The sequence below is a fragment of the Somniosus microcephalus genome, chromosome 16, assembly GCF_052327205.1.
Source record: "Somniosus microcephalus isolate GS21.2 chromosome 16, FLI_Smic_1.0, whole genome shotgun sequence".
Classification (NCBI taxonomy): domain Eukaryota; kingdom Metazoa; phylum Chordata; class Chondrichthyes; order Squaliformes; family Somniosidae; genus Somniosus; species Somniosus microcephalus.
In genome coordinates this window covers 27,200,459-27,344,637 of record NC_141002.1, presented here as the reverse complement: position 1 = coordinate 27,344,637, position 144,179 = coordinate 27,200,459, and the positions used below count along the sequence as shown (strand labels likewise).

The 144,179-nt window shown below is 44.8% G+C and overlaps 2 protein-coding genes across 5 annotated transcripts; both read right to left on the bottom strand.

The window, feature by feature from the left end:
- Positions 1–29,720: 29,720 nt before the first annotated feature.
- LOC147106032 (pseudouridylate synthase PUS7L-like) lies at positions 29,721–62,685 on the bottom strand. 4 transcript variants are annotated; one of them, XM_086008714.1, is made up of 9 exons: positions 62,553–62,684; positions 56,768–57,684; positions 55,652–55,811; positions 44,820–45,018; positions 43,707–43,805; positions 40,933–41,014; positions 37,306–37,586; positions 33,383–33,439; positions 29,721–32,497 (listed from the first exon to the last, which is right to left on the bottom strand). In XM_086008714.1, the coding sequence occupies exons 2-9, from the start codon at positions 57,663–57,665 to the stop codon at positions 32,147–32,149; spliced, it is 2,127 nt and encodes a 708-aa protein (XP_085864840.1). In that variant the 5' UTR covers positions 57,666–57,684; positions 62,553–62,684; the 3' UTR covers positions 29,721–32,146. The 4 variants fall into 4 exon arrangements, with proteins under 4 accessions (XP_085864840.1, XP_085864841.1, XP_085864842.1 ...); XM_086008715.1 differs by having other exon boundaries at positions 33,383–33,436; XM_086008716.1 differs by lacking the exon at positions 33,383–33,439 and having other exon boundaries at positions 62,553–62,685.
- A 16,096-nt stretch (positions 62,686–78,781) lies between these two features.
- fam3c (FAM3 metabolism regulating signaling molecule C) lies at positions 78,782–143,589 on the bottom strand. The gene is made up of 10 exons (XM_086008713.1): positions 143,283–143,589; positions 122,182–122,237; positions 93,478–93,582; positions 91,477–91,506; positions 90,480–90,603; positions 88,306–88,364; positions 87,719–87,769; positions 82,705–82,789; positions 81,471–81,597; positions 78,782–79,103 (listed from the first exon to the last, which is right to left on the bottom strand). Exons 2-10 carry the CDS (start codon positions 122,192–122,194, stop codon positions 79,014–79,016), a joined length of 684 nt encoding a protein of 227 aa, XP_085864839.1. The 5' UTR covers positions 122,195–122,237; positions 143,283–143,589; the 3' UTR covers positions 78,782–79,013.
- Between the last annotated feature and the right edge of the window lie 590 nt (positions 143,590–144,179).

Below are 144,179 nucleotides of genomic sequence, written 5' to 3'. Positions count from 1 at the left end.
AAATTCTCAGGTGGCGGATCGAACTCTCCACGTTTGAGTACGACATAATATATAGGCCGGGGGCCCTCAACGAATCCCCCGACGCCCTATCACGAGGGATGTGTGCCAGCATCCAGGGGCACAGGCTACAGGGCCTCCACAATGGCCTCTGCCACCCGGGGGTCACCCGGCTATTCCACTTTATAAAATCCCGTAACCTGCCCTATTCCATCGAGGAGGTCCGGTCTATGACCAGGGACTGCCGCACCTGTGCGGAATGCAAGCCCCGTTTTTCAGGCCCGACCGAGTCCACCTGATCAAAGCTACACGGCCATTCGAGCGCCTGAGCTTAGATTTCAAGGGACCACTCCCCTCCAACGACCGCAATGTGTACTTTCTCAACATTGTGGACGAGTACTCCCGCTTCCCATTCGCCTACCCCTGCCCAGACATGACCAGTGCCACGGTCATCAAGTGCCTCGGCAGCCTGGTTTGCACGTTCGGCATGCCGAACTACATCCACACTGACAGGGGGACGTCGTTCATGAGCGACGAACTGCGCCAATACTGCTGTCGAAGAGGATAGCCACGAGTCGGACCACTAGTTATAACCCCCGGGGTAATGGGCAAGTGGAGAGGGAGAACGCGACGGTGTGGAAGGCGGTCACCTTAGCACTAAGGTCTAAAGGGCTCCCTACCTCCCGCTGGCAAGAGGTCCTCCCAGACGTACTCCACTCGATAAGGTCGCTACTGTGTACTGCTACTAACGCCACTCCTCATGAGAAGATGTTTGTTTTTCCCCGCAAATCAACCTCAGGAGTGTCCCTACCTTCGTGGCTCTCCACCCCAGGGACAGTCCTATTACAGAAGCATGTGAGGGGCCACAAAACGGATCCCCTCGTGGAGGCAGTACACCTACTCCACGCAAACCCACAGTACGCGTAGGTCAAGCACGCCGACGAGCGTGAGGACACCGTGTCCATAAAGGATCTCGCCTCGGCAGGAAGCAACGACGACCCATCCTCACCACCCAAGAAGAACCTCACCATCCCCAGAGGTATCCTCACCACCCCCAGAAGTACCTGCAACACCCCCAGCACAGGGGTATGCCCAGGGGGGCACACGGACTCCCGGTCGGAACCCAAGGTACTGTTGCGGCGTTCAGGAAGGACTATCACACCCCCGGACAGACAAAATCTGTAGAAGGGGTGAATGTGATGAAATATATGCCTTCATCAGCCCCTGTGTTTTACCTGCATTGTATTGTGTGTACCGCCCCCTTTTTTCCTATTGTGTGTATTGGCTCCGCCCCTGTCTTTTGTCATATAAAGGTCTCAAGAGCTGTATGAGTCATTTCTGCCAGACGAATCTGATGTGGAAAGACATGCAATGTTCTTAGTGATTAAAAGCCTTCAGTTGAATCCTTTAATTCCTTGTCACTGAGTTATTGATGGCACATCAACACACACACTCCCCCCCCACACACACACTCCCCCCCTCCCTCACACACCCCCCCCCTCACACACACAACACTCCCCCCTCCCTCACACATACACTCCCCCCCTCTCCTCACACACACACTCCCCCCTCTCCCTCACACACACACTCCCCCCCTCTCCCTCACACACACACTCCCCCCCTCTCCCTCACACACACACTCCCCCCCTCCCTCACACACACACTACCCCCCCTCCTCACACACACACTCCCCCCCCGCTCCCTCACACACACACACCCCCCTCTCCCTCACACACACACCCCCCTCTCCCTCACACACACTCCCCCCCTCCCTCACACACACACTCCCCCTCTCCCTCACACACACAATCCCCCCTCTCCCTCACACACACACTCCCCCCCCTCACACACACACTAGCCCCCCTCCCTCACACACACACTCCCCCCCGCTCCCTCACACACACACACCCCCCTCTCCCTCACACACACTCCCCCTCTCCCTCACACACACTCCCCCCCTCCCTCACACACACACTCCCCCCCTCCCTCACACACACACTCCCCCCCTCCCTCACACACACACTCCCCTCTCCCCCTCACACACACACTCCCCCCCTCTCCCTCACACACACACTCCCCCCCTCTCCCTCACACCCACACTCCCCCCTCTCCCTCACACCCACACTCCCCCCCCTCCTCACACACACACTCCCCCCTCTTCCTCACACCCACACTCCCCCCTCCCCCCTCACACACACACCCCCCCCTCTCCCTCACACACACACTCCCCCCTCTCCCTCACACCCACACTCCCCCCTCTCCCTCACACACACACTCCCCCCTCTCCCTCACACACACACTCCCCCCTCTCCCTCACACCCACACTCCCCCCCTCCCTCACACACACACTCCCCCCTCTCCTCACACACACTCCCCCTCTCCCTCACACACACACACTCCCCCCTCTGCCTCACACACACACTCTCCCCCTCTCCCTCACACACTCTCCCTCACACACTCTCCTCTCCCTCCTTTCCTTTCTCTCCCTACCTCCCCTCTCCCTCGCTAGCGCCTCAGGCCCGGCCGGACTCACCTCGGTAGCAGAACGGAGTCAGTCCGACAACAGGAGGCCGGGTGCCCAGCGCTCCGAAGCGAGCCCGGGGTTCCTGCTGGTGAACGCGGCGGGCCTTTGGACCCGGTTGGCCGGGCTGCAGACTCCCGTGTCCGATTGCGATCGGGGACAGCTGTTTGAAAAGCGCCGGTTTTGCCGGTCCCGCACTCACGGCAAGAGAGAGAGGGGGAAGTAGAGAGAGAGGGGGAAGTAGAGAGAGAGAAGGAGAGAGAGAGGGAAGAGGAGAGAGAGAAGGAGAGGGAGAGAGGGAAGAGGAGAAGGAGAGAGAGAGATGGAAGAGGAGAGAGAGAGAGAGAGAAATTTTTTGAGCTTCAGGCCTGCCTGCAGCAGGCGGAGAGCAGCCCCGAGTCCCCCCTGCGCGACGGTGAGGAGGAGGGGGGGATGGCGGCGGTTAGAGCGGAGCGCTGAACTCGAGGCCCAGGCCTCCCGCGCTGCTAGGCCGCGGCTTCGCGCATCCACTACAATAAAGGGATTCCTAAATATTAAAGTTCAGGTTTTGAAGCACCCCATAGCTAAGAAGACAACTGCACAATAGAACCTAACGGGGTACACACAGAAAGTGGGAAAAATAAAGACACAGAAAGTGTGGGAAAGAAATCGTGAAGAATCAAGATGGCGGCCACTCACCTCGGTTCAGAATGATAAGGCCCGCCCACACACGCACCGATTGGTCGACCGTCAGGTCACCGAAGCGTAGGATTGGTCCATCGTCAAGTCACTCAACAACACTCAACTGTAGGATGGCCCGCCCGCACGCGCAATGAACCCGCCCCCGCGAGGCAGCGATTGGTCGACCGTCGGTCAACTGTCAGGTCGCTCGACCGCACGATTGGTCAACCTTCACGTCACTCAATGCTAATGAGCAAATGAGCGGAACTTTTCCCATTTAATGAGCGGAATTTTGAACGTTTTTTGGATACCGTGGGCACGATTTTTGTCTGACGGAAAAGAGAATACGCCTATGACCGGTCCGTAATCGTAAGCTTTCTTTTGATGTGACGCGCGTGTAGGTACGCTCTATAACTTTCGAACGTATAGAGAACAGACAGACAGACAGACAGAAAGACAGACAGAAGAGCTCTTTTATTATATACTAGCTGAAGTGCCCGGCGGTGCTGAGGCTTTTTCGAGGGCATGTTGTTGTTGGAAGAGAGAGAGAGAGAGCGACTGGGGGGGGGGAGGGAGGGAGGGGGGAAGGGAGGACGGGGGGGAAGGGAGGACGGGGGGGAAGGGAGGGCGGTGGGGGAAGGGCCGGGGGGCGGGGGGGAAGGGAGGGCGGGGGGGGAAGGGAAGGGGGGGAGGGGGGGAAGGGAAGGGGGGAGGGGGAGAAGGGGGGGTGGAAGGGAAGGGGGGGGGAGGGGGGGAAGGGGGGGGCGGGGGGGAGGGAGGGGAGGGGGGTGGGCGCGGGGGGGGGAGGGAGGGGAGGGAGGGTCGCGTCCCCCCCGAGGGTCGCGGCCCCCCGAGGGTCGCGGCCCCCCGAGGGTCGCGGCCCCCCCCGAGGGTCAAGGGCCCCCCCCCCGAGGGTCAAGGGCCCCCCCCGAGGGTCGCGGCCCCCCCCCGAGGGGGCCCCCCGAGGGTCGCGGCCCCCCGTGGGTCGCGGCCCCCGCAGAGGGTCGCGCCCCACCCCGAGGGTCGCGGCCCCCCCCGAGGGTCGCGCCCCCCCCCCCCGAGGTGAAGACCACCGATTGCGGCTGTGCAAGACGGCCGGGGGGGCGGTTGCCAGGGTGACGCTTGGCGGCCCCCCCCGAGGGTCGCGGCCCCCCGTGGGTCGCGGCCCCCCCCCGAGTGTCGCGGCCCCCCCTGAGGGTTGCGCCCCCCCCCCCCCGAGGTGAAGACTGCCGATTGCGGCTGTGCGAGACGGCCGGGGGGCCGGTTGCCAGGGTGACGCGTGACGCTCAGCAAGCCCCGCCCCCCGGCCGAGCCAGAGAGAGACGCCGCGTCTCAGCTCCTGCTGCGCGCGCACCCTAGCGGCGCTGGGCTGAGGCTGGGCCCTCCAGCCTTCGAGTGGGGCCGGGAGGTGCCTAGCTCGGGCGTGGTTGTGAAGGAGAAGCCGAGGCTTCGAGGCCTACCTGGAAAAACGGGGAAAGGTAGGAAAATTAATGAGATTAGATAAGTTAATTCGTTTCTAAATCATTTTTTTTTAAAACAATATGTGTTTTAAAAGCAACATTTTTTTTAAAGACGCAGAAAGCGGGAAAAAGAAAGGAAAAGTTTGGAATCAAGATGGCGGTGACTCACCTCGGTTCAGAACGATAAGGCCCGGCCACACACGCACCGATTGGCCCGGCGGCACGCGCCTGTACGATTGGTCGAGCTCGAGGTCACTCTGTCGCTAATGAGCGGATAATGAGATGCTAATGAGTGGAACGTTGAAGGTTTTTGGGATACCGCGGGCGCGATTTTAGCCCGGCCAAAACGTAAATACGCTTAAAACCGTCTCGGAAGCGTAAGCTTTCTTTGGAGGTAACGCGCGCGTAGGTACGCCCTGTAACATTCGAGCGCATACCCGACAGACGCACACGCGATGACAGACAGACAGAATGACAGACAGAAGTACCGATTTATATATATAAGAAGATATAGATAGATAGATAGATAGATAGATGAAGTACTTTTGAAGTGGAGTCACTGTTGTAATGTAGGAAACGTAGCAGCCAATTTGCGCCCAGCAAGCTCCCACATACATGAAAGTGTCGCAGTTTGGGGCGTTAGGTCTCAGGTAAAATCAGTGATTGGCTGCAATGGGAACTTATCGGCTAAATCGCCCAATATTCACTTTCCTGTATGTGAACAGATCAGAAGCACTTCGATTCAGTTGGTAATCAGTGAGAGTAAGCTGAAGAAGAAAAAAGGAGCAGTTTTTAATTTTTCAAAAAATTGACCAATTTTTTTAAAGCAACTAATGTGGGACTTTTACAGAGCCAATTAAATTGCTGAAACGTTATGTTTGTCCTTGCTCAGGTGAGAGTATAAAATAGAAATTGTGGCGGAGCCACCAAAGGACTCAGATCGTTTGTATATAATTCCCTTTAACAACATGTTAGCTACAGCCTGAGTCTGTATCTTTATTTATACTGTTTACTTGTACAGAGCGTGATTACTTTAACAGCGTGGGTAAACGCGATGATGTCACGCCGTACATCACGTGATCCCCCACTGGTGGGAAGAACGTGATGACGTCATGACGTCAACCACGGGACCAGCCAGCAGTCCTCGTGGAGCCTCCGAACTGAATAGACCTACACTCGATGTTCTCCTGCAGTTACTTGTTTAAACCTGTTAGTTTCCATTAAACTTCGTTTTGTTTAAGCGCCTGAGTGGACCTCAGTCTTTGGATAGGAACTAGACATTCCTACAAAATAGCATTTATTACATAACAAACAAAAAAAAAACCACAAAACCCCCTACCAAGTTTATAAATACTGTTCAATTAAAGCTGAAAATGTCTGCAAGAATTGTCCTTCAGACAGGCCTGCCTTTCATTCTGGAGCCGTCTTGAGTTTGAGCCACAACTTTCCTCTGGTTGGGCCTTGCATCTGATGTTGATAAAGTGTGCATGTGCGTGTGAGAGAATTGCCTGATGGGAATGCTTTCCACCCTGCTTTTGTGGAGCTTCAAGACCTACAGGACACCCAGACAAGCAATGTCACATGACAAACAGATAGCTGGGATGGGATCTCAGGGGCAATTAGGGATGGGCAATAAATGCTGGCCTTGCCAGCGATGCCCACATCCCATAAACAAATTTTTAAAAAGCGTTTAGCTACATGGCAAAAAACAGGGATGTAGGAGTAGCGGTTTTCACCCACCTGCCCCGGAACTACAATACCCAGAGTGCACGGTGACCCAAGTAAAAAAATTACAAACAGCGGAGGCATGAGCAGCGGGAATAAAATATCTAATGTTTAAGCCATTAAATAAAAGTTCAGTTGGGACAAGGTCATTTTTATTATTTTTCTGAGCACAACTAATGTTTGCACCACGACAAGAGGAGTGCAGGAAATGTGAGTAGATACATTTGCAATGAAAGAACATATGAGGACAACTAACCTACAATCAGCAGTTAACCAGACCATAGGGGAGTCTGCAAGGGAGACCTGATCGCCCACAGAGCATTAGATTTCTATAATTTTCTTGGTCAATTCTTGGTATTATTTCTGTAAACTAACAAAACATATTTTCTGCAACTATATCACAGTTTTCCTTTTGAGGACACTGTCTTGCAGAAGCTGGAACAGGAGGTTTCTGGGACTATCTGGTCAATATTTAACCCTTAACCAACACCTAAAACAGATTATCTGGTCATTATCACAGTATTGCTTGTGGGAGCTTGCTGTGTGCAAAATGGCTGCCGTGTTTCCTACATTACAGCAGTGACTACACTTCAAAAAGTACTTCATTGGCTTTAAAGCGCTTTGGGATGCCCTGAGGTCGTGAAAGGCGCCATATAAATGCAAATATTTCTTGCTTTAAAAGAAAGTTTCAAAAGTGGGATTGTGCAGGTTTTATCCACTGAAAATTGTAGTGAATCGTTCAAGGGGTTTTAATGCTGGGATAGGGGTCTTAAAATAGACTGAAGCATTTGGTTAAATTCATTCGGTATAATCTTTTCCAGTACAGATCTGCAATATTCAAGGGCCTAAAGAATGCTCTATTCATTATAACCTCAATGAAACATTAACAAAAGTTATAATACAATCTGAACACAATCTTTACAGAGAGAGTGGTGAGGGTGTGGAACTTGATGCCACATGGAGTGGCTGAAGCGGAAAGCATTGTTGCTCGATGCATACCCGAGGGAGAAGGGAATAGACGGCAACGGGGGGCAGGGTGGGAAGGCGGAATTGAATGGAAGGAGGCTTATGTGGAGTATAAAGTCTTACAGGACTTGACAGGGTAGATACAGGGAGGATATTTCCCCTGGCTGGGGAGTCTAGTCTCAGAATAAGGGTCAGTCATTTAGGACTGAGATGAGGAGAAATTTCTTCACTCAGAGTGTAGTAACCTGGGAGGTTATGAGTAACCTGATCCACCAGGTGGTGCTGTGGCAATTGGTCTCCTGAGTTAAGTCTGGTCTGTACTGGTGGTACTGTTTGTTTTTGCTGCCTCATGGCAGAAGCTTTTATGTGCAAGTGTTGATTAAACCATGTTACGGAGTTAACCTGTGTCCGTCTCCATCTATGGCCACCTCAAGATATCACATATGGCGACGAGAATAAAGGACGGAAAAGTTTTGGTGGATCAGTCATAGTTATGGAGTATTCGGAAGAGGTGCTCGGGTTACATAGATACATAGATACATAGAAGATAGGAGCAGGAGTAGGCCATTCGGCCCTTCGTGCCTGCTCCGCCATTCGATGAGATCATGGCTGATCCTTTAATTCAGTATCCCGTCCCCGCCTTCTCTCCGTAACCCTTAACCCCTTTTGCCCGTAGAAATATATCTAATTCCCTCTTAAATATATTTAATGAGCTGGCGTACACTGCCCTCTGTGGCAATGAGTTCCACAGGTTCACCACTCTCTGAGTGAAGAAATTCCCCCTCATCTCTGTCCTAAATGGTTTAGCCCTTATCCTTAAATTATGTCCTCTAGTTCTGTTCTCACCCGCCAAGGGAAACATTCCTTCTGCATCCAGTCTGTCTAGACCTGTCAGAATTTTATACACTTCTATGAGGTCCCCTCTCAATCTTCTAAACTCCAGTGTGTACATCCCTAAACTACATAGTCTCTCCTCATAGGTCATTCCCGCCATTCCTGGTATCAGCCTGGTGAATCGCCGCTGCACCCCCTCCATGGTTGGTTAGCAAACTAGTCAGAAAAGCACGAGATTAGGCCGCGGGAGTCAAAACGGAGTTTGATTTTTTGGCTGAAGTAACCGGACTCCAAGGATGGCAGGAACGGTAGGCTCCGTGGCACCTTTTGACAGCAAATCGCAGTCTTGGGAGGAGTATTGTGAAATACTGAGCCATTTTTTTATGGCAAACGAGGTAGACAGTGCTGAAAAGAAAAGGGCCATTTTACTGAGTTGTGTGGGAGCGCAAACCTATACACGGATGAGAAATCTGCTGAGCCCGGAGCGGCCAGGAGAAAAATCTTTTGACAAGTTGGTGAGTCTACTAAAGAATCATTTCAATCCGAAACCTAGTGAAATAGTACAGAGATGGAAATTCAATTTGAGGATTAGGAGGCTGGAAGAAAGTGTTGCTGAGTATGTGGAGGAGCTTCGGAAGCTCGCACAGGGCTGTAATTTTGGAAATACGCTCACAGTCATGTTAAGGGACAGACTAGTATGCAGAGTTAACGACGACAGTATACAGCAAAGGTTGCTGTCAGAAGAAGGATTAACGTTTGAGACGGCACTTAAAAAAGCACAAGCCATGGAGACGGCTAACAAGGACATTAAGGACTTAAACAGTATGAGCAAGGAGAAATGGAGTAAACCAGTGGGAGGAGCTGTTTTCAAGATGGAAGCTGGCGCGAAAAGTCCACCAGTCGGGGTTGGAGATTGCTACCGATGTGGCGGGACGAGCCATTATGCAAAGGACTGCAGGTTTGCAAAGGCAAAGTGCCACAATTGTGGAAAAATAGGGCACTTAAAGAAAGTCTGTAAAAGGGCAGTGAGTGAGAGAAGCAGTGCTAAAGGGGCAAAGCATGCTAAAGGGGGGAGGACAAGTACACAAAGCGGGCAAATTACATACAAGAGGAGGAAGAGTCTAGTGAGTCTAGTGAGGAGGTTTTCACTGTATACAGTATAGACACTTCAAGGCCCAACGTACCCCCTCTCACTCAGTATTTGATAGTGAACGGAGGTCAAGTAAAGTTTGAGATTGACACCGGATGTAGTGTAACCATAATGTCGCAGACTGAGTACGCCAAGCTATGGGGGGAAGCAAAAGTACCAGAGCTAGGTACATGCCCCATTAGTCTCAAAACCTACACAGGACAGAAGGTGGACATTTTGGGGGCGGCCGAAGTACAAGTGGAACACAAAGGAGTCACCAAAGAGCTTACGGTGGTAGTGGTAGCAGGGTCAGGGCCAAACCTGTTAGGGCGAGGGTGGATCAGTGAGTTGAGTGTGGACTGGCAAGCAATTAATAAAATGGAGGACAGTACAGAGGCACTGCAAGAAGTGCTGATGAAGCATGAGTTAGTGTTCAAGGAAGAACTGGGCACCTTAAGGGGAGCCACAGCCAAGATTCATGTAGCCAGTGATGCCACGCCTCGTTTCTTTAAACCAAGGTCGGTACCTTTTGCAATGAAAACCAAGGTTGAGGCGGAACTAGATCGCCTGCTAAAGGACAAAGTAATAGAACCAGTGAAATTTTCAGACTGGGTGGCACCAATAGCCCCGGTATTGAAGCCCGACGGTAACGTAAGGGTGTGCGGTGACTATAAGTTAACAGTAAACAGAGTATCATCACTGGAACAGTACCCCATTCTGAGAATGGAGGACATGTTAACATCGCTCGCTGGGGGTGAAAGATTCAGCAAACTGGACATGAGTCATGCGTATCAGCAGATATTGCTAGATGAAGAATCAAAAAAGTTTGTCACGGTGAACACGCACAAGGGGCTGTTCACGTATACCAGGTTACCATTTGGTGTCAGTTCTAGCCCAGCAATATTCCAACGGACTATGGAGGGCATTCTGCAGGGCATTCCAAAGGTGGCCGTGTACTTAGATGATATTCTGCTAACAGGAAGTGACGATCAGGATCACGTAAAAACACTGGACAAAGTGCTACAGCGGCTGGAAGAGGCGAGGCTATGCCTGAAACGGAGTAAGTGTAGTTTCATGGAGAAGGAAGTTACATTCCTGGGACGTCGGGTGGATGCCACAGGCCTCCATCCATTACCAGGGAAAGTGCGGGCAGTGCAGGATGCACCTGCACCCACTTCAGTGACTGAACTGAAAGCCTATCTAGGGCTCCTGAATTATTATAACCGGTTTCTTCCAAACTTATCGATGCTGCTGGCACCGCTGCACAAACTGCTGAGAAAGGAGGAGCCATGGCGTTGGGGGCCAGAGCAAGCGAAAGCGTTTCAGCAGTCAAAGGAGCTACTTCAGTCCAGCAGGGTGTTAGTGCATTACGACGAGAAGAAGGAGCTGATAATGTCCTGTGACGCATCACCCTATGGAGTGGGGGCAGTGTTGGCCCACTGCATGCCAGATGGAGCGGAAAGGCCCATTGGGTTTGTTTCACGCACGCTCACGGCTGCGGAAAAGAACTATTCACAGCTTGATAAAGAGGGGTTAGCCATTATATTTGGAGTAAAGAAATTCCATAAGTACATATATGGGAGGAAGTTTGTAATCAGTACTGACCACAAGCCTCTTATTAGCTTACTGAATGAGATGAAAGCGGTGCCCCAAATGGCATCACAGAGAATAATGAGATGGGCAGTAATACTAAGAGCCTATGAATATGTGATCACGTACAGAGCCGGCAAGGAAAACGGGAACGCTGATGCTCTCAGCCGCCTGCCCCTCTCAAAATCTCCTCCCAGTACTTCCCCTGAGGAGCACGTCCTGATGCTGGATCAGGAGATCAGTCCCCTGGTGACTTTAGCGCAAATCCAGGGCTGGACAGCCAAGGACCCCGTTCTGTCAAGGGTCCATGAGTATGTGTTGAAAGGCTGGCCAGATCACCGTGAGGGACCGGAGTTCGCGCCGTACAGACAGAGACAGCACGAGCTCAGTGTCCAAGATTGATGTGTGCTATGGGGAGCACGCATCATAGTCCCAGAGCGGGGATGCTCTACTTTGATGGAACAGTTGCATCAATCGCACCCAGGAATGACTAGAATGAAAGGACTGGCTAGGAGCTACCTGTGGTGGCCTAACTTGGATGCTGAAATTGAGTCAAAGGTAAATGCATGCACTATATGTCAGGAACAGAGGAAAGCACCTGCCGGGGCACCACTCCATCCCTGGGGGTGGCCCAGCAAACCCTGGAGGAGAATTCACATAGACTCTGCGGGACCTTTTATGGGCAAAATGTTTTTGGTGCTGGTAGACGCTCACTCAAAGTGGATCGACGTTTATCCAGTGAGCTCTGCAACGACTGATGCCACACTGGATTGTCTCAGGAACAGCTTCAGCACGCATGGTATTCCAGAAATGATTGTATCCAACAATGCACAGTGTTTTGTTAGTGAAGGGAGCAAAGAATTCATGGTAAGGAATGGAATCGCACATGTCACCTCAGCTCCATATCACCCAGCCTCAAATGGGTTAGCCGAGCGAGCCGTGCAGACTTTTAAGGAGCTCATGAGGAAGAGCTCAGGTGACACCCTGGAGACCAAGCTCAATAGAGCCTTGTTTAGCTATCGTATAACACCCCAAGCTACTACGGGGCTTTCTCCAGCTGAGTTGATGATGGGGAGAAAGTTGCGGTGCATGTTAGACCTGATACACCCAGATCTCAAAAGCAAGGTTGAGACAAAACAAACAAACCAAAAAGCGTACCATGACAAACATACTAAAGCTCGCCATTTCGCCATAGGAGACTCTGTGTACACCCGGAACTTCGGCTATGGACCTAAATGGATACCAGGACTAATCCAGGACATTACAGGACCTGTGTCGTACTCCGTGTTACTAGGGGATGGTCGAGGGGTTTGTCGGCATGTGGATCAGCTTTTCAGCCGGCAGCAGGGGGAACTGCCTCAGATGGAACAAAGGGCAGTAGAGGAGGCTGTTCCAGGACCCAGCACGGCTTATAAGGTGCCAGTGGACACTGGTACTGCCAGGCCACAGCGGGACAGAGTAAAACCAACATCAGAGACTACTCCAATCTCAAGTGCGAATGAATCTGAGAATCCACCACAAGTGGAATTAAGACGTTCACAAAGGATTCGCAAGCAACCAGAAAGACTTATACAAACCTGTTAAATTAGTCAGGGGTTAACCATGGTTAGAGCATACTGGTTAATTAAAATGTAGTACCTAGTAATGGTTATGGTTTAAGAATTGCATACGGCAATCTTAAGGGGGGAGGAGTGTAGTAACCTGGGAGGTTATGAGTAACCTGATCCACCAGGTGGTGCTGTGGCAATTGGTCTCCTGAGTTAAGTCTGGTCTGTACTGGTGGTACTGTTTGTTTTTGCTGCCTCATGGCAGAAGCTTTTATGTGCAAGTGTTGATTAAACCATGTTACGGAGTTAACCTGTGTCCATCTCCATCTATGGCCACCTCAAGATACCACACAGAGGGTGGTGCATCTTTGGAATTCTCTACCCCAGAGGGCTGTGGAGGCTCAGTCGTTGAGTATATTCAAGACAGAGATCGATAGATTTTTGCATACTAAGGGCATCAAGGGATATGGGGATAGTGCAGGAAAGTGGAGATGAGGTAGAAGATCAGCCATGATCTTATTGAATGGCAGAACAGGCTCGAGGGGCCAAATGGCCTCCTCCTGCTCCTATTTCTTATGTCCTTATGTATGTAAACATTGGCTAGACCAGATAGGCTGAACAGCCTGCTTCTGTGCTGTAGATTCTACATAATTCAAAGTAAAACATATCAAAGCCCAGTGGATGAATAAATTATGGCCTAAATACAGTAATATCCTTTCGAACTGAAGCAGTGAGCAAAAATAACCATATTGAACTTGATATTGATTCAACTATAAGGACCTCAAAACTACTTCAAAATAATCGGTTTTTGCACACGTTCATCTGAAATTCTGCCACATTCACACACAGGTATGAACAGACTTTTAACATCCACGAGTAACAGTGGAGAGAGGAATTTCAAATGATCCCAATAACTATTCATCTGCTAGTGCCCCACTACATAATTTCAGAGCCCATTATGTTTAATGAAAACTTCGGTTCCAGCACTCCAAAGGGGAGAATAATATGAGCTCGACATCAATGCAAGAGGAAGACAAAAAAAATAGCCCAGGTGGGTACTGAGCACAGCTCTAAATGATGAGGTGAACTAAATGCATTAGGTGGGCATTTTTGATTCCCATCTTGCGTTTTAACTACCTGCACAGATTTACAGCACCACCAAGCTCAATTAAAGGTCGACAAACGTATGAGACACTTGGGCGTCTCGCGAACATCTGGATGCAGTTTGCAAACTCTCACTGTCAAATGGTTACAAGATAACCTAACAATTTTCTATACATATTGCCACAATTTCACATTAGCTTGACCTCCAACAAAATCACTGAACAGGAAACTACACTAAATATTAAAATCGGAACTTAATCTCATTTTAATTTAATTTGCATATGCCTGCCTACATTTTAAGCCATCAGGTCCACCCGCCAGGAACTGGGCGGGTGAAGTGGAGAATGCAGCAGATCACGTCTTGTGAGCAAAAAAAAAACACTGGTGGTTATACGGAAAATCTAGGCCGATTCATTTTCCAGCAACCAATCAGAAATAGTTATGGCACCATCTCGGAGAAGATCTCTTCCAAACTTCTTTCTGAATTCTTTCAGTAGAAGTGTGTACCACTTCCCAACCCCAACACTATACTATCTGCGCCACCCCCCAACCCCCACCCCCACCCCCTTCTTCTTCTTCTAAGGCAGTCCTTCGGAACCGAGGATGACTTGCTTCCACATTAAAAATGAGTTCTCAGGTGATTGATGAGTCCAATGTAGGACCTACAGTCTCTGCCACAGGTGGGGCAAACGGTGGTTGAAGGGGCGGGTGGGTGGGGTGCTTGGGTTGACTTGCGCTGCTTGCGCTTGGCTTCCACTTGTTCCCAGCGAAGAGACTCGAGGTGTTCGGCGCCTTCCCGGAGGCTTCTCCTCCACTTTGTGCGGTCTTGGGCCAGGGATTCCCAGGTGTCAGTGGGGATGTTACACTTTTTCAAGGAGGCTTTGAGGGTGTCCTTGAAGCGTTTCCTCTGCCTACCTGGGGCTCTCTTGCCGTGTCAGAGCTCTGAGTAGAGCGCTTGTTTTGGGAGTCTCGTATCGGGCATGCGGACAATGTGACCCGTCCATCGGAGCTGATCGAGCGTGGTCAAAGCTTCGATGCTGGGGATGTTGGCCTGAGCGAGAACACTGACATTGGTGCGCCTATCCTGCCAATGGATTGGCAGGATCTTGCGGAGGCAGCGTTGGTGGTACCTCTCCAGTGCTTTGAGGTGCCTGCTGTATACACCTACACCTCAGCCGTAACAGCGTAAATGACTGACTGGAAAGCTGTGAGAGATCTGTTGAGTGTTTAATCAAGAATTTAACTATTTAATACTTAACTTTAACCACTTAACATCTGTACATTTTCTGCGTTCATAGCAAGCCAGTTTCACAAGCAACAGAAGCTGACTGTGCTTTAATGTTACTTAAGAAGTGTCTTTCATGGTGCAATACCGCAGCAAGTTGGACAAATATAAACCAATCAGACCTCCTCGCAATCCAACTGAAGAATGGGAAACATTCCTGTGAAAGCTCAAGGGACCCTCCTGTGAAAGGAGCAGGGAGCAGCACTGTTTTACCAGTAGGAGATTACAAGAAATCTGCTGTGAAGTCATTGATGAGACCCAACTCCTTCATCCCAGGGTTGACGAGGAAAACCACCACATCACAGGGGTTAGATGCAGTGAATTATTTTCTTAAAGTCAGAGCAGCTGAGCATATTCTATGAGGGATTAGGTGTGGCATTAAAACATGATCCCACCTCCTCAAAATTGATTACACTTTGGACTTCAAGCTCTCTTTGCCAAATGCATTTAATGCGTAAATCTGCAATGGTTTGACTGAACATATGTTTACATGGTTCACATGTTCAGTTCATTGAGTTTATGGCAGCCATATGACTAATGAGATTTAAAATAAACGAGCCAAGTCAGGAACAATCATTTAATTTCTAATGCTAATGTAAAGGATATCCTGTATTTTATACGCACACCATTACAAAAGAGATTACTTCAAGTTTCAGAATGCCATGGAGGTTAGAAATAAAATTGCAGAGAACGTAACAGAGAATATGAGAAAATAAGGAATGAGACAGATAAGGAAAGCGAGGAGAGAACCTCAAAAAATATTAAAAACAGTAAAGTATTCTACAAATAGATCAGTAAAAAGAGAATTGTTACATGTGAGGTGGGATCCCTTGAGAGGTGAGGATAGTGAGTTAGTAGAGGATAAGTAGAAATTGGCAGGGATACTTAAGAAGGACTGCACTTTAATGTTAATGGTCAGGAGGTAAACACTGAATTGGTTAAAAGTGAGATGAGAGGAAAGTGGATGTAAACGATCCCACGGCACTATTTGATGAAGAGCAGGTGAGTTCTCCCGCTGTTCTGGCCAACATTTATGCCTCAACCAAAACTAAAACAGGTTAACTCGTCATTTATTTCATTGCTGTTTGTGGGACCTTGGCTGCCAAGTTTCCTACATTACAAAAGTGACTACACTTCAAAAGCACTTCATTGGCAGCAAAGCGCTTTGGGACGTCCCGAGATCGTGAAAGGTGCTATAGAAATGCAAGTCTATATTTTTATTTTTTTTCCAAATACACCCAGCACACTGGCTGCTGAAAAGAGGATCCAATCAAAACCTGCAGTATTATGAAGGGAAGTGACTAAATTTATCCAGATAAATTGTTCACTTTGGAGAAGGTTCAAATATCAAGTTAAAATTTGGGAACAAGTTCGGATTTTTTCCCACACAAAAAGGTTGTAGTGGTCCATCGTACTTAAAGATAACAACCTTGTTGCAAATAGATCAGTCTTGATGATTACACTGACTAATAAAGCGAATGAGAGATGTTCTCCTGCACATTACATAGGCCTTCCCTGGCTCTCCATTTTCCATGGGAATACCGCTGATAATCTGCCCCTCAAATAGCTCCTGGAATCACTTGCCCTCCACACAGCCTCTGCACGTGGACATCAGTTCGTCGGTGCTCCAAGCTGAATCGACCCTATCTACAAGTCAACTTCAACCTACCATAGGACCTCTGATGTAACTTTTGACTTGCTCTTATTCTCTTCTCCCTACTCTCCATTTATAACCAGGACATGTCTATCCTAGGCCTAGAAATTCGGTATAGCCGCATTTGGGGCACTAGTCCTGGCGATGCGCATAGTTTAGCGCCACCTAGTGCGATATTGGGTTGCAGCACCCCTAAAGGTGATTGCGGCGCTAAATCAGGCGCTGCACGCTACTCTTAAGGCGCTAACCCGGCGGCGCAACCCAATTTCGCCGCGGCGGGGTGCAGCAAGGGTGCTGTCAATAATCACTTTCCCTGAGACACAGTGGCGCCGGTCAGCTCTTAAAGGGGCAGGTCAATTGGCATCACCAGACACACTCACTGCCTTGTAGGCCTTCAAAGCAGTGGGAGCCTACCTGTGGCGCACCAGCCTAGCAAGACATGGAAAGGGTGAGGCAGAGGGTGGAACGCCTCACTGATGGGGCATTGGATGCTTTGGTTGGCGCAGTGGAATCAAGGCCAAGGAAGATGGTCGGAATGTGATTTATGTTTTGGACAGTCTCCCGGGTGTGAGAGGCAGTTATGTGTCAGTGTATTAGTTTTGCTTTCTGTTGCCATAGCTTTCTCATGTTTGAAGGAACCACATTTTGTGTAATGAAACACTTTCTTCACTTACAATGGCCATGCCTGCTACTTACATGCATCTTGCCCTTCACAGGCTTGGGGGTATCAGACCGGTTCCATTCCTGTTCTTGGAATGGCAGCAAGCATTCCGTGAGAGGGGCCTAGAAGCTACTTCTGATCAGCCTCTGACGCGCAGCCTGAGAAGAGCCGCCCGCGTAGAAGTTCAGGCCAGCAGCCATCTTCTCAGCCACCGACAGAGATGTCCTGCACCTTATCTGAGGCTGCAGATCTGGCTGAAGCAGCTGGCACAGCTCAGTCACCACCTCCTTTCTAAATCGCAGCCTTCTGACACACTGCTCCTCCGGCATGTTCATGTAGGAAAACTGCTGTCGGATAACCCTGCCAGCGTAAGGTCTGCTGTGGCGACGTCTGTTGGCCCTCCTCCGTCTGGCCATGCCCGCCCCCCTCTCCCTGCGTCTCAGTGCCCTTTCCAGATGATTCAGCAGCAGGACGTTCCCCTCCAATGCAGCCCCCATAATAAGTGCCCACAGGAAGGTTCCCCGTTGTCAAGGCTCACCAACAGCAAGGTGATGGTCAGAAGGCTGAAGATCGTCTGCCTGCGCTGGCTCAGTGGTCAAATGGCTCTCAGTGTGCAGCTCAGCAACTCTTTGTAGCTCTCGAGGAAGTTGTGATCCAAAAATGGCTGCCACTTTTAAACCACACCAGTCCCCTTTAAATAACGCTCCTCCAGCCCGAGAGCGACTTGGTAAGGCCCAGGTAAGCTGTCACTATTAGCGCCAGGCGCTACGGAGGGGGGCGCCACTGAATTTCCGGTCCGGGGCACCCAAAAGGCGTTGCACACTCAAATGACGTCATAATCAGCCTGCGCCCATGAGCGGGCGCTAAGATTTAGCGCCGGCGCTAAATGCATGCTCAATATGGAGCGAGGAGCTAGGTGCCTTGCGCCCGCCTGGAAATTGGCTAACGCCCCAAATCTCGGGCTCTTTAGGCGCTAATCGCTGGCGCTACCAACTGAATTTCTCCCCCCTAATCTTTGCCAAGTCTATGTAACCTGAATTTCCTCTGTGTCCATTCTCGTGCGTATCTTGGCTGTCGCTCTGCTTTTTTCGGCTTGCAGTACAGGATCCTTTGACATTCTGGTCTTAGCTTGCCCGAGGCTCTCGCAGTTGGTAATTGTGTACTGCCACATGTTGGGCCTTTGCTGTTGGAGTTTGAACCTGTCAAGCTGTTGACTCCAGGATTCACAGCCATATGTAGTAATGACAACAGCCCTGCACACTTTGAGCTCTGCTGTGAGCTGGGTCCTACGCAGGTTCCAGAAACACTTTTTCAGCCCTCTGAATGAGCTGTTGGGTTTTCCGATGCAAGACAGCACATCATCATCATCAGTCAGCACACCATCTGACAACATGCTACTCAGACAAGTGAACCGATAATACATTTTCTTCAGTACCACCGATGTTTGGCTTATTGCTTTCCTGTGGCTACCTGATACCTGTCTTTAGTTTTCTTCAAACTTATGATAAGGCCTTAGCCATTTGCTGCTGTGTCCTGCAGATCCTCCTAACTATGCACTTCGAGAACACAGTTATCTACAAATAAAAAGCTCACCTCCTCTTTGCTGTTTGTCAAGGCTCACTAAAGTTGAAGAGTTGCCCAGGTAGGTGGGATGGATATGAACACCCACATAGAATTACATGGAATTACTTAGAATGTACAACACAGAAACAGGCCATTCAGCCTAACTGATCCATGCTCCACACACGCCTCTTCCCCACCCCTCTTCATCTCACCCTATCAGTATAACCTTCTATTCCTTTCTCCTTCATGTGTTTATCAAGCTTCTCCTTAAAGGCAAGTATGCTATTCACCTCAACTACTCCTTGTGGCAGCGAGTTCCAAATTATAACCACTCTTTGGATAAAGAAGTTTCTCCTGAATTTCCTATTGGATTTAATAGTGACAATCTTATATTTATGGCCCCTGGTTTTGGTCTCCTCCACAAGGGGAAACATCTTCTCTACATCTACCCTATCAAACCCCTTCATAATTTTAAAGACCTCTGTCAGGTCACCCCTCAGCCTTCTCTTTTCTTGAGAAAAGAGCACCGACCTGTTCACTCTTTCCTGATAGTTATAACCTCTCACATCCGTGTAACAAAATTGTGCACCTTCTCCAGTGCCTCTATATCCTTTTTGTAATATGGAGGCCAGAACTGCACACAGTGATCTAAGTGTGGTCTTACCAAGGTTCTATACAATTTAACATAACTTCTCTGCTTTTGAATTCTATTCCTCTAGAAATTAACTCCTGTGCTTTGTTTGCATTTTTGATGGCCTTGTTAACCTGCATTGCTACATCTAATGATTTGTCAATGTGTACTCCTAGATCCCTTTGCTCCTCCACCCCATTTAGACTCTTATTTTCCAAGGAGTATTGGCCTCCTTCCTCCTGCTACCAGAATACAGCACCTCACACTTAACTATATTGAAATTAATTTGCCATTTGCCCACCCATTCTGAAAGTTTATTTACATCTTTGTGTATTTTGTCGCAGTCTTCCTCAGTATTAACTATAACCCCCAACTTGGTGTCATCCGCAAATTTTGAAATTGTACTTCTGATTCCGGAGTCCAAATCATTTATGTAAATGGTGAACAACAGCGGTCCCAGCACCGATCCCTGTGGAACACCACTTGCGCCTGTTTAAGTAACTACTTTTAACCCCTCCTCTGTTTTCTTTTCTGTTTTGTAACCAGCTTGCTATCCATTTTTGGCACCTAGTGGTGTCATCAAGCAAAGCCACAAAAAAGGAGTCCGAAGAGGATAGATACAAGCAAACACCCTTGTTCAACTTCACTGTTGATGGCAAGAGGCTCAGACAGCACCCCGCTCAGCCAAGCATTTCATTATGGTGATGACGCAGAATCCAGACAAATTTCTCTGGGCACCCAAACTTAGAGAAGAGTTTCCACTGACTGTCACTGCCACAGTCACTGACTGTGTTAAAAGCCTTGGACAATTCTGTTCCAATTATAATCCCCGCCAAAGTTTTAAGTACAAGACCATGGCAAGAAGCCAGCTTCTCCCAACTACACCACAAAGGGGTACGGCCGTCACCTTCCAGCCACTCCCCCACTAGTTGTCCCTTGCCAGTCAACCTGCTCTGGCTCAGTGCAGCGGTATTGATCGTCTTCTCAGGCAGTCCCTCGGAACTGAGGATGACTTGCTTCCACATTAAAAATGAGTTCTCAGGTGACTGATGAGTCCAATGCGGGACCTACAGTCTCTGTCACAGGTGGGGCAGACGGCGGTTGAAGGGGCGGGTGGGTGGGGTGCTTGGGTTGACGTGCGCTCCTTGCGCTGCCTGCGCTTGGCTTCCGCTTGCTCCCGGTGAAGAGACTCGAGGTGTTCAGCGCCTTCCCGGATGCTTCTCCTCCACTTTGTGCGGTCTTGGGCCAGGGATTCCCAGGTGTCGGTGGGGATGTTACACTTTTTCAAGGAGGTTTTGAGGGTGTCCTTGAAGCGTTTCCTCTGCCCACCTGGGGCTCTCTTGCCATGCCGGAGCTCCGAGTAGAGTGCTGGTTTCGGGAGTCTCGTATCGGGCATGCGGACGATGTGACCCGTCCATCAGAGCTGATCGAGCGTGGTCAGAGCTTCGATGCTGGGGATGTTGGCCTGAGCAAGAACACTGACGTTGCTGCGCCTATCCTGCCAATGGATTTGCAAGATCTTGCGGAGGCAGCATTGGTGGTACCTATCCAGTGCTTTGAGGTGCCTGCTGTACATGGTCCATGTCTCTGAGGCATACAGCAGGGCGGGTATCACTGCTGCTCTGTAGACCATGAGCTTAGTGCCGGGTTTGAGGTCCTGGTCTTCAAACACTCTCTCTCTCAGGTGGCCGAAGGCTGCAGTAGCACACTGAAGGCGGTGTTGGACTTCATCGTCAACGTCTGCCCTTGTTGACAGTAGGCTCCTGAGGTATGGAAAGTGGTCCACGTTGTCCAAGGCCTTGTCGTGGATTTTGATAATCAGGGGGCCGTACTGTGTGGCGGGGGCAAGTTGGTAGAGGACCTTTGTCTTACGGATGTTTAGTGTAAGGCCTATGCTCTCGTACGCTTCGGTGAAGGTGTTGACAATGGTTTGGAGTGCGACTTCCGAGTGAGCGCAGACACATGCGTCGTCTGCATACTGTAATTCGACGACAGAGGATGGGACGACCTTGGATCTGGACTGGAGGTGACGGAGGTTGAACAGTTTCCCGTTTGTTCTGTAAATTAGCTCCACTCCAGTGGGGAGCTTACTGAGGGTGAGATGGAGCATTGCAGCAAGGGAGATCGAGAAGAGCGTTAGTGTGATGACACAGCCTTGCTTGACCCCGGTTCGTATGTGAATTGGATCTGTGGTGCAACCGTTGGTCAGGATCACGGCTTGCACATCGTCGTGAAGCAGGCGGAGGATGGTGACAAACTTTTGAGGGCAGCCGAATTTGAGGACACTCCATAATCCCTCACTGTTGACAGTGTCGAAGGCCTTTGTGAGATCAAAGAAGGTTGGTGCTGTTCCCTGCATTTCTCTTGTAATTGACGTGCGGTGAAGATATCAGAGAGTCAGCTCGTGTTTCTGTGCATTGCCCATTCTGTTACTGCTTACTTTACAACTGCAGCCTTTTCTACCAGGTGCGGTCAACTGGCGGGCTAGAAATGTTTAGTGCATCTTTTCTAACCCCCAACCCACATTCGGTGAACAATGTTAGCCATAAATGTGATTCCTTAGTCATCCAGGATGCTGCTGAAACATACTGCATCCTCAAATATGTAACACTGCATAACCATACTATAGTACAGCCTACATACAGATCCACACCTATCGCTTCATCGCTCCTTTTCCTCCAACAGGCTAAAAACCTGCGCAGGAACAGATTTGGATGAAAGTGGTTTGCATTGAACCATTTCCACCTGCTCATTCTCCCTCCCCATGCTCCGACAGCAAGCCAACACCAGATAGCTGGTAGACTTTGCAACTTCATGAGCTGCAACTGAAGTCCTTATGCGCACTATCCTTGTAATTGTAAATTAGATTTTTTTTTAATTCACTTATGGGATCTGGGCGTCGCTGGCAATGCCAGCATTTATTGCCCATCCCTAGTTGCCCTCGAGAAGGTGGTGGTGAGCCGCCTTCTTGAACCGCTGCAGTCCATGTGGTGAAGGTACTCACACAGTGCTGTTAGGGAGGGAGTTCCAGGATTTTGACCCAGCGACGATGAAGGATCGGCGATATACTTCTAAGTCAGGATGGTGTGTGACTTGGAGGGGAACTTGGAGGTGGTGGTGTTCCCATGCGTCTGCTGCCCTTGTCCTTCTAGGTGGAAGAGGTTGCGGGTTTGGGAGATGCTGCCAAAGAAGCCTTGGCGAGTTGCTGCAGTGCATCTTGTAGATGGTACACACTGCAGCCACAGTGGAGGGAGCGAATGTTTAAGGTGGTGGATGGGGTGTCAATCAAGCGGGCTGCTTTGTCCTGGATTTTCCTGCGTGGAATGGTCAGATTATACTTGGATAAGACCAGCCTGCTCTGAAGCATGACTGACATGGCCAGCTCCTACCCGCTGACATTCCTAGTGACGGTGACCCTATTAATTGAAAGGCTATTTCCAGTGTAGCTCTTCAGGGCATGGAGGTGTACATGCCCCTTCACCATGCTTGCGCTATGTTGCAGTCAAGCAGGAACATAAGGAATAAACCGGACAGTGTAAGTGGATTGACCAAAGGGGGGACACTTCTAGAGATGGGATTAAGGCATGTGCTCAGAAGATGGGTTGGTATCCTCAAGCTGTAATAAAGAAAGGGTTTAATCATTTTCCATTCCCAAAAAGCTTTGTGTTAAGTGAAGAATGTATGGGGTAGCCCAATAAATGTGAATATGTAAAAAGTAAATTGTTACAAAAAACTAAGCACCAGAACACCTCTGAGGCTAAATATTTGTGACTCATATTGCTTACCCTGGCAATTACCTTCCACTTAAAAGGCAGTGATTCTATCTGTAGGTTTGGATGGGATTTACAAACTGACCTTGAGGCACTCTTGTGGTTGATGTCATCATCCAATAATCTCCACTCCCACTCTTTACTAGCTCATAACTCACTCTTAAATTTGTAAAGGTTGCACATTAAGTTTATTAAAAACAATCTCGTTGTTCATCTCAACCCAATTCAGACACTTCAAAAGAGAATTTTCTTCAATTTTCTCAAACAGTGAAGAAGCTTGTGCAATACTGTTCTTAAAAGATCCTGTGGCAATCACGGTAACTTTTTTATTAATAGTGTAATTCAGGTTTAAACTAGCCAAGTAGTGAACACTAACTATGCAGAAACATTCACCAGAATGTGAGCAGTAGGGCTGAAAGATTGTCACAAGTCAGTGCTGCCATCTAGCGTTCAGATTCCAAATGTACAGCTGAAAGAAAACACCTTTGTGGATTTGAGTTTGGAGCCAAAACTCTTAAAAGTAATCTGCTCAACAGTTCTGTGTCAATGAAAAATTTATGTTTGCAAGGGCAGAAATCTCTGTATAAAATTTCACAAGGTCACAACATTGAGTAACACAAAAGCTTTACATCATCATTATACCAGCACTGAACAAAACCTTTCAACTAATTGCACTCATGTTTGACAGAGGATATAAGGGGTGATTTTGTGATCCAGCACTCTCCACAGGATCACTCCTATATCTATACACTATAATGTATACGTAAAGGGAAAATTGCTGACTGTTCATCTAAGGAAAAAAAGCTCGAAAGGCTGGGGATGTCTGAAATAAAATGCTAGAAATACATAGCAGAACATCTATAAAGTGGATTAAGTCAAATTAATGTTTCAGCTGTTGCCCTTTATCAGAACTCCTCGATATGAACAAGGTGTGCTGTTTACTTTTTCCTTTAATTATTTTTGAAAGTTGGAAGCAATGCATTAAAAAAAGGTGCACAGCTCGGCTCATTCGATAGCAATGTGTATCTGCATCAGAAAGTCCCAGGTTTAAACCCTATAGCAGAGCTTGAACATATAATCTAGACTGACCACCCAGCACAGTACTGATAGTTGTTTACTAATTACATAAACGATTTGGACTCAGGAATCAGAAGTACAATTTCAAAATTTGCAGATGACACCAAATTGGGGGTACAGTTAATACAGAGGACTGCGACAAAATGCAGGAAAACATTAATCAACTTGCAGAATGGGCATGTAATTGGCAAATCAACTTCAATATTGGCAAGTGCAAGGCTATACATTTTGGTAGGAAGAATGAGGCCACATACTCCTTGGAAAATAAGTGCCTAAATGGGTAGAAGAGAAGGATCACTAAAAGTAGCGACGCAGGTTAATAAGGCCATAAAAAAAAACAAAGCACAGGGGTTCATTTCTAGAGGGATAGAATTGAAAGCAGAGAAGTTATGTTAAACTTGTACAGAACCTTGGTTAGACCACACTTCGAGTACTGTGAACAACTCTGGTCTCCATATTACCATATTACAAAAAGGATATAGAGGCACTGGAGAAGGTGCGAAATAGATTTACTAGAATGATACCAGAACTGAGAGGTTATACCTACCAGGAAAGATTGAACAGGCTGGGGCTCTTTTCACTGGAAAAGAGAAGACTGAGGGGTGAGGTGATAGAGGTCTTCAAGACTATGAAAGGGTTTGATAGGGTAGACGTAGAGAAAATGTTTTCACTTGTGGGCGAAACCAGAACTCGGGGCCATAAATATAAGATAGTCACTAATAAATCCAATAGGGAATTCAGGAGAAACTTCTACCCAGAGAGTGGATAGAATGTGAAACTCGCTATCACAGGGAGTAGTTGAGCCGAATAGCATAGATGCATTTAAGGGGAAGTTAGATAAGCATGAGGGGGAAAGGAATGGAAGGAGATGTTGATGGGCTTAGATGAAGAGAGATGGGAGGAGGTTTGTGTGCAGCATAAACACCGGCATGGACCTGTTGGGCTGAATGGCCTGTTTCTGTGCTGTAAATACTTATGCTTTGCAATCAGGAAGGACAGGCAGGAAGGAAGGGGAGGTGGGGTGGCTATGTTAATAAAGGAAGGAATCACTGTAATACAGAGAAATAATATTGGGTCAAAAGATCAGGATAATGAAAGTTTGGGTGGAGGTAAGGAATAATAAGGGGGAAAAAACACTAGTGGGCGTAGTCTATAGGCCTCCGAACAGTTGCAACTCTGTTGGACGGAGTATCAATCAGGAAATAGTTGAGGCTTATAATAAGGGAACATCTATAATTATGGGGGATTTTAACTATCATATTAATTGGACAAATCAAATTGGGCAGGGCTGCCTTGAGGATGAGTTCCTTGAGTGTATTAGGGATGGGTTTCTTGAGCAGTATGTAACTGAACCGACCAGGGGGCAAGCAACCTTAGATCTGGTCCTGTGTAACGAGACAGGATTAATTAAAAATGTCCTAGTAAAGGATCCCCTTGGAATGAGTGACCATAACATGGTTGAATTCCATATTCAATTAGAGGGTGAGAAGGTTGAATAAAGGAGTCTATGAAGGTATGAGAGTGGAATTGAGTAGAGTGGATTGGGAAAATAGATTAAAGGGTAAGACGATACATGATCAGTGGTGTACATTTAAGGAGTTATTTTACAACTTCCAAAAAAATATATTCCACTGAGAAGAAAAGGGTGTAAAAGAAAAGGCAGCCATCCGTGGCTAAGTAAAGAAATTAAGGATAGTATTCAACTAAAAACAAGGGCATATAAGGTAACCAAATCTAGTGGGAGGATAGAGGATTGGGAAAACTTTAAAAGACAGCAAAAAATAACAAAAAGATTAAGGGAAGATAGATTATGAAAGTAAATTAACAAAAAATATAAAAACAGATAGTAAGAGTTTTTATAGTTATATAAAAAGAAAAAGGGTGGCTAAAGTAAATGTTGGTCCCTTAGAGGATGAGACCGGGAAATTAATGGTGGGAAATATGGAGATGGCAAAAACACTGAATGAATATTTTGTATGAGTCTTTACAGTAGAGGACACTAAGAATATCCCAACACTGGACAAACAGGGGGCTATAGGGGGGGAGGAGCTAAACGTGATCAAAATCACTAAGGAAGTGGTACTCAGTAAAATAATGGGACTCAAGGCGGATAAATCACCTGGACCTGATGGCTTACATCCTAGGGTCTTGAGGGAAGTGGCGGTAGGGATTGTGGATGCATTGGTAATAATTTTCCAAAACTCCCTGGACTCAGCAAAGGTCCCGGCAGACTGGAAAACTGCTAATGTAACACCCTTATTTAAAAAGGGCAGTAGACAGAAGGCTGGAAACTATAGACCGGTTAGCCTAACATCTGTGGTAGGTAAAATTTTGGAGTCCATTATTAAGGAGACAGTAACAGGACATTTGGATAATCATAATTTAATAGGACAAAGTCAGCATGGTTTTATGAAGGGGAAGTCATGTTTGACAAATTTGCTGGAGTTCTTTGAGGAAGTAACATATAGGGTGGATAAAGGGGAACCAGTGGACGTAGTGTATTTAGACTTCCAAAAGGCATTTAACAAGGTGCCACACAAAAGATTATTGCTTAAGATAAAAAATCACGGGATTGGGGGTAATATTCTGGCATGGATAGAGGATTGGCTATCTAACAGAAGGCAGAGAGTTGGGATAAATGGTTCATTCTCAGAATGGCAATCAGTAACTAGTGGTGTTCCGCAGGGGTCAGTGCTGGGTCCCCAACTCTTTGCAATCTATATTAACGATTTGGAGGAGGGGACCGAGTGTAACATATCAAAGTTTGCAGATGATACTAAGATGGGAGGGCAAGTAGAGTGAGGAGGACATAAAAAACCTGCAAGGGGACATAGACAGGCTAAGTAAGTGGGCAGAGATTTGGCAGATGGAATACAATACTGGAAAGTGTGAGGTTATGCACTTTGGCAGGAAAAATCATAGAGCAAGTTATTATCTTAATGGCAAGAAACTGGAAAGTACTGAAGTACAAAGGGATCTGGGGGTCCTGGTGCACAAAACTCAAAAGGTTAGTATGCAGGTGCAGCAAGCGATTAAGAAGGCCAATGGAATGTTGGCTTTCATTGCTAGGGGGATAGAATATAAAAATAGGGAGGTATTGCTTCAGTTGTACAAGGTATTGGTGAGACCGCACCTGGAATACTGCATACAGTTTTGGTGTCCATACTTAAGAAAAGACATACTTGCTCTCGAGTCAGTACAAAGAAGGTTCACTCGGCTAATCCCGGGGATGAGGGGATGGACATATGAGGAGAGGTTGAGTAGATTGGGACTCTACTCATTGGAGTTCAGAAGAATGAGGCGATCTTATTGAAACATATAAGATTGTGAAGGGGTTGGATCGGGTGGATGCGGGGAGGATGTTCCCGATGATGGGTGAAACTAGAACTAGGGGGCATAGTCTTAGAATAAGGGGCTGCTCTTTCAAAACTGAGATGAGGAGGAACTACTTCACTCAGAGGGTGGTAGGTCCATGGAATATGCTGCCCCAAAAAGCTGTAGAAGCTACATCATTACATAAATTTAAAACAGAAATAGACAGTTTCCTAGAAGTAAAGGGAATTAAGGGTTACGGGGAGCAGGCAGGAATTTGGACATGAGTCTAGGTTCGGATCGGACATGGCCCTGTGGGTAGCGGAGCGGGCCCAGGGGCCGTATAGCCTGATCCTGCTCCTATTTCGTGTGTCTAATTCTGTTAGATTCAGGAGATGGTTCTGTGATAGTAGATTGGCGGTTAGGATCAGATCAGCCATGATCTTATTGAATGGCGGAGCAGGCTCGAGGGGCCGATTGGCCTACTCCTGCTCCTATTTCTTATGTTCTTATGTTCTTAAACCCTAGACATACAAAAGGGACATTTCCAAAATACAGTAATTGTGAGCATCTTAACACTGATATTTTCCAGTTAATCATTTCTACATTAATGGGCACTTGGATCTGACATTTGGATTTACAATCTTAATGGGGTCCTCGAGCATAAGGCACACATTAATCATATCCACAAGAGGGTAGCTGACCGAGTGCAGAGTGTTGAGAGTCTGCTGGATGACTATCCAAGCAACCTCTTGCCAGGAAACTTTCATGAGCTACTTGTCTAAATTTTGAAAATGTGCAAGCGCTGAAGCTTCAAAGATCTGCTGTGATCGGATCATGAGGACAACCACCTACCTGCAGACTTGGGGGAGGTGGGGTTTGGAAAAGTGAAGTCAATGTTGGGAAGATAGCATGGATCAAAAGACTGAAAAGGGCTTGCAACAATATTCCTGACCCTAGGCTGTATGCATCGCGCAAGTACCCCAATACAAAGCTCGAACACCTTAGTCTAAGATAAAAAATGGTTGCTGATCTTTGTCCGGCCTGTATGTTGGGCGGCCTGAATCTCAGAGGCTGTGTTGATACATTTGTAGCTTTACGCCTTGTGCTGCAGGTTAGTGGTAACCCAAGAGGCACAACCAAACCAAAACAGCAGAATCAGATTCCCCGGGGAATTGGCCCTGTTTCCACATCCAAAGCATCCACTACAACCAGTGGGGAGATGCGTTGAAAGTAATCCTCAATAGCAGAAGAGACTGCACCCTACATGAACCCTGGCAGGTTCCGGCCTTCAGCTGGATGCCAACTACAGGGAAGAATCTGGCCTGTGAATTTGAGGACAAGTAATTGAGATTTGAGCTGATACTTGTTTAAAGGACTCCTCCCTCCCCCACACAAATCTGACTAGCTGGATTTCTCACAACACATTTCACAGCCTTCCCATGCAGCACTGCCTACTTCAGAACAGCTGATGGTCATCATAAAGATGTGATGAAGATGACGACTCGGTGATCGATAAGGATTAGAAGACAGACATGGTATCAACAATCAAACTGAATGAGGTGCATTGACTGTCAAAAAAAAAGCAAAATACTGCGCAATGAAACTTGGGACCCTTTTTGCCAGTGGGGGAAAATGAACGAGAACTTTATAGTGGGCAAGAGTGGAAGGATCGCATGGGGATGTCTGCCAGTGCGATGACATCAGGATATCTTTAAGAGGTGACTGCCCCTATGTGACTGGCAACAATGCCAGGCCTGTCAGACAGAGAAGAATATGGCACATTTTCAATATTTCTGCAGGCTTTAGACAGAACCGAATTTGCTTCAGTGTGATTATGGGACAGGCTGCCAATAAATACTGATCTGTGGCTCGCCCTCGGGGTACTATTAAGAAAGTTCTGCCATATGCTTTGGAGTTTTTCCAAGATTTTGACGGGTCAGCTGGTTTATAAACCAGCCACTCCTGTTTTATCTTGTGTTCCAATACATTTTACAATGGAAAAATTACATTTCCTAAAAACTTTCCCTCTTCCCCCCCCTCCCCTGCAGTGACATTATACATTATAGACACTTATTGTCGGGGGCTGGTTTCAGGAGCGCAGTGTTACACCAGCCACCTGGTGCTGCTCTCCCCTATTTACACTTAAAGCTTGTAAGATGCAAGAAAACTTGGGCAGTCCATATTTCTAACCTCGGCTGACAGTGAAAGAACCGCACGTTTGACATCGACTGAAGTGTTTAAATATAAAAGTTCTTTTACTGTCACATTCCATCGAGCTCATAAATCCAGTGTTAATTCCACCTAAAAGTATTAAAAAAACCTTTTAAAGTGTTTATAGAGCTTCACCGCATACCTTCCGTTTATAGCCTATAACGTATCTTTATTATTTTACAAAGATAAAATGGATCTAATTTAAAAGCCAATATTTAATAAGTTCAGATAAAGCAACTGCACACTTTTAACTTCAGAAACGGTTAACCCTTGATTAAGACTGGGTGACCCTGCTCTTCAAACACTTTTATTAAATAAATAAAAGGGAAATAAAACTTACTTTAGAATAAGAACACATGACCTCCTCTTTTTAAATCTCAGTTAATTTTGTGTCAATAAAGACAAGCCATTGCAGTTTCTATCCACCCCTCTTAAGCTCTTGAGCCTGTGCAGTTCCCAGATGCAACTTTGCTGTTTGGTTTATAGATTTTTTATGGACTAAACATTTTAATAATTCAAAAGGAGGAGGAAAAGAACTCGACCCATTGAGGCAGACTCGCAGACCATTTATCTGTACCCTGGAAACAATTTTGTGATTCCAAAAATGAATAAAGTTTCATGGAAAAGAAAATCTGCACAACACGTTTCAACTTCAAAAAGAACTTTAAAAATAGACCCCTGTAATTTAAAAAAAACAACTCCTCCTCCAAGCACCTTCTGGTTTTAGAGACTCACCAGGAGACTGAGATGAGGTAATTATGGCTGCATTCAGCAGAGTCTCAATCCAGGCCCTGACTCCGGGTTCAGGCTGCATGTGCACCATGACTGCTGCACTGGTGCTAAAAACCCCTTTGCATTGACGCTATGGTTGTAGTGTAAATGCTCAAGGTTCTTGTGCCACGCTCTCCACGTTCTCAAGTAAGTCGTTCGGCATGCGTTAATTTATTTGCTTATTAATTACGTCAGTCTTCCCTGCCCTGATATAGAATTAAAATGTCTGCTTTGTTGACATCCATTATCTTCGAAGTCTTCCAGTAAAAAGCTAGTTCTTTTTTTTAAACTATGTGTAATTTTTGTCTCAGTTCAAACTATATGTTAAGAACATAGATCAGGAGAGGCCATTCAGCCCCTCGAGCCTGTTCCGCCAATCAATTAGAACATGGCTGATCTGTATCATAACTCCATCCACCTGCCTTGGTTCCAGAACCCTTACCTAACAAAAATCTATCAATCTCACTTTTGAAATTTTCAGTTGATCCAGCTTCAACAGCTTTTTTGGGGAGAGAGTTCCAGGTTTCCACTACGGCCTAGCTCTAATTTTAAGGTTATGCTCCCTTATTCTGGACTCCCCCACCACAGAAATAGTTTCTCTCTCTCTACCCTGTCAAATCCTTTAATCATCTTAAGCACCTCAATTAGATCAGCCCTTAATCTTCTAAACTCAAGATGTTGAACATTTGTTTGAACTAAACAAAATTTGAGGTGAAAAGAACAGATATAACGTACAGAAGTTGTTTAATAGTTCTGACGAAAGGTCATCGACCTGAAACGTTAACTCTGTTTCTCTCTTCACAGATGCTGCCTGACCTGCTGAGTATCTCCAGCATTTTCTGGTTTTGTTTAATAATACTGTTGTATGGGTCCTGAATTCCAAACCTTGTTTTTAAGGCGTGCACATCTCTAACACAAAATTACTCTTACATGTCACTAAGTTGGCAATATCAGCCATTCCTAGTTTATTATTCCAAAAAACTGTCAAGAATCATGTTAACTTTGTTTAATCTGAACCACCTGCTGGATTGGCCATGGCCCATAACAGGCTTTAGTATGAGACTTGAAATAAACTCAGAGTCAAGTGTTCACTGGACAATTAAAGGGCACACACTACATGCCTAAAAATGTATATTTAATCACCTCCCTCAGCTTGACTTGCATCCTCTGTGACGTTTCTCCAATTCAGTTTGGCCATTGCTTAGCGGTCTTTTTTTATTTTCTGCCTTTTCTTGCTCTCTGGTTTCCCTCAGATTGCACCATTTCTGGGTGAGAGGGCAGACCTGCTTCAGGCCCTGTGTGAATGCTGCAAGGCAGTGTGAGAGAGCAGATATCCCTCCGTTTGAGTTTCCCTGCCTTTCTGGAGGGAGGTTTGTAGCCTCCACCTCGTGCCTCCTGAACGCTGGGAGTGTCCTTAGCCACAATTCCACCCTGAGCTTTGCAACTTTCCTCTTTTTGAACAAAATCAATTTGTAACAGCTTAAACTCTTTGAAGAGTAGGACACACAAATACTGTGTCGTTTTTTTTCCCAAAATGACTTTCATAGATAAACACTTGGGCCCTGTCCCCAAAAGTGACCACTCAAGATCCCAAAAGCAACAACTCATCTTCTGCTCCGCTGTGATAGACCGAGGCTAAAACTGACAGTTGGCAAAAACTATAATGTGAAGAAAATTAGACATTGCATTTCATTATTTCCCTTAGACACACTGTTGCATAGCATGATGAATTCAGGGTGAAGGACAAAGAAAGAGAGTCTCCCGTTTCCTGAGGCTGCTTGAATTCACCAGTAGCAAGGCCGCGGTCTTCCTTTGTGAAAGGCACGTCCTTGCCTTTGAACCACTGACACATTAGTTGCTGAGGTTGTGCTAGGAGCCGCCGGTAGCATCCGGGAACGTTCAGCTGTAATGCAGGGATTCTAAACTTGCACGCCTTCAGTCCATCCCTAGCCAAAGCTTCCTGGTACCATAAAGTTAGCTTGTTGCATGGATACTGGATGTTGTTACCAGGCATCGGAAGAACAACCTTTAATTAAAAAGAAACAATGATTGCAGTACAATCTAACCAACTGGCATTAAAGGATGACATACTTATTACATTGGCAGAAACAGGAACCAGATTAGTTTCTGTTTAAAAAAAAACATAATTTAAAAAAACATTAAAAAGCAATATTTTAATTTATAATCTAACAAAAAAAGAGTGCTATTGTATTTCTCCTGGTTTTTAATTCTAAGAGTATTTCTATATTAGTCATAAAGACCCAGTGTTTCACAGCCAATTCATTATTTTTGAAGTCTAGTCACTATTTCACAGGCAAACTCAGCAGCCAATTGGTGCACAATAAGGTCCCCACAAACAGCACCGAGATTAATGACCAGTTAATCAGTTTTACTGGTGTTGGTTGAAGGATAAATGTTGGCCAGGACACCTGGAGAATTCCCTTACTCTTCTTTGAATAGTGCTGTGGAATCTTTTATGTCCTCCTGAGAGAGCAGATGTTGTTTGAATCTCAGAATTGAACTGAAGGGTCAGCCTAGATTGTGTGTTCAAGTCCTAAAATGTGGCTTGAACCCACGACCTTCTGACTCAAAGAGATGAGAGCGCCATCAATGAGTCAAGGCTCATACCAAAAAGGTTTTAGAATTTAGGAAGAGGAGTAGCAAAAAGGCAGCCTTGACTACAAGTGTTATATTTATGAAAATCCTAAATAATGTGTTTCATATACTTTTCAAGTTTACAGTTGTTAATAACACACCACCTTCTATTCCAATAGTGACCAAAGCTGTGCATCATTTTTTTCTATATAAAACAATGAGGACCTTCAAGAACACTTGTGCGTCATGTTCTCCAGAAAGCCCTTCAATGACAAAGGGATGAGTTTATGATGAAGGACTGAGGAAGAATCCTTACTTGGTTAATGGAGTAAATGTTTGACTCCAGATCTTCAGCTGTCACAATGTGCACCTGCTGGGCGGAAATAATTAAAATGCTGATCATCTTAACAGGCAGATCTCAAGAAAAATGAATCAGTAAAAATGGACACTTTTTTTTAAATACAGTTCAACGAAGCGAAGTCTCATTTGCCACTCTACTGTAGCAGGCGCCTACTGATTGAACGTTACTTGGGAAGAGTTTGGGGGGAAAAAAGGTACAAAATTGAAATCAAGTTACAATTAACTGAAGTCAACTCCACTGTAAACTGTTACATTCTTGAACTTAATTCAGAGTGCTTTATGTAATTTGTTTCCAATGGTTCTGCATCTTGTGGGCCTAGACTCAAAACTAACGGCAAACTTCACCAAAAAGAATCGTGATCCTGAGATTGATAGTCCCTCCCCGCAGCTAAACTGAAGCAAATGCTTTCCAAAGTGTAAATACATTTTGCAGCGTGGCCGCCACTCACGAGATCCTGAGGCTTAGTTACTGGGTCGTGCAATGGAAGGCTGCTGCTCAGATATTTAGATGGTAGTTTTACTGTAAAAGGGTTAGCCTTCTATTCAGCTGTCAGTGAACTTGCTCACAGTAGTTTTTCACGAGTCAAATTCGAAAAGTATGCCAGGATCACTATCAACAGGTTCACAAACTGAACACAAGAACTCAAATCTACAGACATGTGAGGCATGTTTTTCACCTTTCAAAACAACTGTATAGAATAAAATCATAAAGACTTGACACAAGGATTAATTAAAAAAAACACTTACATTTATACATCGCCTTTCACTATCTCAGGACATCCCAAAGCGCTTTACAGCCATTGGCGTGTTCTGAAGTGCAGTCACTGTGTAATGTAGAAAACGCGGCAGCTAATTTGCGCACAGCGGGGACATAAGATACAGGAGCAGGAGTAGGCCATGCAGCCCTTCGAGCCGGTTCCGTCATTCAATAAGATCATGGCTGATCTTCTACCTCAACTCCACTTTCCTGCCCGAGCCCATATCCCTTGATTCCCAAGGTCCCACAAACAGCAATGTGCTAATGCCCAGATAATCTGCTTGCTTGGTGGTGTTGGTTGAGGGATAAATATTGGCCTGGACACTGGGGAGAACTCGCCTGCTCTTTGAATAGTGCCATGGAATCTTTTACTTTCACCTGATAGGGCAGACGGTGCTTCGAATAAGTTATGAACAATTCAACAAAAATGTACATCATTTTCCCATCAAATTCACACAAAAGCACGTTAGATTGTCGTCACTGCCACATGCTAGAATGAAATCATTTCCTGGCAGCACTTGGTTCACAACTGAAAACTGATGGTTTTTGAGTTCTTTAATTGTGATCTAGTCCCAGCTAGCGTTCGCCACTTGCAGTACTTACCTCACGAGCTCCAGTGCCTTGAAAGAAACAGCGGAACTGCCACTCAATAGTATGCACAGTCCACTCGGTACACCTGCTACGAGTGCAAGTTTGCACCATTCTCACCTTGCTGCTTCAGAGCGGAGACATACATGGGGAGACTTTCTGCTTAAGCACTGGCAGCAGAAGTCGTGAATGCACGTTGGGGAATTGCACACCCGCAGTGCACAATCCTCCGTCTATTAAAATTACGGGCTGGATGTGATTAATTTCCCCAATACGCATTGCTTGTGTGTGCTGGCAGCGTCCAAGCAGAAACTCTCTCCTGCAGGGCAATGGGTTACCGTAGGATTGTACCTGAATCTGTATTAGAGATTCTGAAGATGTTTCCAACAGAGCCACTTGAACTGGTCCAATTATTAAACCCGTGGCTGGCTCAACAACAACTTGCATTTATATAGCGCCTTTAATGTAGTAAAACGTCCCAAGGTGCATCACAGGAGCATAAGATAAAAATTGACACTGAGCCAAAGGAGATATTAGGATAGGTGACTAAAAGCTTGGTTAAAGAGGTAAGATTTGAGGGTCTTAAAGGAGGCGAAAGAGGTGGAGATGGAGAGATTTAGGGAGGGAATTCCAGAGTTTAGCATCTAGACGGCTAAAGGTACAGCTGTCAATGGTCAATGAAAATCGGGGACACACACAAGGCCAGAATTGGAGGAACGCAGAGTTCTTGGATGGTTGTAGGGCTGAAGGAGGTTACACAGATGGGGCGGGGCAAGGTCATGGAGGGGTTTGAACACGAGGATGAGAATTGTAAAACAGGCACTGGTGGACCGGGATTCAAGATAGGTCAGCGAGCACAGGCGTCGTGCGTGAGCGGGACATGGTGTGGGTTAGAATACGAGCAGCAGAGTTTGGATGAGCTCAAGTTTATGGAAGGTGGCAGACTGGCCAGGAGAGCATTGGCATAGTCAAGTCTGGGGGTAACAACCGCATGGATGAGGGTTTCAGCAGCAGATAAATGGAGATGAGAGATGTTACGGAGGTGAAAGTAGGCGGTCTTCGCGAGGAAGAGGATATGGATATCTAACTACAGTCATACTTGTCCTTGATCAATGAGACACAGGGAGCAATGGAAAACCTAAAGTTGGCCATCACAGGAGACAACATATTGGCAACCGCAGGGGCAAATTCACTTCCACATTTAGCCCGTCAAAAGAAATTTGACTTGCATCAGAAATAACTGATATCACCCACCTTCCATCACATCCACATCTCCTCAGGAAATATCAGTGATGTTGGCTCTCCAACCATGTCTCAGAGCCAGTGTATAGTTTCTTCTGTATTTGTAGTGAAGTCGCTGTGATTATTTTGATCTGGATGCAGTGGCATTGATCAAGGACAAGTACGGTTAAATACTAAGGGCTACATGATTTGACCACAAGGGTTCAATTTAACATGACAATGTCATAACTCACCCCCTCAGGGACAACTGGAATCAACTATGTTGCCTAGCTTTTCTGCTCTTGTGCAACACACTGCAGATGAACATAGATATGAAATCAAGGCATCAGCGACCAATTGCGTATCCTGTTCTAAGCTCATCTACATCTAGCTAGACATAGATGTTAGAACTCAGAATGAGCCAAGTGTTGCAGTAAGAAGCAACACAGAATCACAGAAACCCCACAGTGCAGATAGAGGCCATTTTGGCCCATCGAGCCTGCACCGACACATATCCCACCCGATCCCCGTAACCCCTACACCAACACATATCCCACCCTATCCCCGTAACCCCACGTATTTAATCCCCCTAACACTAAGGGTCAATTTATCATAGCCAATCAACCTAACCCGCACATCTTTGGACTGTGGGAGGAAACCGGAACACCCGGAGGAAACCCACGCAAACACGGGGAGAATGTGCAAACTCCACACAGACAGTCACCCGAGGCCGGATTCGAACCCGGGTCCCTGGCGCTGTGAGGCAACAGTGCTAACCACTATGCCACCGTGCAACCTGATCTAGTATGACGTTTTCCTCACATCACTACATTCAATACAGTAGCGTAGAGTCGGGGCGGTCAAATTCTAACTACTTTATTGTCTGGTTTGTCTAAAGTGCCAAAGAAATTTGAAAAAGGCAAAAATAAATGTTTCTGCAACATAGACCTGCTTGTTTTTGCTGCTAGAAACATGGAGAACCTGCCTTCTGCCATAATGAAGATCACAGTGTTTCCTGGATTTATGCGAGGGGACAAACTTGTGATGAGAGGAATTGCGCTGCAGACAATGGAGAAGGGTTCTCTGTAGCTGGTGCGACCAGCAAGAACATTGGGAGAAAATCAACTGTTGATTCTCATTGAGCATCATTTTTCTATCATGCAGGAAGGGAAAGATTAGATGTTAGCAATCTCTTAAAGGGTTGGGTGTTCTTGTGATTTCTCCTGCAATGTACCCAGTGCAGCAAACAACGGGAACATTTTTGAAATGAAAGCACGGCACTAATTTTAAATAAAATGAATTTTAAAACTCACCTGATTATTCTGAGAGGACAGATCCCGCTCAAGATTATCACAGGCAACCAAGTCTCCCTCTACAACCTTCAAGTTGTAAGTCTTCAGGCGAAAAGATACAGCTTCATTCCAGACCTTACTGCAATATGAGTGGATGTAAAGGATACGCATGGAGTGTGGTAAACTAAGCCAAGCCCGGGTACAACCCTCCTGATTGTTGCCATAGCGATTTAATGCACGTAGTATCAGTCGCTCTCTTGTTTTGTACTCTGGCATCAAGGCAAGTGTCCCCTTGGCATCCTCTGAAGGGAAGAAGACACTATTGATATGATGTCAAAGACCTTACGTTGGCACAATGACAGTGGTCCAGTGGTGTTCAAACATTTGTGTAGGAAATCCCTACAAATATTGACACATCCCTGGGGATGTCCCCACCCCCGTGCTAACTTCCGAGACCGTGTCAGCTGACTGAAGGTAAACAATGCTGTCATCGTAGAAAACATGTTTTTCAATTTGTACATAGCAACAAAAATAACATGCTAAAAGAAAGACTTGCATTTTTCTTGATCTCCCTATGCCATGCGCCACCTTCAGTAGAACGAATAGAAAGAGAACCCGCTTCCTGGCCTCAGACAAGCTCCACTCTACTACCAGCCACTAAGACAAGCAATGAGAGCAGCCTGGGCTGAGTGAACGAGTGAGTGAGAGACTGATTGACTCTCTTGCTGTACAGAAGAACCTTGCCCTCGTCGGGACCGCGCCACAATGGGACAACCCCCACACAGTCAACCTACATCCTACCACTCTGCGGCACAGGCTCAATACAAATCTGTGCGTACAATTAGTCGCCCACATATTTAAAGGGGCACTGTTTTCACTGGTGGGGGGGGGGGGGGGGGGGGGGGAGTTTGGCAAAATTTATTTTTGTTTCGAAGGGGTGAGTTCTGCAGCATTTTAGGCACAATGGCATCATCTGCAAGAAACACAATGGCACTTTCAGATGTGATTTACGTCACTGCATTTACAAACGGGAGGATACCCATGGATGGTGCCCCTTAGAATGAATTGACCAATCATTAAATGAAAATAAACAGCAAAATAAAACTCATTCTGCAAATCTTGAACAAATGTAGAAAAAGAAACCTGGAAAGGCACAGCATCACAGTCAGCATTTGTGGAGAACACATGCAGTCAATGTTTTGGGCTTTTACCCATACATCCAAAACATTGACTGTCCTCTTCATTTAAAGAGAGGCTGGAGTTAATCATCAGAAATTTGAGAGACAGCACACATACATGAGCTACTGACAAAGGAGGAGTAAAATTTTCTGAAAAGATGCAAAACCATTTTTCCTCTCCATTGCCTTGACGCAGACCCAACAAGGAAGCCAAGATTGTTTGCTAATTAGGAAGACTAAGGCCGGAATTTTGCCGACATCGGCGGGTCCAGTGCGGGCGGTGGCCATGGCGGGTCGTGACCCCTCTGCTGGCTCCATCCCACTGTTGAAAATTAACTTATCTTAATGCGGCCTATTAAGCCCGCCCAGCGCGTTACCCGGCCCAATTAAATGGAGCGGATCTGGTGATGTCATTCATGACGCGTTTTCAGCTTATACTTAGGGAGGGAGTCAGAGCACGCAGGGAGGTCCTCTTCCCTTCCAATGGGCGAAAGAGACCTCCCTAGGAGACCAAAACAGCCTGGTTGCAGATTGCAGAGGAGGTCACTAGCAGGGATGTGGTCAGGTGCAGTGCCACAAACGTTTCAATTATCTCATTAGATCAGGAAACGTTAGTACAAAGCCACACTCAACTTCATCCTGCTGTGCCTCTCATCACATCCCCATCAGTCTGCCTTCCCTACCCGACTCCTGCACATCCTTACTCACACCAACTTACCTTGCACCTCCACCCATCCCTCTCTATCTATATTATCACATCCCTATCTCACTAGCCACCCCTCACACTCACCCTCACCCTAGTGCAATCATACCAACTAACAACACACAAGGGCAGCCACTTGGGTGTTTTATCCAATGTTTATGTAAAGTTTCTGTTAATGTGGTGTCAAACATAAAAATCTTTAATTTAAACACTTTCGACCTTGGACAGATTTGTGTGCACCTTTGGAAGTGGCTTAATGAGTTGCAGTGAATGGTGAGACGTAACGGTACCCCCCGCAATGGTGATGAGTGTGAAAGGAATGGCTTGGTCATTGTAGGGCTGATTTATGGTGTTGGTGTGAGGCGGTGCCAGCCTGGTGCATCATGTGGCAGCCAGGGTGTACAGCATCAAGTTAACTAAATCTGGCCTCCCAGGCAGCAGTGTGCTCGGATGTTGATGCCCTCTGTCCTGTGCAGCATCAGGTGATTGCGGAGAAGGTTGGTGTTGCTGGTGTGCCTGGTGCTGCTGGTGTTGGGGCTCATTGTGGTCTGATTCTGAGGACCAAGGTGAGACAGTATAAAGGGCACCCATGTTGATGGAATAGATGGCAGGTGAAGTAGAGATGACAGACGTATTCTGTCAATGGTGAGAGAGTTCTTCCAATGAGGTGACACTGGATGGAGACTTTGCTGGAAAGACTTGCAGCCTACAGAACCTGTGCTGGAAATGGACTGAGCAACAGCTTCTGCCTGAGGAAAGTGATCATCTGTCAGGTGAGAGCTTTTACTGTACATTTGATACTGTCAAGTAATCAGCTGGAGCAATGGCCACGGAACTCCCGCCGCAAGTTGACAGACGTGGTTCCCAAGCAGCATGGTTGCCGTGGCCATGCACTTAAATTTAAAGAGTTAAAAAAGCCTGTTAAGGGTCTGACAACTAACTGTTAATCATCTCAATTGGGTCGCCCGTCACTGCTGGTCGGGTCGGCTCCGCGATGACAGACGTTCCTGGGGGAAAAGGCGTGTGAGGGCGAGATCACAGCGGGTTCCCGACCCGCTGTCAAAACTAACAACTTTCCCACCCGACCCGCCACCAATCGCGCCTGCTACCAACCCAGAAAATTCCGGCCAAAGACTTTGTTGTGTATTCTTAATAGATCAAGCTAATGGACAATGAAAAAAATGTAAACAGTTATAAGTAATCCATTGGTTGTTGAGTGCTTTGGGACATCCTGAAGATCTGATGAGGTGCTGTATAATCGTAAGTTCTTTCTTTCCAATAGTAATCCACTATATCTGGGTCGATAACAGGTCTGACATAGATTGAAGGTAATTAGCAAAAAAGAACCAGACGGGAGCTGGGGAGGATTTTTTTTTTTTTTTTTTAAACGCAGCGAGTTGTTATGATCTGAATTGCACTCCTTGAAAGGGCGGTGGAAGCAGATTCAACAGTAAATTTAAAAAAAGGGAATTGGATAAATACTTGAAAAGGAAAATTTGAAGAGCAATGGGGAAAGAGCGGGGGAGTGGGACTAATTGGAGAGCTCTTTCAAAGAGCCGGCACAGACACAAAGGGCCGAATGGCTGCCTTCCCTGCTGCAAGATTCTATACAGAATACAATTAGTATCAAAAAGAAAATACTGCAGATGCTGGAAATCTGAACTAAAAACAATAGTATAGATACAATTAGTATCAAGTTGTTTGCTTAACAAGAGTAGGCTATATTTAAAATAATAAATATTTTTGATCATGGCTACTGACACCTACCAGTATGAATAAAATGTCTCTTGGCTTTATTAACAGGGTCATGTCCTTCTTCTGGTGTAAAGAATAAATGCACAGCCTTCACCTAAATAAAATACAAATATAAAAGATCTGACAGGAAATCCATAAGCCACCACTCTCACAACAACGACAATAGCATTTATATAGCACCTTTAATGCAGTAAAACTTCCCAAGGCACTTCACAGGAGCGTAATATGAAACGAGCCAAAGAAGAAGACATAAAGACAGGTGACCAAACGCTTGGTCAAAGAGGTAGGTTTAAAGGAGCATTTTACTAGAGAGAGAGGTAGAGGCGAAGAGGTTCAGGGAGGGAATTCCAGAGCTTAGGGCCTGGGCAGCTGGAGGCTCGGCTGCCAATGGTGGAGCGATGAAAATCGGAGATGTGCAAGAGGCCAGAATTGGAGGAGCACAGAGATATCGGAGGGTTATAGAGCTCGAGGCGATTAAAGAGGCCATGGAGGGGTTTGAAAACAAGGATAAGAATTTTAATATTGAGTCATTGTTGGACCGGGAGCCAATATAGGTCAGTGAGGTGTGATAGATGAAGGGGAATTGGTGAAAGAAAGAAATACTTGAATTTATATAGTGCCTTTCACGACCTTAGGTCGTCCCAAAGCACTTTACAGCCAATTAAGTACTTTTGAAGTGTAGTCTCTGTTGTAATGTAGGAAACACAGCAGCCAATTTGCACACAGCAGCAATGTGATAATAACCAGATAATCTGATTTTAGATATTGGTTGAGGGATAAATATTGGCCAGGACACCGGGGATAACTCCCACTGCTCTTCTTCAAAATAGTGCCATGGGATCTTTTACGTTCACCCGAGAGTAGGTGGGGCCTCAGATTAACATCTCACCCGAAAGACAGCACCTCTGACAGTGCAGCACTCCCTCAGCACTGCACTGGAGTGTCAGCCTAGATTTTTGTGCACAAGTCTCTGGAGTGGGACTTAACCCACAACCTTCTGACTCAGAGGCAAGAGTGCTGCCACTGAGCCATGGCTAGTATGAGTTAGGGTATGGGCAGCAGAGTTTAGGCAAATAATGATTTGAACCTTTTGGTATTTAAGCTTCAAAAGGATGATGACTATCATGGCCGAACAGCCTCAAAGTCTCACTTAGCCCTTAGTGTCTGCCTTGTTATGGTAGCCAGGTAATGCTCAGCGTTGTCTTGGCAGTCGCTAATAATGTGATATAATTTTACAGTGATCCAATTACTAGCAGCTTTTTCCTAAATTGATTTTATTACCATTTAATTAGCAACACATGTGCACAGAAACTTTATAGTTCATTAAAGCAGCTGGTAATTCTGCAACTGACTTGTCATTTCCCTGAGTTCCTTACTAAACCACAAGAGGTCACTGACAAAACAAAGACGGAATCTAAACCCTGCACTGTAAATTGAGACAGAAGGGACAGGCAGCTAAGCTGGAAAAACAAGGACTGCTGTTACTTTTAAAAATCGACAAAAGAAATACATTTGTCAACATTGTAAACCTTAAACCATCTGCCCTCTCGGGTGGATGTAAAAGATCCCACGGTACTATTCGAAGAAGAGCAGGGCAGTTCTCCCCATTGTCCTGGCGGAAAATTTATACCTCAACCAACACCACGAAAAAAAAAAATTTTGTTAATGATCTCATTCCCTTCTGTGGGACCTGTTGTGCATATTGGCTGCCGTATTTGTCTACATTACCACAGTGAATAAAGTACCTCGTTGATTGTGAAGTGCTGTGGGTTGTCCTTAGCTCACAAAAGACGCTGTATAAATGCAACTTATTTCCTTCTTTAACATCCATGCCAACCAACAACTTTTCAACCCAACTGTCAGTGTGTTGCAAGAAAAAGCAGCATTTTCACTGGCACTGGAAGTTGTCAGCATTAACCAATCGTTGCCTAGCCTAAAGTGACACTGGTATTTATTCTACTGGCCCATGAAGGAAGTATCTTCGAAATAACACTAGCCAGCCATTTTGAGTGGTGGAACAAACATTTTAAATTAAATGAATTCTGAGAAATGGTTGCATCTCAACTAAAGGGATTCTAGATTTGGAAATTATCAATATGCTATTCTTGCCAAAGCTACTTCATCAGGTTTCAAGCTCTACATAAACCACATGAGTGTCCGAGACTAAGATGTACTGGCAGGATCCACTACCCACGCAGATATTGCACTGATTTTTTTTAACACAGTATTTACAGCACAGAAACGGGCCATTCGGTCCAACTGATCCATACCAGTGTTTGTGCTCCCACCCCTCTTTATCTAATCCTAGCAGCATAATCCCATATTCCTTTCTCCCTCATCTGTTTATCTAGCTTCCCCTTAAATGCATCATTTAAGTTACATTTTACCCTATACATTCTTGGCAATAAAATATTTATGTTGTGAACGTTCCCTACTCAATTCTGCACCGTCTACGATAAGATACAGATTGGTTGCAACAGTAAAGTTTCAAGAGTATTTACAGGAAACCTGAGCAAGGTGACCTCCAGTTATATATGGCCACCAATCACCACCCAGAGAGATTAAGAGTTAACTCCAGTTTCAGGCCAGCTACACATTTATGTTGCCATGATAAGGAGTTGTAACAGCATGAAAATCTCAAGTTTACAGCCCTTATGAGAATCACTTCAGTATGTGGCTGGCAATATAAGCAGGATCTAAGTCCCACGAAATGCACACACCGTTGTTGGCTCCTGGCTTATGTACCTGTGACGGTCATAAAATTCTTACGTTGAAAGGGGCCTTACCAACTGTTCCTCGAGAAGAGCTAAACCAATTTGATCTGCCTGAACATTCTGTCCTAGGCCAAATCGCTGAGGTCCATAGTAGTTCACAAATCCTTTTTCCTGTAGTTGAAAGAACTAAATTTACTTATTTGACCAGAAAAATATTGCGCTCTTTAAAAAAAAAAGTTGTCGGCACTAATATGACATTGTCAGTAGAAATACAAAACACAACAATTCTACCAGTAATAACTTGCCATACAAATAAAGAATAAATGGATGCTGTTGAGTGTCTCACCCAAGAATTCAAATTAAATCAACTGTAAGGGTTTGGAATTCTCACCTCAACCTGAGGATAATGGGGCAATGAATGATCTTTTATTTGCCTGCAGTTTATGTTATGGCAGACACTGATGATCGATGCACTATGTACTTGATGTGCGTTGATGTCTACCTCAAAGGATTATAAACTGTGGCATAATCACTGGTTTATGAAGTGACAACCAGAACTGCTCCCTGGGAAACAGCACTCTCAGTGCAGACAGATATCTTTGTTAGCTCAGGGAGTACAGTAACTCTACTACTTTATCATTTTATAGTTTGAAGAGCTGCCAAATTATAGCTGCACTTTCCGGCCCATCTAAAGACCAATTCATTCTCATAGGCACTGCATGTTACATTGACAGGCATAACAGACTCATCATTATGCCTATAACTCAAGCTGACCCAAAGATGAGGGTGGGGACAGGTAGCACCACCTGTAAAAGAGAATAGACTCCCCATGCAGAAAAAAACCCCAAAGTAACACTTGTCAACAGTAATCCCATTTGGATGAACGTTAATTTGCTGCCAGATGCTGGAAGGTGTGCAGCAGGGTCGTAACAATGAGTCTTTATCTCCTTCTCTGAAGGCAATCACCTGGTCTTACTTGGAACCTCAAACAGGATCACATAGGAGATCAGTGGAATAGGAGGAATAAAGCTGTATCTCTCCCCTCCATGGCCATGTGCTTCGATGCCACAGTATGATGCATCACCGAGATGTGGCACATTACTTAAACAGACCCCTAAGTCAGGCGTTTACAGTTCATGGCGCAACAGCACTGTTTAAGACTAGATACCTTTAATGGGACTTTACCTTGACTTTCTCAATTGCTTCAAACACTCTATCAGTAAGACTTGCTTCAGGATCATCTCCCTGGTGCTTGCTGATGTTTCTTATGATGATACTAAAATGGTTTCCTTTTAGCTGGCCAACTCGTAAGTGCTGAGTTGCAGCGCGCAGATTATACACTTTCAAGCCTTTGCTCTGGATTGATAGTTGCTTTGCTTTTAACCTTGATGGAGAACAAATTGGTGTGTATGACAAGAGCTGATTAGATTCTGAGTACAAACATTCCATTATATTTTTACACAAGTTACTGATCTAAACTAAAATGTGATTGCATGTTTTAAGTGTCACAAGTTAGAGCACTGGCTTTTTGTATGTTTTTCCTCATTCTTTGGTTGAAGCTACTGTCAACAAACAAAAGTACAGGGCTCTTAATGCTGTGAGGAGAGGAAGGAAAGGAAGCTCACAGACAGGATGGCCTTAACAGCTTTGTTTGCTATAGCCTCACTAGAGCTAGATTACCAGGACCAGATGGTTTCCATCCCAGGGTCTTAAAGGAAGTAGGTGAGAACATTGCAGATGCCCTAACTATAATCTTCCAAAGTTCTCTCAATTCAGAAACCGTTCCTTTAGATTGGAAAATTGCACATGTCACTCCGCTATTTAAGAAATTTGAGAGCGGGAAACCGGGGAATTATAGACCAGTTAGCCTAACCTCTGTTGTCAGGAAATTACTAGAGTCTGTAATTAAGGATAGAGTGACTGAACACCTTGAAAATTTTCAGCTGATTAGAGAAAACATAAGAAATAGGAGCAGGAGTAGGCCATTCAGCCTTTTGAGCCTGCTCTGCCATTGAATAAGATCATAGCTGATCTTCTACCTCAACTCTACCTTCCTGCGCTATCCCCGTATCCCTCGATTCCCTCAGTATCCAAAAATCTATCAATCGCTGTCTTGAATATACTCAACGACTGAGCATCCACAGCTCTCTTGGGTAGAGAATTCCAAAGATTCACAACCCTTTGAGTGAAGAAATTTCTCCTCATCTCAATCCTAAATGGCTGACCGCTTATTCTGAGATTGTGACCCCCCTAGTTCTAGACTCCCCAGCCAGGGGAAACATCCTCCCAGCATCTACCATGTCAAGCCCTTTAAGAATTTTATATGTTTCAATGAGATCACCTCTCATTCTTCTAAACTCTAGAGAATATAGGCCTAGTCTACTCAATCGCTCCTCAATCCCTCATCCCAAGTATCAGTCTAGTGAACCTTTGTAAACAGTAGGTCATACCTGACGAACCGGATTGAATTTTTTGAAGAGGTGACTAAAGTAGTGGACAGGGAAATGACTCTGGATGTTATTTATATGGACTTCCAGAAGGCATTCGATAAAATCCCTCATAAGAGACTGTTAGCTAAAGTTGAAGTTCATGGAATTGAGGGCAAATTATTGACCTGGTTAAGAAATTGGCTGAGCGGAAGGAGATAGAGAGAAGGGATAATGGGCAGGTACTCAAATTGGCGGGATGTGACAAGTGGTGTCTCGCAGGGATCTGTGTTGGGACCTCAACTATTCTCTGTATTTATTAAAGACTTAGATGATGGGATAGAGAACCATATATCCAAGTTTGCCAATGACACAAAGATAGGTGGCACTGTAAGCAGTGTAGATGGAAGCATGAAATTACAGAGATATTAATAGATTAAGTGAATGGACAAAACTGTGGCAAATGGATTTCTATGTAGGCAACTGTGAGGTCATCCGCTTTGGACCAAAAGAGGATAGATCAGAGTACTTTCTAAATGGTGAAAAGTTAGATACAGTGGTGGTCCAAAGAGACATGGGGGTCCATGTACATAGATCATTAAAATGTCATAGACAGATACAGAAAATAATCAAAAAGGCTGGCCTTTATATCTAGAGGACTAGAATTCAAGGGGGTAGATGTCATGCTGCATCTATACAAAGCCATGGTTAGACCACACCTGGAGTACTGTGTTCAGTTCTGGGCACCACACCTTGGAGTGAGTGCCGTGTCAATTTACTAGAATCCTATCTTGACTCCAAAGGTTAAATTACGAGTTGAGATTTCACAATCTAGGGTTGTATACCCTGGAACTTAGAAAATGAATTAGTGATTTGAAGTTTTCAAGATATTAAGGAGAACGGATAGGGTAGATAGAGAGAAACTATTTCCGCTGGTTGGGAGTCTAGGACTAGGGGACATAATCTAAGTTAGAGCCTGGCCTTTCAGAAGTGAATTTAGGAAACACGTCTACATGCAAAGGGCGATAGAAGTTTGGAACTCTCTTCCACAAACAGCAGTTGATGCTAGGCCAATTGTTAATTTTAAATCTGAGATTGTTAGATTTTTGTTACAAAGGTATTAAGGGATATGGGGCAAAATCGAGTTAGGTCACAGATTAGCAATGATCTCAATGAATGGCGGAACAGGCTCAAGACACTAAATGGCCTACTCCTGTACCTTTGTTCCTGTGTTGCTTAAAAATTATGGAGCCAGATCCAGCCTTGGCTCAGTGGTAGCACTCTCACCTGAGTCAGAATGATGTGGGTTCAAGCCCCATTCCAGAGACTTGTGCAAATAATCTAGACTGGCACTCCAGCGCAGCACCGAGGGAGTTCTGCAGTGTTGGAGGTGCTGTATTTCAGATGAGACATTAAACCAAGGCTCCGTCTGACCCGGTGGTCATAAAAGATCCCATGTCACTACTGGAAGCAGAGCAGGGGAGTTCTCCCTTGTGTCCTGAACCAATATCTGGTCATTTATCTCATTGCTGTTTGTGGGAGCTTGCTGTGACCACACTTCAAAACATTGGCTGTGAAGCATTTTGGGATGTCCTGAGGTTGTGAAAGGCGCTATATAAATGCAAGGTCTTTATTTTTCTTTCATTTCTTTTCATAAAGAGACAGCATGCACAATGGACTGAACCTCTAGAGTTTGGAATCGTTTTTTTTAAAGTGTTAATAAGGACTGCAACTTGGAGTGGGGTGAAGAGAAAAAGATGTATACTTGTAGAGTGCAAAATTTAATTGAAGAGTGAGACCATATTGAAGGCAGGTGAGTGAAGGTGACCGTACTTTTTTGCCCTCATTCATTAATTCGCCACATACATACATTCAGATAATGCCACAGTCACAGCACAAACTGCAAGTGGGCTACTCAAATGTAATTTTAAGACATGCCTTAAGGATCAATGCCAACGAATGCATTGTATGTGGGAAATGGATCTTTTATCAAAGGAGTGGGTGTGTCTTTTTATGCAACTCTTTGATATTGGCACATGAGATAGTATTGGCCTTTACATTCATCTGGTTCTTGACTCACCAACTCCTGGCATGAAATACTGTTTCCAGGCCTGCTTAGTAATATATTACTTACCTAGCGGATTATTTAAACATTCTGGCACCAAATGAAACACATAATTATCTAAATATGCAATGGCTGTTAAAATCTCAAATCTGGGATTGATTTCCAAGGGATGCAATGCTCGGTAACATTTCAGCACCATGATGCCTTGGGAACTCAACTTGTTCCCAAGGACAACAGCCTGATACAAATCCCCCAAAAACACAGCGTTGATCCAAAGTAACAGCTCGTTCAAGGGCTAACAGTGGAATTTTTGAGATAGTGAAGGTTGTCACAGATTCAAAAGTAGCAGACAAAACTTGGTGAAGAATAAGATTACAATCAGCAATTCCCCTGCGCCATAATGCCCAGAGGTCTATGCACCTTTATGCATGGATTCAGAGATTCCATTTAGGGCGAATGGTTACTGACAGAGATCTGCAGAGATCTACAAGAGCATCATTTTAAATGGACTCCCTATGTCGAGAACTTTGGGTTTTCTGCCATTCATTTCAAATCAACGGAAGTTAATGGGGATCCCCTAGTGTGAACTGCTGTGACATCAACAAGCTGTCTGAACAGCCAATCAAAATGCAGAATTCTCACAGATTGCAAACAAGGAAGTGGGCAAGCGCTTAAAATTCTAACTTTTTAAAAATGTTAGAGAGCAAAACAAAAATTGGGGCTCTCACATGGGGGAAAAGCAACCTGAAATAAAGATGGACAAACTTAAAAAAAAAGTTTTTATTTTCTTAAAAATTTAACATTTTATTAAAATGGACAAACTTCACACTGCACAAAATTAAAATTAGTTTTCCAGGCCCTTAACATTTGTTTAGTAGTAATAACACTGTCAAAACCCCAGTTACACCTAACCCCTTTGGGTTTAACTTTTAACGGGGATTTTAACAGCGGTATTACTGTGGAAGAGCCAAAGTTTTCATCAGTTTCCCTGATTTGGGTTATTCCAGATTGCCGGCTCTTTGGGGGGGGGGGGCACAGCACAGCCTGTTTCGGAGCTGTCAATGACAGAACGCAACTTCAGGATTTCCGCATGCGCCTGCGCCAAATCCCGAAGTTGCGGTCAGTTTCAACGGCGGAATGCCAGCGAACGCTGCCAGTTCATCGTCATCCCGACCGCAAATTCCGGGGTCAATGTATGTAGAGATAACCGTCACAAGATAGATTCAGATGAAGGCGGCCCTTCAGCTCATTTGATCTCGTCCTTCCAAGATACCAACCCTATCATCTAAACAAATGCAATATCTAGCTGATTCATAAACATGCCCAGTTTCTTGGCTTCAACCATCTTTCAAACACGCCTATGTGTAAAAAAAAAAATTCCCAATATAACTTGTCCTTTACAATCCTGAACCTCTTGTTCTGCTGCCAGGAAAAAGTAAATCCAAAACAGTACGTGCTGTCTAGTTACGTATAATGGCCCGTGTTTTCCGATCGGAGGCTTCCTGCGTGCGGAGGCCTCCGATCTGGAAAAAATCTACGCCCTTACCCAAGGGCTCTGGAGGTCCAGCCATTTCCGCTCCTGGGCCTCTGCACTACGAAATGCACAGGGCCCAGGTATCCCAGGGACGCATGCAGTTCGCAAGCGTTCCTGGGATCACGTGGGCCATGGGGAACCAATGGAAGAAAGGAATCCCCCTTCATACTTTGTATGATTGGGGATCACTGAAAAAACATCAAAACATTAAATACATTTTTTTTAATCACATTTTTAAAATTAGTTAAAATTACATTAAATTAAATATTTTAAACAAAAATTTAATTTTTTGAAGAAAAAAATGTAAGTTTTTTACGGGGCTAAAAATAAACTTACCTTTTTTAAAAGTATTTTTAAATTATAAATGCGTGAATGTTTTTTTTACTTTTTAAACTCTTATGCTGGTAAAAGCAGGCATTACATTGCTTTTACCAGGCGTAAGATTTCTAAGGGTTTTCAGCGGGCGGAGGTTCTGCAGAAAGCCGAACGCTCCACCCGCAGAGGCCCTTCTCTAGGGCAGGCGTCCAATCTGTCAAGAGGATTCTTGACCAATCAGAAGTGCCGGTTTTCAGCGCATGCGCTTCGCATGCCTGAAACCGGCACTTACGAGGTCCCTACGGGTGCATACGAGCTGTGTACACACCCGTAGGGATCGGAAAATACGGGCCATTATGTATCTTTAAAACATCCCTTCTGAGACATTTCATTCCAGGGGTGAAGAGCCCTAGCTTATCAAGTCGTTACTCTGAGCTCTTCCCTCGGACACTGGGGAAATCAGTCTTGCGCCTCTCCTCTGCGCTGCCTTGAATGCTTGGATACCTCCCTTAATACACAGTGATCCGTTTTCAGGTTTGGCCCAATTGAAGGCCTTGTGCAGCTTCAGTATGGCCTGTGGGGAATCGGAACTCATCTCATTTGGCGGCAGTGTAATCATAGGTGCTTTGTTTATTTAACCACACTTATTTCCAGCAACCATAACCTTCTGTAAATTGTTATAAGTGGGATGACCGCAAATAAAACGGATTTGGATGAGATGAAAGTCATGACTCGTCAACCCAGGAGAGACTAAACATGACTAAAATAAAGATCATGATTTTAGACTTGTAAATCAGGCTGGCTATATTTTTCACCCACTGATAATGAATGGGTAGAAGTCTAGTAGTCTATTACAGCTCTCGGTGATTTATATTTTGGAAAATGTATCCTCCACCTTACCTCATCCATGGCTTCACCCCTCCCGAGCTCTGTAAACTCTTCCAGCCCTACAACCCTCCAAGAACTCTGCGTTATTTAAAACCTACCTCTTTAACCAAGCTTTTGGTCACCTGTCCTAATTTCTCCTTCATTGGCTCAGTGTCAATTTTTGTCTTAATACTTCTATTCCATTTCTTTCTCCCACATGTGTTTATCTAGCTTCCCCTTAAATGCATCGATGCTGGTCGCCTCAACAACTTCTTGTGGAAGCAAGTTCCACATTCTGACCATTCTCTGGGTGAAGACGTTTCGACTGAATTCCCTATTGGATTTATTAGTGACTTTTCTGGCCGAGAAATATGTCTCGGGCAGTGGTGCGAAACGGGCGCTATCGGATCAGCCGCCCGTCATACACCGCGCCTTATATTCACTTCTATTGAAGTCAACGGGCAGCTGATCCGATAACACCTGTTTCGCACCACCGCCCGAGACAAATTTCTAGGCCACTGTGTCGTAAAAAAAAGACATAACAACAAGAACCAAGAGTGGCGTATTTTCTTTTATTCGTTTATGGGATGTGGGCGTCGCTGGCAGGGCCTGCATTTATTGCCCATCCTTAATTGCCCTCGAGAAGGTGGTGATGAGCTGCCTTCTTGAACTGCTGCAGTCTGTGTGCTGAAGGTGCTCCCACAGTGCTGTTGGGTAGGGAGTTCCAGGATTTTGACCCAGCGACGATGAAAGATCGGCAATATACTTCTAAGTCGGGATGGTATGTGACTTAGAGGAGAACTTGGAGGTGGTGGTGTTCTCATGTGCCTGCTGCCCTTGTCCTTCCAGGTGGAAGAGGTCGCGGGTTTGGGAGGTGCTTTCAAAGTAGCCTTGGCAAGTTGCTGCAGTGCATCTTGTAGATGGTACACACTGCAGCCACGGTACGCTGGTGGTGGAGGGAGTGAATGTTTAAGGTGGTGGATGGGGTGCCAATCAAGCAGGCTGCTTTGTCCTGGACGATGTTGAGCTTCTTGAATGTTGTTGGAGCTGCTCTCATCCAGGCAAGTGGAGAGTATTCCATCACATTTCTAACTTGTAAATGGTGGAAAGGCTTTGGGGAGCCAGGAGGCGAGACACCCACCGCAGAATACCCTGCCTCTGGCCTGCTCTTGTAGCTGCAGTATTTATGTGGCTGGTCCAGTTAAGTTTCTGGTCAATGGTAACCCACAGGATGTTGCTGGTGGGGGATTCGGCAATGGTAATGCCGTTGAATGTCAAGGGGCGGTGAATAGACTCTCTCTTGTTGGAGACAGTCATTGCCTGGCACTTGTGTGGCGCGAATGTTACTTGCCACTTATCAGCCCAAGCCTGAATGTCGTCCAGGTCTTGCTGCATGCGGGCATGGACTGCTTCATTATCTGAGGAGTTGCGAATGGAACTGAACACTGCAATCATCAGTGAGCATCCCCACTTCTGACCTTATGTTGGAGGGAAGGTCATTGATGAAGCAGCTGAAGATGGTTGGGCCTAGGACACTACCCTGAGGAACTCCTACAGCAATGTCCTGGAACTGAGATGATTGACCTCCAACAACCACAACCATCTTTCTTTGCGCTCCAGCCAGTGGAGAGTTTTCCCCGATTCCCACTGACTTGAATTTTACTAGGGCTCCTTCATGCCACACTCGATCAAATGCTACCTTGATGTCAAGGACAGTCACTCTCAGCTCACCTCTGCAATTCAGCTTTTTTGTCCATGTTTGGACCAAGGCTGTAATGAAGTCTGGAGCTGAGTGGTACTGGCGGAACCCAAACTGAGCATCAGTGAGCAGGTTATTGGTGAGTAAGTGCCACTTGATAGCACTGTCGATGACACCTTCCATCACTTTGCTGATGATTGAGTGTAGACTGATGGGGCGGTAATTGACCAGATTGGATTTGTCCTGCTTTTTGGAGACAGGACATACCTGGGCAGTTTTCCACATTGTCAGGTAGATGCCAGTGTTATAGCTGTACTGGAACAGCTTTGCTCGAGGCGCGGCTAGTTCTGGAGCACAAGTCTTCAGCACGACAGCCAGGATGTTGCCGGGGCCCTTAGCCTTTGCTGTATCCAGTGCGCTCAGCCGACAGTGCTATCAAGTGGCACTCACTCACCAATAACCTGCTCACTGATGCTCAGTTTGGGTTCCGCCAGTACTACTCAGCTCCAGACTTCATTACAGCCTTGGTCCAAACATGATATCACGTGGAGTGAATCGAATTGGCTGAAGACTGGCGTCTGTGATGGTGGGGACCTCAGGAGTAGGCTGATCCACTCGGCACTTCTGGCTGAAGATGGTTGCAAACGCTTCAGCCTTGTCTTTTGCATTCACGTGCTGGGCTCCGCCATCATTGAGGATGGGAATATTCATGGTGCCTCCTCCTCCCGTTAGTTGTTTAATGGTCCACCACCGTTCACGACTGGGTGTGGCAGGACTGCAGAGCTTTGATCTGATCTATTGATTGTGGAATCGCTTAGCCCTGTCTATAGCATGCTGCTTCTGCTGTTTAGCATGCATGTAGTCCTGTGTTGCAGCTTCCCCAGTTTGGCACCTTATTTTTAGGTACACCTGGTGCTGCTCCTGGCAAGCTCTTCTGCACTCCTCTTTGAACCAGGGTTGGTCCCCTGGCTTGATGGTAATGGCAGAGTAAGGGATATGCTGGGCCATGCGGTTACAGCTTGTGGTGGAATACAATTCTGCTGCTGCTGATGGCCCACAGTGCCTCATGGATGCCCAGTTTTGAGTTGCTAGATCTGTTCTGAATCTATCTCATTTAGCACGGTGGTAGTGTCACACAACACGATGGAGGGTGTCCCCAGTGTGAAGACCTTACCCGGTCTGGCCTATGTGTGACTCCAGACCCACAGCAATGTGGATGACTCTTAACTGCCCTCTGAAATGGCCTAGCAAGCCACTCAGTTGTACCAAACCGCTACGACAAAGTCAGCACTGTGGGAGTACCTTCACCACACGGACTGCAGCGTTTCAAGAAGGCAGCTCAAGGGCAATTAGGGATGGGCAATAAATGCTGGCCGTGCCAGCGACGCCCACATCCCATGAACGAATAAAAAAAGACAGGTCTTTGTTTCCACAAGGACTGTGTGGTGGGTTTGAACAGCTGCTGAACAAGTGCAACATGCACCAGACCTGGGAATTCAAGGTCACGGGCTCATAAGATTAATGCAGTCCCTGTAAACATCATCTTTATTTGGGTTTAAATGTGTGACCCCTGTAGCAAAAAGCAAACAGCTACAGATGCAGTTCAAGATGTACAATTTTTCTAGATAGGATTGCGGTCTATACCACATTATCTTGGAATCTGCTTCTCGGGGCGGGGGGTGGTGGGAAATCGGGAAGAACCTATGGTGTTTTTCAGCACAGGTTAACTGCAGGTGAAGAGGACAGATGCAGCCAAGGGAAAAGGATTGAAATGCCTCCGTTTCAAATCAACAGAAATAAACACACACAAGATGGTAGTCCCTATAGCAGCTGCACTTCCAGACCAGAACTGCAAGCGATAAGACAGCAACGTATTGTGCACTACGTACCTCACAATTTTTTTTTCTAATTTCAAGTCCTTCGGAGCAAAAGTCTGCCAGATGAATCTGTCAGATTGTCATAAAAACCCAACTGGGTCACTGCTGTCCTTTAGGGAAAGAAACAACAACAACTTGCATCTATACAGTGCCTTGAACAACGTAAAACGTCCAAGGCGCTTTTGACACAGAGCCAATGAAGGCAATATTAAAAATAAAAACAGAAAATGCTGGAAACACTCAGCAGGTCAGGCAGCAGCTGTGGAGAGAGAAACAGAGTTAACATTTCAGGTTGATGACCTTTTGTCAGAACTGAAATGTTAACTCTGTTTCTCTCTCCACAGATGCTGCCTGACCCGCTGAGAATTTCCAGAATTTTCTGTTTTTATTTCAGGTTTCCAGCATCCGCAGTATTTTGCTTTTGAAGGAGATCTTCGGGCAGCTGGCCAAACGCCAGGTCGAAGAGGTAGGTGTTAGACTGGTCTTAAAGGAGGAGAGAGAGGTGGAGATGCAAAGAGATTTGGGGAGGGAATTTCAGACCTTCGGGCCTAGACGGATTAAAGCACAGCCGCCAATGGTGGGGCGAAGGAATTGGGAGATGCACAAGAGTTGGAGGAAGGCAGAGTTCTCAGAGGGTCATAGCAGGCAATGTTCCCGCTAAGCTGCGTGGCTACAAGATCCTGCGCAGGTCGCTCACCAGCTTTTACATTGTAGGTACCCCGTATACGCACAAATCTGAATGGGCCGCGCATTGGGAGAGGCGGGTCGCGCAGGAGGCAGTGCGGCTTACGGGTGACATTGGTCATAGGGTTGTAGGAGGTTACAGAGATAGGGAGGGATGTGGCCATGGAGGGGTTTGAACACAAGGGTGAGAATTTCAAAATGAAGACTTTAGTGGACGGGAGCCAATGTAGGACAGCAAGCACAGGGGTGATGGGTGAATGGGACTTGGTGCGAGTTAGGGCACGGGCATGCAGAGTTTTGGATCACCTCAAGTTTATGGAGGGTAGAAGATGGGAGGCCATCTAGGAAACCTACTGCCTTTACCTGGCCTGGCCTATATGTGACTTCACTCCCATACCAATGTGGATGATTCTTAACTATCCTCTGAAGTGGGCCACTCAGTTGTATCACCGCCATCTCATGACAACTAGGGATGGGCAATAAATGCCAGCCATGCCGTTGATGCCCATACCCCGAGAAAGAATTTTTTAAAGAACACTTCTGAACTTACCGGTCAATTGTCATGTTCTTCACGACCATAGTCTGGGAAGTAACAGCCTTCTTGTCTTTGATGCCTGCATAGCTGAAATCCGATGGTACCACACCAAGTTCTGAAGCCAGGTAAGCGACTGCCTCCAGGGTTTCCATGTTCACTTTACACAGGGTAAATGCTTCAAGGGTGTACACAAGGTAGTCAAATCTTTGTTCATTTTTGTTGAAGCCCAACTATATCAGGTAAATATTAAAATCTATTTACCCTCTCCTCCCCCCCACCCCCCCATTCTCTCCTGGATATCTATCCATCCATAATAATTTAGGTGGATGAATAGTTAACATGACTATTTACCTTCACCATTCCAACCAGGCTATGAGCTGGGCTTGGGAAACAACATACCATCACGATCCGTGCTGAACAAGCATAGCTTCTGTTGTCAACCCCAGGCAATTAATCAATTGGCCACCAATTCAATTATGGATACTCACATCCTTTAACTGCATTACAACAGTGACTACACAGCAAAGGTACTTCATTGGCTGTAAAGAGCCTTGGGACATTCGGAGGTTGTGAAAAGCGCAATATAAATACAAGTCTTTCTTTCTTTACATAGTATTTATACAGCACAGAAACAGGCCATTCGGCCCAACAGGTCCATGCCGGTCAGTGTTTGTGCTCCACACAAGCCACCTCCCACTCTTTTTCATCTAACCCCATCAACACATCCTTCGATTCCCTTCTTTAACTGTGTTAGTCTCAGAGGAGCGCCCCCTGCTTTATGAGGCACCTGAGTGAATTGTCATGCAAGTGGAAAAATTTCCCTCCGTTATTTCCTTGCAGCAAAATGTCTAAAGCACTGTCGTTCACATCTCCGGAACTGTTTCATTTGGGCCTTTACAGTCCTCAGAATGACATTTATCCCCTCAATCTCAGTTTAATTCCAATCCATATGTTGTTGCCCACTCTGACATTTCAGTATCCTTAAGAAAATAAATCTTCCCCTTTTTCTCCCCTTTCCCTCCAAACTTCGATAAAATATTAGAAATAATTCTCATAAACTCATTAAAAATCACACACACACAAAAAAATAAGTGTTACACATTGTTCAAAAGCACAAAGTGATTTCAATACCTGTGTAAGTTGCTGGCACTGCCTGGCAACCGTTGGCGTTTCGTTTCCTGCTGGATGTAACTTTGTCTCTAAATCTCACGGTAATCACTGCGCCATGGTGACCGTCGCCATCTCGCTCCGAAAAGCTCTTAGTTTCCACCAGTTTCCCAAAGTACTTGCTGACAAAATGGTGGACAGCCTTCCGGTGCTCCTTATTTCCATCGGGCTGAAATGTGAACTTGGAACTTCTATCTTTTGAATCCAAGAAACAGAACAAACCATCTGCTTCTTTCTCAGACACCAGCTGGCACAGCTCCGAGTACTGAGGGTCAAGTCGCACTTGAATTTCAGCACTGTTGGTAACGGTCTTTAGGAAGGGAAATTTCTGGCGTACAGCCAAGTGGATGGCTGCTCGCTGGCTTTTCTCTGGAAAAGTTCCAAGTAAAAGCGTAGCCTCATCTTCTGTCCCCTCCCCCTCCACGGGCCGATCTTCCTTAGCTGAGGACGCAAATTTTTCCAGCGCTTCTGCTACCGAACTACCCAAAAGCAAATCCAAGGTGCCTCCCTGTGTTTCTGACACTTGCATTGAAGAAGAGTTAGCTGCAGATGCCGACAAATTGCAATCAGCAGTCTGGTTAAGCTCACTGTGCACAGCGTTGGCATCCTCCGATGGCTTTTCTAGTTTCTTCAGTCTTTTGTTGCGAGATGGATGGGGCTTTTCTTGTTCACATTCAAAGCTACAGGTATCCAGGTCACAATCAGCTCCAACTTCACTGACTAGCTGTCCGCGCATATTGATCTCCGTTACCACAAAGTCAATGGCAGAATCCTTAATAGTGCCACGGAAGCCGATATGATCACTGACCCAGCACAAGGGTGAACCATCCATACTGCTATCTGTGTGACGGAATTCCTCCATGTCAAAACTTTATTGATGGCTGTAAAGTAAAGCAAAACCACAAGCAACATCAATCACAGGTTTAAACAGTAAAATATTATGGACCTTGTGGAAATACGACACGAGAATGGCTGAAAACATAGAAGGGAGAGAGAAAAATGTACACAAAATACCCTGGGTAACAACTGTACAACATATTCAAAGTTAGTTCCTGTAAGCATTGTAAACTAGTCGCGATGCTCCAGCCATCAGAAGTGTGGGCAGGTTTGGTGGACCAGCTGGTCTTTTCCTGCCTGTCATTTTCGTATGTTCATATTACATTTTAGTCGTCACATTTCAGACATCAGCGTATCCTCTGACATGATAGAAGCAGTGGAAGACGGCAGCCTCTGTGATGAAAGTCAGAAGCTTTGCTTGGGATAGAATAGGATGCCAAGAACAGTCTCGTTCAGCCCAAGAGAATGGCTAGGGAGGGGTTGGAATTGGTGGCACGGTAATGGAGTTTGTGGCGGTAGCCAAAGACAATGGCTATAGCCCTCACCATATTTAAATGGAATTTGCCACTTATCCAAGACTGGATATCGGACAAGCAGTCTGACAACCTGGAGGCAGTGGAGGGTTGGGAAAAATGGTGGAGAGGTGGAGCTGCGTGTTGTCAGCACAGGTGGAACCTGACCGGATGTTCGCAGATGATGTCACCAAGGGGCCACATGTGGATGAGAAAGAGGTGGGGCAAGGGGCAGATCCTTGGGGGACTCGACACAAAATCTACACCGGCACTCCCATTGCGGTACTGAAGGAGTGCTGCACTGTCGGAGGTGCCGTCTTTCAGATGAGACATTAAACCGAGGCCCCGTCTGCTCTCTCAGTTGGACGCAAAAGATCCCATGGCACTATTTTGAACAGAAGGGGAGTTCTCCCCAGTATCCTGGCCAATATTTATCCCTCAATCAACATCACTGAAAAAACAGATTATCTGATCATTATCACATTGCTGTTTGTGGGAGCTTGCTGTGCGCAAATTGGCTGCTGCGTTTCCTACATTACAACAGCAACAACACTTCAAATGTACTTCATTGGCTGTAAAGAGCTTTGAGATGTCCTGAGGTCGTGAAAGGTGCTAAAGAAATCCAAGTTCTTTCTTTCTTTCTTATGGGAAGAGAAGTCATTGCTGGAGATACTCTGGCTACGATCAGAAGAGTGAAGCCAAGCAATGGCAATCCCACTGAGCTGGACAGTGGAGGAAAGATGTAGCAGGAGGGTGGTGTTGTTGACCCGAGAGGGTGAGGAGGGGTAATTCACCACTGTCATAGTAAATGTCATCTGTTCCAGTGCTGTGGCAGGGACAGAAACCTGATTGGAGAGTGATTCAAACATGGGCTTGAAGAAAAGAAGAACAGGGATTTGAGGGTGAAAACATGTTCAAGAACTTAGAAAAGAAAAGGGAGGTTGGAGATGGGGCAATAGCTTGCAAGGACATAGGGGTCAAGGGTGGATTTTTTGAAGATCGGTGATGACAGTGTTTTTCAAAGGGAGAGGGAGAAATCAGTACTTGAGAAAAGGGAACCATTTACATGTCAGTTAGCAAGAGACCATTCAGGGAAATTGGGTGGTCAGCAGTTTAGTGGGAATAGGGTCAGGAGAACAAGAGGTGGGTCTCATGGGCAAGGTGAGCTGGCAGAGGACATGGGGGAAGATAGGAGAGAAACTAGAGAAAGACAAAGGATTCAGGTCTAGGGCAGGGGGAAGCCTGGAAGCAGGTTTGGCTTGGTGGCATAGAAGAAGGGAGGAAAGTGGATGAGGCTGCTGAACGGATTGTCTCAACTTTAGTGACAAAGATGTCCACGAGTTCATTACACGTGTTGGAGATGAGGGTGGAGGGGGCAAGGGAGCGTGGTTTAAGGTAATGGAGAATAGAAGACAGGAATTATCTTTCCTCCCAGGATGATCCTGGAGTAGAGGGCAGTTTTGGCAGAGCAGAACGTGACCCAATAACGCACAATTGCTCTTCGATCTAAGGATACCCCTCCCACTGCTTGTATATCCTGCAGCCCTCTGCCCAATCCTTTTATAACCCACAAACTGCTCACCCTCACCTATAAACCCTCCCTCCTCCAAATCCTCACACCAATATTCCATATTCTCAAACCGCAGACTCCCCGTCTGCTGGATACATTTTTATATTTTGCTTTTACTTTTTTGACTAGCCTGCCATGTGGGACCTTGCCAAAGGCCTTGCTAAAATCCATGTAGACTACATCAAACACACTACCCTCATCAAAAAGTTCAATCAAGTTAGTCAGACACGACCTTCCCTTAACAAATCAATGTTGAATGTCCTTGATTAATCTGTGACTTTCTAAATGACGATTTATACTGTCCCTCAGAATTTTTTCCAATAATTTGCCCACCACTGAGGTTAGGCTGACTGGCCTGTAATTACTTGGTCTATCCCTTTCTCCCTTTTAAAAAATGGCACAATGTTAGCAGTCCTCCAATCCTCTGGCACCATGCCTGTAGCCAGAGAGGATTAGAAAATGATGGTCAGAGCCTCCACTATTTCCTCCCTTATCAGCCTGGGATACATTTCATCCGGGCCTGGCAATTTATCTAATTTAAAAGATGCTAAACCTCTTAATACTTGCTCTTTCTCTACATTTATCCCATCTAATATTTCACACTCCTCCTCCTTAATTACAATGTCTGCATCGTCCCTCTCTTCTGTGAAGACAGACACAAAGGGCAGGATTTTCATTGGGCCGTGGAGGCGGGATTGGAGGCGTGTGGGGGGTTAAAATCCCGAAATCGGGGGGGCACAAACCCATCCCGCCCCCAACCCACCTCCATGTCAGTTTCAAAGGAGGCGGGTACCCGATCCACACTGGGACCAGCCTCCCCGAGGCGGGAAGGGGATTAGTGCCAATTAACTGCCTGTTAACAGGCAGTTTTTAGCCTAATCCCTATTTTCATTGTTGAAATGTGGGATTCCCGACGGCTCCAAACCACGCCAAGTTAGCAAGGAGGGCCGTCGGGCTGAAGAGCTTGGAGGGGTCGAGATGTCCGGTGTTCAGGTGAGTGATGGGTGCATGAGTGCAGAGGTAAGTGTGTTTGGTGTGTTTAAAGTGTTTAAAGAAGTTTTACTTACATTTACATACCTTTACAGCCTTCCTTCCCTCATGTTTCGGGAGTCCCTCATCTCACCGGCACAGAAAGCAGAATGGCCGCAATCTGTCAAAAGTTCCAGCATTCAGCTTTCTGTTCCAGGGAGATCTCTAGATCAGCCAGAGAGGAAGGAATTAACCTGGAGTACAGATTGTCAGTGTTTGACAGCTTCAAACAGCTGTGAAACACTGATATTTCATCTGTCAAAAGGTCTTGACAGATGAAATATCAATCGGTGACCTCACCTGTTGTCGGGTGGCCCTTAATTGGGCTGCTGAGCCCACTGGGCGGGCTCAACAAGGTCAATCAAGTCAAAATCGCGTGGGTTGGCTAGAACTCGATGGAGGCGGGACTACAACCCCGAAAGTTGTAGTCCCGCCTCCTACCCGACTCCTCAATGAAAATCCAGCCCAAGGTATTCATTAAGAACTATACCCACATCTTCTGTCTCCACACATAAATTAGTTTTTTGGTGTCTAATAGGCCCTCCTCTTTCCTTAGCTATTCTTTTGCTCTTTATGTATTTATAAAACATCTTTGGGTTTTCCTGGATTTTACTTGTCAATATCTTTTCCATGCCCTCTCTTTGCTTTTGAATTTCACCCCTGCACTTTCTATACTCCTCTAGGTTTTCTGTAAAGCTTCCCTTTTTTTCACTTATCCTAGCGGTATGCTCCTTGACATCCAGGAGGCTCTAGATTTGGGAGTCCCACCCTTTTTCTTTGTGGGAACATATTTGATCTGCACCCTCACTATCTCCTCCTTGAATGCCTCCCTAATTCTCTCCTTCCTTCTCAAATCACATCCCACCAACCTCTTTCACCCTCACCAACAAACTTTCCTCAACCCTTAGCTGTCCTCCTCCTCAATCCCCTAACCCGTCACCGCTCCCAGTCACTCAACCCAAACTCTCTATTTACCACCAACCTCTCTGCACCTGCATCTTTCCTCACTAATGTTTTATACCTCTGACAGTGGGTATGTCAGAAGGTAGAAAGTTGGAGCATAAGTTTAAGTGGAAGCTATTTTCAAAGAGGACGGGGTTGTGTTGGAGCTTGTTCCGTGAATGGTAAAGGATGGTGACTGATGAGTCCTTCCTGTCTCAAGACAAAAAGGGTTTTTTAAATGAATAATAATTTGTAGCTCCTTTCTGTTAGTTTGTCGTAGAACAACCCACAGGGCCTGTCGCCACTTTATTAGATGGATTCAGGCGAGGGATTTTGAAAGTGAATTGAAATTTTGGATTTATCAACTTTACCACATGAATAAAGTGAGAATCACCTCCTTCGGGAAAATGTATTTGGCGGTTTACAAACACAATAAAAAAGGTAAATTATTTCAAAACACAGGATTGCATGACTTATGTGAGATGCCACTGTGGTGGAAGTGACCAAATGTAGTAATTCTCTTACTTTTCCCAAATAAAATTTGCCAAACAGCTTTGTTGCATTACGGTAGTGCCCCTTTAAGAACACGCGCTTCTGCGGTTCCGCTTCCTTCTCCAGTGGCAGAGGTTGAACCAATCCGTAGGCCTGGAATGCTCTGCCGTATCGGGAAGTCTGACATTAAAAACTGTAGTTAGCAACATAAATAGCCGTAACTTGCAACTGAATTGCAAAGTGCGGGTGCATTGGAGGCAACAAAGGGAATTGCAACTACGCGCACATTTGTTTTCTGCCGAAGCAATGCAAATAATAAAGAGCAAAAGAACACGTCGGTTTCACGCAAGACGCAGCCTGAACTTACCTGGGCCCTTCCTGAAGGATCGTTCCCTGCTCCTGGCGCAGGGATGCTGTGAAGTGAATGGTTGGAGTCTCGGCCGACACCCGGCTGGCCCATTGCTGAGCTGGGAGCGCTCCAGCTCCTCCCACTGCAGCACGACGCCAAGACCGCAGCTCTTAAAGGGAAGGTTCCCCACTGAAACGCCCAAATGAGATATATACGGCCTACAACAGAAAGCACCGTGCCCGAGTCTTACAGAGTGCTTTCCTTCCCAAAGAAAAAGAGTGTGACTGTTAGTCAGCAGGGTAAGGGGAACCAAGGGGAAATAGAGGAGGTCCCACAGACTCTGGTCCTGTCCAACAGGTAGACTCCCAAAACAAGTCCTCTACTCGGAGCTCCGACACGGCAAGAAAGCCCCAGGTGGGCAGAGAAAACACTTCAAGGACACCCTCAAAGCCTCCTTGAAAAAGTGCAACATCCTCACCGACACCTGGGAATCCCTGGCCCAAGACCGCACAAAGTGGAGGAGAAACATCCGGGAAGGTGCCGAACACCCGAGTCTCTTCGCCGGGAGCAAGCGCAAGGAGCGCACGTCAACCCAAGCACCCCACCCACTGTCTGCCCCACCTGTGACAGAGACTGTAGGTCCCGCATTGGACTCATCAGTCACCTGAGAACTCATTTTTAATGTGGAAGCAAGTCATCCTCGGTTCCGAGGGACTGCCTAAGAAGAAGAAGAAGACAGTGTGCTTGCTACCTGTGAGGATAAGGCTGGTGTGGGTGGACAGCCAGAATGCCAACCATGGCACTGTGGAGCAGGAGGCAATCAAAGGGCAGGGCCGAGAAAGAGCAGAATAGAAAGGTTGTAGTTATAGGGGATAATTAGGGGGTTAGATAGCGTCCTCTGCAGTCGCGACTGAGAGTCCAGAAGGGTGTGTTGCCTGCCTGGTGCAAAGGTAAAGGATATCTTGGAGCAACTGGAGAGGAACTTGGAAAGGGAGGGGGGAAGATCCAGTTGTCGTGGGCCATGTTGGGACCAATAACATAGGGAAGAATAGTGAGGAGGCCGTGCTAAGGGAATATCAGAATTTAGGAACTAAATTAAAAAAACAGGACCTCATGGGTGGTAATCTCAGGATTCCCACGTGCTAATTGACACAGGGATAGGCAGATCAGGCAGGTAAATGCGTGGCTGAAAGATGGTGTGGGAAGGAGGGGTTCCATTTCATGGGACACTGGCACCAGTACCTGGACAGGAAGGAGTCGTTGTGCTGGAACGGGCTCCACCTAAACCGAGTGGAATCAGTGTCCTAACGAAAAGGATAAATAGGACTTTAAACTAGTAAGACAGAGCAGGGGCAGGGGCGGGGTGGAGGGGCGGTGTGCAGAGGGATCTGATGGAAATTACATATGTCTGAAGATAAAAGAAATAGGACTTGAGAGTAAAGGTTAGACCAAGGTAAGGAACAAGGGCAACATAAATGGTCAGGGAACAAATCCAGTTATAAACTGAAAGGATAAAAGTACTGATAAAATAAAGTGAAAGGAAGAACGATTAAAGACAAATTAAATTGCCTGTACAGCAACAGGCACAGCATCGAAAATAAAAAGCGGGAACTGGAGGCAATAATCCACAGCGAGGAACCAGATGTGGTAGGAATAACTGAAACTTGGCTACATAAAGAATATGACTGGCAACTAAATATTGCAAGTTATAACATGATCAGAATGGATAAGGAAGGAAGAGTGGGGGGCGGGGGTAGGGTAGCGTTACTAATTGGAGATAACATAATGGCAGTAGAAAAAAGGGACATAACTAACAGAAGGATAGAAACAGAATCCATATGGATCAAAATGAAAGGTAAGAAGGGATCGATCACGCTAACGGGTATATTACAGACTACCTAATAGTGGAAAGGAGGTGGAGGAACAAATATGTAAGCAAATATATGCAATGAGTAAAGGACATAGAAGAATAATCATGGGAGATAACAGAGGCACTATTATATATACAGTATATCAAAATTCATTACAAAAGAGAATAGTGCTAGAGGACTGGCGGACAGCTAATGTGATTCCTATATTTAAAAAGGGAGATAGAACAAGTCCAGGGAACTATAGTCCAATTAGCTTAACATCAGTGGTCGGAAAGATAATGGAATCCTTACTCAAAGATGTAGTAGAAAAACTCTAGAAACTGAAAATATAATAAAGCATAATCAGCATGAATTTCAAAAGGGAAGGTCATACTTAACCAACCTTATGGAATTCTTTGAAGAGGTAACAGGAAGGGTTGAGACAAAGTTAATGCGGTAGATGTAATATACTTGGATTTTCAAAGGCCTTCAGTAAGGTACCACAAAGTAGACTCATAACTAGGGTCAGAACATGTGGAGTTGGGACAGGTAGCAGAATGGATAGCAAGCTGGCTACAAACCAGGAAACAGAGAGTAGGGGTTAAAGGTAGTTACTCAGACTGCCAAAAGGTAGGAAGTGGTGTTCCACAAGGATCGGTGCTGGGACCACTGTTGCTCACCATTTACATAAACGATTTGGACTTGAGAATCGGAAGTACAATTTCCAAATTTGCGGACGACACCAAATTGGGGGTGTCGTTAATGCAGAGGAGGACTGAGACAAAATACAGGAAGACATTAGCTAAGTGTGGGGTGGTACATTTTGGTAGGAAGAATAAGGAGGCCACATACTCCTTGAAAAATAAGGCCTATAAATTGGGCTACTTACCGCCATCTGTTTGCGCCACTATCCTGGCTAAAAATGATGGCCGCCACTCTAGCGCTCTTCTCTAGTGCAGGACTCGGCGGCCACCATTTTGGTGAGGGCCTTAGTGCTGCCCTGGAGATGTAAATGAGGAGAGTGTGACGTCAGTACATGTCTGCGAACTTCAACCTTCGCGCTCAGTTCAGCGCTGTGTCCTAAGCTCGCTGTGAAAAGCGAGCGTTCAGCAGACTGACAGAGACGCTGTCAGCACTTCTTAAAGGGACACACACATCTTTCAGGTAAGTTTGCATTTAAGCTTTTGGACTGGATTTTTTAAATTTTATTTAAGTAGGGGCTTGGTGCAGTACATGTTAAAAGTTTTTTAAGTGCGCAGGGAGCGCAGGGAGCACGGCTGGATGCTTGCAAGGCCTCAGATGGTAAGACAGAAAATGCTGCAAGGCCTGAGAAGACAGAAAATGCTGGAAATACTCAGCAGGTCAGCCAGCATCTGTGGAAAGAGAAACAGAGTTCATGTCTCAGGTCAAGATGCTGCCTGACCTGCTGAGTATTTCCAGCATTTTATCCTTTTATTCCAGATTACAGCATCCACTCGCAGAGGAAAGAGGAAGACGCAGAAGAGAAGGAAGAAGAGAAGGAAGCAGACGAGGAGGAAGCAGAAAGAAGGATGCAACCCAGACAGCCCCTTTCTGGCCGAGATATCGGGATGGAATCATCCGCCTGCGGTACCAGTGACCATAACCCCAATTCCCCTTCCAACATTAGTCCCACACCTTACCTTCCCTCTGTTACTGACCATCACAGCATCCTCTTGGCCACCACAAAGCAAACTTCCCAATCCAACTTTATACATCTATCCCTCCAATATGACATCAAGAAATCAACTAATTACCTTTATGCATTCCCTTAGTGACTGTCTTGTGTGTGCCTTCACCTATCCTACTGATGTCACGCAGTGCTACCCCAGTGGCTGCAGCATGGCTGGTGGAAGGCTGCTGATTTTCAGTGGGGGACACTGCAGATGGCCTTGCAGGTCGACCTTGAGGAGCTGGGTGTGTGAAATCGAGCTACGGTGTTTCTTCTTCTTCCTCACTCTCCTCTCCCTCTTCTTGGTCACCCACTGGCTGGGCAGGCTGGATTTCTTGGGTGTATGAAATGAGGAAGGCACAAAGGTGGAGTTGTGAGGGGAGGGCAGGAAAGCAAGAGGCACATGCGAGAAGGAAGATAACGTATGAGGATCTTGTATCCTTTCAGCCCCACAGCTGGCCAAGGGCTCAGTCATGCCGATGCCAAGAACAGCCAGCACCGTTTCCTCCAAGGGGGGTGAGGTGAAGCCAGGAATGGGAGGTGTGCCCTGTGTTTAGTACAGATTATTCATAGGTGAGTGATTGGAGGGGTGGGGGATTGTGCATTGAGCAATGTGTGAGTCTAGTGGTGCATTTGGCAGGACACGGCTCTTGAAGATGCATTCACTGACCTTGACTACTGGTCTGAGATCATGAAACTTCTTTGGGCACTGGAGCCAGGTCAGGGGGGCGACACTACTGGAAGTGACGGCCTCTGTGATATGGTCTCACATACTTCGTTCTGGAGGGTCTCCTGGCCCCTGTGGGTAGAGGGCCTCTCCTGCAGTGTTAACCTCCTGCACAAAGCTGGAGTGCTGCGTGTGAGACCCTGGGTGCCCTTTCCCTGGCTTGCTGAGCCAATTGTGTTAGTAGTGAAGCACTTTTCCCTTTTTTTTTTAGGTGCAGAAGGGAATTCAGCTTTAAGAGCTGAAGAGTCCCATTTAGAAATTCTTTTTAACGTTAATTTTTTTTTCCTGAAGGCAGTTGGGCTGTAAGTGCTACAAACTGCCTATTTTTACATAATTTTTATTTTTTTCATTTCAGAAGGCAGTTCCCTTTAAGACTGAACTGCTTTCTGAAATGACAGCTGTAATGATATCAGCAAATAGTGATGGTATTTGCCTGTTTGATTATGATGCCTTACCAGCATGTTTGCCTGATTGATTACTTATGCCTGACCAGCAGAGGGCATGTGAGAGACAAGCAGTTTAGTTTTACTTTCGTTTTAGATGGATCTCTAAGATGGTGTCTCCTGTAATGCTGTTAACTGAGTTGAACAAACTTTAGATTAAAAGACATTCTCTTTCATAAATGTCTCGTCATTGAACCCACATACAAATCGATACAACAGCCTCGCTTTCAGAGCAGGTAGTTCTTGCTGCAATGGCTCAATGGTAGCACTCTTACCTTTGAATCAAAAGGTTGTACATTCAAGCATCACTTCAGGATTTGGGCACATAATACTCTACCATATAATAAAACATCAGTGTATATTATCAGAGGTGCATCCTTCACACCCCATCTGCCTGTCCCAGTGGATGTAAGAGATCCTATGGTACTTTTTGGAAGAAGAGCAGGAAATTCTTCTGGTAAGATTTGTGGCAGTGTGTGTGAAGGAGAATAAGACATAAGAGTATATGGTACTAGCCCTTAGTTTAGAGTAGGCCTGTGACTTCACCTTCCCCCTACTCCCTCCAGGCTCATGTATGCAGGGATCTCCATGGTGACCTCCTCAAGGGAGACAAGAGCTTAGGATTTTTCAGTTCTGCTTCAGTTTGGTTCTCTTCCCTTGTAGTCTGTGCCAACATGGTATACAAGCTAAGCAATAAGATGTTGCAAGTTGAAAGAGAATGTAGACAGACAGACAGACATGAGCCCAAACTGTAGCATTAAGTGACCATATGTCATGCAACCAGGTTATGTTAGTGATTTGATCCATGAAGCTCCAGTGTGAAATGTTTTCAATTGTAAGTTACCTGCTGAAGTATGGGGATGCACAGGATGCTATGAAAGAGCAGTAAGGGCATGGCATCTTGGGGCTATCTACCTGGGGCATATTAGGTAATCTTACCTTGTCAGATTCCTTAAAGAATGCCATCTTCTCCCAAATCTGCTCACAGGTGCTGCATAGCATTCAGCCTGGCTGTCACCTTTGGCCAGAAATGGTGTGTTGCTGTTTTCTAGCAAGGATGGCTTGAAGTACCAAACAGGGCAACCCTCTTCACACCCATCTAATGGCCAGCACATCCTCTCTGCCAAACATCAAACATGGGGTCCTATGCTGCAACCATTCAGTCATCACCTACAAATTCCATTTTGTACCTCCACATTTATTTTCCCAGTCACTTTCTTTTCCCCCCAAAACTGCATTTGGAAAGGCTGAAATTGAGATTTTAAATATTTACAGCCTTTTTGAAGATTAAAGAAACTTGCTGCTATATGCGGACACTTGCCTTTAAGCGGTTGCATCCTTTTAATTTTCCTTAAATGTAATAGTTACAGTTTTGTGCTATTTTTTGCCCTCTTTCTTTATGGCAAGCTGCTGGCACAAACCAGACCAGGAGCTTCAATACATTGACTGACAACACAAAAAGAGTGTGTTTGGAATTTGGTGCTTTCAGCAGGTGATACATTTGCAGATTTCAGGCCCAATCCTGCTTTGCCTGGACCAGAACCTCCACTCTATGGTCTGGAGTTATGGATTGCTTTTTAAAAAGTGTCTTCATTGGCCCATCATCCTATGGTCAACAGGAAGGTTACTCTTGGGTTTCTGTTAATGTAGCTACGAAGACAGCCACTAGAACCAGTGTGGCACAGCCCATTCATGCAAGTCGGTGAACCGTCTTGGTGTGATATCTCATTTTGGGGGACAGAACCTCACTTGAAAATTATATCCCACAGGTATTTGGTTATGCTGAACAATTAAGTCATGGTAGAAAGACATTGGCAGGGAGCTGTACAGTAAAGTGGTCAGAAAATCTGTCTCAATCTATCCAGTTTCTTATTAGCCATAACATTTTTTACACAGGATACACACTCAAACAGGTATACCGCTTTGGATACTGTTGAGGGGGATGACTCACCAGGGGAAGGCAGCAGCAGCCAACTTCCTGGCACTGGGGGTGCTCCTGCTGCCCAGGAAGGGAGGAAAAAGAGTGGGAGAGCAATAGTGGTAGGGGATTCTATAGTAAGGGGAACAGATAGGCGTTTTTGTGGCCGTAGACGTGAATCCAGGATGGTTTGTTGCCTCCCTGGTGCCAGGGTCAAGGATGTCACTGAGCGGCTGCAGGGCATTCTGGAGGGGGAGGGTGAACAGCCAGAGGTCGTGGTCCACATTGGTATCAACGACATAGGTAAAAAGAGGGATGAGGTCCTGCAGCAAGAATTTAAGGAGCTAGGTGGAAGATTAAAGAGCAGGACCTCAAAGGTTGTAATCTCTGGATTACTCCCGGTGCCACGTGCTAGTGAGTATAGGAATAGGAAGATAGAACAGATGCATGCGTGGCTAAAGGGATGGTGCAGGAGGGAGGGCTTTAGTTTCCTGGATCACTGGGTCTGCTTCTGGGAAAGGTGGGACTTGTACAAGTCAGACGGTTTACACCTGAACCAGAGGGGGACCAATATCCTTGCGGGGAGGTTTGCTAGCACTGTTGGGGAGGGTTTAAACTAACTTGGCAGGGGGATGGGATACAGAGTGGAACTATAGTAGGGGGTGATTTACAGCCAAATACAGAGGAAAAAACAAGTCAGCTGGGAAGGCAGAGCAAATATGTGAAGGCAAAAGGGAATATGGCAAGGCTGGAAGGCATTTATTTTAATGCAAGGAGTCTTGCAAATAAGGTGGATGAACTGAAGTTGTTGCTGAACACATGGGAGTACGATATTGTTGCTATCACGGAGACATGGTTGAGGGAGGGTCAGGACTGGCAACTCAATATTCCGGGGTATAGAATCTTCAGGCGAGACAGAGGGGGGTGTAAAAGGGGAGGGGGTGTTGCAATATTAATTAAGGAATCAATTACTGCTGTAAGGAGGGATGATATATTAGCGGGTTCCTCTAATGAGGCCATATGGGTAGAACTTTGCTGGGAGTGTACTATAGGCCCCCGAACAGTCAGGGGGAGATAGAGGAACAGATATGTAGGCAAATCTCAGAGAAGTGCAAAAATAATAGGGTAATAATAGTGGGGGATTTCAACTTCCCCAATATTAATTGGGATAGTCAGAGTGTGAAAGGCTTAGAGGGTGCAGAATTCTTAAAGTGCATCCAGGAGAGCTTTTTGAGCCAACATGTAGAAAGTCCTACAAGAGAGGGGGCGGTACTGGACCTAATTCTAGGGAATGTAGCCGGGCAAGTGGTGGAAGTGTCAGTAGGAGAGCATTTTGGCGACAGTGACCATAATTCGGTGAGATTTAAGGTGGTCATGGAAAAAGACAAAGACGGCCCGGAAATAAGGGTTCTAAATTGGGGAAAAGGCCGATTTTAATATGATAAGGCAGGATCTGGCCAAAGTGGACTGGGAGCAGCTTATAGGAAAATCCACATCAAAGCAGTGGGAGACTTTCAGAAGGGAAATAGAGAGAGTACAACGCCAACATGTTCCTGTAAAGGTCAAGGGTGGGACCAACAAGCAAAGGGAACCTTGGATGACAAGGGATATACAAAAATGCATTCGGAAAAAAAGGGGGGCTTTTGGCAGTTACAAAAGACTAAAGACGGAGGAAGCCCTAGAGGAGTATAAAAAGTGCAGGGGCATACTTAAAAAAGAAATTAGGAGGGCGAGGAGGGGCCATGAAATAACACTGGCGAGCAAAATAAAGGAAAATCCTAAGATGTTTTATAAGTATATTAAGGGCAAGAGGATAACCAGGGAAAGGGTAGGGCCCATTAGGGACCAAAGTGGCAATCTGTGTGTCGAGCCAGATGATGTAGGCAGGGTTTTAAATGAATCTTTTGCATCTGTGTTCACTATGGAGAAAGACGATGTAGACATAGAAATCGGGCAAGGGGACTGTGACATACTTGAACACATTAGCATCGAGAGGGAGGAGGTACTAGCGGTTTTAGCAGGCCAAAAAGTGGATAAATCCCCAGGCCCGGACGAGATGTATCCCAGGCTGTTGTGTGAGGCAAAGGAGGAGATTGCAGGGGCTCTGACACAAATTTTCAGAACCTCTCTGACCACAGGGGATGTACCAGAGGACTGGAGAACAGCTAACGTAGTACCATTATTCAAGAAGGGTAGCAGGGATAAACCAGGGAATTACAGGCCAGTGAGCCTAACATCTGTGGTAGGGAAATTATTGGAAAAAATTCTGAGGGACAAAATTAGTCTCCACTTGGAGAGGCAAGGATTAATCGGGGATAGTCAGCATGGCTTTGTCAAGGGTAAATCATGTCTGACCAATCTGATTGAATTTTTCGAGGGGGTGACTAGGTGTGTAGATGAGGGAAATGCTGTGGATGTGGTTTACATGGATTTCAGTAAAGCTTTTGACAAAGTCCCGCATAGGAGACTGGTCAAGAAGGTAAGAGCCCATGGGATCCAGGGTGCCTTGGCGCGTTGGATCCTAAACTGGCTGAGTGGCAGGAGGCAGAGGGTGATGGTCGAAGGTTGCTTTTGTGACTGGAAGCCTGTGTCCAGTGGGGTACCTCAGGGATCGGTGCTGGGACCCTTGCTGTTTGTGATCTACATAAATGATTTGGATGAGAATGTAAAAGTTTGCAGATGACACAAAAATTGGTGGGGTGGTAAATTGCGAGGAGGAAAGCCTCAGGCTACAGGACGATATAGACGGGTTGGTCAGATGGGCGGAAAAGTGGCAAATGGAATTTAACCCTGAAAAGCGCGAGGTGATGCATTTTGGACGGACAAATAAGGCAAGGGAATACACAAATGAGTGGTAGGACCCTAGGAAGTACAGAGGGTCAGAGGGACCTTGGTGTACATGTACATAGATCCCTGAAGGCAGCGGAACAGGTAGATAAGGTGGTTAAAAAGGCATATGGGATACTTGCCTTCATTAGCCGAGGCATAGAATATAAGAGCAGGGAGGTTATGATGGAGCTGTACAAAACGCTGGTGAGGCCACAGCTGGAGTACTGTGTGCAGTTCTGGTCGCCTCACTATAGGAAGGATGTGATTGCTTTGGAGAGGGTGCAGAGAAGATTCACCAGGATGTTACCTGGGATGGAGCGCCTCAGCTATGCAGAAAGACTAAACAGGCTGGGGTTGTTTTCCTTGGAGCAAAGAAGGCTGAGGGGGGACCTGATTGAGGTGTACAAAATGACGAGGGGCAAAGATAGGGTAGATAAAGAGGAACTTTTCCCCTTAGTAGGGGGGTCAATAACAAGGGGGCATAGATTCAAGGTAAGGGGCAGGAGGTTTGGAGGGGATTTGAGGAGGAACTTTTTCACCCAGCGGGTGGTTGGAATCTGGAACTCACTGCCTGAAAGGGTGGTAGAGGCAGGAACCCTCATAACATTCAAGAAGCATTTGGATGAGCACTTGAAATGCCATTGCATACAAGGCTATGGACCAAATGCTGGAAAATGGGATTAGACTGGACAGGGATTGATGGTCGGCGCAGACACGATGGGCCGAAGGGCCTCTTTCTGTGCTGTCTAACTCTATGCCTCTATGACCACACAAACAGGCCATTCGGCCTAACCAATCCATGCGGTGTTTATGCTCCACTCGAGCCTCCTCCAGTCTTTCCTCATCTAACTATCAGCATAACCCTCTATTGCCTTCTCCCTCGTATGGTTATCTAGCCTCCCCTTAATGCATCTATACTCTTCCTGTGGTAGCATATTCTCCCCACTCTCTGGGTAAAGAAGTTTCTTCTGAATTCCCTATTTGATTTCTTGGTGGTTATCTTATATTGTTGGCCTCTAGTACGATAGCAAAATGCTGCAGATGTTGGAAATCCGAAATAACAACAGAAAATGCTGGTAAAACTCAGCAGGTCAGGTAACATCCGTGGAGAGAAATTTGAGTTGACGTTTCGGGTCGAACCCTTCTTCAAAACTGGAAAGAAAGGAAATTAGATCAAAGGCAGGGCTGCGATCGGACAAAAGAAGTGAAAGAAACAAAAGAGCTAAATGAGATGGTAATAGGCTGAGATAGGGTGTAAAGTGTACTGGCAGGACAAGAGATAGCTGCCATGTGAGAGAGAAACAAAAGGAAAGGGGGGGGGGAAAAAGAGAAGTGGAAAAATTACGAGAAAAAATGTGTAATAGGGGCCGAGGCCTCCCCCCCTTCCCACTGTCCAGGGCCCCAAACACCCCTTCCAGGTGAAACAGCGATTTACTTGTACTTCTCGCAATCTAGTATACTGTATTCGCTGCTCACGATGCGGTCTCCTCTACATTGGGGAGACCAAACGCAGATTGGGTGACCGCTTTGCGGAACACCTCCATTCAGTCCGTAAGGGTGACCCCGAGCTTCCAGTCGCCTGTCATTTTAATTCACCACTCCATTCCCACTCGGACCTAAGCGTCCTTGGCCTCTTGTATTGTTCCACGGAAGTTCAACGTAAACTCGAGGAACAGCACCTCATCTTCTGATTAAGCACGCTGCAGCCTTCCGGACTCAATATCGAGTTCAACAATTTCAGATCATAACCTCGGCCTCTATTACACATTTTTTCTTGTAATTTTTCAACTCCTTCTCCCCCCCCCCCACCTTCCTTTTGTTTCTCTCTCACACCTGGCAGCTATCTCTTGCCCTGCCAGTACACTTTACACCCTATCTCAGCCTATTACCATCTCGTCTAGCTCTTTTGTTTCTTTCACTTCTTTTGTCCGATCGCAGCCCTGCCTTCGATCTAATTTTTCTTTCCAGTTTTGAAGAAGGGTTCGACCCGAAACGTCAACTCAAATTTCTCTCCACGGATGTTGCCTGACCTGCTGAGTTTTTCCAGCATTTTCTGTTGTTATTTATTAATGGCCTCTAGTTGTGCTCTTCCCCACAAGTGGAAATGCTCGCTCTCTATCTACTCTATCAAAATCGTTCATAATTTTAAAGACCTCTATTGGGTCACCCCTCAGCCTTCTCTTTTCTAGAGAAACGTGGCTCAAGGATGGCCAAGGCTGGGAACTCAACATCCAGGGATATTTGATATTCAGGAAAGATAGGCAAAAAGGAAAGGGAGGTGGGGTAGCATTACTGGTTAAAGAAGGGATTAACACAATTGTAAGGAAGGATATTAGCTCTGATGATGTGGAATGTGTATGGGTAGAATTGAGAAATACCAAGGGATTAATTAAGAAAGGGAAAATAGAATATGAGAGTAAGCTAGCAGGGAACATAAAAACTGACTAAAAGCTTTTATAGATATGTGAAGAGAAAAAGATTGGTGAAGTCAAGCGTAGGTCCCTTGCAGTCAGAATCAGGGGAATTTATAATGGGAAACAAGGAAATGGCTGACCAACTAAATACATACTTTGGTTCTGTCTTCACAAAAGGAGGACACAAATAACCTCCCAGAGATGTCCGGGAACATAGTGTCTAATTAGAGGGAGGAATTGAAAGAAATCAGTATTTGTAGGGAAATGGTGTTAGGAAAATTGATGGAACTGTAGGCCGATAAATCCCCAGGGCCTGATGGTCTACATCCCAGGGTACTTAAGGAAGTGGCCCTAGAGATAGTAGATGCATTGCTAGTCATCTTCCAGAACTCGATAGACTCTGGAACAGTACCCATGGATTAGAGGGTAGCTAATGTTACCCCACTATTCAAAAAAAGTGGTAGAGAAAAAGCAGGGAATTATAGACCAGTAAGCCGGACATCGGTAGTGGGGAAAATGCTAGAGTCTATTATAAAAGATGTGATAGCAGCGCACTTGGAAAGCAGTGACAGGATCGGACAAAGTCAACATGGATTTACAAAAGGTAAATCATGCTTGACTAATCTACTGGAATTTTTTGAGGAAGTAACTGGTAAAATAGATAAGGGAGAACCAGTGGATGTGGTGTATTTGGACTTACAGAAGGCTTTCGATAAGGTCCCACATAAGAGATTAGCGTGCAAAATTAAGGCACATGGGATTGGGGGCAAGGTATTGACTTGGATAGAGAACTGGTTGGCGGACAGAAAGCAAAAAGAGTTGGAATAAACGGGTCGTTTTCCGAGTGGCAGGCAGTGACCAGTGGGGTACCACAAGGATCGGTCCTAGGACCCCAGCTGTTCACAATATATATTAATGATCTGGACAAGGGAATTGGATGTAATATCTCCAAATTTGCAGATGACACAAAGCTGGGTGGGAGGGTAAGCTGTGAGGAGGATGTTGTGAAACTCCAGTACGATTTGGACAGGTGGGTGATTGGGCAGAAACATGGCAAATGCACTAGAATGTGAGGTTATCCGCTTTGGTGGCAAAAACAGGAAGGCAGATTATTTGAATGGCAATAGATTGGGAGAAGGGGAAGTGCAGAGAGACCTGGGTGTTATTGTGCACCAGTCGCTGAAGGTAAGCATGCAGGTGCAGCAGGCGGTTAAGGCGGCAAATGGTATGTTGGCCTTCGTAGCAAGAGGGTTCGAGTGCAAGAACAAGGATATCTTGCTGCAGTTGTACAGGGCCTTGGTGAGACCGCACCTTGAGTATGGTGTGCAGTTTTGGTCACCTTACCTGAGGAAGGACGTTCTTGCCATGGAAGGAGTGCAGCGAAGATTCACCAGGCTGATACCTGGGATGGCAGGAATGACATACGAGGAGAGATTGTGTCGATTGGGCTTATACTCACTGGAGTTTAGAAGATTGAGAGGGGATCTCATCGAAACCTCTAAAATTCTGTCAGGTCTGGACAGACTAGATGCAGAAAGGATGTTTCTGATGGCCGGGGAGTCCAGAACCAGGGGTCATAGTCTAAGGATAAGGGGTAAGCCGTTTAGGACTGAAATGAGGAGGAATTTCTTCGCCCAGAGAGTGGTGAACCTGTAGAATTCTCTGCCACAGAGGGCAGTGGAGGCCAGTTCATTAAATATATTCAAGAAAGAGTTGGATATATTTCTTGAGGCTAAAGGGATCAAGGGATATGGGGAGAAGGCAGGGACAGGGTACTGAATTTGAATGATCAGCCATGATCTCATTGAATGGCGGAGCAGGCTCGAAGGGCCAAATGGCCTACTCCTGCTCCTATCTTCTATGTTTCTATGCAGACTGGGTTATCTGGCAGATAATTTGTACAGTGGGCTGGAAGGATCTACTGCTGTCGAAACTTAATGCCAAGCGGACAGCAGAAACAGTAAGAGTTGACCCAGTCATCTGACATTGTTGCAGCAGATGGCATAGCTTGGTCACTGCATCTGCAAGCAAGTAGAGAGGCTAAAAATAGGTCTTTGACATAACCCTGGTAGGAGTGGCATGGTCTGTACAGACAGGTCCTGGATATTAGTGAGTGTGTACAGATCACATGAGCTGTCTTTAGACCTGCTGATACTGAGCAATCATGAAATGGTCCTCCTCATTCACCAGTGGAGGAGCAGACACAGCACACCCCATTCTCCCAATCTTGGGTTGCTGCAGTTATCCACTACTTTAAATACAGGTGCAGCACAGTAAGTAATGGTTCAAAAAAGTAAACTGCAGGGAGCCCAAAATATATTTGCAAAATGTACAATGCATGTTCCAAATGCTCCTATCAAACACAAGTTACATAGTGCCACCCAAGCAACCAGAAACTACCTTTAAGAAGGCCAACTACACAGAATGTGCTCAGTCTTTATTGGCAAAGCCAGCACTGGGTATGGATCATCACCTGAAACTCTGTGTGGGATTTGAATTTCCTTATATATGTAAAAAAAAGCCAGTGCCTCAGAAAACCCTCGAATCACACCTTGTGGAGCTCAATTCTCCAATTCGTCCTCACTGCCTAGGAGGCTCGACACCACTGGACCCTGATGTGGAGTTCTTACTATTCATTGTATTCCGTGTAGGAAACAGCACATCTAGTAGCAAAGCCTCAAATCTCTGCACATCCACGTGACCATTTGAGCTTGCATTCCAAAGCGTAACATAAAGCACACAGTTAATTTCAATTTGATTTATTTATCGTTATATTACAGTGTTATTTTGAATTCCATTTAAGTTCTGTTTTTAAAACCTTTTGCAGTGTAAAGAAAGCCAAATTCATATATATTGCTTCTAATCTTTTACAATTAGTAAAAGCCCAAAATGCCCGACTTAGAAAATGACTGGAAAATTCCATTCCCCCCTCCAAAAGACAATCATTTTGTTTTACCTCTATTTACATTTCCCTTCTGTCGTGATAGATGATTTCTAAACATTCCATCAATATTCACAGTTAAACAGTGGAGTGCTCTCAATTACACTACAAAGAATATGAACCTAACACATAGTGCACTGGGCTGGTGATTCATTTTGCAAGTAACCAAAAACAGGCAGAAAAGCAATCACACTTTACACTGAAGATGGGTGTCTGCATCATTACATAAATGCATAGTGGCCATGGCGCAGGATTTTCTCAACCGACTATTATAAAAATGACAAATAGTCTGGTAGAATTATTCACAATGAAAAAATGGAAAGTATTTGCTCTGAAGAAAGTTCATCTACAAAGAATTATTAAGAGCCGTGGTTTCACTTATATTTCCATGTCTATTAACACACTAATGTTGAAGTTTGGGGCTCCTGCGCCCTCTGATTTCCATCATCAGATTTTTGCACTGGTTTTGTGTCCGTTGACTTATTAACACATTATTTCTGTTGCTATACATTAATTAAAAAGGACAACTCCTGCAACAATTGTTTTTGCTTGGGTTACGTGACACTCTCTTGCAGAAATTAGAACCGAGGTTCTCCAGGAATGTCAACGGTCAACTCCCACGTAGAAAAGTTTGAAAGCCACCATATTAACATTGATGAGCTTTGCTTAAAAAGGGGAAGCTGCTAAATCAGCTGTGCTGTATTACAGAAGCAACAGAAAGTTGCTTCATTTGATGTCAGCATTAAACCAGTAAGTATTTTTCATTACTTTCACATCTACAAGGTTTTAAAAACATACAAAAAAACCCAGCAGAATAAATAAATACTCAAAACATTACTTCTTTGTTCTTTGAAGCTGCATAAATTCACTTATGCTCAGAAATACATAACTAGAACTCATTGCATTGAAAAGAAAAAAAAAACAATATTTAAGGCTAGAATACTGATTTTTTTTTGTTTTTTTTGCAAGCAATAGGAATAGAGAATTATTTCTTTTAAAGGACAATTATAATCAATTATGCGTTGTAAGTGCTATTGACCAGCTGACATTCATTTCAGAACACTGTCCCCAGACACAGCTTCGGTTTTGACATGCTCGCTCTGCAAGAACAATTTCAAGTATGAAAACGGTCAGCAATATAATATTTCATTTTCCGTGATCTACTGTACACATTGGTAGACCAGCAAACTGCAACACAATGGATCATTTAAATTCAGCCTCTAGGAAACATGGGCAACTAATTTCCAACCAATTTTATTCCCATTCTTGACAATTTGTCTGAAAGTGAATCCATCTCAAAGCAGCACACAGTCACATGAAAATCCAGTTTAACAAAATATTTGTTATAGAAAATGGAGAGAACAGCAACTTGTTTGTTCAAGTATGGACCCCAGATTCAGACACAGAGATTCAGCAGATTCTCTCTTTTAAAAAAAAAAAAAAAAAAATCTAAGCAGAAGTATTACCAGAACAACTGAAAACTGTACCCTCCCAAGCACTTTACAAAAAATAGTTTAGCTCCCATTTCAGGGCCAAGGGACTAAACTGCCAATCAACTGTTACTTTTAAAATAAAAATGGATTTGAGACTTAATAACCAGCTTTGGAGAACACAAGCAAAGAAAATGATGTCAAAATGCAACTTTTCTGCCATGGCGTGCATGGCTTTTATTCTTTTTTCTGAGGAACACATCCTTCCATTTCTAAAACTTCTGGCCAGCCTTCATATTTGTTTGTATCTTTATTATTCTTTATGTGCTGCAAGTGGAAAAGATTTATATTAGAACACATACAATGCAGACCAATCTATATTAGGAAATCTTATGTCCGCAAAATCTTACTTCCTGTTTTGTACCAACTTTAAATTTCAATGTCCACATTTAGAATGGAAACGACGCAACCAACCAACTCTACTTCTCTGCTTCCCAAATTGCCCCAAGTTTTGCTATTTCACTATAAATAATACTATGAAAACATTGCATCTTTGGCCCAATTATTTCATGCTTTCCAACCCTACAGTTGGCCTGGACTGCCCACGGGCAACACCATAAGAGATAAATTAGTGATTAATCCTCTGTTGCTGGTGGGACACTGAGGAAACAACAAATTTAGCAAACTCCCAGAAATTTTAATGCTCCACCACACAGAAGAAAGGTCCTCTGTTTAATCTGAGCCAAATGTGCTGATCCTAGCAAGCGCACTGGCACGAGACCCTAGAATTGTCCTCGACCTGGAGGGAAAAAAATTAAAAATCACTAGTCTTTCAGCCAAAAAGCACCAGAAACTTTGGTAGCCAGAGAATAGCTAGTGGTGTGGGATTACTATGGGGGGATTGGGGAGGGGAAAAAGTGTGTGGTTTTGGGCAGGGGTTAGAAAAAATACCACCCGTTGCCTCTTTTCTACTTTGAAGGCAGTAACATGCTGGGGTGCAGGTCGATGGGTCATGGTCCTCCGACAACTGACCCAAGTTGCCATGCTTCATGTGTGAGCCTCCACAGCAGGTAGCAGCCAGTTAATCAATCATGAGTGAAGTCATCAGGCTGATCCCAACACTATCCTCAGTCAACACTCATAGGGATCCAGTAGGGACTGTTGGACAGTAACCAGGCACACAAACTCAGGTCAATGTTTCCTCTAGTTCAAGGACAGGGAAGCCAATCGTAGGGCCATTATTGGTGCAGTAGCAGAGATCAGCTAATGCAGCCCTGGACAGAGATCGAATCCGAGAACCTTGTGTTCGGTGTGGCTTAGTTCCGCACCATGCAGAGCATTTACCTGCTGAGCTCAAAAATAATTTCTGATCCCAAGCTTATTCCCAATACCCAATATCAAAATATTAACCTTATGTTTTCCCCAATCAGTGTGGCAATGTCACACTGAATTTTAATAACCTAATTTTACTGTGATTCAAAATGAAAAAAATTGGTTCACAGGCCAGTGATTAGGTCAAAATAAAAGATAATGCGCTGATGTCCTTACTTTGCTTGGCAATCTCCGAGTAGAGGGAGACGCACATCTGTGGTTTAGAGTTTTCACCTCATTCTTTACACCACAGATATATTGAACATATTATTAAAAGTAGTCCGCTTCCCTCCCACTGGGAATTTCAGGAAACCACTTTAAAATACAATACTGCTAAAATTACATTGATATGCAATAGTTTTTACAAATCCCTTCAGCCCCATACAAGACTGCATTGTTAATATTTAAGACAATGACCCTTGGGCGGCTTCGGCAGTCTCTTCGTGAATTTGAATCCAATTAAAAGGAATTTGCATGATACTCTGGGATAAGTACAGCTGCAAATATTCAAGAAAACATTCTCCCTTCCCATGCCCCCAAAAAATAATTCTCCCCCCATTCTAACCAAAACTATCATTTAAGCTGTGTATTTATTTATTTTGGCTTTTTCAACAGTAAAAATGCACCAGCACAACTTACAATGGTTTGATACTGCCGTCATGAAATTGCCATTGCAAAAAACTCAGCTTATAAGGCAAAACAGCGTAGCTCAGCAAAGTTTCAGGTCAAGGGAAAAAGCATACAAATACTTGTTAAGAGTGCCGGAGACCACATAGGGACAGCAACACAATTCACTATGTATAGCCAATGTTGTTATCGCTCCACGTTATGTACGGAACTTGGTTGGGTTATCGGGGCAGGGTCCCTTTAAGAGTCGTCGATTGTGTGATGACGTCATAGCCCTGCGACGAGGCCGAGTCCCTCAGTCCATGCGGAGAGTTAATAAAGCTAACACGCGTTTTTCTTTGCTGCTATGAAAGTCTCGCAGTCTGTTTATTTCCAGCGACTCCTACATTGGATCATGTCGGGGTCACCAATGTAGGAGTCGCTGGAAATAAACAGACTGCGAGACTTTCATAGCAGCAAATAAAAACGCGTTAGCTTTATTAACTCTCCGCAGGGACTGACGGACTCGTCGCAGGGCTATGACGTCATCACACAATCACACAATAAAAGGAACCCTGCCCCAATAACCCAACCAAGTTCCGTACATAACGTGGAGCGATAACAACATTGGCTATACATAGTGAATTGTGTTACTGTCCCTATGTGGTCTCCGCCACACCGGTATATTTAATAAAAGCATTAAGACACTCATTTTACCTGTTCAAAAGGGCTCTTTGATTGAATCCCTTTCGCACCAACAAAAATCCAGTTGTCCCTGAAGCTGAGATTTGAGATAGCTGTACTCCCCAAGTCGTTTACAAGCTTCCGTGCTTCATCATTAAGTCTGCAGCAAAACAAAAATAATTTGAAACAAAACAAAAATATCCGCTTTTGCTGGAGTTAACTTAGCTCTATTGAACACACAATGCTTAGTGTAAAAGTGCACGATAGGTTGACATGACATTACAAGAATGCTTACTCTACCCACAGGTGAGCAAAACGTACATTGCTGATAGCATCAAGGCACAGCATCAGCACCCAACATTGGAAGTGCGCGTGATACTTAATGCAAATTGCCATACAAATACAGAAGGTTGTGGAGAAACATGCACAGGTAGGCGAAGTGCCACAGGAAGTGTGCAAAGAGAACCTGTAAAGTCAAACATAGTTTAAAAAAAAACAAAGCAAGTTCTGTACGCTAGCGCAATATTTTTAAGAATTGATTTCTACTCGAGGATACTAATTTCAAAAATATAGCATTGTAAAGCAAAGGTCTTTTGAATATTATTTAAAGAAATGGGGGAGTGGGGGTGTTCTCTTTTGCACTTGGATAGACATAGACATAATCACCTGGGTGGAGTGCACAGAGGAAAACAATCAGGGAGGCTCTGTTGCGGTTGTGCAATCTCTCCACCCGATTTTCTTCTATGAGCTTCATCTAGGCCATTACTTAGCACCCAAGAAAAAAACCGTGTTGCAGTCTTTACTCTTTTAGGCCACTTTTTGACCAAAAAGGTGGGCAGGTGAATAACCTTTGAGTGAATGTCTATGCTGTTGCCCAATTTGTGAGCTTATTTCACATCACAATCTTACTCCTTTACACTTTCACTATAAATAAAAGTGTGGTTTTCAGTCCTGCAATCAGCTTGATTTACATACTCCTTTTATCCAACACTGACTCACTGAATTGACTTTTGGCATTTGTAAACCTTCCCATCAGAGGCAATTTACAAAATTTAAGCATGTTATATATGAAATATATTAACATTGGATTGACTTAAAATTATTTTTAAAAAAATCTTTCCAACTCAACACTTTGGAAAAATGGTTGATTTAACAAGCTAGTTTTTCAGACTGCAAAGGAAAACACTGGAAATAAATTGACAACCACTTTCCTAATTAACTAGGCATCACACATTCTTCATTCATAAAGGAACTGGTAATTACTAACTTGGTTGCACTGTCATCATAAGTAGCCATAAACACTATTGTTCCATCCTGCAAAGTCTTCATGAAATCAATGAAAGGTTTTACATCTGTGGGGAAGACAAAGGTAACTCCATTATACTCAGATCGATATTCAGTTGTATCCAAGTTTAAAAATACTGAACCAAATATTCACCACCAATTTGGAATGTAGCATTTAAAGTTCATTGTATTGTTCACAAAGTAATAAATGGCAATAATGTATGTATAGTAAATAATCATCACGAGGTGAATTTAATTCTTTCCACTTTTAAAATTGTGTTTCACTATAATTGGCTACCATGAAACCACTCAAGTGTCGAAATATGCATTACAGGGGCAGAGAGAAAAATAAGGTGAAGTAAATGATACCTAAAGTAGTGCAGCACTAATACTGATCACACCTCCTCCCTATTAGTTCGTCAGAAACATCAGATAAATGGGAAGGTGAGAGAGTGGTCATGTCAGGCAGTTTATACCATCCACGTGAAAAAAAGAGATATTTTTATAGATTAGCACCTGAACCCCACCATTTGTGGTTAACGTAGTTAAATAGGTAGAAATTATAAAATTAGCAGCACAACATAGCGTGTGACCATGCTTTGAAGCCAAATTTGTTTTTTGTATGCAATGCTGCACTGAAAACAATGTACAGAAACTTTCAAAGGGAGAAAAGAATCCATCACATTAGAACTACTCCCGTGCGACAATTAGCAGTTTGCTTTTTCAAAAAAGCTCAAATCCTTAACAGCTGCCAGTTTAAACAATCTTTATTACTATGGTTCCCTTTGTACACCATTTTGGCCTCACTCACAGGTGGCATCTTTTGCAATGGTGATAATGTCATTATTTCCCTTAGCCTCTCTGCAGTGTTTCTGTAGTGTTAAATCAATGACCACTTCATTTTTCTCCACTGCCTTTCCTATGTGATCCAGCCTCACTTTGTTCCCTCTAGCTGTCTCAATTTAGCCAGCACATCACCTGCAATAGCTTCTTTTCACACCCCTGCATGGTTACTTCAGAAGTCCAGAGGTGGGGTGGCTATGTTAATAAAGGAAGGAATCACCGTAATACAGAGAAATGATATTGGGTCAAAAGATCAGGATAATGAAACAGTTTGGGTGGAGATAAGGAATAAGAGGAGAAAAAAAAAACACTAGTGGGCGTAGTCTAGAGGCTTCCGAACAGTTGCAACTCTGTTGGACGGAGTATCAATCAGGAAATAGTTGAGGCTTGTAATAAGGGAGCATCTATAATTATGGGCGATTTTAACTATCATATTAATTGGACAAATCAAATTGGGCAGGGCTGCCTTGAGGATGAGTTCATTGAGTGTATTAGGGATGGGTTTCTTGAGCAGTATGTAACTGAACCGACCAGGGGGCAAGCAACCTTAGATCTGGTCCTGTGTAATGAGACAGGATTAATTAAAAATGTCCTAGTAAAGGATCCCCTTGGAATGAGTGACCATAACATGGTTGAATTCCATATTCAATTAGAGGGGGAGAAGGTTGGATCTCAAACAAGCGTGCTAAGCTTGAATAAAGGAGACTATGAAGGTATGAGAGCGGAATTGAGTAGAGTGGATTGGGAAAATAGATTAAAAGGTAAGACGATACATGATCAGTGGTGTACATTTAAGGAGTTATTTTACAACTTCCAAAAAATATATATTCCACTAAGAAAAGGGTGTAAAAGAAAAGACAGCCATCCGTGGCTAAGTAAAGAAATTAAGGATAGTATTTGACTAAAAACAAGGGCATATAAGGTAGCCAAATCTAGTGGGAGGAGAGAGGATTGGGAAAACTTTAAAAGACAGCAAAAAATAACAAAAAGATTGATTAAGAAAGGGAAGATTATGAAAGTAAATTAGCAAAAAATATATAAACAGATAGTAAGAGTTTTTATAGTTATATAAAAAGAAAAAGGGTGGCTAAAGTAAATGTTGGTCCCTTAGAGGATGAGACTGGGAAATTAATGGTGGGAAATATGGAGATGGCAAAAACACTGAATGAATATTTTGTATCAGTCTTTACAGTAGAGGACACTAAGAATATCCCAACACTGGACAAACAGGGGGCTCTGGGGGGGGGGGGGGGGGGGGGGCGTGTGGAAGGAGCTAAACACGATCAAAATCACTAAGGAAGTGGTACTCGGTAAAATAATGGGACTCAAGGCGGATAAATCACCTGGACCTGATGGCTTACATCCTAGGGTCTTGAGGGAAGTGGCGGTAGGGATTGTGGATGCATTGGTAATAATTTTCCAAAACTCCCTGGACTCAGCAAAGGTCCCGGAAGACTGGAAAACTGCTAATGTTACGCCCTTATTTAAAAAAGGGCAGTAGACAGAAGGCTGCAAACTATAGGCCGGTTAGCCTAACATCTGTGGTAGGTAAAATTTTGGAGTCCATTATTAAGGAGACAGTAACAGGTCATTTGGATAATCATAATTTAATAGGACAAAGTCAGCATGGTTTTATGAAGGGGAAGTCATGTTTGACAAATTTGCTGGAGTTCTTTGAGGAAGTAACATATAGGGTGGATAAAGGGGAACCAGTGGATGTAGTGTATTTAGACTTCCAAAAGGCATTTGACAAGGTGCCACACAAAAGATTATCACAGGATTGGGGGTAATATTCTGGCATGGATAGAGGATTGGCTATCTAACAGAAGGCAGAGAGTTGGGATAAATGGTTCATTCTCGGACTGGCAATCAGTAACTAGTGGTGTTCCACAGGGGTCAGTGCTGGGTCCCCAACTCTTTACAATCTATATTAACGATTTGGAGGAGGGGACCGAGTGTAACATATCAAAGTTTGCAGATGATACTAAGATGGGAGGGAAAGTAGTGAGTGAGGAGGACATAAAAAACCTTCAAGGGGACATAGACAGGCTAAGTAAGTGGGCAGAGATTTGGCAGATGGAATACAATACTGGAAAGTGTGAGGTTATGCACTTTAGCAGGAAAAATCGTAGAGCAAGTTATTATCTTAATGGCAAGAAACTGGAAAGTACTGAAGTACAAAGGGATCTGGGGGTCCTGGTGTACGAAACTCAAAGGTTAGTATGCAGGTGCAGCAAGTGATTAAGAAGGCCAATGGAATGTTGGCTTTCATTGCTAGGGGGATAGAATATAAAAATAGGGAGGTATTGCTTCAGTTGTACAAGGTATTGGTGAGACCGCACCTGGAATACTGCATACAGTTTTGGTGTCCATACTTAAGAAAGGACATACTTGCTCTCGAGTCAGTACAAAGAAGGTTCACTCGGTTAATCCCAGTGATGAGGGGATGGACATATGAGGAGAGGTTGAGTAGATTGGGACTCTACTCATTGGAGTTCAGAAGAATGAGAGGCGATCTTATTGAAACATATAAGATTGTGAAGGGGTTGGATCGGGTGGATGCGGGGAGGATGTTCCCGATGATGGGTGAAACTAGAACTAGGGGGCATAGTCTTAGAATAAGGGGCTGCTCTTTCAAAACTGAGATGAGGAGGAACTACTTCACTCAGAGGGTGGTAGGTCCATGGAATATGCTGCCCCAAAAAGCTGTAGAAGCTACATCATTACATAAATTTAAAACAGAAATAGACAGTTTCCTAGAAGTAAAGGGAATTAAGGGTTACGGGGAGCGGGCAGGAATTTGGACATGAGTCTAGGTTCGGATCGGTCATGGCCCTGTGGGTAGCGGAGCGGGCCCAGGTAGCCTGATCCTGCTCCTATTTCGTGTGTCTAATTCTGTTAGATTCAGGAGATGGTTCTGTGATAGTGGATTGGCGGTTAGGATCAGATCAGCCATGATCTTATTGAATGGCGGAGCAGGCTCGAGGGGCCGATTGGCCTACTCCTGCTCTTATTTCTTATGTTCTTATCCTTGGCCCGCTTATATTCCCTGTCTTCATGCTGCCTCTTACTAACATCGGTGACACCAAACTCCATCTATCTGCAACTACATCCGACTCCATGACCACCGCTGTGCTGCCTGACCCCCTTGTCTGACATTAAGTTATAGGAAGTCAAAACTTACCAACTTAACATTGACAAGATCAAACCCATCTGTTCAACTCACACCAAAAGCACTGCACCCAAGTACCTGATTCCATCCCTGCCCCAAATGCCTGTGCAGGATAAATCCAATTGTGGCAACTTTAACATCCGGTTTGACTGAGCGAACTTCAAACCTCCTAGCCAATTCATCACAAAGATCCTAATTCCACAACATTGCCTGCCTCAACCCTCACCACAATAGCTGAAACCCTCAAGCATGCCTATGTCAACTTTAGCCTCTTCCAAAGCTCTCCCCAGAAACCTCCTGAGCTACAAAAACAAATTCCAACACATTCAAAACTCCTCTGCCCACATCCTGTCCGCCACAAATTCCTGTTACCCATCACCCCAGCCCTTATCAACCTCCATCCCTCAATGCATTTAATACTACATTTTTGCTCTTGCTTACAAATTCCCTGCACATATTTGCCCCACACTATCTCTACAATCTTTCAGTCCTATGACCCAGTTTACATCCTCCATTCTTCCAACTCTGCCCTTTTGTGCATCTACCCACCTTGTAGCAGATCCCTCAACTGTCTCAGCTCTACATTCCGAATTCTCTCTTTGGTACTTCTCTCCCCAGCTTGAAAAGACTCCTCAAATCCTATATTTGTGGACATGCCTTGGGTCACGCACCCCCAATTCATTTCCCATCATTTCTCTGTTGTGAAGTGCCTTGGGACATTTAACTTTGTTGGAGATATGAATACAACTTGTTGCTAAAATAGAACTGTAATGAGAACAATAATATTTTCTGTTAAAATAAAATCTCATAAACCACCCGCTTTTAATGAGGACTCCTAGATGCTTCTTCAAACTGCAAAATGTAAGTGCATTGAGCCTTTTCAAATGTCCTCAGGAGTATCCAAAGCATTTAAGATTATCAATAAAGCGGAGAGTTTTTTTTTTTTTTTTTTAAAAAGACATCAAAAGTATAATCTCCATACCTGCACCCCACAAGTCAAAAACTTTAGTGTCCAACACTTCACCAGTTTTACCTGAAAACAAATCACAAATAGGAATGAACCAAATGTACTAAAGCAACATAGAAAAGAAAAAGGGGTATAAAAATACACAAAGAATACTTGGCTGTAAAATGAACAATGGCCATGTTCAGAAGTAAATCAACCTAGTTCAGACGTTTAAATTTCTTTTCAATTTTTGACAGGAGAAAAAGTGCTGCTTATTGATATTCATTCTCCAGCTAAACATTGGGTCCTCAATCTCATTCATAATTTGTCACATTTATGTCATGTCATGTGAATGATATCCAAAGATTATGAATCAGTCTCGTTGATATTGGGTTGTACATAGAAAGCATAAAAATGTTAAAATGAAAAGAATATGGAAGAAAACAACTAGATAAAGAAAAACAAAGAATATAGGTCATTCGAACAAAAGCAAAGCTAATGAAATTTTCAGGAATCCGACTCACTGATCTTATACTCAAAAAGCAGGATATTTACTGTATGAAGTAATTTTGATAACTATCAAATCAGGAATTCAATCAAACTGGATAAGTTGATTCACTTACCATTTATTGTAGCAATATTCATCCCCCGACCAACGTTGTTTTTAACACCACTCATTATTCTGCAATATAGTGAACAATTTCATCAGATTTCAGTAAAGGTTTATTTTCTTGTTTGCTCCAGTTATGAAGGTTTAATTGTGGTCAAGTATACGGCAGATATCATGTTGACAATGCATAACAAGCTCCAGAATGTCTGTTGTGTCCCGATAAAACTTAAATATATGATTCAGCTTTAATTGCATTTTTCTGCTCAAGTTGAGGTAATTATTTTGCACAGGGTATGGGGGTTCTTGGCTTGTTTGGAAAGTGTTGTGCATGTGAACCAACTGGTCTTGTGTTGCATTTAAAAAAAATTGTTCTTGGGATGTGGGCATCACTGGCAAGGTCAGCATTTATTGCCCATCCCGAATTGCCTTCGAGAAGGTGGTGGTGGTGAGCCTTCTTGAACTGCTGCAGTCCATGCGGTGAAGAGACTCCCATAATGCTGTTAGGGAAGGAGTTCCAGGGTTTTGACCCAGCGATGAAGGAACAACGATATATTTCCAAATCAGGATGGTGTGTAACTTGGCGGGGAACTTGGAGGTGATGGTGATCCCATGCGCCTGCTGCCCATGTCCTTCTAGGTGGTAGAGGTTGCAGGTTTCAAAGATGCTGTCGAAGAAGCCTTGGCGAGTTGAAGTGCATCTTGTAGATGGTACACACTGCAGCCACAGTACGCCGGTGGTGGAGGAAGTGAATGTTTAAGGTGGTGGATGGGGTGCCAATCAAGTGTGCTGCTTTGTCCTGGATGGTGTCGAGATTAGAGTGTTGTTGGAGCTGCACTCATCCAAGCAAGTGGAGAGCACTCCATCACACTCCTAACTTGTAAATGGTGGAAAGGCTTTGGGGAATCAGGAGGTGAGACACCCATCGCAGAATACCCTGCCTCTGACCTGCTCTTGTAGCCGCAGTATTTATGTGGCTGGTCCAGTTAAGTTTCTGGTCAATGGTGACTCCCAGGATGCTGCTGGTGGGGGATTCTCCAAGTCAGGTACAGCACTGGATGAATTCTAAGGAAATTGACATAACCCCCAACAGAGTCATTTGACCCCAAATTCAGAAGAGTGCCTCTATTACACTGAGGTCAATAGTTTCTTTATCTACACCAACATTCCTTGGGGCCTTTGAGCATGATTGTCAATTAATTTTGCACTGGGAACTTGTGCTCCAGAGGAATTAGTTGAAGGCTGTCCAAATCCAATTGACTAAGATTCTCACAGCGATCAGAGATGGAAAAGTTTTCATCCCATAATTTACAGGTAAATTTTATCCCATACATTTCAGTGTCCTGGCTAATATTGATCCCGTAATCAACAGCATCAAAAGTACTGATTATCTGATCATTTATCCCATTGTTATCTGTGGAACCTTGCTGTCCACAAAAGTGAATGCCGTGTTTGCCTACAAAACAGTTACGACACTTTAGCAAAAGTAATTCAGTGGTTGTAAAATGCCATTGGGACATCTTGATGACATGAAAAGGTGCTATTTAAATGCAAGCTTTTTCTTTCTTTAAACTTGAACCTAGTCCCGAGAGAACATAACAGGAGTAGGCCATCCAGCCCCTTGGGGCTGCTCCACCATTCAATTTGATCAGAGCTGATCTGTACCTCAACTCCATTTACCCACCATTGCTCCATATACCTGGATACCCCTTGCCTAATAAAAATCTAGCAAACGCAAGTCTTGAAAGCTCTAATTGTCCAAGCATCCACAACCTTTTGGGGGACAGAATTCCAGATTTCGATTACCCTGTATGTGAAAAAGTGGTTCCTCATTTCAATCCTGAATGGCCTAGCTCCAATTTAGATTATGTCCCCTCATTCTTAATTCCCCCACAAGAAGAATGTTTCTCTGTATCTACCCTATCGAATCCTTTTAACATTTTAAACACCTCGATCAGATCACCTCTCAATCTATACTCAAGGGATTACAAGCCAAGTTTATGCAACCTGTCTTCAGAATTTAGCACTCTAAGCCTCGGGGCAGGGGAACGCTTGGATACCACTGGGATGAAAACGGTCACAAGAATGCCTAAAAATAATAAATTCCAGGGTAATTGTCCAATTATTGCAAGTTACAAAACGCCAGGTCATGTCTTTAATGTAATACAGTAGAACTGCATCAATACTTACATTTTATCTTCAACACAGATTTTGGGTCCAACAACGTTTGCTGCTCCACTTGCCATTTTGAACGCAAAATGGTTCTCAGGGCAAGACTTTGCAATGTTACATTTGTACTTCGGCGGTTTGGTGGCTAAGACAAAGTTTTAAAGAACAGTTTAAAAAAGACCTTCTCGCCCACATACACAAATCACCAAATTAACAGATTGTAACGACAAGAAAACTAAAGCTATTTATGACAGAACTGCAAAAAAAATGACTGATTCGCAGTTGAGGGTTATATCCTTTTGCCCTGCAAAGCCATTTAACTCCCTTAGGAACCAATCAGAATGGGCCTTAAACTAGCTTTACATATTGCCTGGATACCAGAGTTCATTTACATTTACAGTTGCAGAAGCAAGTGCCATGTGAAAATTTCAGTACAGAAAGTCCTCGACTCCATCAAGCTGACAGCCAGCTAATGGAGTAATGTCGAGTCAACAGCAGATAACAAAATGCCCCATATACCCTTAATAAAGTTATGGCATGATGCACATTGAAGCTACCGAGAGATCAATCCTCAGGTTCAGCAGGCAACTAGTCATGCACTCGTGCTACATTCTGGCTGTGTGCACAGGGTAATCCTATTTTGTCTGGACCTCGGAACACCACTTGACAACACAAGCACTTATGAGGGGAGTGCTTGGCTGCACTTGCGGAGTACTGCTGCGGGTTATGGGAGAAAGCAGGCCGGCTGGGAATTGGAATGGCTGGGGCAACATCATTCAATGTACCTCACTTGTGCATGCAAGTTAGGTGTAACCAAGGCATTACTGCATTACAATTGCAACAGGAAACGCCAGAAGAGCTTTTCTGTTGTGCACAGAATCGAAGGTACAAAGTTGGTCATGTTTCTCTGGGAAGAGTTAAATATACATTTCCATTATGAAATAAGTCACTTGCTGCTACAGTCCAAAATTTCTAATTTTCGGGTCCTACATTAGTATAATTTAAAAAAAAAACTTACCTCGTACTTCCACTTCAGCTTGCGACTTGGCTGCAAAATAAGACCATTAAACTGTTAGCATATAAATCTTCCACAGCACGATTAATTTACTGAATATAAGCATATATCCTGCAAACCCATAGTTTGAAATTAGACTAATTATATTTTATTTTAAATGCATCCTTATGGAAGCTTCCATTAATTTCACACAGAAAGTACACACAGATGGCACTCTCCCATTATAAAGGCAGGACTTTGACCTTACTGCAGGGAAACCATCGCCCTGAAATGTAGAGCACCACTGATGCGGTTAAAAGCAGACACTCTGGTTTCTGCTCGTGAAATAAAATAAATAATGTATTTGTTCTTTGTAATTGACCATGACTTCAGGATTTGGCGCATGGGCATCCTAATGCAGAAATCCTGAAGTTGCTGTCAGTCATTCACTGCTCTGACACTGGCTGCGCTGTGCACCGCCACCTCCCCCCACCCTCCAAAGCTTAGGGTCTCGGCAGCTGAAGGCACAGCTGCCAATGGTGGAGCTATTAAAGTCAGAGATGCCCAAAGGTCGAGCAGCCTGTCGACACTCACTGCCCAAGAATGGCCACTTGGGTGAAGTACTTGAGGGCACTCGTCAAGCTGAACCCCAGCATGAGTAAGCATCTTGAAGTGAAGAGGGGAGAAAATTTGTGGGAGAAAACAAGAACCTGTAGGACAGATTATTGCACCTACAAACTTTAGTTGCGTCCTATGGTTTATAATGCCAAGTGCAGAAAAAAATAAATCAGCTGTTGGCTACCAGATGGAGAAATTAGAAAAATCTCTTTCTGGAAGGCACGCAGAATGTGGAATTCTCTACCACAAACTGTTGTTGAAACCGAATGCATAAATTGAGAGAGAATTATACAGTTACTTGAAAAGGAGGAATATTAAAAAGGTATGTGGAGCAAGCAGGAGTGAGATCAGACTGTGGTTCATGGAGAAATGTAATGGCCTTCTGGTACCTACTCAAGGGGCTATTATTCATGTGGTGCTAAACTGTGGCCAAAGCAGAGTCTGATCCTGCTCTCCTCATTTTTACACAAATGCGCAAGCAACACCAGACAGTGTCCCAGGTCGGAGGATACGAACGGCAATTGTAAGGCAGTCAGTAGATGGGATTAACTAACAGCAGAGACGAGGACTAAATCTGGGAACCTCCTACCCCATTTGCTTCAATACCACACCATCCGTGTCATTGGGGAGGATTATATTCTTCTTTTAAATCAGTATTATACATTAGGAGTTGTATTCAAAGTTGAAAAGTTCACACCATTGTGCGGATTCATCTGAACAAAGTTTGTGTCCAACGTCCACTAATAATGGCTTCAAATGATCACTCAGTCTTGCAGACAAATTTAAAAGCCACACGCAACTAACAACAACATTTGACTTGTGCAGCCAACCATAACTCAAGTACCAAGGTTGTGCCCAATGTACCTGGTTTACATTAGTTGGAAGCCTGTAAAGAGTCAAATTATTAAACACCATGCTCTGGACAATCATTTAATACATGGAAGGTGGGGGGGGGGGGGGGGGGGGAAAAGAGAAAGGAGGAGAGATTAAACATCAGAGGGAAGAGTCTCTGTCTGGCCCCGAGTCTCTGGAAGCAATTGGTTACATAGGATTCAGCAGTGTACTGGACTCAGGCAATTCACCAAACAAAGTTAACCTACACAGCTACCAGATCACAGAAAAAGATGGGAATAAATTACAGAAAGGGGAAGGAAGGGGGTAAACTTACCTAAGCACCTATCTAAAAAAACAAAATGCAGCAATCAGCCACTCGACCAGTTTGCACTCATGAATAACCTCTCGGCAACTACGCCTCATTACTGACTTACTATTCAAGCCCTCTACATGTTTATTAGTGGAACCAATTTATTTTAGTTTCATCTTCTGTTCCATGTCAAAACTTTGCACCACATTTTATACTGGAAACGTAACTTGCAAGGCACAAGGTATATGTATTAAAATACTTACCAAATATTGATCCCAAATTTGCATCTATTTTGATTTCAAATATTTGGAATGCAAGATAACCCACCAGTAAAAACACTACACCAGCCACGGCAAACTTTACTGGACCTGAAATACCAATAGAAAGAAAAGCACATCAATTTGAGACTCAGTTTCAGGATCCTAAAATAAGATACTATGGCAAAGCCACTAACAGACTCTCACAGGGACTTGTATAATTGCCTTTAATCATGTTTATTATCTTTCAATGTTGGCTCTGGTTAAACAGAGCCAGATCGACAAAATCGCAATCTGACGTGATGACGTCATCACGTGGGTCATGTGACATCCCCACGTGGGTCATGTGACATCCCCAACGGCAGGAAACGTGATGACGTCAGAGGTAGAGGGCGTGGCCAGTCAGTCCTCATGTGGAGTGATAGAGAAAAGGCCTGTTTAGAGCTTCTCCTGCATTTTCTTGTTTTGTAAAGTTTTAATACATTAAACTCAGTTTGTTAACTTCCAGTGAGTTTACAGATTCTTTGCTAGGAGTGCAGACTCCTACAATTACAATCAAGTTAACTACATTGGAAAGTTTTGAATAATGCATCAGTGGCCATTAAAAAGGGGAAGTTCCCCCAGTGCAGCACAGTTGAAAATATGTCCTTTACAAGCATGTTCATGATTTTGCTACACCTAGGATACTGTTGAAATCTTTGAGTCCCTCCCCTCAAATCTACAAAATACTGACACAAATCCAGAGGAGAGCAAGTAGTTATGCGTAGCGCTGTTCACACGCACAGCCAGCGATTGCTGGAATTAAATAAGATAGTCTAAAGTGAGCAGAGCGCTCGAGTACGCTGGGAAACCGGAACGACATCAAGTGCCGTATGACACAAATCTCTCTCAGCTCTTGTTCAAAACAGACTAATTTTCAGATTCAATTACATTCTCCTACATTGGTATTAAAATCAGTATCTCTCTAGGTTGCAGGTTTTTGAAACAGGAAAACTGACATTTTAAAAACTGCTGCCCATTCTTTTGCCAACAGATTTTTCAGAAGTATTTTACTGAAACACTTAATATTTTCTATTAAGTGGCCTGCATTTTTTTGAAAATATTGCACGCCAAGTAAACCTGAATGAAATGAGTGAATAATTCCTGCACATTTCATTCAGGTGTAGTATTGCATAAAGTAAAGCGTTAAAGTACGATGCACATAATCCTGGGATTAGTGGCAAATAAAATGTGCCAATGTGTAACAGTCACCTCGCTTCAAAAGTAATTTACTGTGTAAAGCATTTCCAATCGTTTTAAAGCGATTAGGTACCATATTAAAGTAAATATTTTATTTAGATCATGCCCTCTGTGTAAGCAGAGTGGTAAACCCAACCAGAGGCCATCAAGTGGCATCACAGGGGGTTACATACCACCAAGATCTTCACTGCTGTAGCATTTTGCATCAACCTCACCTTCAATATCTATTTACAATATACACCCATGGACCTTCTAGTTTAAAAAATGATTACATCTGCACACACTTTCTGCCTGTCAAATCCCAGGGTCACATTGCTGATGTATCGGATACAACAGCCACAAATTTGAACCAAGGAGGCAATGAAAGTGAAGGAAGCAGCAGCAAAACTGCCAATCAGAAACTAGAGGATTTACAAAAACAATCAATGCTGAATGGTCAGGAGATCTGCCAATAAAAGGAAGAGAAGGCAAACCAATCAACTCACTTCAAATAATCCCTGCAGTTTGTTTGAACTGCCATCTTGAATTTTGCATGAAATCCATCCACATGCAGTTAAATTCAAAATGGAGGTGAAAGAGAAGCTTTCAGCCTTTCAATATTTAAATTGATGTACCACCCCTTGGGAGCGCTTGGTCGCCCGCCCCGTCCTCGGTTAAACCGGAAGTGGGCAGGTTTGGAGGCGGGATCAGGTCGGGAATCCCATTTTTAACACTAACTGCCCCCACACTCCAAACCCACCTGTTTTTTTTAATTACAAAAAAGGGGGAAATTCTGGCCAGAATCCCCACAGTGCTATCCAAGGAGCAAAATACCACATTCGCCTAGATTCTCCCACTGTTGCCAAACCTCATTCACCACCAAAGCCCAGTGGCCTCCCTCCAGTATTGGTGGTCCAGGTATCTGGTAGCCGTCTGGTGGTATTGGTGCTCCAAAATCAAATTCAGGAATTCCTCCCCGGTATTATCCCGTGCCAGTCAGCTCCCAAACCCCAGGACAGACACTCATTGCTGCTAGGACACCCTACTTCTCAGTGCTGCAAGAACTCCTGGCACCCACCACGATACTGCCAAACCCCACAACCATCGTCTCAGTGTTGCCAAACTCAAGCACTCCCTCCACAACATCCAAAATCAGAGGACACCCCTCCCACCTCAGTGTACAAAAACAGTCAGACTCACATCCTAGTCCTGGTAGATTCTGACACTTCCCTCCCCACCCAGTGCTGCTAAACTCGAACCTCACTCACTAAATTCACCAAACTGTGGAATTCACAATGCTCCAGTACTTTCCCCCAAAACATCCATATCCCAGGGTCTCCCCTCAATGCTGTATACCCATAATCCCCTTCTGCCAGACTGCTACCAGATACCGGAACCGCCAATGCCGCCAGACTCCCTCTCTCCCCATTCTCTCCTCCTCCTCCCCAGATGCGGGGGAGGTGCCAGAGGATTGAAAAGTGGCAAATGTGACACCATTGTTCAAGGGTGCAAGGACAATCCTAGTAACTACAGGCCACTCAGTTTAACATCAGTGGTGGGTAAAGTTTTAGAAACAATAATCAAGGAAAAAATTAACGGGCACTTGGAGAGGTTTAAGCTAATTAAGGAGAGCCAACACGGATTTGTAAAAGGCAGGTCATGTTTGACTAATCTAATTGAATTTTTTGATGAAGTAACAGGGAGGATTGATGAAAGGAATGCAATGGATGTTGTCTACATGGATTTTAAGAAGGCATTTGACAAAGTACCACATAGAAAGCTGGTTAACAAAATTGAGGCTCATGGAATAGGTGGGTCAGTGGCTGCTTGGATAAGGAATTGGCTTAAGGACAGAAAACAGCAAGTTGTGGTAAATGGCTGTTTTTCCAGACTGGAGGATGGTAGATAGTGGTGTTCCCAAGGGGCAATGCTGGGGCCACTGCTTTTTTTGAGATACATTAAAAAAAATGACCTGGATATTGGAATACAAAGTAGAATTTCTAAATTTGCCGATGAGGCCAAACTTGGGGGTGTGGCAAACAGTGAGGATGATACCAATCCACTGCAACAGGACATAGAAAGGCTAGCAGATTGGGCAGACTGCTACCAGATACCGGAACCGCCAATGCTGCCAGACTCTCTCTCTCTCACTTGGGGAGGAATTTAATACAGAGAAGTGAGAGATGATGCATTTTGGCAGAAGGAACAGGGAGAGGCAATATACACATAATGGCAGAGTTTTAAAGAGTGTGCAGGGACAGAGGGACCTGGGAGTTAATGTCCCTGAAGGTGGCAGGACATATTGAGAGAGTGGATAGCAAAGCATATGGGATCTTGGGTTTCATAAATAGAGGTATTAGTACAAAAATAGAGAAGTTATGCTGAACCTCTATAAAGCGCTGGTTAGGCCACAACTGGAGTACTGTGTCCAGTTCTGGTCACCACACTTTAGGAAGGATGTGAAGGCCCTTGAGAGGGTGCAGAGGAGATTTACCAGAATGGTTCCAGGGATGGGGGATCTTAGCTACAAGGACAGGTTGGAGAAGCTGGATTTGTTTTCATTAGAGCAAAGGAGGTTGAGGGGTGATTTGATAGAGGTGTAGAAGATTATGACAGGTTTGCATAGGCTAGACGGGGATAGGCTGTTCCACAAGTTGATGGTACAAGGACTAGGACACAGATTTAAGGTTTTAGGCAAGAGATACAAGGGAGGTGTGAGGAAAAAAAAATTTTACGCAGCGAGTGGCGAGGACCTGGAACTCGCTGCCGACGGAAGTGGTGGAAGCGGAGACACTCGATGTTTTCAAGGGGAGACTGGATAGGCACTCGAGGGAAATAAACTTGCAGGGATACGGGGATAGAGCGGGGGAATGGGACTGACTCAATTGCTCTGCAGAGAGCCAGCACGTACTCAATGGGCCAAATGGCCTCCTTCTGTGCCGTTATGATTCTATGACTGTTACCAGAACCACCAATACTGCCAGACCTGAAGCACCACATTCTACTCCACAGCACGAACAAATCCCAGGTTCCCCATTGGCAGGACAATCAAATCCCAGAACCAGCCCCAAATGCCATCAAGTTCCAGAAGCCCCAATGCTTCTAAGTCACACAACTTACCCACCGCACATATCTACTTCCAATCTACATTTCGCCTACCATATTCCTGCATTGTCTGGATTACAAGATAGGTAAAAATTAAAAAGGAAAAAAGGTAAATTAATGGCCATTCATTGTCATTTTTCTGTGAAAATTTAAATCGCAAGAAAACCTGGTAAAAAATCCCAGACTATATAAAGACTTAACTACCTTAAATCAATTACTGATATAATAACACTGTTACAAGGTATAAAATAGTCCTGTTCGTCTAAAGATATGCATCCTCTGACTCACTGTGAGCAGCACCACAGGAGACAGCCGATATCATAGAAATGATGCATGTGCACACTATTTCAGTCACAATTATAGGCAAATTTATTCTAAACGAAGGAAACTTCTTCCACAACAAAAACAGAAAATGCTGGAAATACTCAGGTGGTCAGGCAGCATCTGTGGAGAGAGAAATAGTTAACGTTTCAGGTCGATGACCCTTCGTCAGAACTGGAAAAAGCTGGAGATGGAACAGGTTTTTAAGCAAGTACAGGGGCAGGGAGGCAAGAACAAAAGGGAAGGTCTGTGATAGGATGGAAGGCGAGAGAGATTGAGAGAGATTGAGAGAGAGTGCAAGGCAAAAGGAGATGGTAATGGGACAAGTTAAGAAACAAAAGATGGGTCTGGCAGAAGGAGAGTCAAAAACTATAATAAATAAAATAGCTGGGGGAAAAAAGGATAGGGGCAGAGGTTATGGTCTGAAATTGTTGAACTCTATGTTGAGTCCAGAAGGCTGTGAAGTGCCTAATCGAAAGATGAGGTGCTGTTCCTCGAGCTTACGCTGAGCTTCATTGGAACAGTGTAAGAAGCCGAGGACGGCGAGGTCAGAGTGGGAATGGAGCGGAGAATTAAAGTGACAGGCAACCGGAAGCTTGGGGTCCCCCTTACGGACTGAACAGAGGTGTTCCGCAAAGCGGTCACTCAATCTGCGTTTGGTCTCCCCAATGTAGAGGAGACCGCATCGTGAGCAGCGAATACAGTACACTAAATTGCAAGAAGTACAAGTAAATCGCTGTTTCACCTGGAAGGAGTGTTTGGGGCTCTGGACAGTAGGAAGGGTGGAGGTAAAAGGGCATGTGTTGCATCGCCTGCGCTTGCACGGGATGGTGCTGGGCGAAGGGGAAGGGGTGTTGGGGGTGATAGAGGAGTGGACCAGGGTGTCGCGGAGGGAGCGGTCCCTCCGGAATGCTGAAAGGGAGGTGAGGGGAAGATGTGTTTGGTGGTGGGATCACGCTGGAGGTGGTGGAAATGGCAGAGGATGATCTGTTGAATGAGGAGGCTGGTAGGGTGAAAGGTGAGGACAAGAGGGACCCCATCTTGGTTCTGGGAGGGAGGGGAAGGGGTGAGAGCAGAAGTGCGGGAAATAGAACGGACACGGTCAAGGGCTGTGTCAACCACAGTAGAGGGGAATCCTCAGTTGAGGAAAAAGGAAGACATGTCGGAAGCACTGGTATGGAAGGTGGCACCATCAGAGCAGATGCGGTGGAGACGGAGAAACTGGGAGAGTGGAATAGAGTCCTTACAGGAAGCAGGGTGGAAGTGTAGTCCAGGTAGCTGTGGAAGTCAGTGGGTTTGTAGTGAATGTTTGTCAATAGCCTATCCCCAGAGATGGAGACAGAGAAGTCGAGGAAGGGAAGGGAAAAGTCGGAGATGGACCATGTGAAGGTGAGGAAAGGGTGGAAATTGAAAGCAAAGTGAATGAAATTTTGTAGTTCAGCACCGATACAGTCATCAATGTACCGGAAAAAGAGGTGAAGGAGGGGACCGGAGTAGGACTGGAACAAAGAATGTTCCACATATCCCACAAAGACAGGCATAGCTGGGACCCATGCAGGTTCCCATAGCAACACCTTTAATTTGGAGGAAGTGAGTGGAGTCAAAGGAGTTGTTGTTCAATGTGAGAACAAGTTCAGCCAGGCAGAGAAGGGTGGTGGTGGATGGGGACTGGTTGGGCCTCTGTTCAAGGAAGAAGCGGAGTGCCCTCAGGCCATCCTGGTGGGGGATGGAGGTGTAGAGGGATTGGACGTTCATATTAAAATTCTTCCACCTTATTCGCTCTGGGCATATTTTACTTTGTGGTTTTGTGCTACAATAGACAAATACCAAAAACATGCCATTACTGCAAAGGCACACAATCCAACAGCAGCTAAATTTCTGTTTTTCTTACATCAATACAAAGGAGAAAGCCACAAAATCGACCTGCACATTAAGTAAAACTTAAAATACCTATCAAAATTGAAACACCCATTGCGACTATTTTTGCACAACTGCTCCCCTCACAACCAATCGCAATGCCACTCCCCCCCGCCAGCTAGGTTCACTGCTGCATCACATAACTCTTGGCATGCTTGTTCACTCATTGCCTGTTGCCCTCCTGCTCACCATTTTATTTTCCATCAATTATAAGTTTCTTCCTCAAGTCCTGCTAAGCCCCCCACTTGCCATCGCTCCGCCTATACTTCCTTTCAATAAACACTCCCGTGCTGGTCAATGCTTTGAGCTCTCCCATTGATTCCTTTCAATTAAAGTTTCTCGCTCTGGTATCACTAAGCTTGCTACTTGGCCACACGTTCACTTTACTTAAAGCTGAAGTTTACTGCCACACGCTCTCATTGACTCACTTTCTCCATTACACTACAACTTAAAACACCTTGTAAACAAAGGGAAATAAGTTAATGCCAGCAGCACGCTCTCCAATCTGCAGCCCTGAGTACCACTGAACCTCTAACAGCAGCAAGGGCAGCTGAGGTTCAAAGAAATCCCCCAAAAAATAAGCTCCAAAATTAACCCCCTCCCCCAACCTCCAAGTTTCAACCAAACATAAAAATAACCAATAGATTGCCTCAGCAACACACAATTGCTTCAAATTATTGCAAGATAATCGATAAATACTCGTGGAATTAGCTCACTATCGGTGCCAGTATCCACTTGGCTTACACAAGACCTCAATCTCACACTTTCATTTAATGCATTATGTTTAATTAAAGCTTTGTGCTCCTGAACATTAAATTACATTTCCTAAATAATTAGTGTTCCAAACTTTTTATTCCCCATTTGCAATTAGTTTCTGATGTGTTCTGGATTATCTAATTTTTTTCATTTAATATACATTCAGAAACTTAATTGCATTATTACCAAATAATTCCCTCAAAAGAATACCTATTTAATTCATTTTTTCCTTAGCCTCTTGCAGTTAATTAAGACTTTCCATAGCTCAATCTGCATAACACATTTTTTCCTGTCTGCCAACTATTCCTTACCCCATTCGTCTGCTCAAAACAGAGTAGGAACAAATGGGTCATTTTCAGGTTGGCAGGCTGTAACTAGTGGGGTACTATAAGGATCAGTGCTTGGGCCTCAGCTATTCACAATCTACATCAATGATTTGGATGAGGGTGTCAAATTTTTTGTCTTAAACTACCCCTGTGCAGCACCTTGGGACATTTTACTACGTTAAAGGCGCTATATAAATACAAGTAGTTGTTGTTATTTTTGAGGGGACCAAATGTAATATATCCAAGTTTGCTGATGATACAAAGCTGGGTGGGAATGCAAGTTGTGAGGAGGATGCAAGGAGGCTTCAAGGGGATATAGACAGCCTAAGTGAGTGGGCAAGAATATGGCAAATGGAATATAATGTGGAGAAATGTGAAGTTATCCACTTTGGTTGGAAAAATAAAAAAAGCAGAGTTTTTTTTTTAAATGGAGAGATTGGGAAATGTTGGCGTTCAGAGGGATCTGGGTGTCCTTGTACAAGAATCACATGCAGGTACAGCAAGCAATTAGGAAAGCAAATGGTAAGTTGGTCTTTATTACAAGAGGATTTGAGTATAACAGTAAAGACATCTTACTGCAGTTGTATAGGGCCCTGGTGAGACCACACCTGGAATATTGTGTATGGTTTTGGTTTCCTTGCCATAGAGGGAGTGCAACAAAGGTTCACCAGACTGATTCCTGGGATGGGGGTATTGTCCTATGAGGAGAGATTGAGTAGACTAGGCCTATATTCTCTAGAGAATAGAAGAATGAGAGGTGATCTCATTGAAACATACAAAATTCTTACAGGGCTCAACAGGATAGATGCTGGGAGGATGTTTCCCCTGGCTGGGGAGTCTAGAACCAGGGGTCATAGTCTCAGAATAAGAGGTCAGCCATTTAGGACTGAGAGGAGAAGACATTTCTTCACTCAGAGGATGGTGAATCTTTGGAATTCTCTACCCCAGAGGGCTGTGGAGGCTCAGTGAGTATATTCAAGACAGAGAGCGCGATAGATTTTTGAATATTAAGGGAATCAAGGGATATGGGGATAGTGCAGGAAAGTGGAAATGAGGTAGAAGATCAGCCATGATCTTATTGAATGGCGGAGCCGGCTCGAAGGGCCAAATGGCCTGCTCCTATTTATGTTCAAGAGAGATGTAGCATCAGCATAATTTGCCTCAGCCTCACCACTGCGTTCCTGGTGCAGACTGAATCATTGGTGTTGCTCAACTAAAAGGGCCCAAGTCACAAAACAAGTTTAGCAGGTTTCTCACCAATGGTAGGATTCCTCTTGCAATCACTTATGGCTAGGGTTGCCAACTCAGGTTTGATCATTCTGACCACGATGGGCCAGGGGAAAAGAGAAAATGGAGAACCCGAGTGTGGGCAGTTTTTTTTAAGTCAGCTGACTTTTGCATTTAAACTTAATGTATATTTCCATTCTCTCATTTTATTATATTTACAAGAATCTTGCTTTCAATCTATTCTTATAAATGCAGAATTTGAACAAAAACAGGACTGAAATTAAATTAAAGCAATGAGCTTGAAAAATATCCCATAATATTTAATAAATGCTGCTTCTCCAAGGTGTTTTAAAGATGAGCCAAAAGCAAATTCCAACTTTCATGCTAGACCAACGCGTGTTACCGCAGTTTCCAGGGAAACATTCAGCGGAAATAAAATCCACTCAGCGCCAGGGACCCGGGTTCGAATCCGGCCTCGGGCGACTGTCTGTGTGGAGTTTGCACATTCTCCCCGTGTTTGCGTGGGTTTCCTCCGGGTGCTCCGGTTTCCTCCCACAGTCCAAAGATGTGCAGGTTAGGTTGATTGGCTATGATAAATTGACCCTTAGTGTTAGGGGGATTAAATACGCGGGGTTACGGGGATAGGGTGGGATATGTGTTGGTGTAGGGGTTACGGGGATCGGGTGGGATATGTGTCGGTGCAGGCTCGATGGGCCGAAATGGCCTCTATCTGCATTGTGGGGTTTCTGTGATATAATGTGGGGAAACCAAAAACTTGAGTAATACATTAACACGAAGATTAGCGCCATAAATTATATATTTTTTCAAGCTCACTGAACAATCTTATTTCTGTACCTGCAACAAAATAATAATGCTGTTAGGAGAGCAAGTTATTAGTCAACAATTTATATTAAAAAATTAGTCTAGTGTTTATCAATTTCTTGCATTTTACTTCACTAGACCCCTTATCCTACCTTGCTCGCCTTCCCTGCCATCACTTTTTAAAATGCTTCCTTTTCCCTCTTCATTCCATCCCAGAGTGCTGAGAGACAGTGTTTAAAATCATGAAGGGATGGGATGGAGTAGATAGGCTATTTCAAGTGATTGAAGGAAACAGATATAAGATGAAATGCAAGAGATTTAGGGCAGAGAGGAGAAACTTTTATTTTTACAGAGGGTTATGAGGCTGTGGCATGGACTACCAGAGTTAGTGATTAAAGCAGAGATTGTCAACTTTTAAGAACAGATTAGGTGGTGGCTAAAGGAAAGGGAAATAAAGGGATATAGGAACAGGGCAGGCACGTGGGCCTAGAACTACTGCTCAGAGAGAATAAACTGCAACATAGACTGGTAGTGCCAAATGGCCTGTTTCCATGTTGTAATTTCTATGTAATACATAGTCAAATAAGCACTGCTCCGCACACCACCTTTTCAGCATCCTTCACCACTGAAGAGGTGGACACAGCACTGACAGCCACCAAGTGTGGGAAGGCCTCCAGGATCGATGGCATCTACCCAGAATTAAAGAAAAAGAAAAAAGTCCTGCATTTATATAGCGCCTTTCATGACCACCAGACGTCTCAAAGTGCTTTACAGCCAATGAAGTACTTTTGGAGTGTAGTCACTGTTGTAATGTGGGAATGATGTTGATTAAGAACATAAGAAATAGGAGCAGGAGTTGGCCATTCGGCCCCTCGAGCCTGCCCCACCATTCAATAAGATTATGGCTGATCTGATCTTTGCCTCAACGCCACTTTCCCGCCAGCTCCCCATAACTCTCGACTCATTTGTCCATCTCCGCCTTGAATATATTCAATGACTCTGCCTCCACAGCTCGCTGGGGAGAGAATTCCAAAGATTCACAACCCTCCGAGAGAAGAAATTCCTCCTCATCTGAGTTTTAAATGGGCGACCCTTTATCCTGAAACTGTGCCCCCTTAGTTCTAGATTCCCCCACGAGGGTAAACATCTTCCCTGCATCTACCCGGTTAAGCCCCCTCAGAATCTTATGTTTCAAAAAGATCACCTCTCATTCGTCTAAACTTTAAAATTGAGGGATAAATATTGGCCAGAACACTGGGGATCTTTTACATCCACCCAAGGGAGCAGATGGGGCCTCGGTTTTATGTCTCATCCGAAAGACAGCACCTCTGACGGTGCAGCACTCCCTCAGCACTGCACTGGAGTGTCAGCCAAGATTTATGTGCTCAAGTCTCTGGCGTGGGACTTGAGCCCACAACCTTCTGATTCAGAGGCGAATGGGCTACCAACTGAGCCACAGCTGACACCGCATTCCTCAAGAACCAGGGCCCAAATGGACGTATATGGCTTGTCAAACTCATCTCCAACATCCTTCACACTGGGATAACCCCGGAAGTCTGGGGTCATTCCAAAGTCATTGCCATCCTAAAGCCAGCCAACGATCCCAAAAGCCAACACCATCGCCCTTCTGTCTACAGCCCACAAGGTGGTCGAATGGCTTGTCCTTAACTGGTTAAAACCGGCTTTAGAAGCAGCCCTCCCAAACAAGCAGGCGGGCTTCAGAGAGAGACAAGCTGCTGCTCTGGCCAGGTCCTTGCACTCACTACAGGTTGACTATCCCTTATCCGAAAACCTTGGGACCAGCTGTGTTTCGGTTTTCAGAAGGTATTATTTCAGACTGGGAAACTCTGAACATTAAATTAATTTGGTAATTAGTATTTGTATTGAATATAAATTTTAAAAGTTCAGGCTACCTCTTGCGACTGTTCCGTGTCTCATTCCCCTTCCTGCTTCTCTGTGCTGCCGCTCAGTCTGTTTACAGCTCCCCCTGCTCCGTATCTGAATTCCTTGACTTAGCGGGGGTCTGGGGCTCGACTGCCGCCGCTTGTGGGAAACCCGGATATCGGCTGACTCCTACACTAAGCTGGCCCGCAAATCAGGTCTGGGGGGAGGGGAAGAAAAGAATATCGGACGGGCCGTTGCAACTATCGGACAGGCCGCTGTATTGTTGGGTTCATTCTCCTGGTACCTCCTTCACACTGCCCGGCTCAGCCTGCAATCTCCTACCCAGGAGGGAACTCTGTGACCCTCTGCCCTGCTCACAGGGAAAGGCAGAGCTCCCTCAGTCACACTTAACATCGAGAGCGAAGGCCGGCGTGTCGACAATCTGCAGGAATTCTTGTTCTGGGCCCCGGAGGACCACTCCCATCATGTTTTGCGCCACTCGGGTCATGTCGTGCGCACGACTTACGCTGAACGAAAAAACTTTCGGTTTTCGGAAGTTCGGATAAAGGATAGTCTACCTGCACCAACATGGAGACAGGGTTCCAGAAGCAGCTGAAGACTGAACTGCCTTTTAGACTAGTTATCGGCATATGACTCTGTCTGGCGTGAAGGCCTGCTGTCAGTAAGCATCCAGTGCTGCAAGACACTCAGGCTTATCAACACCCTAACGAGCAACCGTAAGTTCCACGTCTATGTAAGGTACCAACGATATAGGTAAAAACCGGGATGAGGTCCTAAAAGCTGAATATAGGGAGTTAGGAGGTAAATTAAAAAATAGGACCTCAAAAGGTAGTAATCTCAGGATTGTTACCAGTGCCACGTGCTAGTCAGAGTAGAAATAGAAGGATATTTCAGATGAATACGTGGCTAGAGGAATGGTGCAACGGGGAGGGATTCAAGTTCCTGGGACATTGGAACCGGTTCTGGGGGAGGTGGGACCAGTTCAAACCAGACGGTTTGCACCTGGGCAGGGCTAGAACCGATGCCCTAGGGGGAAGTGTTTGCTAGTGCTCTGGGGGAGGGTTTAAACTAAGATGGCAGGGGGTTGGGAACCTGAGCAGGGGGACAGAGGAAAGGGAAACAAGGATAAACCAAAAGAAAGGAAGGAGAAAAACCAAAAGTGGCAGTCAGAGAAATCAACGGTTTAAATCAAACATGGCCACAGTAAATAATAATTCTAATAGGTCTAAGAGCATTAAAAAAAATAAGCCTGAAGGCTTTGTGTCTTAATGCGAGGAGCATTCGTAATAAGGTGGATGAATTGGCTGCGCAAATAGGGGTAAACGAATATGATTTGGTTGGGATTACAGAAACGTGGCTCAAGGATGGCCAAGGCGGGGAACTCAACATCCAGGGATATTCAGGAAAGATAGGTGAAAAGGAAAGGGAGGTGGGGTAGCATTACTGGTTAAAGAAGGGATTAACACAATTGTAAGGAAGGATATTAGCTCTGATGATGTGGAATCTGTATGGGTAGAATTGAGAAATACCAAGGGGCAGAAAATGTTAGTGGGCGTGGTATATAGACCTCCAAACAGTAAGGCGGAGGTTGGGGATGGCATTAAAAAGGGAAATTAAAGAAGCATGCAATAAGGGCACAGCAGTCATCATGGGTGACTTTAATCTACATATAGATGGGCTAACCAAATTAGTAACAATACTGTGGAGGAGGAATTCCTGGAGTGTTTACGGGATGGTTTCCTGGGCCAATATGTCGAGGAACCAACCAGAGATTAGGCCATCTTAGACTGGGTATTATGTAACGAGAAAGGATTAATTAGCAATCTTCTTGTACGAGGCCCCTTGGGTCGGAGCGATCATAATATGATCGAATTCTTCATTAAGATGGATAATGAAGTAGTTGACTCAGACTAGGGTCCTAAATTTAAATAAAGGAAACTACAATGGTCTGAGGCACGAGTTGGGTAGGATTGATTGGGGAATGTCACTCAAAGGGTTGACAGTGGATCGGCAATGGCAAACATTCAAAGACCGCATGGACGAACTACAGAATTTGTTCATCCCAGCTTGGCATAAAAATAAAACAAAAAAAAGGTTTTTGGCTAACAAGGGAAATTAGAGATAGCATAAGATCCAAGGAGAGGACATATAAATTGGCCAGAAAAAGCAATAATCCTGAGGATTGGGAGCAATTTAGGATTCAACAAAGGAGGACAAAGGGATTAATTAAGAAGCGGAAAATAGAATGAGAGAAAGCTTGCCGGGAACATAAAAACTGACTGTAAAAGCTTTTATAGATATGTGAAGAGAAAAAGATTGGTGAAGTCAAGCGTAGGTCCCTTGCAGTCAGAATCAGGGGAATTTATAATGGGGAACAAATAAATGGCAGACCAACTAAATACATATTTTGGTTGTCTTCACAAAGGAGGACACAAATAACCTCCCAGAGATGCCAGGGAACATAGGGTCTGATGAAGTGGAGGAACTGAAAGAAATCAGTATTTGTAGGGAAATTGATGGGATTGAAGGCCGATAAATCCCCAGGGCCTGATAATCTACATCCTAGGGTACTTAAGGAAGTGGCCCTAGAAATAGTAGATGCATTGCTGATCATCGTCCAACATTCGATGGAATCTGGAACAGTACCCATGAATTGGAGGGTAGCTAATGTTACCCCACTATTCAAAAAAGGTGGTAGAGAGAAAACAGGGAATTACAGACCGGTAAGCCTGACATCGGTAGTGGGGAAAATGCTAGAGTCCATTATAAAAGATGTAATAGCAGAGCACTTGGAAAACAGTGACAGGATCGGACAAAGTCAACATGGATTCACAAAAGGTAAATCGTGCTTGATTAATCTACTGGAATTTTTTGAGGATGTAACTGGTAAAATAGATAAAGGGAGAACCAGTGGATGTGGTGTATTTGGACTTTCAGAAGGCCTTCGATAAGGTCCCACATAAGAGATTAGCATGTAAAGTTAAGGCACATGGGATTGGGGGCAAGATATTGACTTGGATAGAGAACTGGTTGGCAGACAGAAAGCAAAGAGTTGGAATAAACGGGTCTTTTTCCGAGTGGCAGGCAGTGACTAGTGGGGTACCGCAGGGATCGGTCCTTGGACCCCAGCTATTCACAATATATATTAATGATCTAGACAAGGGAACTAGATGTAATATCTCCAAATTTGCAGATGACACAAAGCTGGGTGGGCAGGTGTGCTGTGAGGAGGATGTCGAGAAACTCCAGGATGATTTGGACATATTGGGTGATTGGGCAGAAACATGGCAGATGCAATATAACGTGGATAAATGTGAGGTTGTCCACTTTGGTGGCAAAAACAGGAAGGCAGATTATTATCTGAATGGCAATAGATTGGGAGAAGGGGAAGTGCAACGAGACCTGGGTGTCCTTGTGCACCAGTCGCTGAAGGTAAGCATGCAGGTGCAGCAGACGGTTAAGGCAGCAAATGGTATGTTGGCCTTCGTAGCGAGAGGGTTTGAGTACAGGAACAAGGATGTCTTGCTGCAGTTGTACAGGGCCTTGGTGAGACCACACCTTGAGTATTGTGTGCAGTTTTGGTCGCCTTATCTGAGGAAGGATGTTCTTGCCAAGGAAGGAGTTCAGCGAAGATTCACCAGGCTGATACCTGGGATGGCAGGAATGACGTACGAGGAGAGATTGGGCTTGTACTCGTTGGAGTTTAAAAGAATGAATGAGAGGTGATCTCATTGAAACTTATAAAATTCTGACAGGACTGGATAAACTAGATGCAGGAAGGATGTTCCCGATGGTCGGGGAGTCCAGAACCAGGAGACACAGTCTAAGTATAAAGGGTAGGCCATTTAGGAAAGAAATGAGGAGGAATTTCTTCACCTAGAGAGTGGTGAACCTGTGGAAAACTCTACCACAGAAGGCGTTGGAGGCCAGTTCATTAAATATATTCAAGAAGGAGTTGGATATATTTCTCAAGGCTAAAGGGATCAAGGGGTATGGGGAGAAAGCAGGGACCGGGTACTGAATTTGGATGATCAGCCATGATCGCATTGAATGGCAGAGCAGGCTCGAGGGGCCGAATGACCTACTCCTGCTCCTATCTTCTATGTTTCTATCTTGATGACACTTTTTATATTGAAATTCGGTGATTGATGGCTGGTGCCATCACCAATAAGACAGTAAGCAAGTGCCCCCTTTTAACGGGGCACAACCAATAAACCGCAAATTAAACCAAATTTAAAATGAAACTTAAATCAAATCAAAATTGTGTTTCTGGGGGTGAAGCAGCACTCCAGTCCCTACGGTGCCCACCGGTTGCAGAAGGCCTCAAGCGTACCGGCAGACACCGCATGCTCCATCTGGAGGGACACCCGGGCGCGAACATAACCATGGAAGAGAGGCAGGCAGTCAGGCCAAACAACCCCCTGGACTGTGCACTGCCTAGACCTGTTAATGGCTACCTTGGCCAAGCCCAGGAGCAGTCCAAGGAGGTCCTCCGATCTGCCCGCTCCTCTCCGCATCAGGTGCCCAAGGATCAGGAGCGTGGGACTGAAGTGCGACCAAAAATTGAGAAGCAGCCCCATCAAAAATTGGAAGAGGGGCTGCAACCTCTCGCACTCAATGTATATATGGAACAGACTCCTCCAGGCCCCTATCCTGGTGATAAGACCAGCTGAACATGGATGCTCAACAACGATCCGCCACAGGGGTCGATGTTCACACCGATCTTTTTCAACATCTACATGGTGGACATGCCCTGGACCAAATCTCAGAAGTTCATCTATGGCGAGGACATAGCATTGCCAACACAGGCATCACTGCTAGAGGAAGCAAGTAGGACGCTCACAAGTGACCTGGTCCGATTGGAATGTTACTTCCGGACCCGGCGCATCCGCCCCAATCCAGAGAAGAAAGTTGTGACGGCGTTCCATACGCTGGCAGGAATGGCCTCAACGTCTCCTTCTGCGGAAGGCAACTTACCCATGAACTCCACCCAAAATACCTGGGCATCACCCTGGACAGCACTCTCACCCATCGGCCTCAACTCACCAACATCGGCCAAAAAGTGAAAAATCGAGGTGAACCTGGTCCAGAAACTCATTTGGGGGGGGGGGGGGGGGGGGAAAAGGGGGAGGGAAACACAGCCAGAACACTTCGCACCAGTGTCCCTAGTCTACTCTGCTGCAGAATACTGCTCTGCCTCATGGTCCTGCAGCCGCCACACAAAGATCGCAGACATGCAGCTAAACGCCGCCACGAGGACGGTGTCAGGGACACTTAAGTCCACTCCAACTGAGTGGCTCCTGGTGCTGTCCCAAATTGCCCTGCCGTGATACCACCGCGAGATTGGAAATAAAATCAATGAGCAACATTGACCTTCCCACTCACGAAGACTTGAAAAACCCACCACGAAAGAGTTTTAAATTGTGGGAAACAGCAGCCAATATTCATGCAGCTGGTATCAACCCACTATCCAGATGGACGGAATCATGGGACACATGCACCATAAAGAACAAATACCTCATCACTGATGCAACAGTGGACAGCACTCAACCCAATCCGCACAGGGCATGGACAATGTAGCCACCTGCTCCACAAGTGGAAGGTGAGGGATGACCCGAAGTGCGTTTGCGGCTGAGTCCCAGACCACGGAACACATCACATCAACCTGCCCACTAAGATCTGTTGCGGGAGGCACCTCATTCTCCACTCGGCATCTTAGGAGGCCATCGAATGGAGAGCCAAACTAGACATTACAAGCTTTTCCAGTCATACGAAAGTAGTTAGTTAAAAACAATTGCATGCAAGTCACATGAGTCATGAACAAACCACACTCGAGTAATTCCTCAGTTTCTTGTCTCGGACACAAGGGAGACACTCGAGTAGTGGAGGCAGTGCAGAAAAGAGTCACAAGGATGGTCCCTGGTGTTAAAGGTCTGAGCTATAAGGGTAGACTGGAAAGACTTAAGCTTTTCAGCCTAGAAAAGGGGGCATTTGAGAAGTAGGAACAGGAGGTGGTCATTCAGCCCCTCGCGCCTGTTCCGCCATTCAATGAGATCACGGCTGATATGCAACCTAACTCCACATACCCACCTTTGCTCCATATCCCTCAATACCTCCGGTTAACAAAAAGCTATCAGTCTCAGATTTTAAAATTAACAATTGATCAAGCATCAATTGCTGTTTGTGGAAGAGAGTGCCAAACTTCTATCACCCTTTGTGTGTAGAAGTGTTTCCTAATTTTACTCCCGAACGGACTGGCTCTAACTTTTAGACTATGTCCCCTAGTCCTAGAATCCCCAACCAGCGGAAATAGTTTCTCTCTATCTACCCTTTCTGTTCCTCTTAATATCCTGAAAATTTCAATCAGATCACCCCTTAACCTTCTAAATTCTAGGGAATACAACCATAATTTGTGTAATCTCTCCTCGTAACTTAACCCTTGGAGTCCGGGTATCATTCTGCTAAACCTACCCTGCGCTCCCTCCAAGACCGATATATCTTTCCTAAGGTGTGGTGCCCAGAACTGCTGACAGTACTCCAGGTGTTTCTCACCAGGGTTTTGTATAGCTGCAGTGAGCTTATAGGTTCATAAAGTAGTTAAGGGAATAGAAAAAGGCAAACCGGGAATATTGAAGTTAATTAGTAAGAGTAGGACAAGGGACATAAATTCAAACTAGTAAAAAGGTAAATTTAGGATCCAGGTGAAGTGATCAATGAATGGAGGCAAGAACTTTGGAATTGTTTAAGGCTTGTATACCGAAATCGTGGGACTTCTGGATGGATAGATGAATGAAGATGGGCAAATGGTCTTCCTCACCCCAACTACCTTGTGATCAGATTATTGAAGCATAGCTGACAATCTAAACATGAAGTTGTGATTTGCAAGGAAATGCACTATAATTTTCCACTGCACATGACTCACACTTCATTCCAGCTCTGTAATGTTTGCATACAAGCACATTTGGATTTCTATCCCAAATTTCAATGTGGTGGTCCAGCCAGATGCAGAAAGAAAATACATTAAGAGCCTCCTCAGAAGACCAAAGGTGTGCCAGTAGCCAGGGGAAAATGAGCAAATCAGAATAGTTGACGCGGCTGGAACTAAAAACTGTAAAAGTCCCCATTTCAATAGAAACATTATATAGGCTATAAATAATCCAGTCTCAAAATCACCATAAAAATAAGTCTGTAAAACAGAATTACACAGGACTTCAGAGCATGTGTCACTTTTAATGACAGTCAAGGGTGACCCTAAACCCAAAGGTCAAAATACATTCGTGCTGCAGCTCGTTAGAAAAGTAGGTTAACATGGTTTGGGCAACACTAACAATCAGTATAAACTCTTTAAAAAGCAGCATAATGAAAATCAAAATTAAAAGGAAAAAGCAAGAAGGGTCACCAAAAACAAGAGGGGGATTTTGGAAGGAGAACACTGCTGACAATTCTACCAGGTGAAGAAAAAGTCTCAACTATTTCAGTTGTTACTGATTACTGTAATACTCTTTCAGCAAGTCGTGTGCCTACGAAGATGTGAAGAAAATGTGGTTTCAGCTGACAGTTACAAAGCAGAGGCAAGCATTTTGCCCACTGTTGCACCCAGTCAATAGAAATGTTTGTTTCTTGAAAAATCTTTTGCATCCGATGAGTGGAAGTCACAAAGAAAATTTTCGTTCAAATAATTCAAGTCCAAAAACCAAACTCTCAGCAACGGCACATTCACACTACATTGTAGAACTGGCCATAGCAGTTTCACTTTGCACTGATGTTGCCATTAGAGTTCAAATGCAACCTGGATCTGGGGTCAGGGCCCAAATGGACACTCTGAGAAAGGGCAAAGCAGGATGAGACTCCCTTGAGGATGGAGTTTCACTCGGCTTTGTTGGAGTCCGTTTGGACCTGGTCACCCAATTTGCACTATAAGTTTAGCATCAGTGGGAAGCTTGAAACCATTTTGCACCAACACTAAACTTGTATTAATACAGCCAAAATTAACAGCCATAAAATTAAGAGGGTAATCAGCTTCCAAATAATTGAAAAACAAAATGTTCTATAAGTAAACACATCTCATCAACTTTGTCCATAGTATACATCCAAACTGTTACATATCTTCTCTTTTCAGTTGATGGACTTTGTAGTTTTTCTTTTAGTTTTCAACATTTGCAATTTTATCTTTTTATTTATATGTATTTTGCTGTTTTATTAGATTGACAATGCAGTATTGTACCCTAGAAATATTTACATTGAAGATCAAAATTAAAATAGGTGACCATTATGTTTCCTCCCCTTCACCCTTACTATCACATAGCATTTTCCTTACAAAATATTCATATTTTTGTGCATGATTTTGAAAAGAAGTAAATGAGGGGAAAATAGATTTCACCAATGCTTCATCTCAGGAATGGGATTTAATAAAGGTTCACACATCAAGAGCATTCACACCACAATTCAAAACCCTCCCTAATATCGTAGGATTGCATAGGATATACGGCACAGAAACAGGCCATTCAGCCCAAGCAGTCCAGTTTATGCTCCACACGAGCCTCCTCCAGTCTTTCCTCATCTAAACCTCAGCATAACCCTCTATTCCCTTCTCCCTCATATGCTTGTCCAGCCTCCTCTTAAATGCATCTATACTCTTCGCTTCAACCACTTCCTGTGGTAGCAAGTTCCACATTCTCACCACTCTGGGTAAAGAAGTTCCTTCTGAATTCTCTATTTGATTTCTTGGTGACTATCTTCATATATTGATGGCCTGTAGTTATGCTCTTCCCCACAAGTGGAAACTTTCTCTCTGTATCCACTCTATCAAAACCTTTCATAATTTTAAAGACCTCTATTAGGTCACCCCCTCAGCCTTCTTTATTCCAAGGGAAGAGACCCTGCCTGTTTATCCTTTCCGGATATGTATACCCTCGCATTTCTGGTATCATCCTTGTAAATCTATTCTGCACCCTCTCCAGTGCCTCTATATCCTTTTTATAATATGGCGACCAGAACTGTACGCAGTACTCCAAGTGTGGTCTAACCAAGGTTCGATACAGGTTTAGCATAACTTCCCTACTTTTCAATTCTACCCCTCTAGAAATAAACCCTAGTGCTTGGTTTGCTTTTTTTTTTTAAATGGCCTTGCGTCGCAACATTTAGTGATTTGTACTTCGAGATCCCTTTGTTCCTCTACCCCATCTAGACTCGCACGCTCCAAGTGATAAGTGACCTCCCTATTCTTCCGACCAAAATGTCATACCTCACATTTATGTGTCGAACTTCATTTGCTAATTATATGCCCATTCTGCAAGTTTATTAATGTCCTCCTGTAACTTGTTGCAGTCCTCCTCAGTATTGACTATCCCCCCCAATTTGGTGTCATCCACAAATTTAGAAATTGTGTTTTTGATGAAGTCAAAATCATTAATGTAAATTGTGAACAACAGTGGTTCCAGCACTGATCCTTGTGGAACACCACTTCCCACCTTCTGCCACAGTGAATAGCTACCCTTTACTCCCACTCTCGGTCTTAAAGCCAGCTAGCAATCCATTCCGCTACTTGTCCCCTGACTCCGCATTCTCTGACCTTGTTCATCAGTCTATAATGGGGTACCTTATTGGAGGCCTTTTAAAAATCCAGATAAATTACATCTATTGCATTACCCTTGTCTTCTCTCGGTTACCTCTTCAAATAATTCAGTAAGGTTGGTCAAGCACAATTTTCCCTTTTGAAATCCATGTTGACTATTCATTATGTTGTTTTTGGTTTCCAGATATTCTTCTATTTTTCTTCTATGTTCTCCTTTAGTAGGGATTCCATTATTTTTCCGACCACCAATGTTAAGCTGACTGGTCTATAATTCCCTGGACATGTTCTAGCCCCCTTCTTGAATATAGGTATTACATTAACTATCCGCCTGTCTCTGGCACTACACCTTTTCCTAATGAATTATTAAATATGCGTAGTAATGCCTCTATCATCTCTTCCCTCGATTCTTTTAAAATACAGAGAAGCATTCCATTCGGACCAGGGTTTTATCCTCCAAGTCTGATTAATTTATTTCATATATCCCCTTTTAAAAAAAATTTAAATGCACTTACCTCATCAGCCAATGTCATGTTCACCTGTTCTACCTCCCTGGTAAATACTGAAGCAAATTAATTATTTAATATTTCTGCCATCTCTCTAGCGTTACCTGTGGTATTATCCTGTCTAACCCTTAATGGCCCTATTCCCATCCCAACCTTCCTTTTTTTAAATTGATGTGCCTATAAAATATTTTACTATTTTGTTTTATGTTCCTTGACAATTTAATTTTATAGTTCCTCTTTGCCTTCCTAATTGTTTTTTTTGACTTCTCACCTAATCTTTTCGTATTCTCTCATATCATGCACGCCCCTGCTGTCTGTGTACTTAATGTATGCCTCTTTCCTTATCCTCAATTGTTCCCTTATGGCTTTATTCATCCATGGCATCTCATTATCAGGAACAGTAGCACAGTGGTTATGCTACTGGACTAGTAATCCAGAGGCCTGTGCTAATGACCGGGAGACAAGAGCTCGTAAAATCCCATCTGGTTCACTAATGTCCTTTAGGGAAGGAAATCTGCCGTCATTACCTGGTCTGGCCTTGTGTGTGACTCCAAACCCACAGCAATGCGGTTGACTATTAACTGCCCTCTGAAATGGCCTAGCAAACCACTCAAGGGCAATTAGGGATGAGCAATAAATGCCAGCGAAGTCCACATCCCTTGAACGAATAAAAAAAATTTGTTCTTTCCTTTTAGCGGAATATATTTTTCCTGCACTCTGTTGAACACCGTTTTAAATGTTTCCCATTGCTGTTCTACATCGTTGTTTGCCAATATTGTTGCCCATTTTTGTTTCCCAAGTTCTATTCTCAGCCCGTCACCTCACCCATACCAGGAGCTACAGCAACTCAACTGTAATAGGAGTATTTCTACATTAACCTTGATTGGCTGAGCATTCGCTTGGATGCTAATTGAATTTGATTTTGACTAAAGGCAAGAATGGACCTTTTCAGGGTGTTTACACAAATTGATTGGGACTCTAGTATTTCAAACTGCACAGTCCTTAGCTGGGCTTTGTAAACTATTCATTTGTTCCAATACTTCTATTATGAAATGCCATTGCAAACGTCAAGCCTATCTGCATTGAATATCTCCAGAGAATATAGGCCTAGTCCACTCAATCTGTCCTCATAGGACAATCCCCCCATCCCAGGAACCAGTCTGGTGAACCTTCGTTGCACTCCCTCTATGGCAAGTATGTCCTTCCTTAGGTAAGGAGACCAAAACTGTACACACTATTTCAGGTGTGGTCTCACCAGGGCCCTATATAAAATTGCAGTAAGACGTCTTTACTCTTATATTCAAATCCTCTGTATGAACAGCTCTTAACTAAGCTGTCACCTTGATTATCAATAAATTGAGTTTATTAATGCTAAACTAGTTGCTGCCCACTTCTAGGTTATTTTAATTTTCATATGTATCTTGGCAGCAAGTTTTTGAACTGGACTCTTAGAAAGATAAGTACTCCAAGAAGTGATACTAAAAATTTACATATGAAAACAAGAAGAATCTGTTCCAGTTTTGAAACAGTTTATATTATTGAATTTAACCAAAAGTTGATCCTGAGAGAGGATTAATCAACTACTTTAATAGAATCCTCGTAAAATTAAGATGGCATAAGATCAATAAAGTGTACCAGAAAAGCTGACTACCCGCTGATGGGCTCATTTTCAATTAGAGTCCAAATTTACTATAATTTGTTCCCTTGAACAGAAGTGAGCAAAGATCTCACATGATATGTCATTTTCTACAGTCAGCCCTCAAGTGCCCATCACTTCTTCCTAGGGCTAGAGCCAGAACAGTGCAGTGCACTTCCTGCACGTACAAGCCAATCATTCATGCCGGACCCCTAATAACTTCCCTGAAACACGGGTACCATTTAGCTGCTGGGTAGGGTGCAGTCCAGTTATGCAGTGTCCCTTGCTCAAGGTATAATGTAAATTTTCAAACTCCCACCTTGATTGATTTTTGTATTCAAGGTGAAGGATATCAGTGCTGGGAAAAGGGCACTTTTCCAACTTTGGAATCCTTTTGACAGTAATCATCCCCAAAAGCAGTGCAATGGCAGTAAAATTCCCTTTTCTCTGTACCAATAACGTATCATAAGAAATAGGAGCAGGAGTAGGCTAATCGGCCCCTCGAGCCTGCTGCGCCATTTAATAAGATCATGGCTGATCTGATCCTAACCGCCAATCTATTATCACAGGACCATCTCCTGAATCTAACAGAATTAGACACACGAAATAGGAGCAGGATCAGGATCAGGCTACACGGCCCCTGGGCCCGCTCTGCTACCCACAGGGCCATGTCCGATCCGAACCTAGACTCATGTCCAAATTCCTGCCCGCTCCCCATAACCCTTTACTTCTAGGAAACTGTCTATTCCTGTTTTAAATTTATGTAATGATGTAGCTTCTACAGCTTTTTGGGGCAGCATATTCCATGGACCTACCACCCTCTGAGTGAAGTAGTTCCTCCTCATCTCAGTTTTGAAAGAGCAGCCCCTTATTCTAAGACTATGCCCCCTAGTTCTAGTTTCACCCATCATCGGGAACATCCTCCCCGCATCCACCCGATCCAACCCCTTCACAATCTTATATGTTTCAATAAGATCGCCTCTCATTCTTCTGAACTCCAATGAGTAGAGTCCCAATCTACTCAACCTCTCCTCATATGTCCATCCCCTCATCACCGGGATTAACCGAGTGAACCTTCTTTGTACTGACTCGAGAGCAAGTATGTCCTTTCTTAAGTATGGACACCAAAACTGTATGCAGTATTCCAGGTGCGGTCTCACCAATACCTTGTACAACTGAAGCAATACCTCCCTATTTTTATATTCTATCCCCCTAGCAATGAAAGCCAACATTCCATTGGCCTTCTTAATCACTTGCTGCACCTGTGTACTAACCTTTTGAGTTTTGTGCACCAGGACCCCCAGATCCCTTTGTACTACAGTACTTTCCAGTTTCTTGCCATTAAGATAATAACTTGCTCTACGATTTTTCCTGCCAAAGTGCATAACCTCACACTTTCCAGTATTGTATTCCATCTGCCAAATCTCTGCCCACTTACTTAGCCTGTATGTCCCCTTGCAGGTTTTTTATGTCTTCCTCACTCACTACTTGCCCTCCCATCTTAGTATCATCTGCAAACTTTGATATGTTACACTCGGTCCCCTCCTCCAAATCGTTAATATAGATTGTAAAGCGTTGGGGACCCAGCACTGACCCCTGTGGAACACCACTAGTTACTGATTGCCAGTCTGAGAATGAACCATTTATCCCAACTCTCTGCCTTCTGTTAGATAGCCAATCCTCTATCCATGCCAGAATATTACCCCCAATCCCGTGATTTTTTATCTTAAGCAATAATCTTGTGTGGCACCTTGTCAAATGCCTTTTGGAAGTCTAAATACACTACGTCCACTGGTTCCCCTTTATCCACCCTATATGTTACTTCCTCAAAGAACTCCAGCAAATTTGTCAAACATGACTTCCCCTTCATAAAACCATGCTGACTTTGTCCTATTAAATTATGATTATCCAAATGTCCTGTTACTGTCTCCTTAATAATGGACTCCAAAATTTTACCAACCATAGATGTTAGGCGAACCGGTCTATAGTTTCCAGCCTTCTGTCTACTGCTCTTTTTAAATAAGGGTGTTACATTAGCAGTTGTCCAGTCTGCCGGGACCTTTGCTGAGTCCAGGGAGTTTTGGAAAATTACTAATGCATCCACAATTCCTACCGCCACTTCCCTCAAGACCCTAGGATGTAAGCCATCAGGTCCAGGTGATTTATCCACCTTGAGTCCCATTATTTTACCGAGTACCACTTCCTTAGTGATTTTGATCGTGTTCAGCTCCTCCCCCTCCTATAGCCCCCTGTTTGTCCAGTGTTGGGATATTCTTAGTGTCCTCTACTGTAAAGACTGATACAAAATATTCATTGTGTTTTTGCCATCTCCATATTTCCCACCATTAATTTCCCAGTCTCATCCTCTAAGGGACCAACATTTACTTTAGCCACCCTTTTTCTTTTTATATAACTATAAAAACTCTTACTATCTGTTTTTATATTTTTTGCTAATTTACTTTCATAATCTATCTTCCCTTTCTTAATCAATCTTTGTTATTTTTTGCTGTCTTTTAAAGTTTTCCCAATCCTCTATCCTCCCACTAGATTTGGCTACCTTATATGCCCTTGTTTTTAGTCGAACACTATCCTTAATTTCTTTACTTAGCCACGGATGGCTGTCTTTTCTTTTACACCCTTTTCTTCTCAGTGGAATAGATTTTTTTTGGAAGTTGTAAAATAACTCCTTAAATGTACACCACTGATCATGTATCGTCTTACCCTTTAATCTATTTTCCCAATCCACTCTACTCAATTCCGCTCTCATACCTTCATAGTCTCCTTTATTCAAGCTTAGCACGCTTGTTTGAGATCCAACCTTCTCACCCTCTAATTGAATATGGAATTCAACCATGTTATGGTCACTCATTCCAAGGGGATCCTTTATTAGGACATTTTTAATTAATTCTGTCTCGTTACACAGGACCAGATCTAAGGTTGCTTGCCCCCTGGTCGGTTCAGTTACATACTGCTCAAGAAACCCATCCCTAATACACTCAATGAACTCATCCTCAAGGCAGCCCTGCCTAATTTGATTTGTCCAATTAATATGATAGTTAAAATCCCCCATAATTATAGATGTTCCCTTATTACAAGCCTCAACTATTTCCTGATTGACACTCCGTCCAACAGAGTTGCAACTGTTCGGAGACCTATAGACGACGCCCACTAGTGTTTTTTTCCCCTTATTATTCCTTACCTCCACCCAAACTGTTTCATTATCCTGATCTTTTGACCCAATATCATTTCTCTGTATTAGTGATTCCTTCCTTTATTAACATAGCCACCCCACCTCCTTCCTTCCTGCCTGATCGTTAAATAACCTGGTATGTTTAATTCCCAGGCATTGTCACCCTGCAGCCATGTTTCTGTAATGGCCACAAGATCATACCCATATGTAGTTATTTGTGCCATTAACTCGTCTATTTTGTTACGAATGCTACGTGCATTCAGATAGAGAACTTTCAAAGATGTTTGGTGACACTTAGTTCCTGCTTTTGCCCTTTTTATTACTTTACCTTTTACTCCATACCTTCTGCCCCTTCCTGACACGCTCTGGTTTTTAATTTCCCCACTGCTACCTAAGTCTATGACCTTCTCTGTTGTCATTTTTATTATTTGCTCTCTAGGAACCTCCCCCCCCACTAGTTAGTTTAAAGCCCTCTCTACAGCCCTAGTTATATGATCCGCCAGGACTCTAGTCCCAGCACTGGCCAAGTGAAGCCCGTCCCAACGGAACAGCTCCCACCTGCCCCAGTACTGGTGCCAGTGTCCCAGGAAGCAAAACCCATTTCTCCCACACCAGTCTTTGAGCCACGCATTTAATTCTCTAATTTTATTTGTCCTAGCCAAATTCGCTCGTGGCTCAGGTAATAATCCAGAGATTATTACCCTTGAGGTTCTGTTTTTTAATTTGACCCCTAGCTGCTCATACTCCTTTAACAGAACCGGCTTCCTAGTCCTATCTACGTTGTTTGTACCAACATGGACCACGACAACTGGATCCACCCCCTCCCACTGCAAGTTTCTTTCCAGCCCAGAGGAGATGTCCTTAACCCTGGCACCGGGTAGGCAACACAGCCGTCGGGACTCTCGCTTTCGGCTGCAGAGAACTCTATCTATCCCCCGAATACTATCCCCTACCACTACAACATTTCTATTTACTCCCCCCTCTTGAATGGCCCCCCGTTCCACGGTGCTGTGGCCAGGTTGCTCATCCTCCCTGCAGTCCCTGCTCCTGTCCCCACAGGGAGTAAGAACCTCGAACCTGTTGGGACAAGAGCAAGGGCTGCGGCTCCTCCAGCTCTACCTCCTGGATCCCCGTACCTGCCTCACTCGTAGTCACACCGTCCTGTCCCTGACCATGGGCTACATCTGAATTAATTAACTTCATAGGTGTGACCACCTCCTGATACAGAGTCCAGGTACTTCTCCCCCTCCCTGATGTGTCGCAGTGTCTGAAGCTCAGACTCCAGCTCATCAACACGGAGCTGGAGTTCCTGTAGCAGCAGACACTTGTCACAGACGTAATCACCGTGAGCCTCAATGGGGTACACCGGCTCCCACATCTCGCAACAGTAACATCACCTGCTCCATTCTATGTAATTAATTAAATTTTTTATTGTTAGTTATGGACACCCTCTGCCCGATTTTAGATGCTAGTATCCCCTTTAATTAATTGGATTTAAATTAAATCAATCCCTCTAATTACACCAGTTCAATGGTTTACCAACAGTCACTCTGCACCAGAAAGGCCTTATTAACTACAACCCACAGAGTTAAAGTTTGAAAAGAGCACCTAACACCCCACTTACCCTAACTCACACTTACCCAAACTCACAGCACTCTCTGCTGACTCGCACTAGGACTGGTCTTTTTATACTGTTTGTTTGTTTACAGCCAAATGAGTCACCCCTGATTGGTTAGAAAACTGGTTTCCACTGCCTGCTGTGCCAATTTACTCCTACTGCAGTGTAACCTTGTTTTACTCTTCTTAAACCAAGAGAATCCCAAATATTTAACTTTTCCCCTTTACTTAAACTGCTTAAGTAATCTTATCAAGAATGATTTAAAGAGAAATAACAATTAAAGAACTCTCACACTTACCCAAACTCACAGCACTCTCTGCTGACTCGCACTCCGTGCTTGCTTAACTGCATGCTTAAAGCGCACCCACAAACCAATGTGACTTTTTTTAAATTTCCCACAGCAGTCACCTGTATGCCATCGGTGCTGCAGATTGCCAAGTTAAAGCAAATCTGTGTACGGAATGGGTAGTTTGGTGGTGTCGCAAATTTAGTTTCAGATGCTGGTCTTGCTGTCCAACATTTCCCCACTGTAAAGCAAATGCTTATGTAAATGCAATTCAATACAGCTCATCCATCCTTGGTTGTACCTTACCTGCTAGTCTCATTGTTCCAACTTTAATTTTACGATGTATCTGCCAGCTCAAACACCTATAAAAGAAAAAAAAAAAAGTCTAAAGTTGATTCCAATAATACAAAATGTTAACAAATAAATTATTGGTGGTTTAAAATAAGATTCCCAATAGAACTATAGTGAATCTACATGTTTACACTTCCATAGTGCAAGGCATATTGTGCCAGCACTGCTTTGTAGAATCATAGAATGGTTACAGCACGGAAGGCGGCCATTTGGCCCGTCGAGCCAGTGCCGGCTCGCTGCAAGAGCACTTCAGCTAGTTCCACTCTCCTGCCCTTTCCCCATAGCCCTGGAAAAAATTCTCAGGTACTTACCCAACTCCCTTTTGAAAGCAGTGATTGAGTCTGCCTCCACCACCCTTTCAGGCAGTGCATTCCAGATCCTAACCACTCACTGCATAAAAAAGTTTATGTTGCCATTGGTTCTTTTGCCAATCACCTTAAATCTGTGTCCTCTGGTTCTCGACCCTTCTGCCAATGGGAACAGTTTCTCTCCATCTACTCTGTCCAGACCCCTCATGATTTTGAACACCTCTATCAAATCTCCTCTGCTCTAAAGGAGAACAGCTTCACCACTCTATCCACATAACTGAAGTCCCTCATCTCTGAAATCATTCTCGTAAATCTTTTCTGCACCTTCTCCAAGGCCTTCATATCCTTCCTAAAGTGTGGTGCCCAGAATTGGACACAGTACTCCAGTTGAGGCCGAACCAGTGTTTTATACACGTTCATCATAATTTCCATGTTTTTGTTCTCTACACCTCTATTCATGAAGCCCAGGATCCCATAAGCTTTTTTAAACTGCTTTTTCAACCTGCCCTGCCACCTTCAACGATTTGTGCACATATACCCCTAGGTTTCTCTGTTCATGCACCCACTTTAGGATTGTACCCTTTAGTTTATATTTCCTCTCCTCATTCGTTCTACCAAAATGTATCACTTCACACTTTTCTGCATTAAATTTCATCTGCCACATGTCCGCCCATTCCACCAGCCTGTCTATGCCCTCTTGAAGTCTATCACCATCCTCCTCGCTGTTCACTATACTTTAAAGTTTTGGGTCATCTGCAAATTTTGAAATTGTGCCCTGTACACCCACATCCAAGTCATTAATATACATCAAGAAAAGCAGTGGTCCTAGAACCGACCCCTGGGGAACACCACTGTATACCTTCCTCCAGTCCAAAAAACAACCGTTCACCACTACTCTCTGTTTCCTGTCACTTAGCCAATTTCGTATCCATGCTGCCACTGTCCCCTTTACTCCATGGGCTTCAACTTTGCTGGCAAGCCTATTATGTGGCACTTTGCCGAGCGCCTTTTGGAAATCCATGTACACCACGTCAACCACATTGCCCTCATCAACAAACTCGATCAAGTTGGTTACACACGATTTGCCTTTAACAAATCCATGCTGGCTTTCCTTAATTAATCCACACTTGTCCAAGTGACTGTTAATTTTGTATCTGATTATTGTTTTTTAAAGCTTCCCCACTACAGAGGTTAAACTGACCGGCCTATATAAAAAAAGTGAAAAATTAAACGAAGGGCAAAGACCTGAAATACAAGTCCCCACCAAGGCTGAGAAAAGTAGGAGAGAAAGCAAAGTAAATTAGAGCAGTGAACAGACAACATAAAGCTTGGGGTTGAAAGACTGTCGTGGCAGGGGATACCACAGTTTGAAGGTATGACACGGTGCAATGAGTCTCAGGTCTTGATTTTACACAGTGAGGAGGAGAGGAGCCTATCAGGATTTATTTGGAACTGTAAAAGCTGAAAAAAAGTGTACGCCCAATTCGCTTCAATTACAGTCAACCAGGTTTCAACTGACCACATTGTAGCTGGCTGCTTCCCAATGCTTTTAAACTGGACAGGGACAGTACGCCTCAAATCGTCACCTACGGGGCCGTCGTGATGACAACAAATGCAAACCATGTCCCATGTAGGTTTTAGACATATCAACATGAATGGCTAACATACATTGACATAAAATGGCTAATCTAACATACATTTTTGGAAAAATGGAGCTAGTTTAAATTAGAAATACAGGCAAGTATTTCAATGCGGACATGTCGCCAAGGCAACACTGATAAGATCCGTCAGTTATGTGGAAAGGCTGGAGAAACTGCAGTTGTTCGCTTTAGAGCAGAGAAGGTTAAGAGGAGATTTGATGGAGCTGTTCAAAATCATGAACGGTTTTGATTAGATTAAATAAGGAGCAACTGTTTCCCATAGCAGAAGGAACAGTAAGAATAGGACACAGATTTAAGGGAATTGGCAAAAAAGCCAGAGGCAAAAGAACCAGACATGAGGAAACTTTTTTTTTTTTTTTTTTAAATGCAGCGAGTTGTTGTGATCTGGAATGCACGGCCTGAAAGGGTGGTGGAAGCAGATTCAACAGTAACTTTCAAAAGGGAATTGGAGAAATACTTGAAGGAAAAAAAAATGACAGGGCTATAGAAAAAGAGCAGGGGAGTGGGACTAATTGGATAGTTCTAGCCAAGAGCCGGCACAAGCACAATGGGCCAAATGGCATTCTTCTGTGCTGTATCATTCTGATTCTAACATTCCTGTGGTTGGCTAGCTAAAACCGTTCACGAGAAGGCATAAGCACAAGGCTTTGCCTGTCATTAACCATATTCTAAGCTTAATAAAAAAAGTCACAAAATATAAGCTTAATAAAGAATATAATGTGGGATGTTTACATCTATGATTATGAAACTGCAAGAAATATCATTAACAGTAGACAGTTAGTTTTGGGATAAGAAGAAAATTACTGAAATAACTGAATGCTTCTAGGGACCAAGAAATTAGTCTATTGGAGTTGCACTTTCGCATTGTAACCAAGCATGAAATCAGGGGTCTGCAAGGTGACTTGAATTGTTCACTAAAAAAAAGTATAAAAGTGAGGGTATACTGGTGTAAAAGAAAAGACTTGCATTTATATACGTAGTGCCTTTCACAACCACCGGACGCCTCAAGCGCTTTACAGCCAATGAAGTATTTTTGAAATGTAGTCACTGTTGTAATGTTGGAAACGTAGCAGCCAATTTGCACACAGCAAGGTCCCACAAACAGCAATGTGATAATGACCAGATAATCTGTTTGTTATGTTGATTGAGGGATAAATATTGGCCAGGACACTGAGAATAACTCCCCTGCTCTTCTTCGAAATAGTGCCATGGGATCTATTACATCCACCCGAGAGAGAGCAGACAGGGCCTTGGTTTAACGTCTCATCCGAAAGACGGCACCTCCAACAGTGCAGCACTCCCTCAGCACTGCAGTGGAGTGTCAGCCTGGATTTGTGCGCTCACTTGAACCCACAACCTTCTGACTCAGAGGCGAGAGTGCTACCTACTGAGCCACAGTGATACTGTAAGCCACAGCTGACACTAAGGGGACGGCTTGAACTTAAAAGTTCCAGCCAGCAGCCTGAAATGGTACAAATTACTGTGGGCTCGCAGGACTTGCATGTTTACCATGACTGGTGCATCAATAAAAGATACAGTAGAGGACAGAAAATCTACTTATCTTATATTTCTTTAAAGTTGCTGACACTAGACTCTCGAACCTATTAATTAGTCAGCTAGAATGTTAGTGAGTCAGGCCCACTAACTAAACTGATAGGATAGCAAAATACTGCGGATGCTGGAAATCCGAAACAGAAAACGCTGGAAAAACGCAGGCCAGGCAACATCCGTGGAGAGAGAAAGAGTGTCAACGTTTCAGGTCGAAATCCTTCTACAGAACGGAGAAAAAAAGTTCCGGTTCCTCGAGAAACAGCACCTCATCTTCCGATTAGGCACTTTACAGCCTTCTGGACTGAATATTGAGTTAAACAATTTCAGATCATAACCTCGGCCCCTATTATATTTTTTATCCACACTTTTGGTTTGTGACTTTTCCTTTTCCTCTCCCCCACATGGCAGCTGTCTTTCACAATTCACAATTCAAATCGCTTTATTGGCATGATAAGTTACATCTTTCACTCTGCCAGCACATTTCACACTTCATCTAGAGCCTGTTTGTTTCTTTACCTGTCCTATTACCATCTCGTCTCACCTTGAATATCTCTTAATGTCTCGTCTTTCATCCCCTCCCCCATTTCCCAGCCCCCAAACTGCCTTTTAATCTGTTTCATTTCCTGCCTTTTCTTCCCCCTCAGTTCTGTAGAAGGGTTTCGACCTGAAACGTTAACTGTTTCTCTCTCTACGGATGTTGCCTGGCCTGCTGAGTTTTTCCAGCGTTTTCTGTTGTTTCCACTAACTAAACTACCTAGTAGCCTAGCCATTTCACATTCTGATGATGACGAAGCTCTAAGGGGGCTGGAATTATATACCAAGTCTGCGAAATAAATAAATATGTGAGCATTGGGTGAGGTTAGGATTGGTCTCGACTGGGAGGTGCATTCCTCTCCTCCAATGTCACTGTCCAGTCTCAGACATGGGTCAGCAACTTCAGGAGACCACAGCAGTGAAAGAAAAGCATTCAAAATTGATGTAGGATTTTCCTCCTCCTCTTTTCCTCATTGCATCAAGAGGAGAAGCACTTCCCCAGAACTCTGCCATTGCATATTCCCTGGTAAGCATCATAGAAAAGAAAAGCCTGCAAATCTTTAAGAAAATGTGGCAATACACAGAAGGTTGGTCAGCATCTGTAAATAGAAAAGACAGGTTAAAATGTAGACCCGTTGTCAGAGCTGTTCCAAACCATTAACCCATCTTTTCTATTTATAAATGTTAAATGGCCTGTGCACTTGCAGTATTTGTTTTTATTTCACAACAGGTTTAGTGCTGGGTGAATCACAGAAGAGGTGATATGACCAAGCACAGTGAAAAGGCATACTGCAGCAACTCTGACATAAAGGTCACAAACAAAGGCCAAAGAAATCTTTACCCTGATATCGCAAAGGCTCTATCTTAAGATTTAAAAGATTCAGCGCCTGGATTTTTGTTGTATTTGCTTTGGATATTCAAGCCTAAAAATATTTGTTTGACAAAATACTGAAAAACCAAATGCCATAATACATACAGGCTTGATATTCACAGTGCAAAACACCTCTGGGAATGCCCTGCTAACAGCAAGAATCTTCACCTGGTGACAAATATTCCCTGTAATTTTTTGGGGGGCTTTTTTTGCCCCTTCAAAATACAGTGCATGTACGGTTTTTCTATTTAAAAGCCAGCAAGCCGGCTGCGCGGGACGATCAGAGCTGCACGGCTTAAAGGGAACACTGCTGGTTACCCATCAATAACTGTCAACACCTTGTAAACAGCCTCATTCAACGCCCTAGTGAGCTGTGAAGTAATATCTCTTACTACCAGAAAAATATGCCATTCCTCCACTGGTTCGCAAAAATCTAACTGCAGGATGTTATAGTATGTAGATAGATAACAGAAAGAGCAGGAGAGGGCAGAGAGGCTGTGGAATGCACTAATGAGTCAATGATTGAAACAGAAACCACAGCAAATTTTTTTGTTATTCGTTCATGGGATGCAGGCGTCGCTGGCAAGGCCAGCATTTATTGCACATCCCTAGTTGCCCTTGAGAAGGTGGTGGTGAGCCACCTTCTTGAACCGCTGCAGTCTGTGTGGTGAAGATACTCCCACAGTGCTGTTAGGTAGGGAGTTCCAGGATTTTGACCCAGTGACGATGAAGGATCGGAGATATACTTCTAAGTCAGGATGGTGTGTGACTTGGAGATGGTGGTATTCCCATGCACCTGCTGCCCTTGTCCTTCTAGGTGGAAGAGGTCGCGGGTTTGGGAGATGCTGCCGAAGAAGCCTTGGCGAGTTGCTGCAGTGCATCTTGTAGATGGTACACACTGCAGCCACGGTACGCCGGTGGTGGAGGAAGTGAATGTTTAAGGTGGTAGATGGGGTGCCAATCAAGTGGGCTGCTTTGTCCTGGATGGTGTCGAGCTTCTTGAGTGTTGTTGGAGTTGCACTCATCCAGGCAAGTGGAGAGTATTCCATCACACTCCTCACTTGTGCCTTGTAGATGGTGGAAAGGCTTTGGGGAGTCAGGAGGTGAGACACTCGTCACAGAATACCTAGCCTCTGACCTGCTCTTGTTGCCACAGTATTTATGTGGCTGGTCCAGTTAAGTTTCTGGTCAATGGTGACCCCGAGGATGTTGATGGTGGAGGATTCAGCGATGGTAATGCCGTTGAATGTCATGGGGAAGTGGTTAGATTCTCACTTGTTGGAGATAGTTATTGCCTGGCACTTCTGTGACGCGAATGTTACCTGCCACTTATCAGCCCAAGCCTGAGCATCATCCAGGTCTTGTTGCATGCGGGCATGGACTGCTTCATTATCTTAGGAGTTGTGAATGGCGCTGAACACTGTGCAGTCATCAGCGAACATCCCCATTTCTGACCTTATGTTGGAGGGAAGGTCATTGATGAAGCAACTTCTAAGAATAGTTTAGATAGGTGGTTAAAGGAAAGCAAGATAAAGGATGTGGGAACAGAGTGTGACACGAGATTAGAACTACGGCTCATGTGGAGAGGATAGACACCAATGCAGACTGGTTGGACCGAACAGCCCGTTTCCCTGTTGTAATTTCCGTTTAAGTTTATGAAAACTGTCAGCTTGACGCCGCTGGCAGCACTCATGTACAAAATGCTCCCCAGAACTCAACCACCACAAGCTTAGAGAAAAAAAACACAGCACATTGGTTGCACCAGTGTAAATATCATTTTTATACTAACACTTAAGATTGCATCAGTGCAGAAGTCACACCTACAGGTCTCTATGTCATAAGTATCTGCAATAAATAACGTGCTGTTATAAATTAGATGAAGTGAAGCTGTAGCTGTGTTCACTGCTATATTACATACAAAAGAGGAACTATTAGGAAGGACATTTTTGGAAAGTTAATTTAATAGCAACATCTACTGACCTTTGGAAAGAGAGTTCTACATACAGGCCCATCTGCCACACATGCAGCCCTCAACTCCCCAGTGTGACTCTGCAGAGGACTCAAGGGCACTCCAGAGAGCTACATCTCATACCTGCCAGGGGTAGAGTTACGTTTTGCAGATTTCTGATTCATTTAGGTTAACTGCAGAGTTAAAGCCAATCTGCACCCATGCAAATTCAGATTTGGGGCATTTCAATTAGCAATACAAGAGAGAGAGAGAGAGAGAGAGAGAGAGAGAGAGAGAGAGAGAGAGAGAGAGCTTACATTTATACAGCTCTTCAGAACCAATGCATTACTTTTGAAGTGCTGTCGCAAATGTGGCAGCCAATCTGCCCACAGTAACCAAGACAACTGACCAAAAGAATGTTTTTGGTAGTGTTGGCTGAGGTAGGAATACTGACTTACTAGTGCCCTGGGATCATTTGTATCCACCTGAAACAGTGAAACAAGCAAATGGTGCCTGAATTGAACATCCGGTACCTCTGACAATACAGCGCTCCCTCGGTACTGCATTGAAGTGCGAGGCTAGGTTGTGTGCTGATGTCCTGCAGTGGGGCTTTATCCTTTGGACTGAGGCAAGAGTACTACTAATGGAGCCAAGCTGACTTTCTTTTAAACTATGTTATTTAGATATACATATGTATGTCACAAGAAAGGTTCTTCGCAAATAAAGAAGATACGACCATGCAAATCGTGACTTAAATCTCAAGAGTGAAGCTTAAGCGGTTTACAAATGTCATTTAAACACAAACTCTTGCCTTAATAAGGGAGAGAGAAAGGGACACCCACAACCTCCATATGCTGAACTCCTTTATTTACCTTTCTTCCTTTGAACACACCTAGTCAAGTCTGAACTCCAGTGATTCCCATCCCTAAAATGTAGCGAATCTGATTCCACACTTCTAGATTTAATTGGAGAAGCTCAAGCAAGACCTATGATGCAATCAGGCGACGTGGTCTGATGATACATAAAGTGTGCCATTAACTGGGTGAGTAGGGCATGTCTGCAAGCAATGGCATTCATTAACAGAATAGTGGTTTATGCTGCACCATATTCCCAATTACTTTCTGGTGGCAGAGTGGTTTTGTAGTTGGCCTTTCACATTTGGGACCAGATTTTTTAAAAGCTTAAGTTAATGGGATAAATATCTGTTAGGGTGGGTGTTAGGCTCTGAAGTGCAACAAGTTTGACTTATCTATTCAGGTTTTAGTGGCTTTGATCCCACAGGCCAGGACTGCTCATAATTGCAGTGAAAGACACTTGGAAGCTGCAGTTAAGGACCATTACTCTGCATTTTCAAGGGGAGTTTAAAGCATAAATTCAAGAGTGTAGCTGCCAGCAAACATTCCTTTCACCATCTGGTGGCTGTACACTTCAGTTAAAAAAAATTTTTTTTTTTTTTTTTAAAACAAAATCGCAAAGAAAGGTACCGATGAAGGTCATCTACCGCATCCTTCCAGAGGAATCCATGCTTCAGCATCTAACTTCCTCTGATATGCAACTGACCCAATCTACCTGGAACTGGCTGCACTGCAGTTCCACAAAAATGACATTCTAAGTCTACTATCAGTTGCTGTTAACATGAACACAACACAAGGAAGGGTGACCATATTTTCTAAACCAAATCCAGGGACACAGGGTGGGATCACAGCTAAGTAGTCAGGATGGAAAATGTAGTTTGCACAGCATAGCGAGGCACAAACATTTCTTCTACAGCACCTCCCAAACCCACGACCTCTCCCACCTAGAAGGACAAGGGCAGCAGGCGCAAAGGAACACCACCTCCAAGTCACCCACCATCCTGACTTGGAAATATATCGCCATTCCTTCATTGTCACTGGGTCAAAATCCTTGAACTCCCTCCCCAACAGCACAATGGGAGTATCATCACCACAATGACGTCAGCGGTTCAAGAAAGCCGCTCCCCACCAACTTCTCAAGAGCAATAAATGCTGGCCTTGCCAGCGACACTCACATCCCAGGAACAAATAATAAAAAACCAAATCAGACCACACATTGAGTACTGTGTCCACTTCTCAAAGACGAGCCACAAATGAGACATTTAAACATTGGAGGCAGCACAGAGAAAAGCAATGAGGCTAATCCCTTTTATCAGGGGTCTAAGTTATCAGGTAAAATAGAATAGACTTGGGCTTTTGTTAAGTGATTGAGATCAAGTGAGAAATCGATTTAATATTAAGCCACTAAGACTAAAAGCCTGCAGAACTTTGCCGACAGTGGCAGTCTTCACAGAGGTCACACGCAGCCTGAATTTCAAGGTGAAACAACACATTGGAGTACATTTAGATCTGAACTTTCTCAGAACTGCTGCATGCTGGAGAGACTGACTTCTCTGTAGTATAGCCATAATAGGTACATTCTATGGTTTGCTGAACCAAAACACCAGCAGCTCCTGCTAGGCACCGGGGCCAGGATGACAGATGTGGAGAGAGCCTGGAACATCAATGACTGGTATGAGCTGGTGCAAAGTGCATAGAAGTCATGAAATGCATATGAAGTAATGTAGTTACAAAGGTATAAAAAGGGCAAGATTGTAACACCAAGTTAGAAGCAGAAGAAAGAGCTACAGAAAGTGGTGCTTAACAGCTGTAACCTGTAACCTTCGACAGAAAGCATTGCAGTGTGTCCCGGGGTATTGTCTGTGACTGTGTCCATTTAATCCTCAATAAACTTGTAAGTTTTTGACTCCTGCGTCTAGAACTCTCATTTTTGGTACATAGACAAGGACTGCAGCCTCTGCCTATCACTACATGTTTCAACCTAGAAAAGGGGGGTCTGAGAGATATACAAGATAGTTAATGGTACAGTAAAAGTTAATCTGGCATACTACTTCAAATTAAATGCAAGATTAGGACAAGTGGACACAGATTCTAACTAGGAAAAGGTCATTTTAGGACTGATACCAGAAATTCTTCAAATAGACAGTGATCAACTCCCAGAATGGACTTATGGGCAAAGTAGTGGAGACAAAAATCTTCATTAAGAATCAATTAGATGCAGCACTGGGTCATTCTGGATGGATGAGTTATGGTAGGCTAAATGTTACGTAGCTTATGATCTTGTGATAAATCACCATTTTCCCCCCATAGATATCCCTCACCTTGAACAAAGAATTTACTCTCTCTTTCCCTTAGCCCCTTTGAAAAATATATACTTTGTACATTTTGTTCAGCTACTTGTCAGAAGCTAGAAAAAGTGTTGCGGTTCAGGCAGAGTTTTAGGAGCTAGGAAAAAGATTTTAAAAACCACGACCTCAAAAAAGGTAGTAATCTTAGGATTACCCCCAGGGCCACATGCTAGCGAGTTTAGAAACAGGAAGATGGTGCAGGTAAATGTGTGGTTGGAGAAACGGTGCAGGACAGAGGCCTTCAGATTCTTGGGACATTGCAGGAAGGAGTACTTGTACAAGATGGACGGATTGCACCTGAACAGAGCCAGGACCAATATTCTTGCCGAAAGGTTAACTAGTACTGTTCGGGAGGGTTTAAAACTAATTCGGCAGGGGGAGGGGATCCAAAAAAAGATCAGAAATGAGATCAGAGGAGAGAGAGAGAGATATAAACTGCAGTAAAATTAGAAATATCCCAAAAATTGCAGGGACCTGAATAAGGAAAATAGCAAAAGTGACGAAGGAGGTACAGGAAACTTTGGTTTATCCGGAGGTTAAAAGTCCGGAAAGCTCTATCTACTGGCAAAATTCAGGAGCCGTTTCCTATAAGTTTTTTTTTAAACTTCTCGTTGCTTTTTTTTTCCCCCCCAGTCAGGCTCTGCAAGGTCTGTAGCTAAGCAACAGCTTCAGCTAGAGACGCTTTTAAGCTGCAGCCGACTGTTTTGAAGCTGTTGCTAAGCAACAGGGTTTGTTGATTCACACGGAGCTGAAAATCTCCGTATGTTTCAACATTAGCGCTGGTTTGTCCAGCAGTTTTGATCCAACGGCAACAGCTCGGTCCCGTCGGTGCCGGATATCACAAAGTTTCCTGTATTACATTGAATGTATGTCAATATCCGTAGTGTAACTAAGAAGGTTGGTGAGTTGCAGGCACAAATTGCAACATGGGGTTATTTTGTGGTTGCATTAACAAAGACATGGTTCATAGACACCCAGGAATTGGTTTTTCATATTTCTGATTCTCTATCATTCCTGAATGCTTGGTAATGAAAAGCAGGAGGAGGTGGCATGGCAGTACTGATTAAGGATGACATTACAATTCTAAATAGAAGGGATTTACTAGATGCTTCGAAGATTGAATCAATTTGGCTTGAGCAAAGGAACAGAGGGGAGCTGTTACATTGTTGGGAGTTTTTATTTATTTATTTATTTTTTTATTTTTTTTATTTTTTTAAATAGAGCTCCAAACAGTGAGAAGGACATAGATGAGCAAATTTCAAAGGCGTGTTAACAAAAATAGAGTAACAGGAGACTTTAATTACCCTATTATAAACTGGGAAAAACAGTGCTAAAGATAGGGAAAGAGCAATTTCTGATGTGTACAGGAGAACTTTCGCAATCAATGTGTCTCCAGTCCAACAAGGAAGGAAGCAGTGCTGGATCTGGTTCTGGGAAATGAAGTAGGGAATGTGGATTGTTACACAGTAGATGATCATCTAGCCAACAGTGACCACAACATAATTCAGTTTAGAGTAATACAGTTTACAGTTAGTGGCTATGTTTAAGAAGGGAGATAGAACATGTCCAGGGAACTATAGACCAGTCAGCTTAACATCGGTGGTTGGAAAAATAATGGAATCCGTACTAAGAGAAAATAGAAGAACATCTAGAAGCCAAAAATATAATAACGAATAGTCAGCATGGATTTCAAGAAGGGAAAGTCTTGCTTAACTAACTACACTGAATTTTTTTGAAGAGGTAACAAGAACAAACAAGGGTAATGCAGTAATGTAATTTATCTAGATTTTCCAAAAGGCCTTCGATAAGGTACCACATAATAGACTAACAAGGTCAGAGAATGCAGAGTCAGGGGACAAGTAGTAGAATGGATAGCTAGCTGGCTTCAAGACAGAAAGCAGAGAGTAGGGGTAACAAGTAGCTATTCACAGTGGCAGAACATGGGTAGTGTTGTTCCACAAGGATCAGTGCTGGGACCACTATTATTCACAATTTATATTAACGATTTAGACTTTGAAATCAAAAACATAATTTCTAAATTTGCAGATGAGACCAAATTGGCAGGGGAGAGAAAGAGACAGTTAAAACTGAGGAGGACTGCAACAAATTACAGGAAGACATTAATAAACTTGCAGAATGGGCATATAATTGGCAAATGAAGTTCAACACAGATAAATGTGAGGTATTACATTTTGGTAGGAAGAATAGGGAGGTCATTTATTACTTGGAGGGTGAGAGTCTGGGTGGGGTAGAGGAACAAAGGGATCTCGGGGTACAAATGCATAAATCACTAAAAGTAGCACCACAGGTTAGCAAGGCCATAAAAATGCAAACCAGGCACTAGGATTTATTTCTAGGAGGAATAGAACTGAAAAGTAGGGAAGTTATGCTAAACTTGTATGGAACCTTGGTTAGCCCACACTTGAAGTACTGCGTACAGTTCTGGTCGCCATATTATAAAAAAGATATAGAAGCACAGGAGAGGGTGCAGAGAAGAATTACAAGGATGATACCAGAAACGCAAGGGCATACATATTAGGAAAGGATGAACAGGCTAGGTCTCTTTTCACTTGAAAAAAGGTGGCTGATGGGTGACCTAATTGAGGTCTTTAAAATTATGAAAGGTTTTGATAGAGTGGATAGAGAGCGCTTCCACTTGTGGGGAAGAGCATAACTAGAGGCCATCAATATAAGATAGTCACCAAGAAATCAAAGAGAGAATTCAGAAGAAACTTCTTTACCCAGAGAGTGGTGAGAATGTGGAACTCACTGCCACAGGGAGTAGTTGAGGCAAATAGTATAGATGCATTTAATGGGAGCTAGACAAGCATATGAGGGAGAAGGGAATAGAGGGTTATGCTGATAGATTTAGATGAGGAAAGATGGGAGGAGGCTCGAGTGGAGCACAAACGCCGGCATGGACTGGTTGGGCTGAATGACTATTTCTGTGCCGTATATCCTATGTAACTATGGAAAGAGACTAGAAAATTTCAAAAGGTAAAAACACTTAACTGGGGAAAAGCTAATTTCAGCGATTTAAGATGGGACCTAGCACAGGTAGACTGGAAACGGCAATTGAAAAGAAAAAAAAAGACTTGCATTTATATAGCGTCTTTCACGACCACCGGACATCCCAAAGCGCTTTACAGCAAATGAAGTACGTTTTGAAGTGTAGTCACTGTTGTAATGTAGGAAACGCGGCAGCCAATTTACACACAGCAAGCTCCCACAAACAGCAATGTGATAATGACCAGATAATCTGGTTCAGTGATGTTGATTGAGGGATAAATAATGGCCAGGACACCGGGGATAACTGCCCTGCGCTTCTTCAAAATAGAGCCATGGGATCTTTTACTTTAGCGAGCAGACAGGGCCTTGGTTTAATGTTTCATCCGAAAGACAGCACCTCCGACTGTGCAGCACTCCCTCAGTACTGCACTGGAGCGTCAGCCTAGATTGTTGTGCTCAAGTCTCAGTGGGACTTGAACCAACAACCTTCTGACTCAGAGCCGAAGGTGCTACCAACTGAGCCACAGCGGACTCTTACTGCAGGATAAAGCAGTAACGGAGCAATGGAAGGCATTCAGGGAAGAGATCGTTCAGGTACAAACTGGGCATATTCCTCTGAAGGGAAAGGGTAGAGCATCCAAAGTTAAATTCAGTTAACAACCAGGAGGATTATGGAAAGTACAGGAGGGAACTGAAAAAATTAATATGGGAGGCAGAGAGAGGTTACGAGAAAAGATTAGCAGGCAGCATTAAATTGAACTCCAAGACATTTTATACACAAAGTGGGAGTGGTTAGCTGGGGAAAAAGTTGGGCCTATTAAGGACCCAAAGGGAAATCTTCACGTAGAGGCAGAGGACATGGCTAAAGTACTTTGCATCTGTCTTCACAAAGCATGCAGATGATGTGAAGGTTATACAAAGAGACAGGAAAGTTATGGAGAGGATAGTAATAGATAGAGAAGACATACTAAAAAGATTAGCAATACTGAAAGTTGGTAAGTAACCTGGTCCAGATGAAATGCATCCTAGGTTGCTGAAAGAAGCAATAGGTAGAAATAGCAGGGGCATTGGTCACAATCTTTCAATCCTGATTGGATACAGGCGTAGTGCCAGAGGACTGGAGGGTTGTTAATGTTATACCAGTATTCAAGAAAGGGGAGTAGGATAAACCACAAAACTACATGCCAGTCAGCCTAACATCAGTGGTGGGGAAGTTATTGGAAACCACCATCAAGGACAAAATAAACTTTCATTTGGAAAGGCATGGGTTAATCAAGGAGAGCCAGGATTGTTAAAGGCAAATCATGTCTGACTAACTTGATTGAATTCTTTGATGAGGGTCAAGGTAGTGCAGCAGATGTTGCATATATGGACTTTCAGAAGGCGTTCGATAAAGTGCCACAGAGGAGACTTGTTGAGAAGATGAAAGCCCATGGAATTAAGGGAAAAGTGTGGTTATGGATACAGAATTGACTCAGTGACAGGAAGTGGTGGATGGATGTTTTTCAGACTGGGAGGTGGTTTGCAGTGATGTTCCCCAAGGGTCAGTTTTGGGTCCATTACTCTTCTCAATTTTGATAAACTACCTAGACTCTGGTGTAGCATTATAAAGTTTGCAGAGGATATGAAATTTGGCAACATATGATGAGGATAGTTGTAGACTTCAGGATGACAGACAGGATGGTGAAATGGGCTGAAACATGGCAGATGGAGTTCAATGTGGAGAAGTGTGAAGTGATGCACCTTGGGTGGACTAACCTGGAAAGGCAGTACACTATAAATGGCACAATTTTGAAGTGTAGATGAGCAGAGAAACATGGTGTCCATATACACACATCGTTAAAGGTAGCAGGGCAAGTTGATAAAAGTGGTTAAAAAAGCATCTGGGTTACTTGGTTTTATAAATAGAGGCATAGACTATAAAAGCAAAGCAATCAAGCTAGAACTTTATAAATCACTGGTTAGGCCTCAGCTGGAGTATTGTGGACAATTCTGGGCACCACACTTCAGGAAAGATGTAAAGGCCTTAGAAAGGGTACAGAGGAGGTTTATCAGGATGTTACCAGGGGTGAGGGACTTCAGTTATGAGGTGAGGTTGGAAAATTTAGGACTGTTCTCCTTGGAACAGAGAAGGTTAAGAGGTGACCTAATAGAGGTTTTCAAGATGATGAAAGGTTTTGATAAAGTAGAGAGAGAAAAACTATTCCTCTGGTGAGTGGGTCAATAACCACAGGTCATAGATTTAAAATCATTGGCAAAAGATCGAGCGGGGAGATGGAGAATTTTTTTCACTCAGTTGCCAGGATCTGGAACGCTGAAAAGGTGGTGGAAGCTGATTCCATAAATAATTTTAAACGGTAGTTGGACAGGCACTTGAGGAGAAGGGACTTGTAGGGTTGTGGGACTGAGCATGACTGTTCTTTCAAAGAACCAGCACAGGCACGACGGGCCGAGTGGCCTCCTCCTGTTGAGAATCCACGGAAGTCCATTTCGGATTCTCCCTATTAACATGGACTAAATGAAATAAAGTATCATTAGTTATAGGTTCAAGTTTGCATTATGTAACCGTTACACGATGTACGGCGATTCTTAAATAATTATGCTTTTGAGCCAGAGTAATATGCCCCGAGTAGACCCGATTAGATTTAAAATGGAAGAAACCAAGGCGCTGGGCCTTGCTTGGCCAAATGAAAGATGCAGTCAGCAGCATTGCGAGCAGAACAAGACAGCAGTCTGTTCGTGGGACCCAAGGCAAACGAAACTAATGGAATTCCAGGGACTGAGAGAAGAGGCAAAAGGGACTGTAAGATTATCATGGATTAGTTGATTTTCAGAATACTTGTTTTGATACCTTATAACCATAAATATCTTATCAGTAAGGGATAAATGTAGCAGTTTGTAATCATCAACTGTATGCAATGATAACCTGAATTATATATATCATCACATGTAACCCTTTTGCTTATAATTAAACGTCTTGAGTAAGCTGCAACCAGACAGCCTGGTGTGAGAAAGAGGATGGCCATGGTCGAACAGAGTGCAGCTAGCCTGGGAAGCAAGGTCATGTGTAGCTGCCACTGCGTTGGAATGTTAGGATGTCTGCAGCGAATTATAAACATCGGCAAACAGCAAGGATGCCATATCTCTGCACATGGGGACATGTTCCGTTTGTGTTGTCATAACTCCCCCAGATAGGAGTCTTGGTCAAAAACAGAAGATTTAAGGGTGTCATAAGACTGGAACCTGCGTAAGCCAAGGTGTTGCATACATGGCACCTTTATGATTAGATTTTGGGTTTGGGGTGTAGGCCAGTAATTGGTCCAGAAGGACTCCATTGGTTTTGGGATATTGTTAGTGCCCATAGCCTTTGCTGTATCCAGTGCGCTCAGCGGTTTCTTGATTTCACATGGAGTGAATCGAATTGGCTGAAGACTGGCTTCTGTGGTGGTGGGGACCTCAGGAGGAGGCCGATATGGTTGCAAATACTTCAGCTATGTCTTTTGCACTCACGTGCTGTGCCCCACCATCATCGAGGATGGGGATATTCATGGAGCCTCCGCCCGTTAGTTGTTTAATGGTCCACCACCATTCACGACTGGATGTGGCAGGACTGCAGAGCTTTGATCTGATCCATTGATTGTGGGATCACATAGCTCTGTCTATAGCATGCTGCTTCCACTTTTTAGCATGCATGTAGTCCTTGTGTTGCAGATTCCCCAGGTTGGCACTGCATTTTTAGGTACACCTGGTGCGGATCCTGGCATGCTCTTCTACACTCCATATTGAACCAGGGTTGGTCCCCTGGCTTGATGGTAATGGTAGAGTGAGGGATATGCCAGATCATGAGGTTACAGATTGTGGTGGAATACAATTCGGCTGCTGCTGATGGCCCACAGCGCCTCATGGATGCCCAGTTTTGAGCTGCTAGATCTGTTCTGAATCTATCCCATTTAGCACAGTAGTAGTGCCACACAACACGATGGAGAGTGTCCTCAGTGTGATGAAGGGACTTCATCTGCACAATGACTGTCCGGTGGTCACTGCTACCAATGCTCTCATGGTCAGATGCATCTGCAACAGGTAGATTGGTGAGGACGAGATCAAGTAGGTTTTTTCCCTCGTGTTGATTCACTCACCACCTTCGCAGGCCCAGACTGGCAACTATATCCTTCAAGACTCGGCCAGCTTGGTCTGTAGTGGTGCGACCGAGCCACTCGGTGATGGACATTGAAGTCCCCCGCCCAGAGTACATTCTGTGCCCTTGCTACTCAGTGCTTCTTCCAAATTAAAAGATGATTAAAAGATTTTCCTTTTAAATAACTCAACAATAGAAATGAGCTATTTCAGCCCACATTTCCTTGGGGGTCCTTTAGCGTGCACAAATTGATTGCTGCATTTGCCTATATAACAAGGACTACACTTCAATAGTAATTAACTGGCTGCAAAGCACTTTGAGAGATTCTGAAGTTGCAAAACGCGCTTCCTCACTTAAAATTAGAATTGACTTTCTGAACACGGCGCTGTAAGAATAGCCGACGTGTCCCTACGGGGAGTAAGCATTCCATTGTACTAGTTACATATGGCAAATAACATTGAATTAATTAATTGAAAAAAAATTCGCTGATGTCAATGCCAAAATTACATTTGCAACCTTTGTATCTTTCTATATGCTGTGAAAGAGGTCTTCAACACTGAAGGATATCTGGTTCCCATTTGAAACAATTTGGCTTTTCTTGCAATAACTGTGGATTATTCCTGATATTAGAACAAGATTTTACTGTACATTCTAATCAATCCCTCTCTCCCCTGTTTTAATGTGATTCTCCTCACAAAATAACCAAGGGTCGAACATTCACAATTAAAAAAGCAAAAGATTGTGTTTGACTCGGGAGGAGTTCTAAGTATTAACCTATTTTTTGAAACCATCTGTTTCCTAAATAATCTCTCCAATTATACAGAACCAGGAATGCTAATGGTGACTGTTTTCGCAATACAGCAGCAGGTGCTCCAAGTTGCTGTGGCGATTAAAGGGAGTGTCCTTGAAGCTCCCACGAGCCCTGGTGGTGGCAAGGGATTTGCTGAGCAGTTGAAATGGAAGAAGGAGCAGAGCTTGTAAATTTTCTTTTTCAAAAAAATGATTTGCATCTTATACCGGCATCATTTTACATCAGGTTGGTTCAGCCATAAGTGCTGAATACAAAGAAGTTGTGAAATTTAGAGTTCTTGCGTCAACCTTGTGTCAGAACCAGACAAATTATTTTTGGTAGGTTTCGACATGGCATTTGCCAATTCAGAATTGCTTTTAAAAAAAGGAAAGCTATGAATGCTCAATTTGCTGCCACTTACTCCTTCCTTGCTGCCAGTTTCTCCACTTTTGATTCGCATGTTTGGCTAAAATCACAGCTGAAAAAGTAGCAATCAGGGCTAGTATGATGCATTAACTTATACACAGACGTTATGCTGACGTGATAAGACAAAATGTGCTGGACTCAAAACATTTTGATATATATTCGCAGATCTCCTGTGGTGCTGCTCACGGTGACAACATTTGGTGGAAAGAAGTTCATTAGAGATCTCCCCAGAGACAGTGAAATGTGTGTTTCTTGGATTGGGGACAGGGAGGGGATGTCCGCGTTTAGGGGACGGGGGAGCCGGGGAGATGTCCAGGTTTTGGGGGGGGGGGGGGGGGGAGGGGGGATTTCCGGGTTTAGGGGACCGGAGGGAGGGCAGGGGAGGGAGGGGATGTGGGGGGTGTCCAGGTTTAGGGGACGGGAAGAGATGTCCGGGTTATATTTTTTTGGGGGGGGGGGGGCGGGGTGGTCCGGGTTTAGGGGAAGGGGGAAGGGGGGGTGGTGGTCCGGGTTTAGGGGAAGGGGGGTGGGGGTGGTCCGGGTTTAGGGGAGGGGGGGGTGGGGGTGGTCCGGGTTTAGGGGAAGGGGGGGGGGGTGGTCCGGGTTTAGGGGAAGGGGGGGGGGGGGGTGGTCCGGGTTTAGGGGAAGGGGGGGGTGGGGGTGGTCCGGGTTTAGGGGAAGGGGGGGTGGGGGTGGTCCGGGTTTAGGGGAAGGGGGGGGTGGGGGTGGTCCGGGTTTAGGGGAAAGGGGGTGGGGGTGGTCCGGGTTTAGGGGAAGGGGGGGGGGGTGGTCCGGGTTTAGGGGAAGGGGGGGGGGGTGGTCCGGGTTTAGGGGAAGGGGGGGGTGGGGGTGGTCTGGGTTTAGGGGAAGGGGGGGGTGGGGGTGGTCCGGGTTTAGGGGAAGGGGGGTGGGGGTGGTCCGGGTTTAGGGGAGGGGGGGGTTCCAGGTTTAGGGGAAAGGGGGGGGGGGGGGTGTGGTCCGGGTTTAGGGGAGGGGGGGTCCGGGTTTAGGGGAAGGGGGGGGGGGGTGGTCCGGGTTTAGGGGAAGGGGGGGGTGTGGTCCGGGTTTAGGGGAAGGGGGGGGTGTGGTCCGGGTTTAGAGGGAGGGGGGGGGTGGGGGGGTGGTCCGGGTTTAGGGGAAGGGGGGGGGGGTGTGGTCCGGGTTTAGGGGAAGGGGGGGGTGTGGTCCGGGTTTAGAGGGAGGGGGGGTGGGGGGGTGGTCCGGGTTTAGGGGAGGGGGGTGTGGTCCAGGTTTAGGGGAAGGGGGGGGTGGTCCGGGTTTAGGGGAAGGGGGGGGGTGTGGTCCGGGTTTAGGGGAAGGGGGGGGTGTGGTCCGGGTTTAGAGGGAGGGGGGGGTGGGGGGGTGGTCCGGGTTTAGGGGAGGGGGGTGTGGTCCAGGTTTAGGGGAAGGGGGGGGGTGGTCCGGGTTTAGGGGAAGGGGGGGGGGTGTGGTCCGGGTTTAGGGGAAGGGGGGGGGGTGTGGTCCGGGTTTAGGGGAAGGGGGGGGGTGTGGTCCGGGTTTAGGGGAAGGGGGGGGGTGTGGTCCGGGTTTAGAGGGAGGGGGGGGTGGGGGGGGGTGGTCCGGGTTTAGGGGAGGGGGGTGTGGTCCGGGTTTAGGGGAAGGGGGGGGGGGGTGGTCCGGGTTTAGGGGAAGGGGGGGGGTGTGGTCCGGGTTTAGGGGAAGGGGGGGGGGGGGTGTGGTCCGGGTTTAGGGGAAGGGGGGGGGGGGGTGTGGTCCGGGTTTAGGGGAAGGGGGGGGGGGTGTGGTCCGGGTTTAGGGGAAGGGGGGGGGTGGTCCGGGTTTAGGGGAGGGGGGGGGAAAGGGGGGGGGTGTGGTCCGGGTTTAGGGGAGGGGGGGGGGTGGTCCGGGTTTAGGGGAGGGGGGGGGGGGAAAGGGGGGGGGGTGTGGTCCGGGTTTAGGGGAAGGGGGGGGTGGTCCGGGTTTAGGGGAAGGGGGGGGGGTGGTCCGGGTTTAGGGGAAGGGGGGGGGGGGTGGTCCGGGTTTAGGGGAGGGTGGGTCCGGGTTTATGGGAAGGGGGGGGGGGGGGGTGGTGGTGCTCCGGGTTTAGGGGAAGAGGGATGCACTTCCTCACAGCCTGCGGAAAATATCAGGGCATCAGGGAGAATTTCTACCAAAAATTCTCACAAATATGCCCTGATTTCAGAAATCTGAATGACAACCAAAAACTCCCATTCCTACTGGGAGAGGAGAGAAGCTGTATAACACTGGCGGCACACTATGTTACAGCTTGCCATGAACAGAGGGACAACCAGTAAACTAAGAAAAGAATATATATAAACAATGCGAATGTATATTTATACACTCAGGGATATACCTGTTTATACACTGTATGAATAGAACTGCGTTTATGTGCTAAACCATAAATGTATTTTGATGCTTTGGCAACATAAGATGTAACTTATCATGCCAATAAAGCGATTTGAATTGTGAATTTGGGCGGGGGTGGTGGTCCGGGTTTATGGGAAGGGGGGGGCCGGGTTTGGGGGAAGTGGGGCTCCGGGTTTATGGGATGGCTGAAGCGGTCTGGCTGTCCGGAGCAGGGAGCAGCCGTCACCGGCCGAGCAGAGCCGGCGCTCGGGGACCCGCAGCCCGGCACTCACCTTCAGCCCCAGGCCGGCTCTCTCCCCTCGGTGCGATCCGCAGCCCCAGGCCGGCTCTCTCCCCTCGGTGCGATCCGCAGCCCCAGGCCGGCTCTCTCCCCTCGGTGCGATCCGCAGCCCCAGGCCGGCTCTCTCCCCTCAATACGATCCGCAGCGCCAGGCCGGCTCTCTCCCTCCGGTACAATCCGCCGCCTCAGGCCGCTCCCTCACTCGGCTTTAACCGGCTGCGGCTCCAGCCCAGCTCAGCACACCAGCGGTCGTATACAAGAGGCGCCACCAGCCCAGGCAGACTGGCCCAGCCCGCCCTCGCCACCGCCACCTGCAGGGCACAGGCGCAACACCTGCCAGCCACCCCGACTGTGCCATTTATTTAAAAAAAACAAACAAGGATGACATTGGGTTGTCCCAGTTTCATTATCAAGAAAACAAATTTGCAAGTGCCCCCTTTAAGGAGCCACTAATTAGACTATGTTTAAATTAACTAATAGAATAATTTAAACATAGTCTAATTTGAACAAGAACAAAAACCAAATTAAACTTATAATCTAAATCATGATATTGTGTGTTTCTTTCTCAGGCCTGTCTTCTTCAGTCTAAGCTGCATTTGTTAACAATTTCACTTCCAGCACATTTGTACCACCATAAAAATACCGTTTGCTAGTCTAATTTGCCACATTTTTCCTGAATCATTCATCAAAGCCTTGGCGAGCTCTGAAGCCTTTGACGGTCTTGTACCATGATCCTTTCCACTTATTTTCCACTCGCCAGAGGCACCTAAAGGCTGATGTTAACCGCCGGACCTCGTTTAAATGCCGCCATGTCTGCTTCCCACCCAGAACGGTGGATTTGTAAAGGGTAAGTCATATCTAATGAAACTAGTTCAATTTTTTGAGGAGG

Bases quoted from the DNA above. Each gene is read 5' to 3' on its own strand.
- LOC147106032 (XM_086008714.1), bottom strand. From the start codon at position 57,665: ATGGAGGAATTCCGTCACACAGATAGCAGTATGGATGGTTCACCCTTG. The intron at 45,019-55,651 runs GTAAGTTCAGAA...TTCTCCATCAAG, and splicing joins AAGAACATGACAATTGACCG to GTTAAAAGCAAAGCAACTAT. The intron at 33,440-37,305 runs GTGAGTTTTAAA...ATTTCCGCCCAG, and splicing joins TGTCCTCTCAGAATAATCAG to CAGGTGCACATTGTGACAGC.
- fam3c (XM_086008713.1), bottom strand. The intron at 91,507-93,477 runs GTAAGTATTTTA...CTTATTTTGCAG, and splicing joins AAATTTGGGATCAATATTTG to CCAAGTCGCAAGCTGAAGTG. The intron at 90,604-91,476 runs GTAAGTTTTTTT...ACTTTGTCTTAG, and splicing joins AGCTGAAGTGGAAGTACGAG to CCACCAAACCGCCGAAGTAC.